We start from the raw sequence: 109,303 nt of genomic DNA, 5'->3' as shown, positions 1-109,303 counted from the left end.
AGTGGAGGTGACCGCAGCTCCCAGCCCCCAGGCTGAACTGGGTGGGGACAGCATCACATCTGACCAGCATCTCACGCACAACTCAGACTAAAGGCTCCGTTACTGCAGGTCAGTCAGGAATACAGACCCCCGGAGCTGGGTGGACACCAGAATTCTATCTCAGGCTAGTGACCCCAAACGGAAGAAAGTCAACAGTCCCTCAACTGGATGGGGCAGGGTAGGGTGTGGAAGAGGTAGACAAGTAGGGATTGGAAGTTTGGGGGGCTTACCTTCCTCAGTGTTTAAGCTTTGGAAGAGGGTCATAAAATGTGACACAGTAATTACACCAAAAACCAGTCCAAAGTGCAGAGACCTTTGCAACTTAAAACAAACAAACAAACAAACACTTTCATGACCGCAGTTTCATGTCCCCTGCAGGGCAAGAAGTGAGAGTGCCTTGGACCAAGGCTGGACCAAGAGGGCCCAGCTCTCCCAGCCACCTAGGTCTGAATCCCCTGCCAGCTCATGTCCCCAGGCAGCCCCTGTGTGATGGCCTGAGTGCTCACTTAGCCCTGATGAAAGACTCTCCCAGGGAGGACTGGCTACAGAATTTGCCGGGTCCAGTGCAAAATAAGACTGTGGGGTCCTGAGTTCAAAAATGGGAAAAAAAGTGCCACTAAAGGTACCAAGACATAAAGTTTTTCCTTTCTCTCATGGTCTCTGTCTTGATCTGTCATGGTGTCTTTAAAATTTATGACTGAATATCATGATCTACACAGGTGCCCAAGTGCTGTGACTCAGAGAGTGCACACCAAGTCCTCTGGCTGCCAGCCTCCCTCCCCTGCCAGATGCAGGACAGACATGCTCTGCCCTGGTAGGGAGCCTGGCAGCTGAGCCAGGCTTCTCCCCTTCCAATGGGGCCACTGCCCTAACACACGGAGATGGGTGATCCCAAGGGTATCCCAACCTCTGCACCAGGACAATAGGTGCCTGGATCACGGGACGACAAGAGGTTTGCCCTGCAAGGTTGTCAGCTGAATGCACCCAGGGCAAGAGCCCCAGTAGTAGCTGGGCAGTGGTGGGGAGGGGGAGGCTGGTAGGACCTGGGGGTGCCAGGAGGCGAAGCAGCTGGAGTCTGAGAACCCATCCTCAGGAAGCAGAGAGGCAGCAGGAGATGGGACTTCGTGCGGGACCTCAAAGCCCTGGGGCACACTTCACTGTCCATGGGGCTTCACTTTAAAATATAAATCCAAAGATAAAATTAAGAATTTCAAGAAATCGACTGCCGAGCATTCAACCGAGCACAGAGTGCTTCTGAGAGCAGGGCTCTGTACAACCTACAACCTGTTTCCAGCCCTCTTCCCCGGACACACACCCTGAAGGCTCCAGGGCTAGACTCAGCCTTGGCTCACCTGGGATGGTCCTTTTCTCCTCTAGTATCCTCCAACCCACTGGGATCTCCACTCCCTGGGGTCTATAGGAAGCTGGAGCCATTGTGCAGTGGCAGAGGGACACTGGGATAGGAGTCAGGGGATTTGATTACAAGTCCTGACTTTGGTTGAGGATTTGCTGTGTGGCCTCGAGCAAGTTGCTGTACCTCTCTGGATCTGTTTCCACAACCTAATTCGTTGAGTGAGTGTTTACTGAGCACCCACGTTGTCCAGGGCATAGTGGGCCTTTGTGGGAGAGACAGAAACTAATAGGAGAGTTCTGGCCCTCAGGAAGCTTGCAATTAAGTCGGGAGGATAAGACTCACACAGAAATCCCTGGGGTGGTGTCATACACATCCTCTCTTCACCCACCACCCTCAGAGGGTGGTTGAGCTGGGCCATTAGCCCCACTTTACAGATGATGCCTCCTCTTGGGTCAGCCTGGTGGCAGGTGAAAGCATGGACTAGGGGTCACGCAGGCCTGGGCTAAAATCCCTGCCCTGGCTCTAACTGGTGGGGCAATCTTGGGCATGTCACTTAGTGCCTCTGAGCTTCATGGATTCATTTGTAAGGTGAGGGCACAACCTGTACCTCTGAAGGGGTGCTGTGAAGAAGCAGTGACATAAAGGATGGGGCAGTTCAGATGGCTGGTTTCCCTCCCTCTTCCTCAGTTTCACGAAGCTCCAGCCCAGTAAGCCAACCCTACAAGCATTAGATGGGTGGACATGGATGGGTAGCCACGAGAAAGGTTTGGGGGTTCTCAAGTGACTGTCTACCCAACATAAATCAACAGTGTGAAGCGTTGGCTCTCAAAGCCATGGTGTGATCTCAGCTGCATAAATAAAGGTACAGTGGACAAAGTAAGGGCGATGATGGTCTTGCTAGGCTTCAGGCTGGAGCTCAGCTCTGGGCCCCCACTCTTGCACTGGGGGTGTGTGGTTTTTTTCTCTTTTTTTAATAAGGCATTGATTGGGCTTCCCTGGTGGCGCAGTGGTTGAGAGTCTGCCTGCCGATGCAGGGGACACAGGCTCGTGCCCCAGTCTGGGAAGATCCCACATGCCGCGGAGCGGCTGGGCCCGTGAGCCATGGCCGCTCAGCCTGTGCGTCCAGAGCCTGTGCTCCGCAACGGGAGAGGCCACAACAGTGAGAGGCCAGCGTACCGCAAAAAAAAAATAAATAAATAAGGCACTGGTTATATACAGTCAAGTGGGCAAGTCTGTAGAGCACAGCTCACTGAATCTTCCCATATGCATACACCTATGTAAACACCACTCAGATGAAGATATAGGCCATTTCCAGCCCGCCAGAAGGCTTTCTCATCCCCCTCCCAGTCCATCTCCCTCAAAGGCAACAACTGTTCAGACTTTTAAAGCCTTCTAATAAATTAGCTTTGACTGTTTTTGAACATCATATAAATGGACACATATAGAGGGTATGTTCTTGCAACTGGCTCCTTTCAGATGCAACTTTATATCTGTGAGATTCATCCACGTTGTGTGTTAGAGGGGCAGGTGATTCTTTTTTGTTGATGTGTAGTATTCCATTACATGAACTATACCATAATTTGTTTGTTTACTCTACTGTTAATGGACATTTAAGTTATTTCCAGTATTTGGTAATTATAAGTAGTCCTATGATGGCTTTTGGTGGGAATAATCACTTATTTCTCTTGGGTATGTACCTGGAGCAGAATTTCTGGATCACAGAGTTGGCACACACTTAGTTTCAGTAGGTATGGTCAAAAAGTTTCCCAAAGTAATTGGACAATTTTACATCCCCTCCAGCAGGGTTTGAGAGTTCCAGTTGTTCCACATCTTGGCTAATTCTTGGTATTGTCGGTACTTTCCATTTTAGCCATTATGGCGGGTGGGTAGCGGTATCTCGTTGTGCATTTCCCTGATGACTAAGGATGCTGAGCACTTTTCATATGCCTATTGGCCATATGGGTGACCTCTCCTGTGAATTGGGCCTTTTCTCTTGAGTGGTGCTGGCTGAGTCCAGAGAAGGGGGGCAGGGTGTCATATGAAGAACAGTTGAAGGGCCGGGGGAACATGGTCACACTCTGCAAACTTCTAATGGGCTGACCTGGGGAAGAAGGAACAAAAGTGGTCTGTGGATCCCAGCGCTCGGAAGACATAGATTTACTGAGGTGACCAGGACATGGATTTCCGATCAGCGCAACGAATTGTCTAAAAATAAAAAATGTCCAAGGAGGCACTGGGCTGATTCAGGAGGTGGTGAGCACTTGTTATGCCAGGCATTTGAGCAGAGATGCTAGAGCCCTAGATGAGGGTTTCCAGAGAGGGCTGACGTCTCGACTGATGGTGGGTTTTAGGAGTTGACAAGATGAGATTTCAGGCCTATCAAGGCCTGGTTCTGTTATGTAAGACATGTTTGGAGCCACTGAGTGGAGAGCATGGGGCCTCAGAGATGATCAGCTCTCTTTAAAAAAGACTTGTTTCCTGGCTTGTTTGCATTATTCTTCCTGGCTGATCTCATTCTCTTAGTCATACGGGAAAGTACCTTCTGAAAAAAGCAGGGAAACAAGACACAGCATTTGACTCCGTCATTCTCTGCAGTGACTCTGAGCCCCATCCCAGTTCACACGGAGCCTCAAAGGTCCACACGTCAAAGCTGTCAAAGGGTTTAAACTAGAAAAGCGCGTGTGTGCGTGCACCACTGTGTGTTTTCATTTTGCACCTCTTGAGGTCATCACGGTGTCTGAGTCACTGAACGAATCATTGTAAGCAAGAGGGTTCCAGGAAAAGACGCTGAACCCATCGCCCTGTCCCAGCTGGCCTGCCCACCGACCCTGCAAACCCTGCCATACTCCACTCTGTGGTTCCTTCTCCCACCTCTCTGCAACTGACCTGGCTCAGGCCACCACGTGCTTTCACCAGCCTCTGCCTCTTCCATGGCCTCTTTCTCCACACCAGCTGAAAAGGGTACTAGCAAGCCAAATACTAATACCAAGGGGAGGGGCCGTCAGAGTTCTGTCATTAGAAGCATCATCTTATTGCACTCCACCCCCACCCCCCAAGACTGAAAGCTACTTGAAAGCAAGCATCCTTGTCTCCCATGGTCCATCATAAAGCCCTGCTTCTCTCAGGTGCTGAAGTCAGTTTTGTTGAATAAGTGAATGAATGAATGCTTGGCATTATTACTGACTTTGACAGCCTTAAGACAAAAGCCTTGGTGGAATAAAAGCTGGCTTGTAGAAAAGCTTGTGAACTAACTCCTATTCTCACTCTCCATTTCATACACATGAACTTTGTCACCTTGCCTCACAGCAGGGGTTAACATAGGCACAGGTTTATGAAGCACGTGTTTGTATTTTCTAAAAAGCCAATATGAAAAGTAGCATGGGCAATACCAAAAAGCTGGGGGGAAAATATTTGTCACACATTGAACAAAGGGAATTTTTTTAACAGAGTTCCTAAATTAAAAAAAAAAAAGAAGAGTCCAGCGAAAATGTGGGAAGAGGAAAAGAACAGGCAATTCACATAAAAAGAAACACCAACGGCTAATAAGCCTATGAACAGAGAATGAAACCCACCCATAATGAAAGTAAATTGAGAAATGAGACATTAGTTCTCCTCTATCAGATTAACAAAGATGAAAAAAGTCTGAGAATCTCTGGTGTTCACAAGATATGGAGGAGACCAACATTGTCACACAGAATAGAAGAACACACTGGTGTACCCTCTCTTGAGGCAAGTTAAGTCATATCTATCCAGATGCACACACGCTTTGACATAGCAACTCCACTTCTAGGAATTTATCTTGCCAGTTTACTCACTGAATTGTACAAAGATATATGTACAAATCATCTGGTTATTATCTATCTTAGCAAAAAACTGGAAACCACATAAAAGTTCATCAATAGGGCACTGGGTAAATGAATTATAATGTAGACATACAATAGAATGCTATTAACACCATCCTTGAGGCTACCATTGCCTGTTACGTCAATGTACCTTCTAACAGCGTGCATTATTCTGTACGTACCGCATACTAGCCACAGTACTAAACTCTTTACGTGGATAATTTCATGCAATCCTAATAACTCTGTGAAGTAGGTACTCTTTAATTCCCATTTTAGCTGAAGAAACTGAAATGCAGTAATCTGACTGTATCAGTTTCCTAGGGCTGCCATAACAAATTACCACAAACTGGATGGCTTAAAACAGCAGAAATTTATCCTGTTGCAGTCGGAAGGCCAGAAATTGGAAATTAAGATGTGGGCAGGGTTGGTTCCCTTTGCAGGCTCTGAGGGAGACTCTGTACCTTGCTTCTCTGGCTTCTGGTGACTGCTGGCAATCCTTGGCATTCCCTGGCTTGTACCTGCATCACTCCAATCTCTGCCTCTATTGTCACGTGGTCTTCTTTCCTGTGTATGTCCACTCCACTTCTCATAAGGACGCCAGTCATTGGGTTTAGGGCCCACCCTAGCCCAGTATGACCTCAGTTTAACTAATTACTTCTGCAAAGGCCCTATTTCCAAAGAAGGTCACTTTCTGAGGTTCCGGGTGGACATGACTTTTCAGAGGATACTATTTAACCTACTACAGTGACCAAGGTAACAAAGCTAGTAAGTAGTAGAGCCGGGATTTGAATCCAGGGGGGCAATGTGTACTCATTACCACTGCTCCACGCTGCCTTCCCATAACAGCTCACACTTTTATAACACTAACAGTGTCCCAGGCACTGACTTAAGCATTTTACATATAATAACTAATTTACTCCCCACAACAAGCCCACTTCATACATGTGTAGAGATTCCCCACAATAACCCCATATTACAGATGGGGAAACTGAGGCACGGGGAGTTAAAAGTTACCTGAGTTTATGCAGCCCATAACTGACAGACCTTAGATTTGAACCCAGGGAGGTATATTCTTAACCACTATGCAAAACTGCCTCCCAACACTCTGAGAATTAGGGCTAAGAAAACATTTCTTTCTCCTGAGGACTGGTCTTTTTTAATCAGACATGATGTGGTCTCCAATTCATTGCTTCTGCCTTTCCCTTTCAGTTGTCATGGTTCATCAGCTGATTTGAGTGTCCAAATAGAGTTGCCGACATTCAGCTAGGACACTGGCATATTTTCTCTCCTTAATCTGTGTTGGGCATTTTGAAAGGCCTTCAGAGAGACCCATGCACCCACGCAAATGACATGCAAACTGTTGTGTGCATGGATATATTCATTTTTCTGGAGCAAGAGTACATGGCTCCCATCAGATTCTCAGAGTTTCATGATCCTAATTTTCAAGTTTTCTGCCCTCCCTCCCTCCTTCCTTTCTTTTTTCTGTTCTCACCAGTTATGTTGCCTATGCCGGTTTATTAAGCAATCTCATACCCTTTTATTTATTTATTTTTCTTTTTTGCGGTTTGCAGGCCTCTCACTGTAGTAGCCTCTCCCGTTGAGGAGCACAGGCTCCGGACGCGCAGGCTCAGCGGCCATGGCTCACAGGCCCAGCCGCTCCGCGGCATGTGGGATCCTGCTGGACCGGGGCACGAACCCACGTACCCTGCATCGGCAGGCGGACTCTCAACCACTGCGCCACCAGGGAAGCCCATACCCTTTTAATGGTGTAAGTGGAATGTAGTATAAAACCCATAAATAAATGCACGCAATGTTGCCATTTAGTCTGACTTTTTAAATCTTCCTGGGTTTGCGTGGAGGAAGTCCGCCTTCCTGACTCTCCTCTTTCTTGTCTTTTGAATGCTTCTGAGGCAGGAGTCCGGTTCCCACCCCAGCACGGGCCAGCTGCTCACCCTGCACTCATAGATAGCAAACTTGTAAGCAGTGTGCGCTGAAAAAGCCAGTCAGACACAGAAGCCTGGAGCTCTGGTGCCAGGGGGTTTCTAGGCTGACCAGGAACTGGGCAGTGTGACCTTAAAGCCTTTTCTGGGCCTAAGTTTCTCCGGAAAGCAAAGGAGAAGCCAGGAAGGCAGAAGAAGGTGGAAAGAAACCGCAGCTGCAAGCCTAACCCTTCCCGTAGCCTGCCATCCCTGGGACTTCCTCCTTGCCAACGTGCTGCAGCCACGTGGCCCCAAGCCCCGCCCCCTCGCCAATCCCCGCCCCCTGTGCATCCCATCACCTGGGTCTTCCCACGTGCCCACCATGCACCACACGTCCCGCCCCCACTGTGCCACGTGCTCCACCGCGTTCTTCCAGCCCCTGCATGTGCCCCTTCGTTCTCCTCATGCCCCGTACAGTGCTCATAAAGACAAAAACAAAACAACCAAACAACAACAACAAAATCCCAGAAAGAGCCCTTGATTTTTGACTTTGAGTCAAGGCTTAAATGAATTCATTTGTAGATTTTAATAGAAATACTATCTTTTTTTTTTTTTTTTTTTTTTTTTTTTTTGCGGTACGCGGGCCTCTCATTGCTGTGGCCTCTCCCGTTGCAGAGCACAGGCTCCGGACACGCAGGCTCAGCCGCCATGGCTCACGGGCCCAGCCGCTCTGCGGCACGTGGGATCCTCCCGGAGCGGGGCACGAATCCGTGTCCCCTGCATCGGCAGGCGGACTCTCAACCACTGCGCCACCAGGGAAGCCCTAGAAATACTATCTTAATGCAAAGGCCAAGGGAAAACTTTGAGATAATCAGCACTCACCTTGATGGTCAAAGTCTGGTGGTCAGTGTATGCAGGAGAAGCCTCACATTATGATGTGTATTAGCGCTTATTAGGAATTATTAAGCCTATTATTTAATAAGTTTATTAGAAACAAGGCGCTTATTCGAAATTCAGAGTCTCAGGTCCCCTCCTAGGCCTACTGAGCCGGCATCTGCATTAACAAGATCCTGAGTATCTCCAGTGCTAGAGAAGCACTAGTGTAGAACACAAGGACTCTGATTTCTCAAGTTTACCAAACCCTGGAGAGCACTTGGGTTTTTCTGGAATACACATCCCAATTGGATGACCTGGAATAATTCCTATTGGGGTTCACTATGCTATCTACAAAAAGGGGTCACTATACCGGCCCTCCCTCCCTTACAGGATTACTGTGAGTTTCAAATGAGATCATAGGTTCATTCTATTTATTGTGAGGGGGCTGAGGGGCTGCAGGGTCGGTGGGGAGCAGAACAGGTGTGGTTTCTGCCCTCACGGAGCTGACGGGCTGGTGGGATGGGAAAACATGTAGATGATGTTGTGTGACTGTCACGGTTACCTCAGGGCTTTCATTTGCTTAGTCTTTTACATATTCTTTCACTCAGTGATCAGTCACCAATTAAAACATAAAATACTTGCACTCTGCCAAGCGCTGAGCTCTGAGCTCGACACTGGGGAAGCACAAATATCAGTAAATGAGCCATGAACTCTGCCCTCAAGGATCTATCAGTCTAATCAGAGATAAGGATGTAAGCAGCTGATTACACTTAGAACACACTACGGCTGGTTCTCCGAGGTCCATTCAGGGGGCTGTGGGAGCACAGGTGGGGCAATGAGGAGCGATGATTTAAAGGAGGATTACAAGTTTGCCAGGTTGAGAAGGAAGGGGACAGCATTCCAGGCAGAAGGAACAGCAGGGGCAAAGGCAGCGAGGCGTGAAGTCACATATGCTTGCACCATGACCAGAAGGTGTAGAGAACTGGGGGGCGTGTCAGGAGATGGTTCTGGAGACGTAGCTTGGGGCCACATCTTAGATGGTCCTCGTGTGGGATGCCAAGGAATCTGGTAGGAAATGGGGAATCCCTCTGAATGAAGAGGAATAACACTATCCGAGCTATGTTTCACAAAACTCTTTTAACAGCAGCATGGGAAGAAAAGACTGGGGTAAAAAAAAAAAAAGAGAGAGAGAGAGAAAAGATGGGGACAGAAAGACTCTTAAGAGGCTCTGCTAATAGCTCAGGGGGAGAGATGGCAAAGTACTCGACTGGGGATAGACATGAATAGAAGAGATGTTAAGGAAGGTAGAATTGATAGGACTTTTGACCAAATGAATGGGGTGGTGAAAGGTATGGAGGTTTTTGGCTCAGAGCCTGGGTGGATGGTGTTACTGTTAACCAAGAAGGGGGGACCCTGGAGGGAGACTGGGTGGTGAGCCTGAGCTGGGCCTGTTGGGTGTGAAGTGCCTTTGGGACACCCTCTTGGCTTTGTCCCCTAGGCTGGAGTCACAGATGCCTAGAGCTGAGGAGCGTGGTCCAGGCTGGACACAGGAATTTGGGAGTTTCTGAGTGTATAGGGAGTAGTGGGAGCCCTGGGAGTGGATGGGACTATAGGAGGGTGTGGGGTGAAAAGGAATAGGGTTGAGAGTGGCACTAATATTTAAGGGATGGGAAGAGATGAGTCCATGAAGGAGGCTGAGTGAGGCCAGGAGGCATTTCTGCCTCATCACCCACCAGAATCATCTCCCAGGAACAGTCCTGGGGACACCTCCCTAGAAGCCCCCGAGTGAGCGGTGGCTGGGGCTGGGGACCTGAGAAGGAAGAACTGAAACGAGACAGCGCTTTCACAAACCTCTTTTTCTCCAAGAGAAAGGATGTAAGAAAAGGAGAAACAAAAGAAATGCTTGAGTTTGTTTCGTTTTTCAGATCAAAAACGGATCCAGCACCTCCTAACATCGAAGAAAACCTCCTAGACTGTCCTAGGTTGACTCCAGTGAGCTCATTCTTTCGTTAACGTTAAGAGCAAAGAAAGTCTGGTCTTATCATGATTAACCAAAGGAGGATTTTACAAAACAAAACAAGAGACAGGAAATGGTCCCCAAATTATGCCATCTGCTTCATGTTTTTCCATACAAACAAGCCTGTGGCTTTAAACGGATAATGGCTCCTAGCAGCCAAATAATTGATCTACTTGGTGTTTTGGCTTTAAGTGAAAAGTGAACTGGCCTCTTTAGAAATGTTGGCAGCCTGGCTGGTCCATTAGTAAGACCGAAAAATCAAAACACTGACTGGAAAAGGTCATTATGACTGGGCTCAGCGGGAGTCATTGATACATGACGTCATTTCAGAAACAAGCAAGCCAAGGTCGTGAGCCCCCTGGACAGAGTCAAACTACCCTTTGCGGCCCATCACCACCCTCCTTCACAGATACCGAAGTCTCCCAAGAGGACACCAGGGTCTCCCAAGAGGACACCAGGGTCTGAGCCAGGACTGGCTTCATTTTACCCTTTCTTTGCTCAGCCTGAATCTAGAGGAATGTGATTTTAGAGCCTGTGACATACAGCAGGTCATTAAGGCCCTCAGTCCTCCCATGTGTGTGTCCTTTAGATGCTCTTTTCACCTCTTCCCCTCCCCCAGGTCTGTCTCTGCCTCTTCTCACACTCCTCAGCCCAGAAACACCCGCCTCCCCTTTCGGCCCTGTCTCCAGCTCCTACTACCTTCTCTCTTCCTTCTTTTCTCCTCCAAGCTTTTAGAAGAGTTGTGGGCTTTGTCTCCAAATCTGCGGCTCCCATTAGCTTCTTCTTCCTCTCGCTAGCATTAACATCATTGCAGGTACCAAGCACAGAACCAAGGGCTTTCCCTGCATCATCCCACTTAATCCCAACAGCAACCCATCTGAAATGGATGCTATTATTATCCCCTTGTACAGAGGAGGAAACGGGCTCAGACAGGCTGGGTCACTGGCTTCAGTAAAGCAGTGGCAGATCCCATTTTTGAACCCTCTGCAACGCCCTGGCCAAAGTCACCCGTGACTCCTGCCAATCATGGTGGCCCTTTCCCAGTCCTCTTCCCCTCTGTCTCTCTGCACCAGCTGGCACTGCCAATCTCTCTCCTCCCTTGGCTCTTGGGAACTAGTTTCTCCCGTTCTTTCCTTCCTCTTCATAGGGTGGGTTCCCCTGGATTTCATCCCTGGTGCTTCACTTTTCTCATGATAAAAAGTCTTCCAAGGGAAGCTCTGAGTCCTCTTAATTCCAGGTCCACTGGAGAGCATCTTGCCCACCCCCTCATTGCTCAGGGTCACTCTAAGTGGGTGGCAGAACTGGGGCTGGAGCCAGGTGTCCTAATCTCCAGGTCAGCCCATTACTCAGAGCTGCCACTACCTACTCTTAGTTTTTGTGGGTTTTTTGCTGAGCAGCGGGAAGCAGCCCAACCCTGGAGGAGGGAGAAAGTGTGAGACCCTGATAAGGTGGGGCGGAGGCTATTTTTAGAGGACACTGGCTTTCTACTTAGGCTGGGAGGAACTTAAGAGCCAGGATCTTCTAAGACTGGCTCATTAAATAGAATTAACACATCTAAGTGACAGCACTCCTTGCTTTCACTCTCTGCCTGTTTGTTGTGTGGCTCGAATGGATGAGAACCTTACTATTTGTTTCCATTTCCTCTTAATTTTGTGAGGCTTTAAGATGGCTTTGGAAAAAATATATGATAGGAAGTAAAGTAGAAACAAAAATGAAACTTCAAGATGGGGGCGCTATTGCCTGAGCAAGGGAAAGTCCTGGACAGCAGCAGACCAAAGAACAGGGGTTGTTGAACAGATCCCCAAGACCTGCCTGAGCAGCAGGAAGTGTCAGGAAAGACATGAGAAAGGCTGGTGGAGACTCTGCCTGGCATGTCCAGCAGCGTGTGACCTTGAGCAGGGGGCTCTGCAGCCCCTCGCCAGGAACAAAATGTTTGTCACCACTGGGTGAAAAATGGGAATTTTTTGGGTGCCCCCGGTGAGGGCCCAGAACCTGGATTAGGGTCTGGTTTTGTGATTCGTACAGGGAAAAGTTTAGGCCAGGTAATCTGCAAGAGTTTGAGAGGGCCAAGGTCAAGGCTAGAAGAGATGGGGAGGGGGTGTGCCTGCAGAGCTCCGAGGCAGCATCACAGACACCAAATAGACGGGGAAACAGAGGCCAGGGAGCGGCTGGACTGGAGCCTCTAGCCCTGCTCAGTTCACTGGGTCTAAAGCTGTTTGACTCACAAGCTTCTTTGCGAAGGTGATGGCTGCCACCCAGCACAGATGCCCATAATCACCGTGGAGCGCGCTTCCTGGGTGTGTACTGCCCAGGCTTTCCGAGGGTCCTACTGGGTCTTAGTATAAGATCCGAGTCAGAGGGACCACCAAAGTTTCTGGTCTCCGCAACCCTTCCGGATATGCGCGGCTGTGCCCCCAGCGTCTCAGGCCCAGAGCCGGTGAACAGGTGGGGAGAGCGCCGGCGGTCAAGAGCGCGCCCTACTGCTCTCACGGCCCTGGCCACGAGCTCTATCGCGGGAACCAAACCCCGCTCCTACAAATGGGGAAACCGAGGCTCAGGGAAGGGAGGAGGCTTGTCAAGTTCACCCAGTGAGTTGGCGATAGCCAGGGGACTCCTGCCTCCAGGCTCTTCCCCTCTTCTTTCCACCTCTGCGCGAAAGGCGCGTTACGGTGGTGCTTTAAACCTTGTCATCCCACGCAGTTTGGGAAAGTTTTCTTGCCGCAAACAGGCGCAGAGCGAACCCAGGTATCACGTTCACTTGCGCCAGTGCGTCCCCACTCCCACCTCCACTCTCTCTGCAGCCGGCGGGGAAGCCGCGCCTGAGTGCCGCGCTCGGCGGCACCTGTACCCAACAGAGCGCCCGGGGCGCCTAACCACTGCGCGCTGGAGTCAAGCGCGCAGCGGGAACGCCGGCCCCGCCATGACCCCCGCCCTCGGCGCTGCTCCTCGAGAGCCCCCAGGTCCGTCTCCCGTTTACAGACGCGGCGCCGGGGTCCAGAGGGAAGGGCGCCCTGGCCGGGGCCACGCGCGCCGAGTGGCGCGGATGCGAGCGCCCGGTTCCGGACCCCGAGACCCGGGCTCCTCAGCCCCGGAGGCAACCCGAGGCGGCGGCTATTTATAGAGGGAGCCACGCTCAGTCCCTCTTGGCGGCGGCGGCGACAGCTGAATATTTTGCCCAGATATGGCTGGGGCCCCGGCGCGGGGGCAGGGAGCCCCGCGAGCGCGAGGGGGACCCCTGGCCGGTGGGACGCTTACCGGTCAGTGGAGCCGCGGGGGCTGGGGCTGGCGCGGGCGCGGGCGGCGGCGGGACGAGCGCGGGCGGCCGGCGGGAGGGCGCGGGCGGCCGGCGGGTGAGGGGAGCGCGGGGCTGGAAGAGCTCCCAGGCGGCCGCAAGCGGGCGGGCGCTGTGGGCTCCGGGGGTGGGAGCCAGGGGCGGGCCCGGCTCTGCGCTGTCACCACGCCTCGCCCCGCCCCACCCCGCCCCGCCCGCCCAGCTCGCCTTCCTTACCTCTCCCTCCACTCGGGGGCGCCGGGGCGCAGCGCACAGTCCCCTGCCGGGGAGAGACGCCCACAAGGGGAAGCGCGGGGCAGGGACCCTGACCGCCCCAAGCTTGGGTCCGCGGCCAAGTGGGTGCGCGTCGCCTCCTGTCTGCGTCTAGGTTTCCCCACTTGTACCAGGTAGAGTTATCTGGAAAAAGGTGGGAGGATTTTTATTCCTGCGTGGTCTAAGATGTAAGAATCGGTAGGTCCTTGGATGGAGCAAAGCCAGCCAAGCGGTTGCTGCACCTTTACCTCCTTGGATTGAAGCAACGACCCATCCGGTCTTATCAGCAGCCCAGCTAGGTCCGGTTTGAGCCGAAGCTTTAGTCACGATCATTTTGTGAACATGCAGTTCCAACAGAGGCAAATGCATTCCCTCTATACTGGAAGAATAGAGTATCCAAAATACGACTTAAAATAACCAAAACAACCCCAAAAGCCCCACCTTTTTTTTCTTCCAGTTTTATTGAGATATGATTGACATACAGCACTGTATAAGTTTAAGGTGTACAGCACAATGATTTGATTTACATACATCATGAAGTGATTATCACAATAAGTTTAGTGAACATCCATCATCTCACATAGATACATTAAAGAAAAAATTTTTTTCTTGTGATGAGAACTCAGCATTTACTCTCTTAAAAAACTTTCATATATAACATACAGCAGTGTTAATTATATTTATCATGTACGTTTTATCCCTAGCACTTATTTATCTTACAACTGGAAGTTTGTACTTTTTGACTGCCTTCATCTAATCCTCCCCCCAAACAAAAATGTGATCTTCTTTTCTATGAGCTTGTTTTTGAAGTATAATTGACCTACAACACAACCTACAACATGTTAATTCCTTTTGCACAACATAGTGGTTAGATATTTCTATACATTTCAAACTGATCACCATAAGTCTAGTTACAATATGTTACCATACAAAGATATTACATAGTTATTGACTAAATTCCCCACACTGTACATTTCATACCCTTGACTTAGGCTGCTTCCATATCTTGGCTATTATAAATAATGCTGCAGTGAACATAAGGGTGCATATATCTTTTCAAATTACTGTTTTTGTTTTCTTTGGCTAAATACCCAGGAGTGGAATTGCTGGATCGTATGTTAGTTCTATTTTTAATTTTTTTGAGGAATCTCCATACTGTTTTCCATAGTGGCTGCACCAACTTACATTGTTACTAACGCTGTACTAGGGTTCCCTTTTCTCCACATCCTCACCAACACCTATTTCTTGTCTTTTTGATGATGGCCATTCTGACAGGTGTAAGGTGATATCTCATTGCGGTTTTGATTTGCATTTCCCTGATTAGTGATGTTGAGCATCTTTTCATATGCCTATTGGCCATCTGTATGTCTTCCTTGGGGAAAAATATCTATTCAGATCTTCTGCCCTTTTTTAAATCATTTTTTTAAAAATGTTGAGTTGTATGAGTTCTTTGTATATTTTGGATATTAACGCCTAACCGGTTGTATCATTTGCAAGTATCTTCTCCCATTCTGTATGTGGCCTTTTTGTTTTGTTGATAAGTTTCCTTCGCTGTGCAAATCTTTTTAGTTTGATGTAGTACCATTTGTTTATTTTTTTCCATTTGTTTATTTTTGCTTTTGTTTCCAAAAGCCCCACTTTCTTAAAAGGCTAATATGTTTTCCAGAACAAACCACTTAAACCCAAACAGAAACTTTAAGTGTTTTAATTTTAAAAATGGCTCATAAAAAGGAATATGTGTGGACAGAAAATAAGGTGTCTTTGGATTATTATAAGATAGTTTCTGGTGGGATAGACCCTATTAATATAAACTTTTTAATATTGGTGTACAGATTACTAATGAGAAACACCTTTTTAAAAATCTTGTTTCCATGCAAATGTACTCCTACATTACAAAACCCTCATGGCTATATGAGAATATTCCTCTCAAGGGGCATGTGCAGTATATTTTAAAATAATGCAATGATTTAATATTTCAGATTAAAAATTTTAAACCCTTTTGTTGTGGAATCAAACATTTAAGAAAAGGCCATACAACATAACTGTGCAGGTTTAAGAATTTTTATCATGAGAACACCTGCTGCAACCACCAAGTTAAGAAACAACACTGCCAGCAGCCCAGAAGCCAACCTGTGCCCTTCCGGGTCGTCACAACTCCCTCCTGAAGTTGACCACTTTCTTGACTCTTTCAGTAATCACTTCCTTGCTTGCCTCTTTCCTCCATAGTTCATTTTCATTTGCGAAACTCTATGTTGTGAGATTAATCCGTGTTGCTTCACGTGACTGTAGTTTGTTTACTCTCACTGCTGTAGAGGTTTCCATTGCATGAATATATCACAGTTTTTAGAAACATACATTTTACTATTAATGGACATGTAGGTTGTTTCTGGGTTTTAGCTATTACAAATAGTGATGCTGTGAACATTCTTTACCAGTATCCTCCTGCACAAGTGCACACATCTTCAACACACTTGGAATTAACAAAAATGAAAACATTTTCACCATTCTGGCATATGAGTGGTATCTCATTGAGTTTTGAATTTGCATTTCCCTGCGTCCTAATGGGTTGAGCACCTTTTCATGTTGACTGGCCAGTTGGATTTCCTCTTCCGTAAAGTGTTTGTCCAAACGTATTGCCCATTTTGCTTCTGGATACTCTTTTGTTTATTGAATATATGTAATCTATTATTTTCTCTCTGTATATATATATATGTATGTGTGTATGTATATATATATATATATATCCTCCAATCTGTGCTTTGCCTTTTCACCTTCATAATAACGTCTTTGATGAACAGGTGTTCTTCATTTTAATCTTGTCTAGTACAGTTGACCCTGGAACAACACAGGTTTGAACAGTGCAAGTCCACTTATAGATGGATTTTCTTCAATAGAAAATACTACAGTACTGCACCATCTCTGGATGGCTGAATCTGAAGATGTGGAACCACAGACACGGAGGAACTGCATATAGGAGGGCTGACTGTGAAGTTACATGGGGATTTTCCACAGCAGGGAGGGTTGGTGCCCCTAAATGCCCTCCCCCCACCGTGTTCAAGGGTCAACTGTGTATCAATCTTTTCCTTTATTGTTAGCACTTTGTGCGTCCAGTTTAAGACATCTTTCCTGCTCCTGGATTATAAAGGTATTTTCCTGGGTTATCTTCCTACAGTGGCCGTTCATGTTTAGGCTTTCAGTCCACCTGGACTTGACTTTTGAATATGGTATGAGGTGGGGGGCAAGTCTGTCTGTCTGTCAAACTGTCCCAGCACCAGATTAACTTTTCAGTTACATCCACAACTAATTGCTTTATTTTAAAAAGTAATAGAAACACTCCTAAAGTTAGTGAAGTACAAACCACTTCTTTCTTATTTGTGGACAATTTGAAGATTTTTGTTGTTTTTTTTTTGTTGTTGTTGTTATTAGGGAAAGAAACCATTATAAAAAAACATTTACACTACTTTACTTCACTTAAACATTTGTGTGTCGGGATATTTTTACTTTATCATAAATGATTACTTAAATCACTGGCGTGAACATTCCTGAATTTTGAATCACTTTAATTATAAATACTAAATATAAATTTTAAAAAGCTAGAAAGACAATTTCAACACATTTTACATGAAAAACTTGAAACATCTGGTCTTTATTTTCTTTCCGTTCTTACTTTTCCTAGATGTTCTCAAATAAAAATAAGCAAATGACTAAAAACTTTCATCTCTGGCCTGGTCTTCTCCCCTGAAACCCACTCCATATTTCCAATAGTTTATGCATATCTTCACACAGAGGTCTACTAGCTTAAATTCAGTATATGTTCAAAATCAAAAATTTAGGCTTTCCAGTCAAACTGAGTAAGGGGTCGCCATCCTAGAGCTCACAAGAGCCGCTTGGGTGCATCTTTTCCCAACGCCACATTCAGTGTGGTCATGTTGTTAGCTGGAATGCAACAGCAGTAGGAATATTTACAACATGGGAATCGTCAGACACTACAAATCAAGGCTCACTCCCCGCATGACCCCCACACACCCACCACAACCAGCTGTCAAACATTTACCAGGATATGACTGGATAGAGAGATGACTAAGACCCCTCCCTCCCTCAAGGAGCTCACAATCTAGTTGGGGTGACTGGCACAGACAACTAGTTATATGCTATGAAGCTCAGGGAGATCTGGGCAGCACGAGGGGCATAGTCAAAGTACAGTGCAGTAGGAGGGGCACCAGGGCAGGCTTCATGGACAGCCGGGGAGGTCAGGGAGGATACTGACAAACAAAAATGGTGGGGAGAAAATGAGCTGCAGGCTGAGGGAAAAGAATAAAAGTGGTCTGGAGGGAAGTGAGGCTTCCTGTAGAGTATCAGTAGTCCTAGATGAACATGCATGGGGTTTGGGAAGGTCCAGTGTGGCTGGCGCAAGGAGTAGTAGACAGGGAGGTTGGGCAGGGAGACTGTAAAGGCCTGCGTTTTCAGTCCAGACTCTCTGGGCAATAAGCCACTGAAGATTTGGGGTGATCTGGGGTGATCAGGACGTGCTGGTTTGCCTGGGCTGTTCCTCCAGCAGTACCACTAGCAACGCTGATGGGCTAAAGACTCGGGAGAGACTTCACATGGTGTGGTGACCACCTGCTTTGGGACCCATCACTACCCCAGGGTAGGGTTAAGTCACGGAATTCTCAGTCTAACTGGAGAAGAACCGAGCACCACAAGGAAGACAACATGAATAGAAAGGGAAACTCTTCACCTTAAGATCATAAAGCCTAGAAATGATAAGATAGTCAGTTTTTGTATTGATAAACATTTTTATTCTAATATTATAGTAATAATTCAAGTGCAATTCTCTTTGAAAAGTCAACTCTGTTAAAACAAAACTTGTTAAATATCTTTCATCAAACACAAACAATATTCTTTTCAATCCCGCACAGCAGTCAGAGCCATGGAGCAGAGGTAAGATTTTTTTTTTTTAAAGCCTACTACATTTTGTTATTGCTAAAAGAATCTGAATTAGTTGTCAAGGTCTCAGAAGCAGTGATTAATTGACTTTTGAAAGCTCTACCAGATACTCTGACATAAAATCATGAATCCAGATATCTGTGTCTGGCAGTGACGTGTCCACTAAATAGACCACTACTTTCCGGTCCCAAGGATTAGTGTTTTCTATAACTGTCTGCACCAATGCCACCAGAGGTTTCTTCTCCACGTGATTTCGAAACACCACTGAAGCCTCCTCAGACCACTGGCTGCACTTCACTCCTAAGAGGAAGGGAGTTTGCAGATCAGTGAGGGGTCAAATGAGCCTTTCTTTGATCCGTTATAATGGAAAACTATTTAAATAGTCCCAAAGTAGTTAAACACACCAGCTTAGATTTGCCTAACTGAAAAACAGATGCTGAACAATCTTACAACAGTCTTGCTTATAGTTTTTCTATTCTGAATGGGGTTATTTCTGTAAACCTTCACCTATAGACACAAATTTCATCTGAGATTTAATGCTGTGCTATAAAATGAAGTTATAATAATGACTGTGCCCATTTCCGTAAAGTATATGTAGATATAGACTGATGGAGAATGAAATATCAATATCAATGACATTTCTCTTATTTACAGATTTTTTTCCCTGATGAACCAGATATAGTAAAAAAAGAAAAGAAGAAGAATTAATACACTTAACAGTATTTTAAATTATATACATTACCATGGTAAAAGCACTGGATTGAAAGTCTGGAGACTCAGTTACTATACCCAGCTCTTCCTCTATCAAATGGTATGATCTTGGGGAAACCAGTTGATTTCTCAGGCCTCAGTTTACTTCTTATAAAATAAAGTGGTTGGACCAGATGAATTTTAAGTCCCATGCATTGCTAAATCCCCATGACTTTTAAACTTGAGAGCTCAAGTTAGAGAATTCTGAATTAGGTTTTAAAACAAAACTGAGACAAGAATATGTATTTTTCAAGAAGTATTATTAACTAACATAAATTAAGTTCACATATGTTAGATTAGATACATAAATTATGCCCCATAGTGATGAAGGTCTGGGAGTTTCACATATAATTCAAAAGACCTTTCGGTGTAGTGAGTGGGCTAAATTCTTTGATTACTAAGAATTTCCCATGAGAGAAGCCTAGAACTGTCTATAAGCTGCTGCTTCAGTGACTGTAACAGAGCCGGAGCCTCCCAGCACTGGCACGAATTCAGTGAAATGAAGCGGCTGTAGAGTCCCCTGCACAGGGAGCACCAGTGACTGTGGCCACGAACCCGGGGTGGGGATGATGGGGCCATGCGATCCTCCCTCACGGAGACCCCTTCACTGGGCCGTTTGATTGTCATGTTTAACAAAATGTGTTGTTAGAAAAACCTGAACATTAGAAAGTGAAAATGAAAAATGTAACCATTAATTCTGAAGAAACCATTTAGAAGTTTGAGTTCAAAGCAGATCAGTGGTAGTCATGCCATGTGTAAGATGCCATTTTTGGTTCATATCTGTCTACCATGGGAGTTTCCTTTGAGTTCTAGTAGGAGACACAAAGAAACTGGCAAATACTTCAAAATAAGGCAATCTCTCTCTCTCTCCCTCTCTCTCTCTCTCTCTTTCTACCTATCTATCTACATACATATGTCCTCAATAAACGCTATCAATAAGAAGAATTTATATACATAATTTCTCTCATTTCTGAGATCAAGTCAGTTCTGCCACTGCTAAGTGTATGGGGTGAGCAGGGGGTGAGGAATGAGGGTTGCACATGTGGTCACAACTCGCCCTATCCCAGCACAGCAGGACCTCCAGACAACTGGAGGTGTCGGCACCCCTCAGCCCTCTTGGCCTCCGCACCCTCTGCTCACGGCGACAGCTCTCTGGGTGGAGCTTCAGCTGGGCACCCATGTTACCTACTGGTAGAGGGCACACAGATATCTGCACTGCCTTCACAGAAGATAAAACAAATCTCATCAGACAGTTTCATAAAGAGGTACCACTCTACACCTATTAACTCAACTCCTGAGATTTTATGACAGTCAATAGGCTGGTGTGAGTGTGGTGAAATCACACACTTGTGTGTTGTTAGTTGCGATGCAAATGGAAACTGATTTGGCCATGAAAATGGTCATATTCTACGACCCAGGAATGTTTCATAATTGTGAAAGTCCATTACGTAGATGCATTATAATTCCTGCAATAAATTATGAAATATTAATCGTGCAATGTTCTCCTCCTGTTGGTTATTTAAGTTGTCTCATTGTTTCCATTTGCTTGTTTTGGCTAATATATATAGCTGTGGGTTTTTTCCCTCAATACTACAATAAAAGTGTAAACAACCTAAATGTTCAACAATAGGGAAACAATGATTAAACAGAATATTTTGCAGCTATTAAGAATTGTTATCAGGACCATCAAACAACCACCCAAAAAGTAACAGTGTGAAAGCAGAATGCAATACTGTACCTGTACAAAGATTACAGTTTTAGAAAAATACTCATACATGAAACCAGAGACAGAAAGGAATATGGAAAAACAGAAACAGTAGATATAGTGGAAGGGCATGACCTTGAGAGATCATTAAAAATTATCAATAGGCCAATGATTCTGTACCCAGGACAAAATGACAATATATACTACTGTTGTGTCATGAGTCCAAATTCCCCAGAAGTTACCTGCTAGTTGAGCTGTGACTGCTTGAAACGGCAGCTTTCGGAACATGTCCACCAGGGGCCGCACTTTTCTTGTGTTGACTAATTCGTGCTTGCCATAGTCCAGCTCATACACGGACACCAGTCCATTGGTCAGGATTCCTTTTAAAAGCACCCTGTACCACCTAGATGTGCATTGGAGTAAAAAGGAAGAAAAAACCGCACAAAGTCAACATCTGCATTAAGGGCAACATTTTTTGATAAAAAGAAAAATTAGTACAAATGTTATTTACTAAAATATAAAACTATGCTGTTGTAGAAGTTTTTAAAGAGACTGCTTCTTCTTTTTCCAAAGGTTACTATTCTCTGCTTTGTCACTGGCTCATTTGATGGAATTTGTTCACTCAATACCCTTTTACAGCCCTCACGGAGCTAATAAAGGAAAACCACCACTAAGCAGGAGGAAACAGTGCCACAGAGGACAATCAGGACAAGGCTAGCAGATCCCTTCACTTTGACGGGGAGACAGGCAATGGCCACACTTTGGGGACAAGGTCCATGTTTGGAAGATGGAAAGAGAGAAGCAAGCGGGACCAGGTATGAAGAATGCATTAATTCAGGGACTTCCAGGCAAGATACCTTAGGGCTATCAAGGTAGTATTTGGACCAAAGGTCTGGAGCTCAGGAGAATGGTTGAAGCAGGAGATACGGATTAGAGTTGGTAGGGGGGAAGGTCATCAAAATAAAGGTAGTTTATGAAGCTATGAGAGAGAATGAGAATGCTTCAGCAGAGAATGTTTGAAAAAAAGTGAAGTGAGGACAGAATCCTGGGAAACACAAAAATTTAAGGCAAAGGAAGGTTACCCAGTAAAAGGAGACTGAGGAATAGAAGGTAAGTGGCAGCAGGAGGTCCTGAAAAGAGTGGTGCTGCAGAAACCAAGTAGTGTAAAGCATCCCATGTTACAGGGAGGTCAACTAGGATTTAGAGTTAAAAGAAGCCACTGGACTCGGTAATGAGCTCTGTATCTTTAATAAGAATGGTTTCGGGACTTCCCTGGTGGTGTAGTGGTTCAGAATCCACCTGCCAATGCAGGGGACATGGGTTCGATCCCTGGTCCAGGAAGGTCCCACGTGCCGCGGAGCAACTAAGCCTGTGCGCCACAACTACTGAGCCTGTGCTCCAGAGCCCACGAGCCACAACTACTGAGCCCTCATGCCACAGCTACTGAGGCCCGCGTGCCTAAAGCCCATGCTCCGCAACATGAGAAGCCACCGCAGTGAGAAGCCTGCTCACTGCAACGAAGAGTAGCCCCCGCTCACCGCAACTAGAGAAAGCCCACATGCAACAAAGACCCAATGCAGCCAAAAATAAATAAATAAAATAAATTAATTTTTTAAAAAAAGCTACAAAGAGGCCAGCTTCAAACACTGTATATAATTGGGGGGTTCTGGGAGGAACTCTAGAAACCTTCAGGTAAGCCCAAAGTGAAGCAAGCAATTATCCATGAATCACAGGGACACAGAAAGGTATCATAATAAGTACATGAGCTTTGGGGGCCAAACAGACCTGAGCTGGAGTCCCACTGAGCCATTTTTCAGTCATGTTAACTCTGGGCTCTTTATTTAACCTTTCTGTGCCTCAATTATCTCATGTATAATGTTTAGTTTTAATTTACTTGAAGAAATAATACATATGAAGTGCCTAACACATTAATTTGGCATATAACAGGCAGTTGGCAAATGGCAGCCATTACTGTAAGTATTCTTAAAATGAAGATAAGCTGTGCAAATAAGAACTTTAGATTAATCTGAAGAGAAATTTCCATATGTGGAAATGCCAGTTTGGTGCAGGTTGCTAATTCATATAAGTGTAAAAGGAGATAAAAACATTTGGTTTCCACCAATATCACTGTCTTTAAACTGTACAAGGTAAATGATTGATGGTCTGTGCTTTTAGTCTATAAATAAGAGGTACAGGGCTGTGAGGAGAGAACCATCAAGAAACCTATGTGTTGCATTTCTATTTAGCTTTCCACTTTCAAAACTAAGAGCTTAAATAAAGGCTTCAGTTTTGACGACATTACCAATTTCAGTGCAAGGCTACATGTGGATCACCTGGAGAGTTTACTTAAAACACAGATTCTGGGGTTCTACTGCCAGAGATTCTGACTCAGGAGGCCTGGGGTGAGGAAGGGGAATCTGCATTTTTAATAGGCTGCCCAGGTTATTCTTAAATTGGGATAGATTTGGAAATCACTGTAATCAAAACTGTACCTGAAATTCCTAAATCTTAACTTACCAGAGCTGGGAACAAGGTTTAGTAAATAGTCCTGGGTTGTAAGCAAGACAGAAGCTCTAAACACTTTACATTGATTCAGTTCATAAAGTTTCAAAAAATATCAGATAATCTGTTCCCATATATAAGACATCCCTTGATTATCTAGGACAAATTAACTGATTAAAGGCCCAGAGTCCTGAGGCAGAACTGTTCGACCCATGGGGGAGTAGGGGTGTAGTCTGAAGTCCCACACTACAAATCTCCAGTGTTCAGAGATCTTTACATGATCCTTCCCCCCAAGTGGCACCTCCCCACCACTAATCATCATTAATCTGCTCCTCAGATAAGAGTTAGCATTAGCTTGGCTTTAACTGTGATTAAACTATCCAATAATAAAGAGTTCTGATGAGGCAAATTGGAACCCATTTATGCTTACGATTGTAAGTAACATGACATAGTAAAAATATTTTTTTTTTTTTTGGCGGTACGCGGGCCTCTCACTGCTGTAGCCTCTCCCGTTGCAGAGCACAGGCTCCAGACGCGCAGGCTCAGCGGCCATGGCTCACGGGCCCAGCCGCTCCACGGCACGTGGGATCCTCCCGGACCGGGGCACGAACCCGCGTCCCCTGCATCGGCAGGCGGACTCTCAACCACTGCGCCACCAGGGAAGCCCAAAAATATTTTTTAAAGATGAAAAGCTTGTGACATATAAGTTGAATGCTTTTTAGAATGAGAGCTATTATACTTTTCACTTTTAAGTGTTGAAAATTAGTTTTTTTCCTCCCATAAAAATAACAAAATTTTATAAATGCCTATACTTGCTATCTTAAGCATGAATGAAAGCACTTTATAGAAAAAAAATAAGCAGTTGATCTTTTAAATTGAGTTTTGGGGGGTGTGTATGTATGTCTATGTGTTGGGACAGGGAAGGTGGGGGAGAGATTGTTCTTTTTGTTCACAACTGTCAAATAAGCTGGCACATTTCCCCTAAGAAAGCCGGCAAAGGGAAGGGGGAGCGGGGAGCTTGTGCCATTGTCCAGGGCTTCCTGGAGTGAGCGTATAGCTTGAGGAGCTTGGGCTTCCTTGGGTTGGAACCAGCACATCCTGGGGGCTTCAGGAGAGGAGAGTGTGGATCCAAATGTGCAAACGTGAGAACACAGACTGAAAGTGCTAAAACAAATGTAAGGAATTATGATTCTCACTGTCCAAAGGCCAAAGAGCAGTGAAATAGGCACTGTTGCACCTTATAAAGGGTGGCACAAGCTCTCTAGAAAGCAACTGACTGCATATATCAAAAACCCTGTAATCTTTAAAGAAGTGATTTCTCTTCTAGGAATCTATCTCATAAATACATAATCAGAGAGCTGAACAAAGATTTAAGTTCAACATTATTTGTAACAGTGAAAAATCTGGGAGAAAAAAACCTACAGAAGAAAATGATAAGTAAATTATGATTTCTCTATATGATGGAATATTTAGCTATTAAAATGTTTATGAAGAAATCTCATCACATGGAAAAGTGTTCACAGAATTATGTTAAGTGGAAAAAGTAGGTATGAAATTATATATTATATGAAATTATATAATTAAATATATATTATATTAGAAAATTGCACAATTCATTGGTCTCATTTCACATTCAAAATTCCCATTTGTGCAGTTCCAAGTCCCCCTGCAGGGATTAAGGACTCTTGGTATCATTCTACACATTTTTCTTAGGAGGAGAATAAAAGGCTCTGTCTGTCCAAGCACCTACTTATTTTCCACTTTTGCAGCATACACTTGGTGTTTCTCCACTGCCACATGGCGCTCCTCAGACACACTGTAATAAAGAATCATCTCTTCCATCAGAACTTCCAGCTTATGTATCTCTTGCCATGGCTGGATGACAAAGTAGCCCGGGTGACAGGCCACTGGCACGTACACATCCATGTGTTCCCCTGGCTCGGACAAGTGGACAGGAGGTGGCAGTTCCTCCATGGAGAAAGAGCTGGTATGGTCTACCGATAACTTTTTCAGGATACCCGAGAGGCTCTTTCTGAAATTCTCTCCAGTGTTGCCCAAAATGTGGGTGTTCACACTTTTGCTGTTGGGGGAGCCAGCTCCACTGGATACGGCACTCAGAAACACATCCTTCTGATGCTTCCACAAGTCTGCGTTTGTAATCTGGCGATTGATACTGCGGTGAGGATCGGGAAAGTTCTTGGGGGTAAATAAATAAATATGTGCAATCCCTCTGGTTTCATCCACTTTTGTAACCTTTGGAAAACACACAAAACCAACTTAAAGCAATCCAAGTTCACGCTGAATTCTGAGGTGGTTATAATATTAACTTTAAATATTATAAAACAGTATTTTGCAAAGAACCCAACTTGCTAAAATCATTTTATTTGAGGTCAGATGAATTATCTATCACAGCTGTAGCAATGAATAAGCTCGTAGGTCCAAGTAGTCTAGAAACCAGCGGCAAGCTTATGGAAATGAAAAATTTACTAACCTCTAAAAACTGAGAATATCTATGACTGGCTAGAGGTCAGTATCACTGAGAGGAAGTGATTCTATATATCATGATTAATTTTTTAATATTAATGACATGTTAAAACACTCAAAGAAGAAAGAGTAACCCAATGAATCCCCATGTGCTCATCATCCAACTTCAACAATAAAAAATAATAAAAACGGCAAAATGTCCTATAAGAATTCTGCTTAATGCTGGTGTACCCTCAGACAGGGAAGGGAAAGAAAAAGCTTTGACCTTCACCATATCCTTTGGGATCTTTGGTCCAAAGTCCTTGTTTGGTCCTAATATCTGCTCTCACCCCTCTCCCTTTCCCCCAGTTGCATGAGAGGAGAGGGACCTTGGGAGAAAAAGAGGAAGAAAGCTCCACTGAATAGGCCAAAATTACAGTCACCATTTTGCACCTTTTGCCCAGGAGACCTCTGATTACCTGACTACCTTTTTCTGTCAGAGGGGTGAATGTCTGTATGGGAGCACCACACATTGATAACTGGACTGTGTGTCCCAAAGGGCTGGGTGACTGTTAATTCTTCTCATCAGCTCCTCTGGTTTATCTTAGGAATAACAAAAATGAGACACTTCTAGCCACATCTATCTTTTACCAAATTGGGCTAGAAATGAAAGGCAGGAACACAGGCATGAAGACAAGGAGACACCAGCAAGGCAATCCTTCTAAAGTAATTTACTTTAAAAGCTTTCCTCCTAGCAAGAGGAGTCTATTTAAATTCATTCTTTGGAGGGCTAATGAAGTACTGACTGCTAATTCATTTTGATATTTATGGTACAGAAACACCGCTTCAAAAATCAACCATTAAAAAGATTTTTATTGACTACCCAATACGCTGGCTTTAAGAGCTGAAAATGTAGCTGAGAAAACAATATTCATGTGGCAATTGAAGAATATAAAATGGTATATAACTGTGTGATGGCACATGATAAATCCTAGAGGAGAATGAAGATAGGAAAATCAGTGTGGACTAGAATAAGTGAGAGGTCTTCATGAAGATATTTCTCAAGGACATTTCAGTGTTAACATTGTTAAATGCTTATATAAAATGGTAACACTATTTACATCAGTTAAAATAGAGAAATATTACCTTACATTTCTATTCTTGGAAATATGAGCAGTGTTTTTGACATGAAGATGCAAGAGTGTGAAAAAGAAACACGCTAGTGAAAGAAATAAAGCAGTTTAAATAAGTTTTAGGAAGAGACAAAAACCAAGATTACAAGCAAATATTTGTTTATAATCCATTTTACTTTAGGGATAAAAGAAAGAAATACCGGACTTATTTAAATGGTCTTTAGAAACATTTATCAAGAGATACTTGGTCCTCTGTTGCAGACTTAATTCCTTATCATGGAGCAAAATAGGAGCGCAGAACTATCTGCTACATTATTAATAATCAAAAAATTATATAAAGGGTTTAAAAATAACACTGGAGATATAGGATAAATTCTTAAATAAACATTAAACCATCAAATATCTTATAGCTACACATGTAACCAACCTCCTGACTATAAAAGTGTGTCGGAGGTGAAAGCATCAGTTTACAGTAAGATAAAATTCTTTCACAAAAACAAGTGGAAAAAAAAAGTGAGTCCTTCTGGCTGACAGCCCCCTTTTATCAAGACCAATAAGATAACTAACCTTAATGCTACAGTCTGAGCAATTCAAAACAGAATCTCTTAGCCAAAGCACAGCATCTGGTGTCCACATGCCAATAGACTGTGGAAGATCTGCTAAACAGCACTTTATAGCCTGAAAAGAAAACACAATGGAAAAAAGGACACACCATCTTAAAATAGGTACTTATGAGTAGTGTCAACATTATTTTCCTACAAGTCAAATGTTGCCAAGATAGAGAGCAAGCAACAGCAATAGCTAATAATGACAATCACAGTTCTCGGGCTGGAGCATCTGCTATGTTCCTGATCTATTTATATTACTACCATTGTCTTTACTCCTATCATGAGCCAGGGTTATACCAGGTACTTCACATACTTCTCACCCTACAATACTTCTGCATGGCAGGCCAGTGTTGTGATCTCATTTTACAGACGGTGAAACAGACTCAGAGATACTAACCTGTGTAAGATCACAAACTCGTGAAGACAAGATTGGGACTTATATCTAGGTCTTCCCTTTATGCTCAACTAAAAAAAAAATGAAGTGTCATTTGGATGAAATCTGACTCCTGTTGTAAAAATCTCTGTGGAGGCTTCTGGCTGAATGAAGCATTTCCTGAGTACCCCAGGCATTTGTACTTACCTTTTGAAGGAGGTTGTAATGAGAATTAAGGAGGGAAAGAAAAACTAAAACCCAGTGACACCTAAAAGCCTCATTTTCCCTGATGCTTTTTACCTCCCACCATCACTGCACAAGCTTCTGCAGAATGGCTACATCAGGGAGGAAAAGGTAACCCCAGGGACTCCCTCCAGTCTCATGGAAGCCTTTGAATTGATGGAGGCAATTTTATGCAGGAGATGAAACTTACTTCCAGGATTCCTAGATTTCTTCTTTCCTCTCTGAGCCCCAACCTCCCTGTCATACACCCTCCCTTCATCCTTGGGGGCTCCAAGTCTCCCACTGTGCCCCCTGCATGAGGCACCTTTCTGGGTGGGGAGGAGGTCACTTAGAGCAAAGACAGCAGACTCTACTAGTGCAGGTGCCAGGTGGGCAAAGAGGGAGTGAGGCGGGCCAGCTGGGGCCTGTGCACTGGAGAGCACAAGCCCTGCAGAGGAGAACATCACTTCCCAAGCTCCCACAGAGCACTGTCCCATAACGGGGACTGCTCAATAGAGTCATGTTTTCTAGTTTGTCAAGAGGAGCTAGAAGCAGACAACTAATTCACATTTTAAAACACTATACGAGCCAAGGGCCCAGACCCAATATTCATGGGTCAGCCTTGGCCAACAGGCCATCAGTTTGCTACTCTGAACCTCTTGGGGAGATGTTGTTAGCCAGAGGCTTGCCCTAGCTGGTTTTAAAGGTTCCCCTAACTTCACATCTATCAAATAAAAAATCCAGATAAGAGTAATAGAAAAAATTATAGTGGCTTTTACCAAGAAAGTACACCTGTGTAACTTTCAGACAGTCAGAAGCAGTGGGACGGATCACCCATCTCCTCCAGCCCTGGAAACCTTTTCTAGGTAAGGCTGGCCCTAGATGGATGTTCTAACAAGGGGTACAGAGGCCAGAGGTGCTATCAAGTGAAAGCAGCACTTAAAGGTCTAACAATTTTCAATATTATGCTGAGCAGCAATAAGAAAAAATGTGATTCTGAAAATTGGCTTGAACTCAAGTTAAACAGCTTCTCTGTAATAGTCATTTTAGGAAAGGCAACAGTGACTGCAGTGAGAGAAATTATAAAAGCCACGCTAATTATGGTCAAGTACTTTTTATTCACTGAGGTTTTTTTTTGTTTGTTTGTTTTTTGTTTTTGGTGGTTTTTTTTTTTTGCGGTTATGCGGGCCTCTCACTGTTGTGGCCTCTCCCGTTGCGGAGCACAGGCTCCGGACGCACAGGCTCAGCGGCCATGGCTCACGGGCCCAGCCGCTCCGCGGCATGTAGGATCTTCCCGGACCGGGGCACAAACCCGTGTCCCCTGCATCGGCAGGCGGACTCTCAACCACTGCGCCACCAGGGAAGCCCTATTCACTGAGTTTTGATACATAAGACATCTTCTGGTAAATATAGGTCAAGGGGCCCCTTGAAATTATAGAATGTTGAACAATTTTATTTTCAAAGCATGATGGATTTCTGTACAAACTCTACTTCTCCTAAGTAGGAAACAGTTATTAATAATTTTAATTAATACAAAATAATTCAAACTTCTTATCATCTTGCATTTTTATCAAGAGAGGAAGGATGGACTGAAGTTAATCTTTTCACTAAAATCTATGAGAAGGTTAAATATAAACATATATCCAAAGAGAATGGTTACCGAATTAAATTAAGAACCCTGGAAGTAAATATTTACATATAATATCCTGAAACTGTGTAGAAGCCAGCACTGGCATCTAATTATTAAAGTGGAACCTCTAACTGGACAACATAGCCTGATGACTCAACATGCTTGAAAACAAACATTTATCAAACAATATTCTGTAAGTCTGACTGGTCTTCTTGTCTAAGCAAAATTTTACATCTGAAAACCAGTGAGCCACCATCTGGATCATTTCCAATTTTGTTAAACTCAATCATCATCAAAAACTGAGAGAGCATCTCACAATGTGATTATGAACACATCCAAATCCCTTTCAGCCAATCTCCTAGGCTTGTAACACATAGTACCTGAGGTGGTACTGCAATCATTTCTTGGAGAAACCGAGGGGGAATTTCTCTGAGCTCGGACACTTTCACAGACGTCACAGTGCCAGAGTCCAGGAATTGAACATCAAGAGCCCGGCTGCTGTGAACATTCGTGATCTGCAATGAGACAAGTGTTGGCTGATTTATTAGCATATCCAAAAGGCCAAAATGCTTCTGCGCAATTACATTTTGTACAGCTCTAAAATGCATATAAAAAGCAACAAAAACTATCAGTGCTGATTAAATTTTCTCTTATTTTAAAATGTACTTATTTACCAAATAGATATGCTTTTATAGTAGAATTGATTTCAACATCTTGCTGTTAATTCATAAATATAGTAATAATTACTATGTTTTCAATTCTAGGATACTACTGATTGTAAAACAATTTGATACATTATTATATACTGCTGATCGTAAGATACAGTCTGTTCTCCAAAATATTAGGATGTGAGGAAAAAAAAAACTACTGTGTCTTAGCAATGAGGAAATAATAGAGAGAATTCAGAGACAGAATTTTACTTGTAGTAGGTAAATACTATGTATTTTTTTTTTAGAGTTAAACTTGGTCTTTTTTAAAATTAATTAATTAATTTTTGGCTACATTGGGTCTTCGTTGCTGCACGCGGGCTTTCTCTAGTTGCGGTGAGTGGGGACTACTCTTCGTTACGGTGCGCAGGCATCTCATTGCAGTGGCTTCTCTTGTTGCGGAGCATGGGTTCTAGGTGTGCGGGCTCAGTAGTTGTGGCTTGCAGGCTCTAGAGCCCAGGCTCAGTAGTTGTGGTGCACAGGCTTAGACGCTCTGCAGCATGTGGGATCTTCCTAGACCAGGGCTTGAACCCGTGTCCCCTGCATTGGTAGGCGGATTCTTAACCACTGCACCACCAGGGAAGTCCCAATACTATGTATTTTTAAAACATGACACATTTTGGTATTTTATAGCCCAATGATACTTTGTGTCATTTGTCAAAAATGGGAACATCATTAATCATTAGAGAAATGCAAATCAAAACTACAATGAGATATCGTCTCACACTGGTCAGAATGGCCATCATCAAAAAATCTACAAACAATAAATGCTGGAGAGGGTGTGGAGAAAAGGGAACCCTCTTGCACTGTTGGTGGGAATGTAAATTGATACAGCCACTATGGAGAACAGTATGGAGGTTCCTTAAAGAACTAAAAATAGAATTACCATATGACCCAGCAATCCCACTACTGGGCATATACCCTGAGAAAACCATAATTCAAAAAGAGACACGAACCACAATGTTCATTGCAGCACTATTTACAATAGCCAGGACGTGGAAGCAACCTAAGTGTCCATCAACAGATGAATGGATAAATAAGATGTGGTACATATATACAATGGAATATTACTCATCCATAAAAAAGAAACGAAATTGAGTTATTTGTAGTGAGGTGGATGGACCTAGAGTCTGTCATACAGAGTGAAGTAAGTCAGAAAGAGAAAAACAAACACTGTATGCTAACACATATATATGGAATCTAAAAAAAAACAAAAAAAACCCCAAAAAAACATGGGCATGAAGAACCTAGGGGCAGGACGGGAATAAAGACACAGACATAGAGAATGGACTTGAGGACACGGGGAGGGGGAAGGGTAAGCTGGGACAAAGTGAGAGAGTGGCATGGACATATATACACTACCAGACGTAAAATAGATAGCTAGTGGGAAGCAGCTGCATAGCATAAGGAGATCAGCTCGGTGCCTTGTGACCACCTAGTGGGGTGGGATAGGGAGGGTGGGAGGGAGGGAGATTCAAGAGGGAGGAGATATGGGGAAATATGTATATGTATAACTGATTCACTTTGTTATAAAGCAGAAACTAACACACCATTGTAAAGCAATTATACCCCAATAAAGATGTTTTAAAAAAAATGGGTAAGTTACACACTGAATCAAAGCAATAATTACCTACTTGTAGCCAAATGGCAACAACACAACGTAAGATTCTGGATGCACCTTTAAATGCCACAATCTCCCCTAATATGCCCCTAAAATGCCATTGTGACACTTGCCATTGTTAAATATTTACAGTGGCCAAATATAGCCCCACGGGGGTGGTTATCTGGGCTGAGATCTCATGCCTACAACTGCACTAACTGCTACCTAAGCGTGGTGGTGCCTTCGGTATGATGGCTGTTGAGAACTGGGCCACTTTCGTCTTGGAAGTCAGATTCGCCAGAAGTGAAGCCTTTTTCTACTGCCTGAGAGAATGCTTGATTAATATAATAGCATAAATTTTTAAATCTCTTAAGACATGATAAACACAAACAGTCCCAGGGAGGAATATTTTTAAAAGTATTTGTTTATTCAAACATACATACTGAACATATATATTGGTATGGATGGTATCTGTTGAATGCTTGTTATATCCAGGTATAACTAGGCTGCAAAGATATACTTCCTCTTCTCAAAGAGCTCCTAGTGCCATGAGAGACTACACAAATACATAACCATACTATAATGTAGTAAAGGCAATAATGAAGTTGCGCTTGGGGTACAGTGAGAACACAGAGGGTGGGTACCTGACCCAGCAGGAAGCAGGTGTTAGGGCAAGCTTTCAGGAGGAGGGAATGCCTAGAATTGGTACTTTTCTTTAAAAATTTACTTTTTTTTCTTCTTATTTTAGTAAAATGCCTCCATTGTAGAAAATTTAGATACTTAATGATATAAAAATCACTCGTAATCTACTATAGGTTACAATTATCCTTCTAGTCTTTTACCCATGATTCACAAAAGAACTGATTTACAAGAATTACAAAATATTTGTAGATACTATTTCATAGTTGACTGCTTTCCACTCAGTGTCTCATAAAAATATTTCATGTTGTTTGTCTTCTATGTCATTTTAATGTTATTTAAGTCTATCATATAGATACATTGTGACTTATCTATCAAATCACTTTGGCTGGATAATTTAAGTTGTGTAAATTTGTTTACACAGATTTGTTACTTTAAGAAATAATCATATTTATTGGGCATTTTTATTTCCTTTTTCACAAACTGAAATTTCATAAATTTCACTAATTTATGTCCTTTCAGAGCTGCACCTTAAATGATGAATGGGAGTAAACCAGGTTGGTAGGAGTCCAGTTAGGGGCGAATCTGGACATTTCAAATAGAGGGGAGAGGATGGGCAAAGGCACACACATACTTCTTACGTGTGGGGCCTACAAGCATTTTGGTTACGTTAGAGCATACAATGAGAGGCCGGGCGAGGCAAGAGGTGAGGCTGGGAGACAGGCAAAGGCAAGGTCTAAGAGAACCAGATATCATGCCTTCAAGAACTAAGACTTTACCCTGTAGATGAGAAGCCAATGTCAAGCCTTAAGTAGAAGAATGAGATGGTCAGCTTTATAAAATTGCTGGTGAGGGCTTTGGGATCAGATAGATTTGGTTTTAAACCTCAGCTCTCCCACTTTTTAGCTGGATGACTTTCCTCATCAGTAAAAATGGGGATAACAGGGTTTTGTGAACATGAAATGAGATCAGTCATGTTTAAAAAAGCACTTAGTGTCATGGAAACAGTAAGTCTCGTCATAAGTTGGATGTATAATTATTTGCATTTTGGGTTGCTACTCCTAGTGATACGGAGCTCGACTAGAGGAAGACAGGAGTGAAGGCAGAGGAACCAGTTGGTGTGGTACTGTGGTGTTCCATGCAAGAATTAACCAAGTTGTAAAATCATCAGTGTTTGGTGATTAGTTGCACTTGGGGCTGAGGAAGAGGTAGGAGTCAAAGATAACTCTTAAGAAACAGCCTGAATGGCTGCATGAATGGAGGTACCACTAAAATAGAGATAAGGGAGAAAGGTAAGGATGGGGAAAGATAATTTTGGTTTCATACATGTAGAACTTAAAAGAGTTTGTGAGATGGACGATTAGGCTGGCTTTTTGCTCAAATCTGCAGCCCATCAAGGACTGGAAAACAAATTTGGGAGTCATTAAGGCCAAAATGGTACCTGAAACTATGAGATAGGATTACCTAGAAGGATGCAGAGGCCAAGAAGAGTGATGAGCCTGGACAGGACTTTGGGACACTGACATTTCAGAAGTGGGGGTGGAAGGAGGTTTGGGTGAAAAATGAGAGAAAGAATTATTAGACTATCATGAGGAAAATTAGGATTTGATAACATGGTAGCCTAGTGAGAAGAGAATTTCAAGTTTCAACACTGTTCGATGCAGCAAAGAGGTCTGGTACGACAAGACCTGGAAGATACTAATTCAACTGCACAATTAAGATGCTGTTCACAAGAACAGGTTCTGTGACGGAGTGTGGGCAGAAGTCATGTGGCAGTGACTGAGGACTGACTGGAAGATGGTGCAGAGTGAATGCAGACCACTTCTACAGGGAAACAGGGAGAGTAATGGCCACTGCACTGAATAAAGTTGGTTGGATGTACAGAATAAGTTCAGAATGTATAGGCACTACAGTTTAGACAAGTTACAAGTCAAGAGCAAATACATCACTTAAACACAGGATCTGCTTTTCATTAATCATCTTTCTTTCCTTAACTTTCTATGCATCACTAAGAGAATGAACACTTTTGCTACCTCAAAAGTAGATAATACACAACTTGATAGTAATAAAAATAATACTAGATATTTATCTAAAGTATTTGAGCATACACTGAGAAGGTATTTTTGCCAAAAAGGCATAGCCTGATTCCACACACGGAGAAACTCAAGTTGAGAGACACTCTACAAAACACTGCTACTCTTCAAGAGGCCACAAACAACAAAGACTGAGCAACTTCCAGGTTGGAGGAAACTAAGAAGACATGACAACCAAATACATCTTGGGATCCTGGACCAGAAAAAGGACATATGGAGAACAATCTGGGAAATGTCAGTATGTTCTGCAGATTAGTTAATAATATTGTACCAATGTTAATTTCCTGATTTTGATAATCGTTATGTAAGACATTAACAATTGGAGATGGTGGGTAAAGGGCATATGGGAACTCCTTAAAATATTTTTGCAACTTTCTAAAAGTCTGAAATTACTTCAGAATAAAAGGTTAAAAAATTAAGTATTTGTGCATTTATATATTATACACTAAACAGCACAGAGCTTTAAAATTCAGATGTCACGTTCTTTTTAACAAATCATGTTTTGAAGTTTATAGCTAAGCACCCAAATCTTAGTCATATGACTCCAGATCTCAACTTTCTGACACACATTCACATTGACAATAATTATTTCAAAACTGATGCTTCATTAAAGTGGCCATGACCAAGATTTACTTAAATAAAGGGAAAATCAGTACAATTAAGTTATCACAATGTTGCTATGCAGTAATAAAACTCAATAAAGCAATGATTCTTACTTAGGATTGGTTTCTTTGAGAATCTTAAGAAAATTATGAATATTTTCCCTCCAAAATACATAATACACACACACACACACATAATTTGCATACAATTGTGGGGGAGGGGTCCAGGCGCTCCCTGTAAGCAGAGGGCTTTGCACCTAGGTTAAGCACCACTGTGGAAAAAAAAAAAAAAATCAAGCCCAGATTTGCAATTTTACTAACTGGGCAAAATAGATATCAAAAAAAAAAGAAGAAGAAGAAGACGAAGAAAAGAAAGAAACCACAAAAATCCAAAACCTACCTTTGAAAAACATACAGAGATTTATGACAAAATATAACAAACCTCCTTGCAAATTCATAACTGAGCTTGTAAGAAAATATAACAATTATTAGGCCCTGGAAATAGAGGAATATGTGAACACTGAAACCCAAGCCATCCTGGGCAGGGGTGAGGGAGGACATGAGATGCCCCCAAGAAGCCAGAACGCTCAAAGGGCCACCCCTCCAGGGAGGGGTGACCCTGGAGAGCAATTAGGCATTCCCTATGCCCAGAAATTCCACTCCTACATATGTATCCTGGGAGATATGCACAGGAAGGTTCATGGTAGTGCTGTTTATAGCAAAAAATTTGACACACTCTAAATATCCATTGTCAGAAGAATGGAGTGATAATGTTGGCGTATTCATACACTGTTACAGCATATAGCAGGGCAAACAGATTACATCACAAACATAATGAATGAAAAAGCATGTTATAGAAGAATCAATACATCTTACAGTTTGTGTAAATTTTTAAGACATTCATTCATTTAGTTATACTTTATTCATGTTTTTACTATAAATATTATATATACTATTCACTTCTACATTTTAAATATCTCTATATTGAAATATACAGATAGTAAAAGTATGTGTGTATAGACACAAATATAGTAAAAGTCTAAAGCAGTGAATAGGAAGGAGAAACACCAAATTCAGCTGGTAGCTCCCCCAGGGGTGGGAGTAAAAGAAAGGGCTGCAGACAGGGAGCATCAACTGTACTGGTTTTATGTATCATGTTTTCTTTCTTTTTTTTTTTTTTTTTTTTTTTTGTGGTACGTGGGCCTCTCACTGCTGTGGCCTCTCCCGTTGCAGAGCACAGGCTCCGGACGCGCAGGCCCAGCGGCCATGGATCACGGGCCCAGTCGCTCCGCGGCATGTGGGATCCTCCCAGACCGGGGCACGAACCTGTGTCCCCTGCATCGGCAGGCGGACTCTCAACCACTGCGCCACCAGGGAAGCCCCATGTTTTATTTCTTAAACTGGTGATGAGTATATGGATGCTTACTCCATTTTTTTTTTTTTTTTTTTTGTGGTACGCGGGCCTCTCACTGTTGTGGCCTCTCCCGTTGCGGAGCACAGGCTCCGGATGCGCAGGCTCAGCAGCCATGGCTCACGGGCCCAGCCGCTCCGCGGCATATGGGATCCTCCCAGACCGGGGCACGAACCCGTATCCCCTGCATCGGCAGGCGGACTCTCCACTGCGCCACCAGGGAGGCCCCTTACTCCATTTTTTAAAAACCTCATTTATATGTCTGAAATATTTCATCTTAAGTTTAAAAAAAGTCAAGTGACTGATTTTACCTCTACTCGTAACCATTTTCCTTTGGAACGGAAGAGGCAGATTTTCCCACAGAAGGGTAATGAAACGAAGAACTCAGAGGTCATCTGCTGCAAAACAGAAACACATGACACTTATTACTCTCAGCAAAGAGCACGTTGCTACACCATGAGAAAAACACCACTGTGGCACAGGCAAACTGCTTCACCCATATGTGATCAGACTTTCGGCGAGGTGTGTGCTGCAGTGGACGCAGCACATGTACAGGGGTTGTAGGGCTTCTGCCTTGTTTCTCATATGTTGGTGGCAGCCATCTACCCTCCTTCCTTGCACATGGCTCATAAATCAGCCTTGTTAAAATGTCTAAAAATGTTAGCATGGAGGTCAGTATAATTCATCCAGGCTCAGGCACCATCAGTTAAACACAAAGAGGGAAGATGAATCCGATAAAATGAACAGCCTGGATGAAAGGGAAGCAGTTAGGCTAGCTGTTCATAAGGCCTCCTCTTTTCATCTTTTAACATTCAGTATTCAAAGATAAGATTTTAATCCTAAACAAAAGAAATGTTATCAACACAAATATGGATATCAGTGCCAGTTCAATGTTGTTCAATGTTTTCATCCTCCTCCTCTGCTGTAGCTTGAAATAGGGGACCTGCCATTGCCTATTTCCTTCAGGGTGAATGTTGCTACTCTCCCCAAAGGCAATGTCTCCTTCCACTTGAGTTTCCAGGGCACTAAGAACTATCAAGAGTGCTTTTCACCATTATAGATTATAAGCACATGCATGCAAATGAGTAACTAGAGTCACCCTCTGGATGTCTCAGATTTCTCTAGGATAGATCAGCAAATCAAACTTAAGTAATGACCTTGAGATACAAGCTAAGACATCTGTAACAGAGAAAGAGGTAAAGCTATAGATCTAACGTCTCGATTCTAGGCTGTAGTCTAAATACAAGTTTAATCCACTTCAGCAAATATTTTGGAATACCTATTTTATGTAAGACACTAGATAACTTACTACAGTACCTAAATGAATTAGGTACTTACCAGAAGCTGGTGAGGCTCAGTCTCTGCCCTCAGGAAGCCTATACTCTAGTAAAGCAAACAAATACCCAAACAGCTAAAACAATGCTGCATACAAGTGTCATGAGGCACTCAGGGTGCTCTGTAGGTCAGAGGCAAGGGTTCACTTCCAGGTGAGGGGGTCAGAGATAAAGTGGCATCAGAGTTTAGTCACTTGGAAACCACAGCATATTGTGGATTACAACTATAATGTCCAAATGGAGGTAAGGAAATCCCTTTAGGGCCTTAAAACAAAACCTCTGCAGATCCTGATTCAGAAAATAATACTAGGATTAAAGGGAAAAGAGATTACTAATAAATGTAAACTGAAGAACCACATTTTCCAAGGCGCAGGTTCTCTCAGGGACCATAAAGAGGTTGGGGAGTGATGCCTTGGAAGTTTTATTCTCCTAAATTCCATGGTTCCGTCTTTGCCCAGGCAGAAGAGCCAGCTGATCAAGCAGGCAGTCATAGGCAGCTGCACTGTAGGCTCATCAACTGCACCTGTGAAGGACAAATCTACCAGTTGTTGCGCACTTTCTACGTGCCAGGCCCTGTGCTGATAATAAGCAGCCTTGTGACTAGTCCTCATAACAATCCTGTGGGTACTCACTATTATTATCCTCATTTTACCATGCAGAAACTAGTGGGGATTTTTGTTTTTGTTTTAAATTCTGAAGTCTGGGGCTCTTACCCTCTATTTTAGAGAGTCTACCTTAAAATATAAAAAACGTACTACACATGTACAATTTAGTGACTCCTCTTGTTTGCAATGTTAGGACTCATCTTAGAGGTGGATGCTGCTTGGCCATACCTTACAATGAAAGTATTCCTCTATCTTACGCAGAAGGTCGTTGAGCTTGTTCAAACCCTTACAAGGCACCTGGCAGTAGAGTGTGCCGTCGGAGCAAATATTAGTCACTCTGACATTTGTGTATATGGCATCGACCTGAAACAAAGGACACACCGAGGATGTGAGAACAGAGTGCAGCTCTTACCTACCTAAGGGGATCTACCTAAATAGCTCATTGAAAGTTTCTGTGCTTTTCAATCTTCTAAGCAAGCTGGAGGACAGACAGAATGAAATTCGTAACGTAAATGTGAAAAACTAGTTTGCATACCACTCTTTCCAAAAGGAATACCTGGTATCATTTGTGTCAGGCACAGAGTAGACATTTTGCATACATTATATTATTACCACTTTCTACTGTCTAAAAGGCTACGAGTATTTTTAGCTCTGCTTTAACTCTGGTTTATCTTCTCCCCATTAATTTAGAAAAAGAATTATTATATAAAACATATTTTTGCAGCATTAACAGAAATAAAAATTAAAAACTCTCACAAAATCAATCCCATTATCAGTTTACTTTCTAATCCATGTCCATGGGCCACAGGAATTTTTAGTAACTTTTAAAAATTATTATCACAGTAAAGGTTTAATTTTAGCCATTTTTAGTCAAATCATAATATAAAGGCAATTCACTATTGTTCTACTTATTAAAACAAGTATTTTCCCAATGTTGCTATGAAGTCTTAAAAATGATCATTTTTAACATCTTATCCTATTCTTTCGAGTGGCTGCTCTATAATTTATTTAAAGGTGTCCTTTCCTACAGACATCTATGTTCTTCACATTTAAAAAATGTTAAAGCTAGCAATTTAATAAGCATCTTCACTGATCTAATTTTCCCTTCATTTGAATTATCCTCCCTTATTATCTTTGCAAAATAATTTCATATAAAATTAATATATGCTCATTGTAGAAACTGGAAAATAAAACAAAAATCCAATTCTTAATAATTACTATTTATATTTTGGCATTTCCCCTCCTTTTAGCTCCCTTCCTTCCTTTTTTTTCCCCAATACATACGTAATCTGTCTCTATCTAGTGTTAGCCTAAAATGTACAACGTTCTTTTCTGGTGAATTTCTTTCCTGTGATACTCGTGAAGAGACAACAGTGGTCACAGTGGTACCTGAAGGTGAACCTCTAGTGACTTGTCACATATGGCCTTTAAGCAGGTGGCATTGATGTTGATGTCATCTTCTCCTGAGGTATCGTACAGAACAACCAGTGGAATACCAGCTTTTTCAAGTATTTCCACTGCAAAGATCTTTCCACAAGTTAAAGATTCAACCACCTTCACTAAATCAGGATTATCACTTAGAACTTCCAACCCTGAAAAATATTGAATATTTAAGTTTCTACTTAATTAGAAGAAACATTTTAAGATGCAGAGATTGTGTTTGTTTTGGCTACTTATTACAATTATGAATCTACTACAAAATTCTTAAATTTTATAGGGAAGCTTTGCTATAAAATCTTCTTTATAGTATCCACTCTTAGGTTTAAAAATATTTATTATAACATGAATGCCCTTTTGAATGAGTACACAAAGGCAGGCAATCTTAAAACAAGAAGAAAAGTTGACGATCAATCTGAATTTCTACCTTACGAGAAACAGCCTTCACTTTACTTACAAACACATATTTAAAACAAAAAGACTAACACATAAGGAAGTTGTCAGACAATTATGTCTGCCAGTTGTGTATTTGTAACACTCTTCCTAAAAAGATACCCTTGGTTTTTTCATTCTCTAATTAAATATGCACAATTATTTCTTGCATGAACATGCACTTATTGAAAATTTAGACAACCTTCCCCCCTCCCTTTCATTCTTTCTTTTTAAGTAAACCATCATGGCCCTGAGGATACCAAAGAACTTTCAGATTTATGAAAGAAAGGTAAAATACTGTTTAATGTAATGTGGGTATTAGGTGAATTTTATTGCAGTCTAATATTCTTTAAATTCTTGGAAAATTGTAGTTTCATATATCATAATATGACAACTCTAAGTTAATCTATTAAACTAATTAAACTAGGACATCATTTCCCCAATGGTACTACAATGTCTATTTCTATACTTTTCCCCTTTAAATCCGTAAGCAAGAGTTCACAGACTCCTTCTGACCCACCTTTCTCTTGTTCATATTCTGTTCTCCAGACACACACCTCTATAGCTTTTATCAAACCTTTCATTTCAGCATCCTAAATCTTTTCCTATGTTCTTGATATGTTCTTTTCAAAACTAACTCCCACAGGTTTGTAACAGTATTTTTAAATTACTCGAGATTTATCTCACAGATAAACCCAGTTCCTCTGACATAAAGACATCCCTGCTGGGAAGGAGGCATTTCTTCACGGGTCTAATTTTCATGAAAACAATTCTGATCGTTTTCTGAATATAGCTCTGGGTCTCCTGCATGAGGCATACATATTCCAATGTCTTTCCTCATCATTAACGTGTGCTCCCATACTTTCAGGTCATCCCTACATGTCACTCTCACACATGTGCATTTCTCTACGCTTCCTTGAGGAGGAAAGAAAAGAACAGTGATACGTGACAGTGCCAGAGACCGCACATGATCCACAGCTGGACTCGTGCTTGGGTGCACGAGGGAGTGTTCCTTGCTAACAAGCAGCACCCACAGAGTCCATCTCAGTGGGAACGAACCTGGGAGTCACTTTACAACAGGTCGAACAACATGATTTACACTGATCCTGTATCCCACGATACAGGGCCTCGAACAGCTGTTACTAGGGCAGTTAGGGCAACAGCAACCAAACCCTCTCAGATGTCCAACAGGCTTTTTAATAATAAAGTTAAATGTGCTATATGTTATATATAATGTAACAAAAATATATTAAAACATTATAACATTTTTATAATGATCAAATCTTACAAAGAGAATATTAAACATGAATTTATTTATATCTTTCAAGAAATAACACGTTTTAACACCCTGAGATACTTAATATGTTTTAGGATTTAACCACCCCAAAGTACAATGGTAATACGTATCAAAGCGGAGAGCGCTTATTTTTTTTTACTTAAAAAAAATTATTTATTTTTTATACAGCAGGTTCTTATTAGTTATCTATTTTATACATATTAGTGTATATATGTCAATCCCGATCTCCCAGTTCATCCCCTCCCCGGCCCCAACTTTCCCTGCTTGGTGTCCATACGTTTGTCAAAGTGGAGAGCACTTTAAAAAAAGTTCCTTTTACCTGCAAGCTTACACGTTGTAGCTTGGAATGGCAGTGAACAGAACTTCGGGTTCAATTTGTATGCTTTGCTCTTTTCAACACTTTCACTAAAACCATAGTCAACATAGCATACCTAATGATAACAGAAACAACAACGTTTAGGTTCAAATAAAATTCTTTATCCTCATTTCTTAAAAAAAAATCACTTGATGCATTGAACTGGCTTCATTTTACCCCATAATCGGCATGTGAAGTGGCACCACTGCCTGGAAAATGCCAGGGGAGGTGCCCCTGACTTAGCCCGGAAGAGGAATGCTGGGAATGGGACCAGGGGTGCCAGGGCTCCTGACTTCCAGGCCGCACTCCTCTGCTGCGCCTTTGCCAAAGGGGAGAAGAGGGAAGAGTGCTGAACTCCAAAGCCTTCTGTTGTCAGCTTCTCAGCAGCACACGTACCTGGTCTGCCAGCCCTGACTGTCCCCACCCTTTCCTTGCTGTCATAATGCCTACATCACCTTATTCTTTCTTGATTTATACAACCTCACTAAGGATCTGCTTCCTTAGGCAGATCCTTATTTATTTCTAGAGGAGGCATCACAATGGTGGTATTTATCAGATTCTAAATCCCCAGAGCAGCACTTGTGATGGCTTGCTCTCAGCTGTTATGCTTCCAGGGACCGAAATGCTTTCTGTCAATGACAACAATGATGTCACAGCTGGATAACATGGAATTCTACACTGTGAAGGCAGGTAATTCTGGGTTTTTTGGGGGCTGTGAAGCTGGGTTAGGCCTTCATCCAATTCAGGAAAAGGTCCCAAGTCTGCTGGACAGAGCTCTGTGTTTACAGAAACTTGCATGGCACTTCCTCACCACCATCACTTCCTCTCCATCACATCATGGAGAGCCTGGATATTATTTTTAGTGTATTAATAAAACCTTCAGTTGAAAAGGACTATATAACCAACGGCTTTTTCTTTTTGGAGAAAAATAAAATCTAGAGACATTAAGCTGTGGTTTAGAATGATAACTAGGAATCAGAGGGAAGGTGTTGAAAACTTAGTACGCTTCTCTAATTAAAGCAGATGGTTATTACAAATACAGAACAAATCACAAAAACGCAGGGCAAAGGCATGGCAAAGAAATACCAAGTAATACAGAGTTTTACTTTCTGCAATAAAATAAAGTCCACAGCTTCTGAGCACCGAGATTCTGACAGTAAGTATACAAAACAAAAATTCTCCCCATCAGAGAATCTAGGGAAGAAAAGAATAGAGAGATGACTAATGCCTTTCCCTGACCACCTGATAGCCGTGTCTGTGGGGCCTGTATATCCCATGTTGGAAAGGATCATCTCTTAGAGTCCATATCTTGACTCAGTGCCTGCCGAGGCCTTGATCCCTGACAGGGTCCCCACACTACAGCCAGCCACTTCTCCAACCCCTAATTAGCACCTGCTTTTCCTTCCCAAAGGCCTCAGGATTCACGCAGCTTTTTGTGTCCTTTAATAGCTATCAACACCCACAATTTGGATTCTGCTCTTCCTAGGCCTAAAATGGAGACAACATGTCTGTGAATAGGACAAAGTATGTGAAATCATGATTCCTGGGCAATCATGATTCCTGGGCAATTTAGAATGTACTCCTAGCACTAAGACACTATATACTGCTCTAAAATCTTCGAAGGGTTTCTGTAATATCTGGAGCTTGTTTTCTTTTCTTTCTTCTTTTTAATCACGATACCATGCATTTGTATGTCAGCTGCGGCTCATAAAACATCTGCCCATGGACTGTCCAGCTGGACTCTCACCACCCTCTGTCCTGTGTCCTTTGGCCCTGAGATCAGCACAAGCAGGCTCGTAATCCTGGCACCGGGCCCCAGTTCATTCCTGGCTCTCTGGCTCCCTCAAGTGGCCGCAGGTCTCACAGCACCACCTGAGTAATAACCAGAAAACACCCCTGGGATGTGGGTTTGCGCCAGGCCAAACTGGCACCAACCTGAGGGGGTGACCGCATGTTCCTGTTTCTCATATTCAGCAAGCTCTGTGGAAAGCAAGAAGGGAATCTGTTCTTGCTGTCAGGCACAGTAAAATTCAAGAGAAACCAGACTTTCCAAGTAGCTGGGGTTTCTCCTAATAAAGGGTAAAATTCATCTCTGTCTGGTTCATGGGATATGGGGAACAAGGTCAGGCCAGGACTGCCACAACTACTGCTGCCTTAAGAGCTTACCACCGTACAACACACCAAGCTGCTATATTTATTCCTCACACCAGCTCACGGCTCTCAGAAGCAATGACACAGCCGGTTGCTTCCTCCTTTATGAGGTACTTTCCTGTTCTGGCTTCCGTGACGCTGCCTTCTTGGTTTTCCTCCTTCTTTGGCCATTCTGACAGTCTTCTTTGCTCCTCTCACACCCACCATCTAAATGCTGAAGTGTTTCAGAGCCTAGTTCTGGGTCCCCTTCTCTGCTCTATGGGTGATTCTTCCTCAAGGAGATCTGACCCAGTCCCATGGCTTCAAGTAGCACCTACACGCTGATGCCTCCCACCCTGCTGCTACATCTCCAGTCCTGACTTCTCCCTGAGCTCCAGGCTTGTCCAGGTGAAATCCGATAGCTTTTCTCAAACCTAACAGGTCCTACAAAATTCTTGATTCTCCTATATATTGGTTATTTTCCCTGATTTCCCAATTTCAATAAATGGCACCAACATCCACCAGGTTGCTCAAGTCCCAAACACAGTAGCCTTCCTGAATCTTCTCCTTTCTTCTCTTCCACATCCAATGAATTAGTGTCCTGTCAGTTCTACCTCCAAATACATCCTGAATATGTCCCATTACCTCTGTCTCCACTGTTTCTACCCTAATTCAGGTTACAAGTTGCTGGCTACTGCAATAGCCAACTAACCAGTCTTACTTTCCTTCTCTACACTACTACAATCCATGCCCCACACAGGCACTGGAACAATCTTTGAAGCAAATAAACCAGATCACATCTCCCTGCTTATCCCTTCTTTCAAAGTTATTTTCTATCATAGCACCCTGGTTATTTCCTTCACTGCTATTAAATTGTCCTGTTTATTTATTGTATACTTGTTCATTATCTGTCTTCTTTTACTAGCATATAAGCTTCTTGAGAACAAGGACTTGTCAGTCTTGTCTCCTGCCCTAGGACAGTGGAAAAAATGAATGAAAAGTTTAACAGGCAGATACTAGCATAATGATAGTGTCTGATTTTATAGGTAAGGAATCAGAGAAGTTAAATAACTTTCCCAAGGCCACACAGCTAGAAGTGGCAGAGTTGGGACTCAAACTCAGGTCTAACTGACTCCAGAGCTTAAACTCCCAAAGTAGAGGTAAGGAAGGAAGAGGAAGGCCCAAGTGATTTTTGCCTTATAGATCTCAGACTGGGAGATATCCTTGTGGAGTATTTGTAGCATTTATTATAAACACTGATGCACTGTTAACACGTCACCAGGGTTTGTATGGTTCTTCTCTTCATAAGCAATCCCTGTGCCTTCAAATAGCTTAAGTTATGTTGGACTTCCTAAGGGCAGGGAAACGGTCAGCAAGTAGACTGAAGTTTAGCTAGGAATGTCTGGGGCAGTTATCTCCTATCGACTAGAGGCCATTCAGGTTTCTCACTGAGCACAAAGCAGTGATGGGGCCACACTGACTGGGGTCCTGTTCACCTGGACTTCCCGCCTCCTGCAGTGCTAAGGATTCTGAGATGTGCTAACCCTGCTTGCAAAATTTAGACAAAACCGTGCCTTCGTGAGTGAGTTCTGATTCTGGGTCTCTGAGCTGAGGGAAAGAAGAGGCAATGGGGCAGAGGATGATCACCACGAACGTGGTCAAGTCTGGAAGTATTAGAGCCTCTGATGGAAGAGACTGGTGAACGAGCCCTCTGACCTTTCCAAGATGACCAAGAGGGCAAGACTTGGGGCATGGCCCAAGTCTTATCTGGGATTCTCCTCAGCTGGCTGTGCAAGAAGGGAGAGAAGAATGCCATCTCCTCTAATCAGTATGGTTTCCCTCACTCCAAAGTATTGACCTTGATAAGAAGACCACAGAGCTCTGATCAGTATTCATTATATAACCTTGGGGGATAGGAATAGAGGTTTTTTTCCTGCTTACATCATGGGTTATGGTACTACAATGGAGAAGAATTTTTTTTCTTTTTTTTAAACTAAAACTCTAAGATAATATAACTACCACTGACTTAAAAGTTGACAGAGATAATCTTTTACAGGTACTATCTTTTCAACTTCTGGGGAAAACTAAATATAGTTAGAGGGGACACAATATTAGAAGCAACATTTTCATCTGAAAAATAATGTGTTTGTCTTCATAATGCTTGCCTTTATTTTGTTCTCTTCTGTTGAGGTGACCTGTGCCCGTAACCAAGCATCCTCCTCAGCATTTACAGCCACCAACTGGCCAATCTGCACAGTCTGGACTGGTGTGACCTTAGAGTTCTTACTGTAATACTCCTTCATCTCATCTTCCATTAATTCCTGAGCAGCAGAATAGTCTCTGCCCACATACCTAAATTAAAGGAAGAGAACACAAATGAAGCAACCTGGAAGAAGGAAAGCTACAGGAATTCATTAATATTACTGTTTTTCTACGGTCATCTTTGGTTCCAGGCTCAGACTTGCTTACACTGACAGGGAGGAGAACATGGAGTTAGTTAACAATTGTATCTTGAAAAAGGAGAATACAATACCGTGGAGCTCACAAAACAAGACCAAGGTCTAACACACCACACAACAGAGCAAATGCTCAACAACAATCCAGAGAACTAGAGGATATAACAGTAAGCAGTCAGGGAGGACCAGGTTGAGAGAAGACTCAAGGGAAGGAAAGAGAGGAAGTGGAAAGGAAGACACCAGTGGAAGCCAGATGAGCAAGAGTCAACCTGAGATTATGACTCAGGCTGCTGGAGATCTGTGTAGATTTCTGAGAAGAGAATGTAGTTGATAGTTCTGCCTTAACTAAGGCTGGGTCTGAACAAGTCTCAATCTCTGAAAATCAATGAAATCCGACTCCTCCTAGAGAAAAACAAACCCTTGAAAACAATAAATAGAACCATGTGACAACCCATCCCTCCAACTTACTGAACAAATTTGAACAAATTACAACAAAATGTTGAGTTCTGATACCCTTAAAGAGATGACATGTTCTAGATAAATGCCTCTTTAAGTTGCATGCTTTTTAAGAAATGTTTTTTCCAGGATACTCTTCTATCCCCCTTCTACAATTTTCGGCTGTTGACAACTGCAATCTCCTTGTCCTAGTTTATGTTATCAAAACATACTGTTTTGCTTTCTGCCATAAATAGGCTGCTGCTTCCTTGTCCTTTAGTCTTCAGAGACGATTCCAACAAAGGTCTCCTTCCAGGATGGAAAACCTGGCAAATCAAACCTGGCTCCTTTAACAGGAGCTATCTCAGCCATGGGATGAAGCTTTTTGAGTTTGAAGGCTGTGCTGTACCAGCACCAGAATCACCTGGCCAGCGAGATGGGGGATATGCCACAAGAACATTGCTCTTTGAACTGTTCTAGCTTCTACTCAGGGCCCAAGTGGTCCTATACAGCTTTCAGAAACTATTCCTTTTAGGAGTATCTTCCTGTATTTTTGGTAACTATCAGCAGGGCAGAAGAAACCAGAGTCAACCTATTTGTTACTAGAGGAAAAGAAGCTTTTAAAAGCCCTACACAAATGGAAATAATGCCTCTTTTGGAGGCAATGGCTATTTTAAAACAAAATATGACATGCATATTATTCACTCCAGAAACAGCTGTAAAAGCTCTGTCATACTCTATCATTTAAGGTTACTGAGCTTTACAAATGTTAGGGTACTGCCTGGAATACAGCCGCACTCTTGGCTCTGGAGTCTCCTAGTAGATCTGCAGCTCTGCCCAAGTGCCCATTTCCTGGGACCTGGAGTCTCAGGGGGTCTCCTGGTAGTGCTACTACAGTCCTGGGAGCTCAACTGGCAGAGGCCTAGGCTGTAGCCCATGGTTTGGTAGTCTGCATAGCAATGGGCTCCTGCCAGGGAGGAGGGAGGTGGTGAGAAGCAGCATGAGATCTGCAGGCAGCTTCTGCTCTCTGTAGCCACCAACAGAGAACGATGCTAGCTACATGCCCTGGGCGGGGTAAGGAGGTAATGTGACAGTTGGTATAAGAGTGGGTAGTGGCAAGAATAAGGTCATACATTATCCCCAAATTACCTGAGCAAGTGAATAAAGAATGATATGCAGGCCAATTTAGACATGCCACAAATACAAAGTTTTACAAAGTTAATTTTTAGACTGGAGACAACAGATTCCCATACTTGACCTAAGGGTCAAGTACTTGACCATGGCACCTCCCTGTAACTTTTATGAGTCACAAATCTACTAGTTTCCAGAGTCTACTGCCTGGGTAAAGGTGTGGATGTAGAATAGGGTTCAGCCTGCTGGGGTCAGGGTGGTGGGGGGACACTAATGACCTAGGGTCAACCTAAGGGCAGACATTACCCATCATGCTTGCTGGTTGCCAGCCAGCCTGCTGAACACGTAGAATGCTGGCTCTGGGATTCTAACTTATACTGAAAAAGGGATCTAGATAACCTGAGGACCCTGGACTTAATCATCCTGGAGTAGATTGAACCCCCATCCTATTGAAGTCCTGGAACTGATCCAGATTCCTGCCAGATCTTGGGAAGAACGTAAGAAATCACATGATTCATCCAGTCCAGTGCTGGGTGCTTGGTCTCTGAAAGTGGCACCAACGACTACTGGTAACAGATACCAAAGGATCCTGCCAAGGAAGCAGATTTAGATTTTCTTTATAATGTCAAATGGTAAAAGTTAGCAATGTGCTCCTCAACATCCTTCCTTTACCTCAGTTTATTAGTGACCCACAGTGGGAACCCTAACCCTCAGCAAGCTATTTCTATCTTCAGGCCATACCACATCTTAGAATAAAAGCTCTATACATTTACCACCCCTCTATAAAAAGGACCTCAACAAAGCTTCCACATGTTCTAGTTTGAACATCCTAAGATACTTGATTCTCACTTCATCATCAGACTTAGTTTGTTCAAACAGAAAAGCTTCAATAGGTTTACAGAAAAGCTTCAATAGGTTTGCTGTATATGACCTTGATTATTTTTTGTGGCCTTTCATTGGGTCTTCCCAGCTCAGCTATGATCCTTGGGAAGAGTAAGAGTCCAACACACAGGGACATTTTGGGTGAAGGAGCCTGGATTCTGTTCTGCTCCAGCCACAGCCACACCTTGGGCTGCTGTCTCCAGAGATCCAGCTACAGTGGTTACCATTCTTAATCCCAAGTCAGAAAAAGCAAATTATAGTCTTTCAACATTTTCTATGTATTCTACATTTTCTCCAAAAGTCCACATCAAGTGCCTGAACCGAACTGTTTTTTGGAATTCCAGTTATCATTAGCCACTTAGGCAATAATTCCTTCTCCCAGGCAATGATATCAAAAGGCTCGAGAAACCAGAGGGCTAATCTGATGCATTACACCAGAAGGCGGTGCTTAGCTATTCTGACTTTTAGGAAACACTACGTAATCCCAGATTAAACAGTATTACCTACCTAGTGGGTGATTGCTCTTTCTACGGACTAGGTATTGCTTTTGACTTATATAGTTACCATTATGCTTTTGACATAGATTTGTTTCATGTTCAGACCATATCATCATTTCAATTTTTAAAACTGTAAGAAATCTTTTCTCGCAAAAATAGTTATTTTAAACATTATACTTCAATATAACTCTATAGAACTAAAAATATATTCTTCCTCAACCAGCAACTATGTGAAGAATAGCCAAGTAGCAACAGTACACTAGGATTCTAAAGAATTAGAAAATAAAACTTGCCTGATAACCACTTCATTTGTGTTGCTCAGTTCAACCACCAGTACAGATGGGGATGCCTCAGTTGGAATGATTAACGGAGGAATTGTTACAGTCTCCATAAAGGTATCAGCACTTTTGGTAATGTTTTCTTCCATCTGCAAATATTCTTGTTCAGTCACAGACTTGATATCATAATCTCCATGTGCTTGCCCTGCATCCTTTAGGATTTTGTCAGTGGGTGGTGGAAGTTTAGCATACAGAATGGCCTTCTGGGGGTTTCCAGAAATGTAGTCTATGGTGCATACATCGGAAAGCGAGGCAAGATTTTTTAAGGCATCCTCGGGTAATTTCACTTTGTACATGTCCTCAAATGCTTTTGGGAGTGCGCTGGCCCAAAGACCACTTGAGTATTTCACCAGCAGCTCCTCAACTTTCTCTTTAAAGTCTCCTGGCATAACTGTTGGACACCCTTTGAGTGGTGGTATTTGTTTTGGAGCAGGTAGTGGGGATGGTGGCACTTTTTCAGCATTCAGTTCACTTCTCAAAAGCTGCTTTCTCTTAGCTGGATAAACAAGTAAATCTTGACCACCACTGTAAGGTTTTTCCACCTGAAAATTTTAAATAAAGCAAATGACAGATATTTTAACAGTAAAAACAACCTGAGAGCACATTAATGCATTTTAAATTTGAGAGAAACACTTTTCAAATTTATGAAGAGAACACAAAATTGTACATTTTACTCTTCTCAATCACTAAGACTTAAATACACTGCCTTCACTTGCAAACATGATCATGCACCACATTTCAGTAACAAGCAGGGAAATGAAATAGTATGAATTTCCCATGTGAAGCACCTGACCTCCAATAACCCTAGGAAATCATGAGAGCTTCTGCCGTGTATACCACCTAGTTTCTCTGACAAATAGTTTTGTCTCACCTAGTTTCTCTGACAAATACAAAGCAACAGCTTACAAAATTGACAGAATCTCACCTAGTTTCTCTGACAAATACAAAGCAACAGCTTACAAAATTGACAGAATACAAGGAGGAATGAAACCATGAAAAGGTATCAGAACTGTCAGGAATAAACCGCTAGGAAATATTCAGGCAAAACTGAGGTGCTGTCTCTCTTCCTCCTGCAGTATCCTGAGAAAACCCTCAGCTTTCCATTATGTAGGAAGGTCAGTCCAGAGGTAAGGTACATATTTTCCAACAACTACAGTAGAAAGTTAGCTAAAAGTGTTGTCCCTCTAATGAACAAGACTTAAGAATGCCCAGCAGTTGTATACCATCCAATTTCTAATTTTCTTCTCGTAACATTCCAGAGAGGCACGGCTTGATGGCATCTCCTAATATAAGAGAAGGAGGAAAAGAGAAACTGATGTATGGCACCATTTTTCCAAGTTCTAAGCCTCTCCACTTCTAGACCAGGGGTCAGCACACCACAGGCTGCAGCCCAATGCAGCGTGCCACCTGTTTTTCCATAGCCCATGAGCTAAGAATGATTTTTCTATTTTTAAATGGTTGAAAAAAAAACAAAAGAATTACTTTGTGACACAAAAATGATATGAAATTCCGTGTACATCAACAAAGTTTTATTGGCACCCAGCCATGCTCTATGTAGTGCGTATGGCTGCTTTTGCACCACAGTGGCAGAGTCGAGTAGTTGTGCCAGACTATGGGTGACAGTCACATAGCTCTTGGCCTGAAAAACCTAAAATATTTATTACTTGGTCCTTTACAAAAAAAATTTCTCAACTTCTGATTAGACTGAAGTTAGTACTCATAGCCCTCTGAAATGCTTCTATTTTGTCAGATCCTATTCACCTATTCTTTAGCTGAAATTTAAGACCTTAGGAGGCTATCCAGACCACTAAGGTGATAATACAAGCTTACAAGAAGTACCCCCTTCCCCAAGAAGAATAGAATATTAAAGTTGCTGGGTGGGTAGCTTGTCAGTAAAGAACATTGACTTCACTTACTAATTTTCTATATAATGCTTAGGAAGAGAGAACATAAACACAGTTGACCCTGCTGACACCGTGTGACACTCTGGATGGTATTTATATGATATTCACAATTTGTGTCCTTAATGTTAAGGCTGGAAACACAAACATTTGGGACACTCCTCATTTTGCTCTCAATGGTTAGCCCACCTCTCCAAAGACTCACATTTTAAAATCTGGAATCTTAAAATGCCTATCTTCACTGTGCTTTAAGACACTTAAGATACAAGGACACAGACTGGGTATCCAGATAAGATTTGAGAAATATACTTTTTGAGAAAATGGAAAAATAAAACAGAATTCTATTTCTATGTGAGTTATTCACTTGTCATACAGAATCCCAGTTAGTAGCCTCTTCAATAAGTGGTGCTGGGAAAACTGGACAGCTACATGTAAAAGAATGAAATTAGAACACTCCCTAAAACCATACACAAAAATAAATTCAAAATGGATTAAAGACCTAAATGTAAGGCCAGACACTATAAAAAACTCTTAGAGGAAAACATAGGCAGAACACTCTATGACATAAATCACAGCAATACCCTTTTTGACCCACCTCCCAGAGAAATGGAAATAAAAACAAAAATAAACAAATGGGACCTAATGAAACTTAAAAGCATTTGTACAGCAAAGGAAAACATAAACAAGATGAAAAGACAACCCTCAGAATGGGAGAAAATATTTGAAAATGAAGCAACTGACAAAGAATTAATCTCCAAAATTTACAAGCAGCTCATGCAGCTCAATATCAAAAAAACAAAAAACCCAATCCAAAAATGGGCAGAGGACCTAAATAGACATTTCTCCAAAGAAGATATACAGAGGGCTAACAAACACATGAAAGGATGCTCAACATCACTAATCATTAGAGAAATGCAAATCAAAACTGCAATGAGGTATCACCTCACATCGGGCAGAATAGCCATCATCAAAAAATCTACAAACAATAAATGCTGGAGAGGGTGTGGAGAAAAGGGAACCCTCTTGCACTGTTGGTGGGAATGTAAATTGATACAACCACTATGGAGGTTCTTTAAAAAACTAAAAATAGAACTGCCATACAACCCAGCAGTCCCACTACTGGGCATATACCCTGAGAAAACCATAATTCAAAATGGGTCATTCATGTACCACAATGTTCATTGCAGCTCTATTTACAATAGCCAGGACATGGAAGCAACCTAAGTGTCCATCAACAGATGAATGAATAAAAAAGATGTGGTACGTATATACAATGGAATATTACTCTGCCATACAAAGAAACGAAATTGAGTTATTTGTAGTGAGGTGGATGGACGTAGAGACTGTCATACAGAGTGAAGTAAGTCAGAAAGAGAAAAACAAATACCGCATGCTAACACATATATATGTGGAAACTAAAAAAAATGGTTCTGAAGAACCTAGGGGCAGGATGGGAATAAAGGTGCGGACGTAGAGAATGGACTTGAGGACACAGGGAGGGGGAAGGGTAAGCTGGGACAAAGTGAGAGAGTGGTATGGACATATATACACTACTGAATGTAAAATAGATAGCTAGTGGGAAACAGCCACACAGCACAGGGAGATCAGCTCGGTGCTTTGTGACCACCTAGAGGGGTGGGATAGGGAGGGTGCGAGGGAGACACAAGAGGGAGGAGATATGGGGATATATGTATATGTATAGCTGATTCACTTTGTTACAAAGCAGAAACTAATACACAATTGTAAAGCAATTATACTCCAATAAAGATGTTAAAAAAACAAAAAAAGAATCCCAGTTAGTACAATTTTAGATTTAGACATGGCAGTCCTCCATATCCAAAGCCAGCTGAGCCTGCTGGGCCCATCTTAAAACCCTTCTTCAGTCTTCACCTAGCAACATCTTCTCAACTCTTTGCAACACCTTCTCTGAAGTGGATGGCAGAGGCTAATTTCAATGGAATATAGTCCATCTTATTCATCTAAAATAACTCTCACAAGCCGCATGCCCTATCTGTCCACATGGCTTCTTCTAACCCAAAAGAGGACAACAGTTCTTCAGTTTAATGATCCTTTTCTTTCCAATAAGTTAACTGGGAATATGAGATACTTCAATGTTTGTTTACTAATCTCCCCCATTCTTGGCCCCAAAGCTTCCATTCCCACCTGTGCTTTAGATGCAATCAGGACCAATTACCTAACAATGTAATTGTCAAATCTGTCAAACCTCTAAACATGACCTCTGAACATGACCAGCACACTGAGTTCTTCTAACTAGGGATTACTATCTTTTTTTTTTTTTTTGCGGTACGCGGCCTCTCACTGTTGTGGCCTCTCCCGTTGAGGAGCACAGGCTCCGGACGCGCAGGTTCAGCGGCCATGGCTCAGGGGCCCAGCCGCTCCGCGGCATGTGGGATCCTCCCGGACCGGGTCACGAACTCGCGTCCCCTGCATCGGCAGGCGGACTCTCAACCACTGCACCACCAGGGAAGCCGGGGATTACCATCTTAACAGAAGTTATGAATATTAGGTCCACTTGATGTGAATTTGGTCAGGACAAGAGGAGAATTCCCATTTTTCTGGCCTTTATTCCAGAATAATGCTTAAAGATCACCTGGAAGTAGTAAGCTTCCAGGGCTTTGTCTGGAGCATTTATATCAAGCTTTGCCAGTCAGCCTATAAAGTAGATTTTTGACCAATAAGCCTGAGTTTATTCAAAGTACAAACAATGGCCAAATAATCATCTGAACTAGAAGGCAGGTTTGTTTCCTCAGCAGTTTTATTTTCATTGTTTAAAGTAGATACCCTATCCCAGCCCCCAGCAGTCCCCAAATGACTAGTTCCTTGAATTGTAGCCACTTTCCAATTTTTACTGGCTTCTTCTTGATCTCATAAGCCAGTTATGTGCCTAATTCCACTTTGTTCTATAGTGATTTGGCCTCTTTAAATTCAACTTAGCATCTACTAAGATTAAACATACGCCTGACTTTAGGAACAGAACCTGACACTAACTGGAGTTGATTCAGATGTTCTTCAACATGTTAGACAACTATTCATGGATAATTTAGTGACATGGAATATATGCCTGGTCCACGTACGTCATTAGCCAATCTTTGGAGAATAGCTGAAGGGTTACTCCATTCAAATGAAAAGATCATGAAACTCATATTGTTTAGAATTTAAAATATATGTAATTTAAGACAAATGTAATTTTTTTCAACTTAAACTCTGTTTTAAATTTTTCATGAAAGTGAAAATTTGCTTTTCTCAGGCATTCCAATGTGATCACCATCTGTCCTCCGCAACATGTGTCTTCTTTTTAATTTTCTGGTCAATGGGCTTAGAAACAACACCTATTGCTATATCTATTCCCAGCCTATGAGAATCTCCCCAAAGGCAAGAAAATGCTGGAATGTGGGTTACAGTATGGTGTCCACTCTTCACTGTGCTCTGGTACATCTGACCAGATTTACATGCTGTTCTCTTGTCTCATCCCCCAAAACAGAACAGCTGTCTTCTGGCCTTCATAAATGACCAAGGTAAGTCAATAGCTACTTGAAACATGGCTTTTATTATTTCCTTAGTGTGATAATCAGCTGCTAATCATTCCAGTTGGATCTTTCAGGAGGGTGCTTTTACAAATTCTATTGGGTTGGCCAAAAGGTTCATTTGTTTTTTTCCATAAGATGGCTCTAGTAGCACTTAGTTGTTTTTAACTTCAGTTGAAACGATTTTGTTAGATTGTATTGTGACAGTCGTCATATCAGTGTGCATTAAAAAAAAGACTTATCAAAACTTATGAATTTTTGTGTAGCCATTTTAATACTGAAGATGAAAGAAAAAAGCAACATTTTCCACATATCATGCTTTATTATTTCAAGAAAGGTAAAAACGCAACTGAAACGCAAAAATAAGGTTTGTGCAGTGAATGGGAGAAGGTGCTGTGACTGATTGAACATGTCAAAAGTGGTTTGCGGGGCTTCCCTGGTGGCTCAGTGGTTAAGAATCTGCCTGCCAATGCAGGGGACATGGGTTCAAACCCTGGTCCGGGAAGATCCCACATGCTGCGGAGCAACTATGCCTGTGCACCACAACTACTGAGCCTGTGCTCTAGAGCCCGTGAGCCACAACTACTGAGGCCCACGTGCCTAGAGCCCGTCCTGCACAACAGGAGAAGCCACAACAGTGAGAAGCCCACGCACCGCAATGAAGAGTAGCCCCTACTCGCCGCAACTAGAGAAAGCTCGTGCGCAGCAATGAAGACCCAACGCAGTCAAAAATAAATAAATAAATAAATTTTAAAAAGTGGTTTGAGGGCTTCCCTGGTGGCGCAGTGGTTGAGAGTCCGCCTGCCGTTGCAGGGGACACGGGTTCGTGCCCCGGTCCGGGAAGATCCCACATGCCGCGGAGCGGCTGGTCCCGTGAGCCATGGCCACTGGGCCTGCACGTCTGGAGCCTGTGCTCCGTGACGGGAGAGGCCACAGCAGTGAGAGGCCCGCTTACCACAAAAAAAAAAAAAAAAAAAAGTGGTTTGAGAAGTTTTGTGCTGGAGGTTTCTCGCTGGACGATGCTCCATGGTCAGGTAGACCAGTTGAAGTTGATAGTGATCAAATCGAGACATTCATTGAGAATAATCAACGTTATACCACGTGGGAGATAGCCAACATACTCAAAATATCCAAATAAGCACTGAAAATCATTTGCACCTTCTTGGTTATGTGAATCGCTTTGATGTTTGGGTTCCACATAAGTTAAGCGAAAAAAACCTTGACCATATTTCCACATTTGATTCTCTACTTAAACGTAATGAAAATGTTCTGTTTTTTAAAACAAATTGTGACGGGCGATGGAAAGTGGATATTGTACAATAATGTGGAACAGAAGAGATCATGGGGCAAGTGAAATGAGCCACCACCAACCAAAGGCTGGTCTTCATCCGAAGAAGGTGATGTTGTGTATATGGTAGAATTGGCAGGGAGTCCTCTGTTATGAGCTCCTTCAGGAAAACCAAATGATTAATTCCAACAAGTACTGCTCCCAGTTAGACCAACTGAAACCAGCACTTGACAAAAAGCGTCCAGAATGAGTCAACAGAAAATGCATAATCTTCCATCAGGATAACGTGAGACCGCATGTTTCTTTGACGACCAGGCAAAAACTGTTACAGCTTGGCTGGGAAGTTCTGATTCATCCGCCGTATCCACCAGATATTACTGCACCTTCGGATTTCCATTTATTTAGGTCTTTACAAAATTTTCTTAATGGAAAAAATTTCAATTCCCTGGAAGACTGTAAAAGGCACCTGGAACAGTTCTTTGCTCAAAAAGATAAAAAATCTTGGGAAGATGGAATTATGAAGTTGCCTGAAAAATGGCAGAAAGTAGTGGGACAAAAGGGTGAGTACGTTGTTCAATAAAGTTCTTGGTGAAAATGAAAAATGTGTCTTTTATTTTTACTTAAAAACCGAAGGCACTTTTTGGCCAACCCAATAGTTCCTGTAGTCTAATTGATTCAGGTACATACCTGAGAAGGGGGTCAAAAGGCCTCCTGTTCTATAGGAGAAGACTCAGGATCATAATCCTGCCATTTTCTTCCATGCTTTCGTTGTTTTGTGGCTCTTCAGTTTTGTGTTTGGTTTTGGATATTCACCCAAAAAATCGCCAGTCCAATGACTGGAAACTGGCATGACCTGGAACTCCATAGATTTACTATGTATGGTCCTTACCTCCACCTCCCAACAGCAGAGACAGAGGTAACCTAAAGGATTAACTCCTTACACCATGGAGTTCAAGCCATCTCCTCTGGCGATCATCAGAGATTCTAGTATCTAACATGCCTTACACCTTCTATTCCCACAAGTTCATTAATATTTAGCTTGATTTCTGCCTCATTTGGAATCACAACTTGAATGAGATACTTCTCTCACATCCCTCTGAGTTTTTGTAAGTTTGGAGTTGACAGATTAGGTTTGGTAGATGTGAGACTCAAGGACTTAAAACATCAACTTCTTCAGGAGCCCTGTAAATTCACACAAATAGAAGTCTTCATGCTATATGCCTAGAAATTGTCTTCTTAATTCTAAGAGGTCTTTACTTCTTCCTAATTTACCTGTGCTGTAAAGTTCTTGAAGCCAAACTCCTTTGAGTCTATGAAGGCTCACCTTCTAACTCTGCAGCATAGGCTGCTGAGGTAAACTTACTGTTTCTTAAGGAATCAGAATTTTCTTTGGGATTCTGTAACAGAATTGGTATTGTCCAATTAAATCAAAAAGTTTCAAAGCAGTTGTATGGGTCTCATTCAGACACAGTTTTGTTTCCACTGGGTAGTAGTTCTTTGTGTTGAAGCTTTAAATTACATTCTAAATTTCATTTTATATGGTCACCACACAATACCAACCTCAGACAGTATGGTAAAATCACGTTTACCTGGAGACCTGCCTTCCAGCACTCCAACTATTAGCAGTGGCTTGGAACTCAAAAACAAACCCATTAAAAAACTCAATTTCAGGGCTTCCCTGGTGGCGCAGTGGTTGAGAGTCCGCCTGCCGATGCAGGAGACGCTGGTTCGTGCCCCGGTCTGGGAGGATCCCGTGTGCCGCGGAGCGGCTGGGCCTGTGGGCCATGGCTGTTGAGCCTGAGCGTCCGGAGTCTGTGCTCCGCAACGGGAGAGGCCACAACAGTGAGAGGCCCACATACCGCAAAAAAAAAAAAAAAACAAACAAAACACTCAATTCAGCAGGCAGTAAAGACCTCTGGGTACCTAGCAACAACTACAACATCAAAGAGTCACTGACCAGAAGCTTGCACCCTATGATTAGCGAGTTCACAGAAAGAAAGACTGGTTGATGACCTTCTACAGAGCTCAGTCTTTTTGTGTTAATGCTGAGAAGTGCTGGGAAAGTTAGACAACTGAGAAAGAGATGAGGAAATGGTCCCCAATGGCCTGACTGGGCCACAGTGAAGACAAACTGATAGGTTCAGATCTGAAGCCTCTAAGGGTAGTGGGTGGGGCTTATACTGCACGCAGGATAATACACTGAGATGAGCTAACACCCAACTCAGCATTCCAGACCACCTACAACTGCCACCCTCTCTGCAGCGGTTCATGCTACGCCCAAGATTATTCAGAAAGGGTTATAATTTTTAGTCGCTTCTGTTTAAGAAAGTATAGGTGTTTGTGGCATATTCCACAGAGGTTTAATCAAAGGTAAAGGTAAAAAGTTCCTTGTAGATGGTACCCTGTCTGTTCACAAACCACCTATCCAGAGAAACTCTTTCTCCACCATCTTGGGTAAGTAGTTTTACAGACATTATGTATTTCAAGGCTAATACTCTTTCACTCCCATCCCTTTCCTAGTAAGGACTTCGCACTGATGCTGACTACAACCATTTATGTTTGGATAAACTTCAAGCCATTTTCCTTTAGTGTGGCCCAAGGTTAGGCCCTTGTTCACAGGTCCCCTTCAGGAAGACATTATCCTGGTTAACTGTGTGCAGACCTTTTGGGCATGATCTTGGCTGGCAGCTGTGGCTTTCACTGTGCATTCTAAGCTAAGCTGGTACTAGATATGCTTCTCATTACCTTTGCGGGGAGCAGGATCTGCTCCTCTAGGATGGCAGAAATTCACTTCATCTAAGAGTTTTAGTTCCTTTATCCACTGTTCTTATTTTTCAATTTAAACTTTTGTTCTGCCCTCTTAGCATTTCCTCTGTTTTCATTGAGATAGGCTCCTCTGTAGAGCTTGCTGGGTATGCCTCTGGTTTACCAGTGGGTTTTAACTTGCTTGCATTTAAGCTGGGCTGTTCCTGGAAAAATAACAGCTGTTTTTTCCTATATACCTGTTATGTTTCTTTTTTCTTTTTCTTTTTTTTTTTTTGGCCACACTGTGCGGCATGTGGGATCTTAGGTCCCCAACCAGGAATCAAACCCACGCCCCTGGCATTGGAAGCACAGAGTCTTAACCACCGGACCACCAGAGAAGTCCCCTATATACCTGTTATGTTTCTATACTGTACTGGCAGCTGTTTATAGTTTGTGTAACTTAATTCTAACAACCCTAAGAGATGGGAAGAAACAGTCACATTTTAGAGCATACTGAAGCCCAGATTTATATGCTGAAAGTAACACCACTAAGAAATGGCCAGGGCAAAAACCTAACTGCAAAGCCCAAACTCTTTCTATTGTACTATTGGGCCTTATGGGTAATTTTCTGTTTCAAGTTCCAGAACAGCAATGTCACATTACTCCCCTACTGCCCTATTCTGATTTCACCACAGTGCTCTTTTATCTTTCTCCTATTCAGATTGTCACTGAAATTGAATTTAAAAACTGTTCCAATGTGTTCATTGCATATTTCTTTTTGTTGATGAAAAGTTAGAAAGGAAATTGGATTCCAATTAGATATTATGGCTGTACTTTCAAGTCCTAGCTTTACTTCTCACTGCTGCTTCTGCTGGCATGGCTGCATAGACTGTATCAACACCACTAAGCCTGAGGATATATCACTGCTGTTTCACTTATGTTCACTTCCTTAGAAATTCTATTTGTTTTTAACCCAGAAATATCCAGGCTTTAAAAAAAGAGGCAATTCATTTTGCATGGGCTGACAGGTGTTTTATCTTATATAATTAATTACCACAAATTTAAGACAAATTCCTGAACATACAAAAATACAAAAATATGTAAGTGGCAGAACTGCTGTTGCCTCTTTTGATATTACAGAAATTGCTATATATATATATATTATATATATATTTTTTTGGCAGTACGTGGGCCTCTCACTGCTGTGGCCTCTCCCATTGCGGAGCACAGGCTCGGACGCGCAGGCTCAGCGGCCATGGCTCACGGGCCTAGCCGCTCCGCTGCATGTGGGATCTTCCCGGACCGGGGCACGAACCCGTGTCCCCTGCATCGGCAGGCGGACTCTCAACCACTGCGCCACCAGGGAAGCCCCAGAAATTGCTATATTGACGCAATCCAGAACTTTAGGAATTTTTAAAAGTCTGAGGTATTAGAGGACTAAACGACTTAAAGCTCAGTGATTTCTAACGGACAGAAAAATGACATATAAAATACAGCCTAACAGTAAAACCTTTTTATAAAAGCATGAATAATTAGTGGCATTAGGTATTTTTTCTCATTTACAACATTTTATGTTCTCATTCACTAAATGTTATGTTCTGTAATTAAGGCCTGAGGTGCTTCCAGCTGAACTCAGAACGTTTCCCACTATCCTGAAGTTGCCTCCCAATGCCCCTATGCTAGGTCTTTTGAGGCTACTGGCAGAAAGCCTTCTCAGCTGAGTGCATCTATTCCTGTCTGGCTCTAAACGAGCCACCCAGCTCTCCACACAGCTTCAGGTAAGGCACTAAAGACAGATATTCTGTCTCAGGTAGGAATGGAGACGTTTCTCCACCCATGTTTCAGAGTGGAGGATTTCAACAAAATCTCTGATGTTCAACAGTAATTGTCACAAGATTTGAAATTTTACTAGAAATTGAAGTCGGCCAGAGGCTCTGGATCCTGCGTGACCTCATGGCAGGGACCCGCTAAGTTTCCATCAAATTATGACTCTTTAATAAAGTGAATTGGCCCATTTGCCTCTTGAGTTTCTTTTTGAGCCACTCTCTTCTTATTGAATTTCTTACAATTTCCTGAAAAAGCCATGTTTTTCTGTCTCAGGCTTTGGCACAAGCTGTTTCTTTTGTCTGAGGTGCCTTTTCCCCAGCATTCCCACCTTTGTCTAACTTACTTCAACTCATCTCTCAGGTTTTAGTGTAACAGACACCTCCTCTGGGAAGCTTTTCTTGACTCATCAGACTACGTCCCATCCTCCTGTTTACATGTTTCCTTAGCACCCTGCATTTCTCCTTCATAACTATTGCAGGCTTGCCCTTATCTGCTCAATGTTTATTTTCCCTGTTGGACAGTAAGTTCCATAAGGGCAAGGTCCCGGTCTGTCTTGTTTACTGTTATTCTTAGCACCTAGGTCAGTGGGTGGCTCACAGAAGCACTTTATAAATACTAGCCAAATACAACAATTAAGGAGAACATTATTAATAAGGCCACCACTTTAGAACAGCCAAGAGATGTTGCTATCCTTCTCCTAGGACTCAACGGCAATTCTTAGATGCCAGTATCCTTTGTCAAGGATACTGGTCAAGCCTGCCATCTTGGGCTCTTTGCCTTTTGAAGACAGCTTCTGCACAAGTTCCATTTCCCTCGAAAGTTGCCTAGGAACACTATGGAACTGGGTCACCATTGTTAATATGATTTTATATTCTCTTTAGCTTTCAAAACTCTCAGCCCACATTTTGTTGTCAGAGAGATCCAAAAGGTTAAGAACAACAGATTCAAAGCATCCTTCTGCCTGCATCAAAATACCATCTAACAACCTTGTAAAGTGACTTATAGCATATAGCTGATTAAACCTTCATGAAGGTAAAATTTCAGACCTTTTATTTGGTCCCTTGAGCTGATGCTACCCATCCTATATTCAAATGGAAATGCTGCAAGTGATTATCTCTGGGAGGTAGGACGATGGGTGATTTTTATTTCTTTTATAACTTTATTTTTCAATATTTTTATATGGGACATTTTACATGACGGGGGAGAAAGCACTTTTTTTAAAAAATAAATATGTACACTGCACTCAGATTTCTTCTTCAGTTACACAACAAGCCACATGGAGATACACATTACTAAGTCTTTCTTACCCTAAAATTTCTGCACTGTGTTCTAACCTGTCTGACCCTGCTTGCAGTAGAATCAGCCCTGGGCATGCTATCAGTGTTCCTGCTTTTCAACAAGATGAAAAGCAAGAAGTCAGAAGAAAGGGAAAATAACCATGGTGTAACTGTTTAAAACTGCCTAAAAATAAACACGGTGTAACAGTTTGAAACTGCTTACCAGTAGGCTGTTAAAAAAAAAAATCAGAGCTATTAAAAAAACAGTTTTGAAAAATATCAACAGATGTCATTAAAACTGGCAGTTTTTGTCATCCTAGACACAATGCTTCACTAAGTAAATTCTCATACCTGACAATTGATAGTGATTGCACCTAAACAGTCCTACTCAAAATTGAGAGAACCAGCATGGAGATAAGAAAGATATATTACATTTCTGCTTCACATTCCACCCTCACTGCCTGGACAGAAAATAATCATGCAACATAGATGCATTTGAGCAACTAAAAAATTAAAAATCAGTCGTTTTAGCACCTGAAATTTAGTAGGAAACCACCCATTTTAGATAAAGTTTTAACATCAAAGAGATAGGTACTCTCTCTCCTGCAGTCCTAGCAAGATAAATCTTGAGGCTTTGCAGATATGCAGAGTAGCGAGGATGAAAATTTCCCCCCAAAAGTCATAAATTAAGCTACACAAATACTAGTAATTATCATGCAGTGTAAAACAAAGTGACCAGAAATATAACACATTAAGAAGAATCTGTGAAGTTAATTTAAAATTCTTTTACTCTAAAGATAATTTCTCTATCGAAGCTTAATAGTGAGTTTTATGTGTATATTCACAAAAAAAGGGCTTAAAGTTCATTGAAGACATAAGTTCATGAATGTCTATGGATTTAAAAAATAAAAGAACCATATGCATTCCAAAAAGGAGCTCCAGGCCCTGAACCTTCAAATCAAGCAGCGTGGTGAAACCTCAAAAGTCCCGTTCAAGATTATGGAAACCTAAGGGGGTCCTCAAATGCTGCTAAACCTTCATCCAGTGAGAATATTCTTTTCAGAAAGGAGTAAAAATGGAATGAATTGAAAAGCAACCTTAGGAATTCCCACTACAAGAATAAACCCCATATTCAACATAAATCAGGGATAACATTCTTATGATCATTCTTGACTTTATAGGTAGGGAAACAGCCATAATTCCAGAGTTTGACATTTCTTCTTGTTTTCCCACTTCACACTGTATGTATATTCATCAGCACATCACATTGCCCTAAGGTGGTCTTAGCCCCTAAAGCAGTGCATGGTACCTCCAGGTGCAGAGTGAATGATGTAAGAACAAATAAGACAGATGGATGGATGGATGGATGACTCTTGGCTGGAAAGCCCATGGGACTGGAGTGGGTGTCAGTGCCCTGGAGGAAGACGTGGTTATAAAAATACATGCTGTCTTTAGGCCAGGTGCTTATAAGAGAGAGTGGCCCACACCTGCCCAACAGGGCTGGGGGCCAAAATATATATTAAGTTAAAGAAATGAAAGCCCTCTATCAAGCAATAATTGTCATGCATATTCAATTCTATAAGCTTAGAAGCACCAAGTAACCGCTAATTTAAAAGTTATTTTGTTGAATATATTCTATGTAAATAAAAACATTAAGAAACATCTAAAAATTAGTTATTTTGTTTTAAGAATCTAGTTGTCTCTATCTCTGGATGAACTAAAAGATTTCTAATAAACTACTCTGATCCATCGTTTTATTATACTAGATTCTCAAGTAGGAACAGGCATGGAAATAGATGTCAGCTCACTTTTCAATATTTTTCTCCAAAGAAATTTGTGAAGTTTAAATCTGAACACTGTATTAATTTTTTTAGATGTATTCTATAAATAATTAGCCAAAATAACTAAAATTTGTTCAGCTGAATGTCTTTAAAAATGCTCAGGAACAAGAATATAAAATTTGAGGCTAACAAAAAACATTCTATTACCAGTTAAGTTCAAGTTATTAAAATGACAAAGCCAACAGTATCTATTGGTAACAGTTCAATACAAAATGGTATATATATTATCACATATTAAATGCATTTAAAAATAACTTAAAATCTATAAAAACAGCAATTACAACACACACAGACCTTAGCCGTGACATATTCCTCCTATAAATAAGAACCAGTATGTGTTAATCTTAGTCATAAAGATTAATGAAGCAATATTATGTAAAGAGCTTCGTGCTCCCCAAATAAAAGGTGATATTACTAACAGCTCAAAATCTGAAAGTGGGGCAGGGAGGAGGCATCAGGAGGGAGGAATAAGAAGAAACGTACCGTGCAAATATGAGGCCAGTGTTCAAATTGTTGTAAAATTCCTTGATTAAGTTCTTCTTTATATAATTCTTTGTAAAAATGTGGAAGCTTAGATATCCAAATGCCATTGTTATGCTTGTTTAGTATTTCCTTTATGCGGTTTTGAACCTCATCCATTTTATAAGTGTAAGAGGCAGGAGGCGTGACATTTGGTTTTTCAACAGCCTGATTTAAATTATCTTTAAATTAAAAAATATGATAGAATTAACCAGAATGCTTAACATTTTAGATTATCCCCGTTACCTAGTATTTGTGTCTTCAGGCTTTGTTATACTTCAGGCTTGTGGGGGTTAAGGGACTTTCAAAGAGAGCAGGATTAGGAGAGCAGGACCATGACAATTTCATTCTAAGTTTTAACCCTGAAATAACCAGGAAGGTCAACAGCCACTCAGAGAGGGAACCTAGACCCTTTATTTTCCAAGGATACGTCATAGTTTAATTTAAACTCATAAAGAATAATGAAATTTATTATTTAACCAATCATTTTCTAATTGCAAATAAGAAAGGCTAAATTTTAGACAGTAATGGTATATATGTAATGATAAATTTAAAGCTATATTTTACAAAGCATCGGGATAATGCCTTAACAGTAAGATCAAAGAACATTTTATAAAAAATAAATAATTGTCCAGGATTTTTTTTTTTTTTTTTTTTTTGCGGTACGCGGGCCTCTCACTGTCGTGGCCTCTCCTGTTGCGGAGCACAGGCTCCAGACGTGCAGGCTCAGCAGCCATGGCTCACGGGCCTAGCCACTCCGCGGCATGTGGGATCTTCCCGGACCGGGGCACGAACCCGTGTCCCCTGCATCAGCAGGCGGACTCTCAACCACTGCGCCACCAGGGAAGCCCAATTGTCCAGGTTTTAAGGTATGATCAATTTTTCCCTTTATTAATGAGAAAAAATAATTTAGCAATAAATGAAAGTTCAAAAATTGATCCACCTGTAATAATCATCCTAGCCTCAGTTTATAAACATAAATAAAAGGTTTGGTGCTCATAAATAACTATTAATGATTTGTTTTTATTTCTCCAATCCAAATAATTCATTTTTCATAAGTGAATATTTATAAAGTTTTGGCTAGCTCTCTTACATTTATTTTTATTTGAAACTTAGAATGCCTGAGTTAATATCCTAAGGCAATAAAGAAACTTAAGTGTCCCGAATAGCTGATATTTCTGGTATTTTAAGAACTATGAAATTCATGCCAAACCTTTTCTAAATTTTACTGGGATACAGATCAGAGTATTTTGAAAATTACCATCTATAAGCAAAATATGTTCATATTTTAATCACATAGTATTTCTGCTGGGATTCAACAATTTTTATTTAATTTTATTTTTTAAACTGGCTGGTGGAGACACATAGGCTGGTTCGGGGATGCTGGCCTTTGAGGATGCCAGGAAGCCAAAGGGAGAGCTGTTCCTTGAGTATGGCTGGATGCTGACTCTGCTTTTACCCACCATAGGGCACGAGACCTGCCCTTGCTGAGACTTAGTTTGGCTCAGCCAACAGAAGGGTCCAGGATGTCCACATACATTTCCTATTAAAGGCACAGTTAATTTATAAAGTTCTTCCCAAATAATGATATATAAAAGAACCAGGAAGAAAGAAAAGATAAGTTTCTTGGAACTGGCCAGTCCCTCCCTTAAAGAGAGAGTGTCAGCAGCTGACATATAGTTGTAGGCTTTGCAAATGCACCTGCTCTGTGGGGCCACTGGAGTCAGCTAAGCTTCTGTACCTTTTGTTAAACAAATCAAGGAAGTAATTTAGGCTGTCAGCAGGTAGGAGAGGTTATGTATAAGTGTGTGTAAATCAGCTGCTGGGTGAATCATAATCTTCCTGAGACAAGTCCTCTTGGTTCTGCAGAAAAAGCTTATTCTAATGTAAAGGATTTACAGCCTCTAAAGGGTATATGACTTTACTGAGTAGTCATTTTTCAGAAAATGCATATGTAAAAGTAATTGATATAAACAAAAATCAAATTGTTCAATTAATTTCCATGAGAAATACTGGAGATACATTCCTTTGGGAAAAAATGATTTCAACTCAGTAAGAATCACACTTAAAGCAGCAAATCATTTAAAACCACATTTAAATTTCATGCAGCATAATTTCTGAAAATACTGTATCCCTTGGGTGGGTCTAAGAGCAGGGAATTTACACTTTGGTTGGAGGAGACAAGATGAGTGTGTGCACTTCTAATCTTCAGATTCTTCAACTTTATTATGTTTTCTATTAATTTCTTAACAGTCCTTTTGGATTTTATATATTTATATTCATATTTAGATGCTTAGTGGTCAATGCACATAGTTTAGGGGCCCAGATTTTACATGGTAGAGTATCTGAAACTATTTTATGAGTTGAAGTCCCCTATTTATGTGCTTTAAATCTTACTCTCTAATGTGTAAGAGAGTGACAAGGGACACAAATATCTCTGTAGGTAACATGTGGAAGTGAAACAGAATAGGTCTGGTGTGAGGAAGGCCTCAAGTCAGAATAATAATGATATCCTTGGAGGTATTACTTTCTCTTTAGATCACTTCAATTCATAACTTAAAGAAATCAAAAAAGAGGGGAGGAGAGATGTACTCCAAGTGGGAGAAGGTGAGAACAAATGTCAAAAGCCACCATTAGATATTTTTTGGGGGGCTCTGAGGCTCCAGAAACCATAATGTATCATGAAAATAATGTTTAGAAAACATACCACTCATTTCCTTAATATAGGTTCTTGAGAGGTGCATCTGAAAAGGTGGCGAAAGGGATGCCTTTGGGCTAAACCTAAGGTATAAAAAAAAGGTAAATTAAAATTCAAATAGCAAGTCAATACCAAGTTTCAAACACTATACTTTTCATTTAAAGTCTCTGTGGCATTGAGCAGCAAAATAAGTCATTAAAATATTTCAAAAGGGGCAAAAATTATAATGATACCTGGTATCAACTTTCATGTTTCATATTCATCAGAGGAAAGTGTTATTAAAGGCTAAATTTAAACTAGGAATTTAAAAGAACTTAGAAGTCACATTTCCAATTAATCACCTCTAAGAAACTAGCAATACAAAATAAAGAAAACTATGCAAAGAATAAACAGTTGAACATAAAGAATATTTTGGACTATGACTAAAAAATGAAGGACTTGCATCACCAGGTATTGAAATGTGTTATAAAGGTACAACATTTAAAATAGTTGGACAAATAAGTAAAATAGTAGAGAGCTTAGAAACACTCAATTTACATTACATCTTAGCACATGATAAAAGTGGCATTTCAAACCAGAGAGGGGATTCCTCAATTAACTACTTAGGAAAGAAATGTAGATTTCCCACCTCATACACTCACCAAAAAAATTTTTATGTGAATTGTGCTGGATATATGTAGAAAAAATTTCTAAATATGCAGACAAAGAAATACCCCCCACCACCACCCACAAAGAGAAATAATTTGTATTCATATCTGTCTCCCTCACTAGACCCCAAGTGTCTTAATTACTTGTGTTTCTTGTGCCTAGGGCAGTGCTTGGTACATGCAAGGGAGAGTGAATGCTGTAAGAATGAATAGGATGATTGAATGAATCAAAGAGTACATCTTGCCCAGCGGTGGGACTAGTGGTGATAGTGACAGTACACCTATTTCGCAATTTTTCAATAGTATGGAATACTCTAAAAATTAGATCAATTCTTTGAAATGAAGCATATCTCCTCAAAATATTTTAATTCTAAAAGAAATTATTAGATTGTAGGCTACCAGCAAAAGCTTACTTAGTATATGATGCTCTGCAATTATAAGAGCATCACATTTGTGTATTAATGCATCTGGGTAATGACAGAAGATATCAAAAACATATCCAGCTCCTACTTCTGCAGAACTGGCAGGGAGACAGCAATCCTTTCCCTTGCACCAGAGCCCTAAAAATATAAACTGGAATCTTCCCCTGCTTTGAGTCAGCTGTGAGGGCTCTAGCAGAAAGCAGAGGGTTATAAGCGAACAGTGAAAGTACAGCAAGGATACAGCAGAGACTGCTATCATGCAAACATTGGTAGGTCTAATGCACAGGAAAGAAAACTGTCAACACAGCAAAAGAAAGATGTTCAAGGAAAACCGCAGGGACATGTGAAAACAAAGTTAATAAGATAATAGAGGTCCAACCAGTTTTATAACAGTAAGTATAAAAGACATTATTTTGTTTCTTAAAAGACAAATACTTAGACTGCCCCCCCCACAAAAAAACTCCCAACTCAAACATATGCCATTTATTAGAGACACATTATTATCCCACAAATATTTATTTAAGGACCTACTATTACATGCCAGGCATTGTGTCAGAGGGTAACGATCAATGATTAAACAAGAGGAAGGTACCATTATTCTCATGGACTACACGTATAGTTGAGAAAAGTGACTGTAGCAAGCAGCTAGTAGGTGGCCCCCAGTGATTCTCCCCTCTGGTACCCACAACCTTGTGTAATCCCCTCCCTTTGAGTAACTCGCTTCTAATCAACAGGATACTTCAAGGTTGAGAGGATTATACATAATTAGATTACAAAAGATTCTAATTTCCACTTTGCTAGCATAATCTGTCTCTTGCTGGTTTCGATGAGGTAAAGAGCCATGTTAGGAAGGGCTATATGGCAAGCAATTGAAGGTGGTCTTTGGCCAATAGCCAGACGGAACTAAGGGACAATTCAAAAGGGATGGATTGTACTAACAACACACGAGTGAGCCTGGAAGGGGATTCCTGCTCAGCTGACCCAGCCATGGCCGATACCTTGATTGCAACCTCATGAGAAACTTTGAAGCAGAGGATCTAGTTGAGTGGTTCTGAGATTCCTAACCCACAGAAGCTACAGGATAATAAGTATGTGCTGTAAACTGCTAAATTCGTGATAACCTGTTACACAACAGATAATTGATGAACTGACAGAATCTGTAAGAACAAAGTCTACTAAGTGTTATAACAGGGGCAGTAGGTGTTAACAAAAGCAGATGACAAAAGCAACCAACTAAATTAGGAGGCAGAGAGAGGAGCAAGTAAAAAGTAAAGGTTATTAACACTTATTATAAAGTTATAATAATCTGAGTAGTTTGGCACTGCTAAAGAATAGACAGGTAACCAGTGATTCCAAATGGAAAGCCCAGAAACTGAGTCATATATTTATAACAATTTAGTATTGATAGAGATAGTGTTTCAAACCAGCAGGGAAAGAAAGGATTATGTCATAATTGATATTAGGACATCTGGCTAACAGGATTCCTACTCTTATGCTATACAACAAAATTAATTCTGGATGAATTAAAGGTTTAAATGCAAAAAATGAAACCATAAAAATTCTAAAAGAAAACATACTACATAATATGGGGGTAGAAATGCTTTTCTAAGCATAACACCTGTAGGCAGAAGCCATAAAGGTAGAGATTAATAGATGTAAATAGAAAATTTTAAAGTTTTTGTATACCAAAAATACCATAATTAAACAAACTTGCCAACATTGGTAAAATTGCCAACATATTACAGGACAAAAGGCTCAACATCCTTAATTTATAAATCACTTTTACCAATTAGAAAGAAAAACCAACAAAAGACAAAAACCTGTAATTTACAAAAGATCTATAAATGGGCTAATAAACATGAAAAAATGTAACTTCCTTAAGAATCAAAATCAAAGAAATAGAAATTAAAACATATGTACATTTTTTTCACCTTTTAGAGTAGCAAATAAAACACTGATGCCCAATGTTGGCAAGTGCACAAGCAAACTATCACTCCCATATGCTTCTAGAAGAATCTAACTGGTATAATCTGTTTAGAGCACAAATTAGTAAAGCCTTAGTGTGTATACCCTCTTACCCAGAGAGTCTATTTCTACCAATTTATTCTAAGGAACTAGTTGTGAATATATGCAAGGATCATTCTACAAATATGTTCATTGTAGAATTGCTTACAATAGTGAAAATCATTTATATTCAACAATGAGTGACTGGACAATGGACTAGCCTGACACTAAAAATGATAACAGAGATGTGTACTTAATGATATGGAAAATGTTCACAATATATTGCCTTTTACAACAGGTTATAAAATAGTAATATACATCATGACCCAATATGTATTTTTTTAAACTTATATAAATAAATAATATAGAAAGATAATTTTTAATGGTTACATTTATGTCTGGATTAGAGGTGACTTTTTTCTTCCTTTTACTTTCTTCTACTTTGCAAATTTTCTATACCATATACATTAGAACTTTTGTAATCAGAAGAAAGCAATAAACGTATTTTAGAAAATGCTTCCTATAAACATTTAGCACATGACTTTTAAACCTACAAGATCTCAGAAACCTACATTCATTTACTTTAACTTAATACTTGAAAGATGCCTTTTCAATCATGCTTCCCATTGGTTAATGCCAGACAGTCCTTTATTCATATCCAAAGTTCATGATCTTACTCACTACAATATACATACAGCAATTTCTTCTCTCATTCTAGGCCTAATAGAACCCTGGTTTTCAGTGCCATACTCATCTATGTTTTATGCATAAATATATTAAAAACCAAATTTTAATAATCTCATAATTTTAACAAAATACAACAGTCATGAATTGTATTTTTTTAGAAATAAACATTTCCCAGAGAAACCATAAATCAGTCGTATATCCTCACTTTTGGCCCCTCTTTCTATTTTACTGTAGACACATGGTAAACTTAGATTGATACCTACAATATTAGAGAATATCAGTTATGTTATTTTTCTAGAAACTTCCAGTTTGTTAACCGGCAGGCATGAGTTCTTAACCAGAGTTTTTGAGAAGGGCTTCTGGGGCCCATGTATTCCCTGCATTAGTATACAAAGGTGCATGTATATGTGCACAAAATTTTTCTGGGAAGATAATTTATAGCTTTCATTAGCGACTCTAAAGATTTGGTGACTCTAAAAAGTTTAAACTCATAATAACTTATACTACTTAATATTACTACTTAATATTTCATAAGTTTAGAAATAAAATCTTTTGCTATTGCTCTATTTTGGTAAGAGCAACTTCTTTGATTTTATAATTAGAAAGGCAGCCCATAATCTCTGCCACCAGATGATATTTAGATTTCTCTTAAAATGTATCTTTCAAATTGTATTATGCTCTTTAAAAAAAGATTTGATGAAGATGTTTTACAACATCTTTAATAGAGTATAATTAAAATAGTCTGAAATATAATCCATACAAAGACAGATGAAGACAATTAGGTATGTAGTTCTAGAAATCATTGTACAATAATGTACAAGACATTCGACTATATGGAATTCAAAATTCTTGTGGAGAAAGGCAAAAGACAAAAGCATATACTATATTAATTCTCAAAACTAAAACCATATAAAAAGATTTTGCTATCAATTTTTAACCTTTTATTGTGAAATATTTATAAATTCATGGGAATTTGCAAAAAATGTACATAGAAGTCCCATGTACCCTTCACCCAGTTTCCCCCAAGGGTAACATCTTGCATAGTACAATATCAAAACCAGGCAACTGACATTGGTATAATCCAGAGCTTATTCAAATTCCACCAGTTTTAAACATACACGTGTGTGTGTATAGTTCTGTGCAATTTTACTACACATATAGGTCCATGTAATCACCACTACAATCAACATCCAGAACTATCCCATCACTACAAGGGTCCCTCTTTCTACCCCTTTATTGCCACATCCTTCCCCCTTCCCCAACCCCTGACTCTTGGCAACTACTTCTCTGTTCTCTGTCTCTATAATTCTGTCAGTTCAAGAATGTTATATAAATAGAATCACATAGTATGTAACTTTTTGAGATTGGCTTCTTTCGCTCAGCATAATTCCCTTGAGATCCACTGATGTTGCATGTGTCAATAGTTCATTCCTTTTTACTGCTGAGAGGTATTCTGCAGTGTGGATGTATTCAGTTTGCTGAACCTTTCAACTACTGAAGGATATCTGGGTTTTTGCCAGTTTGGGGCTATTATGAATAAAGTTACTATGGACACTTGTGTACAGGTTTTTGTGTGAATCTAAGTGTTCATTTCTCTGGGATAAATGTATAGGAGTGGGATTCCTGGGTCATATAGTGGTATCATGTTTTGTTTTTTTAAAAGGAAACTCCCCAACTATTTTCTATTGTGGTTGTACAATTTTATATTCCCAACAGCAATGTATGAGTGATCCATTTTCTCTGTATCCTTGCCAGATTCAGTATTATCACTATTTTTTAAATTGAAGTATATTTTACTTACAATATTATATTAGTTTCAGGTGTACAGCATGGTGATTCGGTATTTTTGCAGATTATACTCCATTATAAGTTATTACAAGATAATGGCTAATAAGATAATTCCCTGTGCTATACAATAAATCCTTGTTGCTTATCTATTTTACACATAATAGTTTGTTAATCCCATGCCCCTAATTTGTCCCTCCCCCTCGTCTCTCCCCTTGGGTAACCACAAGTTTGTTTTCTATATCTTTGACTTTGAGCCTGTTTCTCTTTTGCTGATATATTCACGTGTGGTATGTTTCAGATCCCACATATAAATGTGATATTATATAGTACTTGTCTTTGTCTGACTTATTTCACTAAGCATAATACTTTCTAGGTCCATCCACGTTGCTGTAAATGGCAGAATTTCATTCTTTTTTAGGGCTGAGTAATACTTCATTGTATATATATACCATATCATCTTTATCCATTCATCTGTTGATGGGCCCTTGGGTTGCTTCTGTGTCTTGGCTATTGTAAATAGTGCTGCTATGAACACTGGGGTGCATGTATCTTTTCAAATTAGTGTTTTTGTTTTTTTTCTGGACATATGCCCAGGAGAAGAGTTGCTGGGTCATATGGTAGTTCTATTTTTAGTTTTTTAAGGAATCTCCATACTGTTTTCTATAGTGGCTACACCAATTTACATTCCCACCAACAGTGTACAAGCGTTCCCTTTTCTCCATGTCCTCTCCAACACTGGTTATGTGCTGACTTTTTGACGATAGCCACACTGACAGGTGTGAGATGGTACATCATTGTAGCTTTGATTTGCATTTCCCTCATGCTTACTGATGTTGAGCTTTTCATGTGCCTGGGGTCACCTGCATATCCTCTTTGGAAAAATGTCTATTCAGGTCTTCTGTTCACTTTTTTGATTGGGGTGTTTGTTTTTTTTGATATTGAACTGTATGAGCTGTTTATATACTTTGGATATTAACCACTTGTTGGTCACATCATTTGCAAATATTTCTCCCATTGTGCAGGTTGTCTTTTGGTTTCGTTGCTGTTCAAAAGCTTTTAAGTTTAATTAGGTCCCATTTAAAAATTTTTGCTTTTATTTCTTTTGCCTTAGGAGACAAATCCAAACAAATATTGCTACAATTTATGTAAAAGAGTATTCTGCCTATGTTCTTCTAGGACTTTTAAGGTTTCAGTTCTTACATTTACTTCTTTAAACCATTTTTAGTTTACTTTTGTATACAGTGTGAGAGAATGTTTTAATATCTTGTTTTACATGTAGCTGTCCAGTTTTCCCAGCACTAACTTGTTAGAGAGACTGTCTTTTCTCCATTGTATATTCTTGCCTCCTTTGTCATAGATTGACCACAGGTGCATGGGTTTATTTCTGGACTCTCTATTCTGTTCCATTGATCTATGTGTCTGTTTTTGTGCACATACCATGCTGTTTCTATTACTGTAGCTTTTTAGTATTGTCTGAAGTCTGGGAGGGTTATACTCCAGCTTTGTTCTTTTTTCTCAAGGTTGTTTCAGCAATTCGGGGTCTTTTGCTGTTCTATTATGAATTTTAGGATTATTCTAGTTCTGTGAACAATGTCCTGGCTATTTTGATACGGACTGTATTAAATCTGTAGATTCCTCTGGGTAGTATGGCCAGTTTAACAATATTAATTCTTCCAATCCAAGAGCATGGGATATCTTTCCTTCTTTGTATCATCTTCAATTTCCTTCATCAATGCTTTATAGTTTTCAGAGTATAGGTTTTACACCTCCTTAGCAAAGTTTATTCTTAGGTGTTTTATTCTTTTTGATATCATTTTAAATGTGACTGCTTTCTTACTCTCTGATATTTCATTATTAGTGTATAGAAACACAACAGGTTTCTGTATATTAATTTCATATCCTGCAACCTTGCTAAATTCATTTATTAGCTCTAATAGTTTTGGGGTGGAGACTTTAGGGTTTTCTATTTAAAGTATCATGTTATCGGCAAGTAGTGACAGTTTTACCTCTTCCCTCCCAATCTAGATACCTTTTATTTCTTTTTCTTCTCTGACTGCTGTGGCTAGGACTTCCAATAATATGTTAAATAGAAGTGGCATGAGTGGGCATCCTTGTCTTATTCTTGAATTTAGTGGGAAGGTTTTCACCACTGAGTATGATTTTGGCTGTGGGTTTGTCATAAATGGCCTTTATTATGTTGAGATATATTCCCTCTATACCCACTTTGATAAGAATTTTTATCATGAATGGATATGGAATTTTGTCAAATGCTTTTTCTGTGTCTCTTGAGATGATCATGTGATTCTGATCCTTCCTTTTGTTAATGTGGTGTATCACACTGATTGATTTACAAATGTTGAACCATCCCTGTGACCCTGGAATAAATCCAAACTTGATCATGGTGTATGACCCGTTTTATATATTGTCAGATTTGGTTTGCTAATATTTTGTTGAGGATTTTTGCATCTATATTCATCAAAGATATTGGCCTGTAATTTACTATCTCTATAGTATCTCTGTCTGGTTTTGGTATCAAGATAATGGTAGCCCCATGGAATGAATGTGGGAGTGTTCCCTCTTCAGTTTTTTGGAATAGTTTGAGAAGGATAGGTATTAGTTCTTCTTATATGTTTGGTAGAATCCCACTGTGAAGCCATCTAGCCCTGGACTTTGTTTGCTTAGAGTTTTTCTATTACAAATTCAATTTCACTTCTAGTGGCCAGTCTGTTCAAACTGTCTGTATGTTCTTATTTCAGTCTTGGCAGGCTGTATGTTTCTAGAAATTTGTCCATTTCATTGGCATATAACTGTTCGTAGTATTATGATTTTTTTTTAATATCTCTGTGGTATCAGTTGTTATTTCTCCTCTTTCACTTATTTGAGTCCTCTCTTTTTTCTTTTTTTTTTTTTTGCGGTACACAGGCCTCTCACTGCCGTGGCCCCTCCCGCTGCAGAGCACAGGCTCTGGACGCTCAGGCCCAGTGGCCATGGCTCACGGGCCTAGCCACTCCATGGCATGTGGGATCCTCCCGGACCAGGGTACGAACCCACATCCCCTGCATTGGCAGGCGGACTCTCAACCTCTGCACCACCAGGGAAGCCCTCTCTTTTCTTCTTGGTAAGCCTGGCTAAAGGTTTATCAATTTTTAAATCTTTTTAAAAAAACAGCTCTTGGCCTCATTGATCTTTTCTATTGTTTTTATGATCTCTTACTTATTTCTTCTCTGATCTTTATCATTTCATTTTTTCTGCTGACTTTGGGCTTTGTTCTTTTTCTAATTCTTTTAGGTGGTAGGTTAGGTTGTTTGAGATTTTTTCTTGTTTCTTGAAGAAGGACTGTGTCACTATAAACTTCCCTCTCAGAGCTGCATTTGATGCATCCTAACTTTGGAAAGTTCTATTTCCATTTTCATTTGTCTTTTGAGGTATTCTCTGATTTCCTCTTTTTTTTTAACTTTTTAAATTTGTTTATTTTTGGCTGCATTGGGTCTTCATTGCTGTGCGCAGGCTTTCTCTAGTTGTGGCGAGCAGGGGCTACTCTTCATTGTGGGGTGCGGGTTTCTCATTGAGGTGTCTTCTCTTGTTGTGCAGCACAGGCTATAGGTGTGTGGGCTTCAGCTGTTGTGGTGCATGGGCTCAGCAGTTGTGGGTTGTGGGCTCTAGAGCACAGGCTCAGTAGCTGTGATGCACAGGCTTAATTGCTCCGCAGCATGTGGGATCTTACCAGACCAGGGCTCGAACCTGTGTCCCCTGCATTGGCAGGCAGATTCTTAACCACTGTGCCACCAGGGAAGCCCTCTGATTTCCTCTTTGAGTTCATCATTGACCAGGGTTTTTTAGTAGCATGTTCTTTCGTCTCCACATGTTTCTTCTTTTCCCATTTTTCTTTCCATAGTTGATTTCTAGTTTCATACCACTGTGGTCAGAAAAAAAATGCTTGATATAATTTCTTCCTCTTAAATTTGTTGAGGCTTGTTTTGTGGCCTAGTATGTGATCTGTCCTGGAGAATGTTCCATGTGCACTTGAGAAGAATGTGTATTCTGCTGTTTTTGGATTTAATGTCCTATAGATAGCTATTAAGTCCAATTGGTCTGTTGTGTTGTTTAAGACCACTGTTACCTCTTGATTTTCTGTCTGGATGATCTGTCCATTGATGCCAGTGGGTGTTAAGGTCCCCTACTATTATTGTATCATTATTTTTTATTTTAGTCATTCTGATAGGTGTGTTGTGGTGGTATGTCAATGCAGTTTTTAAAAAATATTTATTTATTTGGCTGTGCCGGGTCTTAGCTGTGGCACACAGGATCTTTGTTGCTGTCTGTGGGAACTTCGTTGCAGCATGTGGGATCTAGTTCCTTGACCAGGGATTGAACCCGGGCCCCCTGCACTGGGAGCACAGAGTCGTAGCCAATGGACCACCAGGGAGGTCCCTGTCAATGTAGTTTTAATTTACATTTCCCTAATAGCTAATGAAGTTGAACATATTTTCATGTGTTTTTACATTTAAAGTAATTATCATTTTGTTAGGGCTTATGTCTGCACTTTATTATTTGTTTTCTATTTGTTCCCTGTTTCTCATTCTCCTATTTATCTTTTCTTGCACTCTTGTGGGTTAAACATTTTTGAAAATTCCATTCTGATTTACTTATAATGTTTTTTTAGTATATCACTTTGTATAGTTTTCTTATTGGTTGCTTATGCATTTCAATACACATATAACATCACATTCTACTCATCTCAATGTTTTGCCACTTCAAGTATAAAAACCTTACTTTCATCTAGGTCTCCTTGCCCTCCCTACTTTACAAATACAATTGCTTTAAGTTTTTCTCTACATACGTTAGCACCTCATCAGATGGTGTTATACTTTTTACTTCAAACTAATATGATTTAAGAAACTCATGAGAAGAAGGATAATCCATTTATTTACACCTGTTTTTACCCATTTTGCTCTTTCCTTTCTGAAGTTCCAAGCCATTTTATATTACACCTTTTCTGTTGAGAGAACTTCCTTTAGTCACTCTTTAGGAGTAAGTCAGCTAATGACAAATTCTCTTAGTTTTCTTTCATCTGAGAATGTTTTTATTTCCCTTTCAGTCCTGAAGTATACTTTTGCTGGATACAAAATTTGTGGTTGATAGTTTTTTTCCTTTCAGCACTAAAAATATGCCATTTCCTTCCTTCATGATTCCTCCATGACTGTGAATGAGAAATCCACTGTCATTAAAACTGGTATTCCCCTACGGGTGATGTGTCATTTCTCTCTGGCTGTTTACAAGACTTTTTTCTTTGTCTTTAGTTTTCAGAAGTTTCATTATGATGTGCCTTGGTGTGGGATTCTTTGGATTCATCCTGTCCGGGATTTCCTAAGCTTCTTGAACCTGTAGGTTTATGTCCTTAGGCAAATTTGAGAAGTTTTCAGCCATTATGCCTTCAAATACTCTTTCAGCCCCATTCTTTGTTTTGAGGCTCTGATAATACAAATATTAGATCTTTTCTTATTTTCTCCACAGGTCCCTAAGGGTCTGCTAGATATTTTTTCCCCCCATAGGCCCCTCAGGTTCAGCTAATTATTTTGTTTTGTTTAAGTCTGTTTACTCTGTTGTCCAGATTGGGTAATTTCTATTGTTCTATCTTCAGGTTCACTAATTCTGTGCTCTATCATATTCATTCTGTTACTGAGCTCATACACTGCATTTTTATTTTGGTTGTTTCATTTGGTTCTTTTTTGTATGTTCTCTTTCTTTGGTGAATTTTCTATTTTTTCATTTTTTTCAAAAGTATTTGCAATTGCAAATTGAAGCATTTTTACAACAGCTGCTTTAAAATCGTTGTCAGATAATTCCAACATCTGATTCACCATAATGTTGGTGTCTGTTGGTTATCTTTTCTCATTCAAGTTGTCATTTTCCTGCCTCTTAGTATAAAGATTGACTTTTTTTATTGTAACCTGGACATTTGGACATATGTTAAGACGAATGTCCTATTTTATTTTATTTTATTTTAATTTTTTTTACATCTTTATTGGAGTATAATTGCTTCACAATGGTGTGTCAGTTTCTGCCCTACAACAAAGTGAATCAGTTACAAATGTCCTATTTTAGCAGGCAGTTACTCCATTTAGGTTTATCATATACCTCCTGGCCCACTTTTGTAGGCTGTGGTTCCAATAATAATTTAGTTTTCAGGGCCCTCATGGTGCTATTCTGATCTGATACAGCAGTATACACTTCCCTGGGCCCCTGCTGCTGGGGAGGAGGGGTGGGAGCACACTAGGCAGCAGGTCAGAGAGCACCACCTTGGGCCTACTCTGTGGGCTGCTTGGTGCTGGCAAGGCCCCCGCTCAATCACTGCTAGTGCTACCTGCAGGGATGGAAGGCACTTACCTGGGCCATGCAATAGCACTAGGTGAGAGGGAGGAGACACCAGGCCATGGGGTGGAGAATGCTCCTCTGGGCCCACAATCCAGGATGCCTGGTTTTGCTGTCATTTTATAGATTCATTCAAAATCTTGAAATTTAGGCCCACAACCAGAGAAGACAATGGTACCTCAGTCACATAATGGACATAACTAGTGCTTTGGGTCAAGATCCAAATTTTAATTATGTATTTTCTAGACCTTATCAAAAATTATAATAACTAACCATAAACACCATTAAATATATACCATTATGAAAAATATTTAAGGGTTACTTTATAAAAAATACTAAAATATAAAAAATTAGTACCCTTTTACCTAACTTAACAAAATTAATTATTTCTAAATAGTCTAGTGTTGGGGGAGTGCTTGGGGGGAAGGGGACTATCTTTTATACAAAATGGAAGTTTTGAACACTGATTTAAATGAACATGATACAACAAAATTTGTTTTGCAGAGTTACAAACAGGATGGAAGAATGTTATACTGATTCATCAGGAGATGGCAAGCTTTTTCTGTGAAGGGTCTAACAGTATACATTTTAGGCTTTGCTGGCCATACTGTCTCTGCACAACTGCTCAACTCTGTAGTTGTGTAAAAGCAACCACAGACAATATATAAATAAAGGAATGTGGCTGTGTTCCAATAAAACTTTATTTACAAAAACAGGCAATGGCCCATAAGTTGTAGTTTGCTCACCTGAGTTACCTCATAAAACCATAAAATTTACAGCCAGAAAGGAACTTTGAGATCACCCAGTTAACATTTTCATTGGTCAAATGAAGATACCACAGCCCCAAAAGATGAAATAATTTCACTTATTTCACCTGGCGAGTGAATGGCAGCATTCAAACTAAAACTTTAAAGTTGTGTTATTACTTCCAGTCCAGTATTCTGATGCATGAATGTATAATGCTACTGTATAATTATGGGTATAATTATTGGAACACAGTAGAGTGTACAAATCAATCAGATTTTATTTAAAACTTACAAAATTAATTGTATGAAAGGTTTTCAGAAAAAGTAAGTTATGCTGAAATAGCATCTTAGATCAATTTGTGAGAACTTTTAAAATAATTTTTACAAAGAGAGATTACCAATAATGCACAACAAATACAAAATGGAGATATTCAGAGAATGACATTTAGGCAGCCAGGAAAGTGGACTAACTAGTAATGATGCATTTCTCTACTAACGTGTGAACTTGTATTACACAAAACAGAAAGTACTTCCTTCTTACCCTGAACACACATGTTTAATATTTATTATCCTAGGTTCACCAAACTTCTCCTTTTAGTCAGACAAAGCCCAAATACCTGTTGTTGGTAGACATGGTCACATGCCTCTGCACTGGAACATCTTTGAATACTTCATTTCCAATAGTTGTATGTAATGTGTAAGGCGGCATTTCAGCAACAGATTTAACTCCAAGACAGTCTCCTTTGTCTCTTAACAGTGTTGGATTAGGTTTTTTGTTGATAGAAAAATCTGAAGAAAATCCTGGTTGTCTGAGGGTTGCTTTTGGTTTTCCTACGAAGTCAGGCATACATAACGGAATTGATTAGCTTCCCAAAACCATGGTTTCATTATGTCACTCCCCTGTCCAGATGTTTTCTGTCAGTCTCTATTCTCAGAACAGTTTGTAAGAATATGAGGAGGTGTCACACCAGTCAGAATGGCCATCATCAAAAATCTACAAACAATAAATGCTGGAGAGGGTGTGGAGAAAAGGGAACCCTCTCGCACTGTTGGTGGGAATGTAAACTGATACAGCCACTATGGAGAACAGTATGGAGGTTCCTTAAAAAACTAAAAATAGAAGTACCATACGACCCAGCAATCCCACTACTGGGCATATACCCTGAGAAAACCATAATTCAAAAAGGGTCATGTACCACAATGTTCACTGCAGTTCTATTTACAGTAGCCAGGACATGGAAGCAACCTAAGTGTCCATTAACAGATGAATGGATAAAGAAGATGTGGCACATATATACAATGGAATATTACTCATCCATAAAAGGAAACGAAATTGAGTTATTTGTAGTGAGGTAGATAGACCTAGAGTCTGTCATACAGAGTGAAGTAAGTCAGAAAGAGAAAAACAAATACTGTATGCTAACACATATATATGGAATCTAAAAAAAAAAAAAAAAAAGGTCATGAAGAACCTAGGGGCAGGACGGGAATAAAGACACAGACATAGAGAATGGACTTGAGGACACGGGGAGGGGGAAGGGTAAGCTGGGACAAAGTGAGAGAGTGGTATGGACATATACTACCAAATGTAAAATAGATAGCTAGTGGGAAGCAGCCGCATAGCACAGGGAGATCAGCTCGGTGCTTTGTGACCACCTAGAGGGGTGGGATAGGGAGGATGGGAGGGAGACGCAAGAGGGAGGAGATAAGGGGATATATGTATATGTATAGCTGATTCACTTTGTTATAAAGCAGAAACTAACACCATTATAAAGCAATTATACTCCAATAAACATGTTAAAAAATAAATAAGTAAATTTAAAAAAAAAATAAAGAATATGAGGAGATGGTCACTAGAGGGTCAGTCAGCAGGGGATGAGTAGATTGGTGTATTTAGCAGATGAGGTTCTTCAAAACATGGCTTCATCTGCTAGACTAGCCCATTACTTTCCCTCTACTCACCAAGTAACTTGGTGGCAGTCACCTCACATTCTTACAAGTGCAGCACACTCAGCCATTATCTCAGTCCTCCCATCTCTTCTCCATCAATTTAAATTCTTCCAACTGTTAGAGGTCTTGGTTCAAGTCTCCCCTTTGCCATGAAGCCCTCCACTGCCATTCTCACAATGATTGCTCCTTTGTCTAAAATGCTCCTTGTGGCATTTAGGAATCAACTCTTTTCTACCATCATTGAACTATTTCTTGAGAATTTAGTTTTAGAAATGATTATAAGCTCCTTGAGATAAATGATCAGTAAACACAGGCTGAGTTGCCTATAATACCTTTATGTACTATATAATTCACGTTTTTCTGAAAATAGAAGATTTACAGTAAAAGACATGATTTCCTAAATAAGACATTAACTTAGAGGTTCTTGGTTCATCCAACATTCTAGAGGAGCCTTTCCCCCAAAATAAAGAGTAAAACCACACTTTACCATAATAAGTTTAATTAAAATCTATGCTGAGTTATTTCACACTGTATAATTACTTTACTTAATAAGTCATGCTTATCAGGTTCACTTAATTTCAAATGGAAATACTAGCTTCAGGACTTCTCCCTTGACATATGAATATTAACAAATAAAGGTGTTTATCATGAATACAAGCAATATTTCCATCTGACAGTATATTCACAGACAGGTTTTAAAAGTTTAGCATGTGAAAAGATCTTACCTTCTAGAAAAAATGGCATGGTTTTCTTTACTCTCATCTGACAATTAACTTGCCGACCAGTTTTCCTTTTAGAACTCCTCTGACGAGCCACTAACTGAGCAATTCTTGCAGTTTCTGCGCAGGCCATGGCATAGCAGGTAATCTAATTATGAGAGGCAAGGTGAGAGGAGAAACATTTCTCAGATTCACTGGTACCTAAAGGCTGATTTTTCCAAGTGCATCTTTGTGTGTTTATATGTCCCAAATCAAGCTGTATGCAAATATTCACGTCTCTCTCTCTTTGATAATGTTAGAGTTAAATTATATTTTCTGCAAGAGAAATCAAGCATAGTCCGGCACACTGAATAATCTCTCCTCAAATTGAAACTTTCACTTATTCCTTAAACAGGTATTTATTAAGCATCTAAAATGTGCTAGGTACTGTAGGATTAACAAATGAACCAAATGAAACCTGTGATTTGCATATATTATCTCATATAATTTGTGAGATATATTTTATTCCCATTTTACACATGGGAAAACAGAGGCTCAGGAAAGTTAAGCAAACTTCTCAAGCCACACAGCTAGGCTATCTCTCTGAATTCAAAGTACACACTTGTAACTGCTATTTGTATTTAGTGGTCTCCCGAAGACCACTAAATCCTGGTCTTGCACTGCAATGGATTAGCTGGGTGACTTGGGGCAAACCAGTTTACTTCTAAAATCTTCATATTATCAGCTGTAAAACAGGGAAGAGCTTAGATCTGGGGTTTTCAAACTGTTCAATGGAGCCATAGAATTCCATGGAGGTGCCTCCGGGCTGTGAGGGCAAGACAGGGTAAGCAGAGGCCTGGACCTCTGGCACCTACTTAAAATACAGTAGCTCAGCTTTTTATCTTTAAAAAAAAATGGTGGGATATATAGGATATTTGAAAAAGGATTTGAAAAAAGAATGTAGACTGTTGAGATTAGACTATCTCTAGAGAACCATCTAGTGTTAAAGTCTTTGATTCTAAGTTGAAATCAAGAACAGGAAAGCAGTGAGGCTTTACACCACAAGCCAAAACATGTTTCTATTCTTTGGTCCAGTATTTCCATTCCTGAAAATATAAGAATATATTTCAAAAGAAGAAAAAGTTACATACCTAAATATGTGCATTAGGGGTTATTTTAATAGTCTAAACCTGGAAACATTAAAAATGTCCAAAATAGGAGAATAAAGAGTTGAGTAAATTATAGCATAGTAACTATATGAAGCATTACTAAATTATTAATTAATTCATTCAGATATCTGATCATTTATACATTCAACACATATTTATTAAACACCTACTGTTAGGGGTAAAAAAAAAAAATCCCTTATCCTCAAGAAACTTCTGAAGGAAAGAGAGGCAAAGAGACTAAACAGAAAACATTATGTCATGTGTAATACTGGATGTATTACAAGGGGCCAAGCAGACAGAAAGGAGGGCTTAAATCTGTCTGGGAGAACCAGGGTCACTGAAGGAAATTTTATTATTAATATAATATTTAATTAGTTTATACCTTCTCATTATATAAAATTTATTACAGATTACATGAACCTCTGACCACTCTCCCAATCCTGGGCTCCTTTTCTCCTCTATCCACTGCCTCCCTACCCACCCCCCTCCCAAGAGGACAACTATTATAATTTTTGGTGAGAAATACTCCAGACCTGTTATACATATTTACATATATAGAAATGTACCCTGAAAAAGGTACTGATTGTGGGGATGGGTGCCTTTCTGTCTTGGATGGTGGTTTGTCCATATCTTTCATACTGTACATTAGGCAGAAACCAAGAAGTGAAACTGTTGGGTCATAGAGTATATGCAATAAAAAATTTACTTGCTACCACCTAATCGCCCATGTTATATATAAAATATTCTTCCAGAGAAACTAAAGGATTTAAAATTGTAGAACAACATGATCACTGTTACTAAAGTGTGAAGGTGAGAACAGGCTAGGGACTAAAGACAGGGATAACAGTAGGGAGGGCTCTGTAATAACCAAAAGTGATGATCAATCAATTAGAGGCTGAACTAGGATCCAGACAGTAGGAATAGATAGGAGTCAGGTCAAATGATGAGAATTTTAAAATGTCTGTTAGATTCGGTAATCAGGAAGTCATTAGTAACCTAGGCAAAAACAGCTGTAGCAGGTCTATAATGAGTGGGTATGACATTTAGGCAGTTAAGGTCTCCAGTACAGTTATTTGGTTTGGACAATGAGACTGGGTAAAGTTTAACTTGAAAATTTTTAATTTAATATGGTTAAAACCTTATTTTTGCAACGGAAAGAATTTGAGGCTAAAACAAAAGACATGAGAATCTTGGCTGTGCTGTGGATGCTGTTCTCTCTATCACTTCCGATCTTGGCTAGTGCTTCTCACTTTGACTTCTACCCTAATTATGAGATTGGAAGTGCCAGACAGGCAATTAAGAATTGGTTTGACTCTTCTGAAACACACAATTACCTTCTTACCTCTCCAGATCTACTAGTCTCTACCCTGACAACTGTTGGCATACTTCTCAGATAGGCTTCTAGCGTAGGATAACCAAATTGCTTGAAGGGGATCCAGTCTCCAGTTAAGGATCTGTACTCTCCTTGGAGCTGGGGTAATGCTATTCCACTCTTATGAGACTGTAGAACAGCTCGTAGCATTTTTGAAACCAGATCTGCTTCCAGCATCTTCACCTATAAGAACACAGTGGAAGGTTACTATAATGATGCATTAGTCTGTGAATTCAAATATATTTTCAGAGTTTACACTTGTTTGAGTATTTCATAAATTGCTATTGAATACTTTCTGTGCTATTACAATACAGGGAAATAACTGCTATGGTAGAGAAAAGCATGGAATACTATGAGAACATCAGGGAAGTCAGGAAGGCACAAAGACTAGCCCGGGGAGGGACAATATCAGGGAATGTTTCCCAGATGGGAGGAGGCCTGATGGAGTCCTGAAGGACAAGATGCAATCGGCCAGGCAAGGAAGCAAAGGGTGTGTGTGGGTGGGGGTGGGGAATGGGGAGAGGTATCAGCCCCAAGCAGAGGGAACGGAAAATTCAAAAGGCACAGAGGTGAGAGAGAAGCACATGGCTGGTTCTGAGAACCCCAGGCAGTTAAGTGGCTGGACATGAATGAACAAAGACTCTAAGCTGAGGACTGAAAGATGGGGATGGGAGAGGTGAGAAGAGGCAGACCCAGAAGAGACTACTAGATATGCTAAGATGTTTGCATTTTTGCCAAAAGTAATGTGAGACCTTGGAGGGATTTTAAATAGCAGAATAAAATGATCAGCTCTGCATTTTAAGAAGATCACTCCTCAGTAGCAGGGAAAATAAACTAGGAGAAAGATAAATGAGTTGTAAGAACTGAAGATATGGAAGATCTGAAAGCAGGACCTTGGGAAAAAACAAAAACTCAGTATCAGAGGTAATTAGGAAGTGGAATCAACAGGAACTGATTAACTGGTTTGAATTATGAGAGAGGCCCCAGATTTCTAGCTAGAAGCGTGGTGGATAGTAATGGCCCACACTTAGGTGGGGTAGAGGCAGGTTCGCAAGAGAGGAAGGGAGTGAAATCGTTCTGGACATATGGAGTTTGGGATGCTCTTAGGGCAGCCACGTAGTTATATTCATTAGGAACTTAGGTTAGAAATCTGAGCTGCTTATAGATTTGTTGGCCTTCAGCATATATGTGGTATCTGGTGTCCAGGGAGTTAAAAATAAGGTTAAGGATGGACTGCTATGGAAGGCTGTCATTTAAGAGATGGGCAGAGGAACAAGAACCTATAAAAGGCTAAGAAAAAGGGACCAGAGAGATAGAAGTAGAAAAGGCAAAGTCACAGTGTCATACAAACAAAAAGAGGAAAAAGCCAAAAAGAATGGCATATTAAAAAATGTCATATGCAATAACAGACAGGTCAAGTGAGAGAAAAAAGAAAAGTGACTAATAAATTTTGGTACCAAAGAAATCCATGGGGACCTTGGCTAAGGATTTTCATTGATCAGTAACAGGCATTTTTCTAGATTAATCACTCATATTTTCTTTGGACTAATGGTAAACAGAATGAAGATACATTCAGAGAAGGACATCCAAGCAGCCATGAAAAGTAGATTTAGCCTTTCATTACAGGAAGGAGAAAGGCAAGCCATGGACAACTTGCTAATTTTTCCTTCAACAGTGCTATCCGATAGAACTTTCTTCTCTGGTGATCCAGTGGCTAAGACTCCGTACTCCCAATGCAGGGAGGCTGGGTTCAATCCCTGGTCAGGGAACTAGATTCCACATGTCTCAACTAAGAGTTCTCATGCTGCAACTAAAGATCCTGCATGACGCAACGAAGATCCTGCACGTGGCGATGAAGATCCTGTATGCGGCAACTAAGACCCAGTGCATCCAAATAAATAAATAAATAAATATTTTAAAAAAGAACTTTCTGTGATTATAGAAATATTTTATATCTGTGCAGTCCAACATGGTAGCCACTAGCCACATGTGGCTACTGAGCACTTAAAATGTGGCATGAGTAAGGAACTGAAATTTTAACTTAAATTAAATAGGGCAAGTGGATACTATATCGGACTTCACAGAATTCTAGACAATCCTGCTCTTTCTCTGGTTTAGAAACATAAAGGAAGAACAGCATACAGTTTTAGCAATTTCCTAATTTGTCCATTTAAAAAAGGAGACAAAATAGCTCATTTGCAGGTGCTCTTGATTATAAATATAATACTCAAATGATGGCAAAGTTTAAATGGTAAATAACCTAAGTATGCATTATGTACTTCCCTCTACTAAACATTAACTCTTTTCAAATTGTCACCACTAGCACGAATACCATTTAATTAATACTATTAATTAAACAGTAAATTAATTAAATAGTAAAGAGTCTACGAAAGTCCTATACTAGGTCTATATTCTTACTCTCTCTATAGACAGAAAGACATACACACACATATATGTATATATACACATATATTTATATTAAAATATAAATTTATATTTATATTAAAATCTTCATTTAGGTATAACTTACATAAAATACTATGTGTAGTGTTTACTGAGTTTTGAAAGCACATATATACTATGTAATCACCACGACAATCAAGATCTAGACATCACCAAAAATGTGGGGTGTACAATATATGTAAAAGTAAAATGTACAACCACAACAGCACAAAGAATGAGTGAAAGGAACCGGAAGTATATTATTGGAAGGTGCTTATACTATACGTAAAGTAGTATAATATTATTTCAAAGGGGAATGCAATTACGAGATATATTGTAAAACTTATGACAGCCACTAAAAATTTTTAAGAGGCATAACTAATAAGCCAGTAGTAGTACAGGTAAAACAAAATAGAAATTCAATAAAAAACTAGGTAGAAGTAAAAAAAAAAAGTAGGAAAAAAGAGAAAACAGAAACAAAAAGAACAGAAAAGGCAAATAGAAAACATCTGGCAAAATGATAGATTTAAAGTCAACCATACCAGCAGAAGCAAGAAGAACTACAATCCTGCAGCCTGTGGAACAAAACCCACATTCACAGAAAGATAGACAAGATGAAAAGGCAGAGGGCTATGTACCCGATGAAGGAACAAGATAAAACCCCAGAAAAACAACTAAATGAAGTGGAGATAGGGAATCTTCCACAAAAAGAATTCAGAATGATGATAGTGAAGATGATCCAGGACCTCGGAAAAAGAATGGAGGCAAAGATGGAGAAGATGCAAGAAATGTTTAACAAAGATCTAGAAGAATTAAAGAACAAACAAACAGAGATGAACAATACAATAACTGAAATGAAAACTACACTAGAAGGAATCAATAGCAGAATAACTGAGGCAGAAGAACGGATAAGTGAACGACAGAATGGTGGAATTCACTGCTGAGGAACAGAATAAAGAAAAAAGAATGAAAAGAAATGAAGATAGCCTAAGAGACCTCTGGGACAACATTAAGCGCAACGACATTCGCATTACAGGGGTCCCAGAAGTAGAAGAGAGAGAGAAAGGACCTGAGAAAATATTTCAAGAGATTATAGTCAAAAACATCCCTAACATGGGAAAGGAAATAGCCACCCAAGTCCAGGAAGCACAGAGAATCCCATACAGGATAAACCCAAGGAGAAACAGGTCAAGACACATAGTAATCAAATTGGCAAAAATTAAAGACAAAGAAAAATTATTGAAAGCAGCAAGGGAAAAATGACAAATAACATACAAGGGAACTTCCATAAGGTTAACAGCTGATTTCTCAGCAGAAACTCTACAAGCCAGAAGGGAGTGGCATGATATACTTAAAGTGATGAAAGGGAAGAACCTACAACCAAGATTACACTACCCAGCAAGGATCTCATTCAGATTCGATGGAGAAATCAAAAGCTTTGCAGACAAGCAAAAGCTAAGAGAATTCAGCACCACCAAACCAGCTCTACAGCAAATGCTAAAGGAACTTCTCTAAGTGGGAAACCCAAGAGGAGAAAAGGACCTACAAAAACAAACCCAAAACAATTAAGAAAATGGTCATAGGAACATACATACCGATAATTACCTAAAATGTGAATGGATTAAATGCTCCAACCAAAAGACACAGGTTTGCTGAATGGATACAAAAACAAGACCCATATATATGCTGTCTACAAGAGACCCACTTCAGACCTAGGGACACATACAGATTGTAAGTGAGGGGATGGAAAAAGATATTGCATGCAAATGGAAATCAAAAGAAAGCTGGAGTAGCAATACTCATATTAGATAAAATAGACTTTAAAATAAAGAATGTTACAAGAGACAAGGAAGGACACTACATAATGATCAAGGGATCAATCCAAGAAAAAGATATAACAACTATAAATATATAGGCACCCAACATAGGAGCACCTCAATACATAAGGCAACTGCTAACAGCTCCAAAAGAGGAAATCGACAGTAACACAATAATAGTGGGGGACTTTAACACCTCACTTACACCAATGGACAGATCTTCCAAAATGAAAATAAATGGGAAAACAGAAGCTTTAAATGACACAACAGACCAGAGAGATTTAATTGTATTTATAGGACATTCCATCCAAAAACAGCAGATTACACTTTCTTCTCAAGTGCGCACGGAACATTCTCCAGGATAGGTCACATCTTGGGTCACAAATCAAGCCAGTAAATTTAAGAAAATTGAAATCATATCAAGCAACTTTTCTGACCACACTATGAGATTAGAAGTCATTTACAGGGAAAAAAACGTAAAAACACAGACACATGGAGGCTAAACAATACACTATTAAATAACCAAGAGATCACTGAAGAAATCAAAGAGGAAATCAAAATATACCTAGAGACAAATGACAATGAAAACACGACGATCCAAAACCTATGGGATGCAGCAAAAGCAGTTCTAAAAGGGAAGTTTATAGCTATACAAGCCTACCTCAAGAAACAAGAAAAATCTCAAATAAACAATCTAACCTTACACCTAAAGGAACTAGAGAAAGAAGAACAAACAAAACCCAAAGTTAGCAGAAGGAAAGAAATCATAAAGATCAGAGCAGAAATAAATGAAATAGAAACAAAGAAAACTATAGCAAAGATCAATAAAACTAAAAGCTGGTTCTTTGAGAAGATAAACAAAATTGATAAACCATTAGCCAGACTCATCAAGGAAAAGAGGGAGAGGACTCAAATCAATAAAATTAGAAATGAAAAAGGAGAAGTTACAACAGACACTGCAGAAATACAAAGCATCCTAAGGGACTATTACAAGCAACTCTATGCCAATAAAATGGACAATCTGGAAGAAACGGACAAATTCTTAGAAAGGTATAACCTTCCAAGACTGAACCAGGAAGAAATAGAAAATATGAACAGACCTATCACAAGTAATGAAATTGAAACTGTGATTAAAAATCTTCCAACAAACAAAAGTCCAGGACCAGACAGCTTCACAGGTGAATTCTATCAAACATTTAGAGAAGAGCTAACACCCATCCCTCTCAAACTCTTCCAAAACACTGCAGAGGAAGGAACACTCCCAAACTCATTCTATGAAGCTACCATCACCCTGACCAAAACCAGACAAAGATACTACAAAAAAGGAAATTACAGACCAATATCACTGATGAATATAGATGCAAAAATCCTCAACAAAACACTAGCAAACAGAATCCAACAACACATTAAAAGGATCATGCACCACGATCAAGTGGGATTTATCCCAGGGATGCAAGGATTCTTCAATATATGCAAATCAATCAATGTGATACACCATATTAACAAATTGAAGAAGAAAAATGATATGATCATCTCAATAGATGCAGAAAAAGCTTTTGACAAAATTCAACACCGATTTATGATAAAAACTCTCCAGAAAGTGGGCATAGAGGGAACCTACCACAACATAATAAAGGCCATACACAACAAGCCCACAGCAAACATCATTCTCAATGGTGAAAAACTGAAAGCATTTCCTCTAAGATCAGGAACAAGACAAGGATGTCCACTCTCACCACTATTAGTCAACATAGTTTTGGAAGTCCTAGCCACGGCAATCAGAGAATAAAAAGAAATAAAAGGAATACAAATTGGAAGAGAAGAAGTAAAACTGTCACTGTTTGCAGATGACATGATACTATACATGGAGAATCCTAAAGACGCCACCAGAAAACTACTAGAGCTAATCAATGAATTTGGTAAAGTTGCAGGATACAAAATTAATGCACAGAAATCTCTTGCATTCCTATACACTGATGATGAAAAATCTGAAAGAGAAATTAAGGAAACACTCCCATTTACCACTGCAACAAAAAGAATAAAATACCTAGGAATAAACCTACCTAGGGAGACAAAAGACCTGTATGCAGAAAACTATAAGACACTGATGAAAGAAATTAAAGATGATACCAACAGATGGAGAGATACACCATGTTCTTGGATTAGAAGAATCAATATTGTGAAAATGATTACACTACCCAAAGCAATCTACAGATTCAATGCAGTCCCTATAAAATTACTAATGGCATTTTTTACGGAACTAGAAAAAACATCTTAAAATTTGTATGGAGACACAAAAGACCCCGAATAGCCAAAGCAGTCTTGAGGGAAAAAAATGGAGATGGAGGAATCAGATTCCCTGACTTCAGACTATACTACAAAGCTACAATAAGCAAGACAATATGGTACTGGCACAAAAAAAGAAACATAGATCAATGGAACAAGACAGAAAGCCCAGAGATAAACTCACGCACCTATGGTCAACTAATCTATGACAAAGGAGGCAAGGATATACAATGGAGAAAAGACAATCTCTTCAATAAGTGGTGCTGGGAAAACTGGCAAGCTACATGTAAAAGAATGAAATTGCAACACTCCCTAACACCATACACAAAAATAAACTCAAAATGGATTAGAGACCTAAATGTAAGACAGGACACTATCAAACTCTTAGAGGAAAACATAGGAAGAACGCTCTTTGACGTAAACCACAGCAAGATCTTTTTTGATCCACCTCCTAGAGTAATGGAAATAAAAACAAAAATAAACGAATGGAACCTAATGAAACCTCAAAGCTTTTGCACAGCAAAGGAAACCATAAACAAGATGACAACCCTCAGAATGGGAGAAAGTATTTGCAAATGAATGAACGGACAAAGGATTAATCTCCAAAATATATAAACAGCTCATGCAGCTCAATATTAAAGAAACAAACAACCCAATCCAAAAATGGGCAGAAGACCTAAATAGACATTTATCCAAAGAAGACATACAGATGGCCAAGAAGCACATGAAAAGCTGCTCAACATCGCTAATTATTAGAGAAATGCAAATCAAAACTACAATGAGGTATCACCTCACACCAGTCAGAATGGGCATCATCAGAAAATCTACAAACAACAAATGCTGGAGAGGGTGTGGAGAAAAGGGAACCCTCTTGCACCGTTGGTGGGAATGTAAATTGATACAGCCACTATGGGGAACAGTATGGAGGTTCCTTAAAGAACTAAAAATAGAATTACCATATGACCCAGCAATCCCACTACTCGGCATATACCCAGAGAAAACCATAATTCAAAAAGACACATGCACCCCAATATTCATTGCAGCACTATTTACAATAGCTAGGTCATGGAAGCAACCTAAATGCCCATCGACAGACGAATGGATAAAGAAGGTGTGGTACATATATACAATGGAATATTACTCAGCCATCAAAAGGAACGAAATAGGGTCATTTGTTGAGACGTGGATGGATCTAGAGACTGTCATACAGCGTGAAGTATGTCAGAAAGAGAAAAAGAAATATCGTACATTAACGCATGTATGTGGACCCTAGAAAAATGGTACAGATGAACCGGTTTGCAGGGCAGAAGTTGAGACACAGATGTAGAGAACAAACATATGGACACCAAGGGGGGAAAGCAGTGGGGGGGTGTGGGTGGTGGTGTGATGAATTGGGCAATTTGGATTGACATGTATACACTGATGTGTATAAAACTGATGACTAATAAGAACTTGCTGTATAAAAAAGTTAAATTAAATTAAAAAATTTTAAAAAGGACTACATACAGGGGAATTCCCTGGATGTCCAGTGGTTAGGGCTCTGTGCTTCCACTGCAGGGGGCCCAGGTTCATTCCCTGGTCAGGGAACTAAGATCCCACAATCCTGCTGCACAGCCAAATAAATAAATTTAAAAAAATAATAAAATAAAATAATGTCAACCATACGAATAATTACATTAAGTGTAAATGACTGAAATATCCTGAATAAAAAGTTAGAGATTGGTAGAGTGGATATAAAAGCAAGATTTTCCTATATACTATCTACAAGAAACCTATTCTAAATACAAACACATAGGTTAAAAGTAAAAATACAGAAAAAGATATGCATGTAAATACATGACTATATTAATTTCAGAACAAGTAATACTACCAAGGATAAAGAGGGACATTACAGGGACTTCCCTGGTGGCGCAGTGGTTAAGAATCCGCCTGCCAATGCAGGGGACATGGGCTCGATCCCTGGTCTGGGAAGATCCCACATGCCACGGAGCAACTAAGCCCGTACACCACAACTACCGAGCCTGTGCTCTAGAGCCCACCCGTGAGCCACAACTACTGAGCCCACGTGCCACAACTACTGAAGCCCACATGCCTAGAGCCCATGCTCTGCAACAAAAGAAGCCACCACAATGAGAAGCATGTGCACTGCAACGAATAGTAGCCCACTCGCAGCAACAAGAGAAAGCCCGCATGCAGCAATGAAGACCCAAAGCAGCCAAAAATAAATAAATAAAATATAAATAAATTTAAACAATAGAGGGACATTACATAATAATTAAGGAATTAATTAATCAGGAAGATATAAGAATCCTAACTGTGACTGCATCTAACATTAGAGTTTTAAAATACATGAATGAAAAAACAATAGAGTTATGACTGGAGACTTCAAAACTCTTTTCTCAGTAATTGGTAGAGCCAGTAAACAAAAATATCAGTAAGGATATAGAGGAGCTGAACAACACCATCAACCAAACTGGTCTAATTGATATTTACAGAACACTCCATCCCAACAGTAGCAAAATATACATTCTTTTCAAGAGCTCATGGGACACTGACCAAGACAGAATATATTCTGAGGCTGAAACCAATCCTCAACCAATTTAGAATAATTGAAATTATATAAAGCGTATTCTATGACCAGAACTAAACTAAATTGGGTATCAGTAACAGAAAGATATGTGAACAATCCCTGTGTATTTGCAAATGTAATAACATACTTCTAAATAACCAAGGGTCCAAGAGGAAAGCTCCTCCAAATAACCAGAAAACATTTAAATAAATGAAAAAGCAGTATATAAAAAATTGCTGAATGCAGTTAAAGCAATATTTGGAGGAAAATTTACAGGATCATATGCTTATATTAGAAAAAAAGAAACACTCCAAATCAATGATCTAATCTGCTACCTTAAGAAAAAAAGAGAGCAAATTATACCAAAAGGAAGTAGAAATTAATAAAGATGAGAGCAAAATCAGTACTGGAATGGTGAAACAGATAAGTAATTAAATAGAAAAAAGTAAAGGAAAAAAACCATGAAACCAAAACTAGTTCTTGAAAACACAATAAAATTGATAACTTCCAGGTAGATTAATCAAGGGGAAAAAAAGAGAAGACACAAATTACTAATAATGCGATTGAAAAGGGGGCCATAAATACAGATCCTATATACATTAAAAAGAGAATATTATGAACAATTTGTGCCAAAAAATCTGGTAACTTGGATGAAAGGATGAATTCACTGAAAGACAATTTCCAAAGCTCACTCAAGAAGAAACAGATACCCTTAATATCCTTAAGAATATTAGAGAAATTAAATTTGTAGTTAGAAACCTTCACAAAAGGAAAACTCAAACCCAGATGGCTTTATTGGCAAATTCTACCAAACACTTCAGAAGGAATTAATACCACTTCTACACAAACTCCTGCAGAAAGTAGAGAGGAAGGGAACACTTCTGAACTCACTTTATGAGGTCAACATTATGCTGATACCAAAACCAAAGACATTATAAGAAAAGTACAGACCAATATCCCTCATGAACATAAGTGCAAAAAATCCTAACAAAATATTAGTAAATCGAATCCAACAATATGTAAGAGAAATAACACACCATGATTAACTATGGTTTACTCTAGGAATGCAAGGTTGGTTCAACACTCATAAGTCAATCAATGTAACTGACTATATCAACAGACTAAAGGAGAAAAACCACATGATATCAATAGGTGAAGAAAAGACATTTGACGAAGTTAAAAATCATTTATTTTAATAACTCTCAGAAAATAAGAATAGACGTGAACCTCCTTAACCTGATAAAGAGCATCTGTGAAAAACCCTCAGCTAACATCACATGTAATAGTGAAAGAATGAATGCTTTCTGCTTAAGAATGGGAACAGGGCAAGAATGTCCATTCTCTTCACTCCTATTCATTACCACACTAGAGGTCCTAGCTGGTGCAATAAGACTGATTTCAAAACTTACCATAACAGTGTATTAGTCAAAATAGTGTGGCATTGACAAAAGGACAGTCACATCAATGGAACAGAATATAGTCCAGAAATAGACCCACACATAAATGGTCAACTGATTTTTGACAAAGATAGCAAGGAAATTCAATGGAGAAAGTTCAACAAACAGTGCTGGAACACTATTCATCCATACACAAAAAATGAATCTCATACCAGACACAAAAATTAAATTGAAATGAATCATTTAGGTACTAAATGACAAAGTTAATACTGTAAAACTTCTAGAGAAAACAGGAATAAATCTTTGTGACCTTGGGATAGGCAAAGAACTTTTAGAGTCATGATGAAAAAAACCCACAAATTGGATCTCATCAAAATTTAAAACTTCTGCTCTTCTAAAGGCTGTTAAGAAAATGAAAAGACAAGCCACAGACTAAGAGAAAATATTTTCATAGCATACCTGGTAAAGGACTGGTAACTAGACTATATAAACAATACTCACCAGTAGTTCATCCCCTTTTATTGATAAGTAGTATTCCACTGTATGGATATACCACAATTTGTTTATCCATTCAAATGTTGATAGACATGTGGGGTGCTTCCAGCTTTGGGGTATTAAAAATAAAGCTGCTTTCCACTATGGAAAACAGTATTGAGGTTCCTCAGAAAACTAAAAATAGAGTTACCATATGATCCAGAAATCCCACTCCTGGGCATATACCCAGACAAAACTGTAATTTAAAAAGATACATGCACCCCTATGTTCATACCAGCACTATTCACAATAGCCAAGACATGGAAACAACCTAAATGTCCATTGACAGATGAATGGATAAAGAAGATGTGGTACATACATAAAATGGAACACTAATCAGCCATAAAAAAGAACAAAATAATGTCATTTGCAGCAACATGGATGCAACTAGAGATGATCATACTAGGTGAAGTAAGTCAGAAAGAGAAAGACAAATACCATACAATATCACTTACATGTGGAATCTAAAATACAGCTCAAATGAACCTATCTAGCAAAAAAACTCACAGACATAGAAAACAGACTTGTGGTTGACAAGGGGGAGGAAAGGAGAGAGAGGGATGGACTGGGAGTTTGTGGTTAGTAGATGCAAACTATTACATTTAGAATGGATAAACAACAAGGTCCTACTGTATAGCACAGGGAAACATATCCAATCTCCTGGGATAAACCATAATGGAAAAGAATATAAAAAAAGAATGTATATATGTGTATAACTGAGTCACTTTGCTGTCCAGCAGAAATTAGTACAACATTCTAAATCAACTATACTTCAATAAAAAATAAATGAAGCTGCTTTGCAAAGATATATATTTTTCTTTCTCGTGTAAATCCTGAGAATTGGACTATCTGAAGATTTAATACCCACAATAACTATGGAAGGAAAGTATTATTCTCATTCTGTAAATGAGAAAACCAAAGCTCAGAGATGTTAAATAACCAACATATCACAGGATGTATGGAAGCCAGGATTTTAGTCCTGGTCTGTTTGATGCCAAAGCCCACATTCTTTCTATCATATTACCCTGACTGGTACTGAAAAAATAAAAGACAAAACCGTGAAGAATTAACAACAGGAGACAAGACAATCAAGAAAGACAGTAAAGCAAACTGAAGAGAAGAAAAAAAACAGTCCTGTGAAATGAACAGTAGACTCAGCCTACTCACAGGTATGGTATGGATCCCAAGTCAACAAGACAACTGGAGACAGGCACTCTAAAGACTAAAAATTCATGGCAGAGAAAGACAACAGCTATAGAGTCTGAGCACCTGCATTACTCCTGATGTCAATCTACATTTTGAGTATGCTGGTGAGAACGAAAGAGAGGCTGGCTTTGGGACCTATATTTCAAGGTTGCCAGATGTTAAAACTGAAGTATGAACTTTGGCTCTTAAATAGTAAACTCCTGATTACAAGAGAAATGCTTTGATTTACAATGATTCATGATTCAAAGATCATTGAACTTTTAGTGTACAGTTATTTCCTCAAGTAAGAAAAACCACAAAGCGAGCAGGCTGGCCAAGTTTTAATTTGCAAGAGGAGAAACTAAAGGATCACTTGCTAACTTCCTCGTGCCAAGCCTTCTCAACTTTCTCTCTTTGACCTCCACCTTTCCTACCTATCTATCTACTCTCTTCTTTCCTTCAAACCCAATCCCTCCCATCTACTCATCTAGAGATCCTCTGAGTAAAACTGGCCTTTGCCTCTTTGTATATCTGCATATCTAAGTGGGCCCTGACTATGAATTATATACACATTATGTGTAGGCATAAAGTCAGGTGGTCAGTGCCCATGTGGGAATATAGCCTCTTGGGTGTGAGCAGTGTACCAGAATCAAACTAGACTATTTAGCATATCTGGCACCTCCCTAGTCAGAACAACTTTAAATTCCCCTGCCACAGTTTCAGTATGAAGGACATACCCATCACCTTCTCTACTGCCTCCTCCTTCCCTTCTTTTTGGAAAGAGCATCTGTCCCATTGTTACCTTCCCACTGTGGTCTACTTTTCCCCAGCTACTTAGGGGGTAGACAGCAACCACTAATGTATGGGGGAAAAAAACTCTAATAAATGCATTCTACTCAATAATGGAAATCCTATGACTAAAATATAACAGAACTCCGATATGATACTGGCTTGAAATGACAGTTCAACCCCATCTTAGAAGCTAACCAGAGGCTTGTTCTACAGGTCGCCCTGTATGAAAGACTCCTGGTCCCTCCACCCTAAGGAGAGCAATTTCAGGCCACTTCCTCTGAAATGTTCCCCTCTATCTTCCTTATTTCTGTTCTGAAACAGCTGTCATCAGGGATCTCCCAAACACAGCACTTAACACATTTTGGGGGAGGGAGAAGGTCATACACCCACATATACAGCTTGTCTAATTGCCAAGAATATAGTAAAAGCTGTAAGGCTTTGCCCAGTGCTTGCTTCCTTAATCCCACCCTTTTTGAATGTGTCTTCTTCTTTGGGGACCTAGACTCTGCCAAGATACAGGAGTCTTATGGCCTCTATCCTGATTATCTTATCCTCCTGCCCCAAGACTATCAGGTAGGCTTCATGCAGATAAAAGGTATGTATTTACAGTGAGCAATTGATGATAATGTTAAATAAATTTTAAAAAAAACAGTGCTAATCTGTGTGGCACACAAGTGCTCATCCTTATTTTTCACTTTTCTCACCCTCCCTAACCTCATGTTTGCCCATCTTCGTTTCTTGGCAACTGTTAGACTAATTTTTCTGAGTTACACTTCCCAACCTGACCTGAGAGAGCCTCCCGCCACACACATAACCTCCTAGTTTCACTCTCTTTAATGCACATATTATCATAGTTAAAATCCAGAGTTACGACCAAGGGAGTTTAATGTTTCTTTCAAGAGTAACGCTACTGACGACTAGTAGATGATACATTGATTCTGACTTTATTTGGGGGAGACATGGGGGATTCCGGAAGGCTGTGCACACACCTCCTCTTCCTGCTTGTGTTCCCCAAGTTCAATACCACTATGCAAAGAGCACTTATTTTCCTGGGACAAATCCCTTCTCCCTAGCCTTCTTCTTATGTGTAAGATGAAGGGATTTGGTCTTAGTGGTTCTCCACCGCCGAATCCCCCCACCACTAAGTGACACATGAAGATGGACAGGCTCAGTTCACGGTTCCCCCACTCCTCAACACCTGCATGGTGATCATCCTAGTCCACGCCAACAACATTTGCTGCCTGGATTGAGGCAACTGCCTCCGTGCTGGTCTCTCTGCTTCCACTTCACAGATAATCTATTCTTCACATCACAGCCAGAGTGATCCTTTTAAATCATAAATCCCATCACGTCATTCCTCTGCTCAAAACCCTCCAAGGGCTTCCTGTCTTACTCAGACTAAAGGCCAAAGTCTTCAGAGGGGCCAAAAGGGCCCTACACAGTCTGCACCCAGCCCACTTCTCTGACCTCAACTCCTCCTCCCCTTTTCTCTCACTCACTCCACTCCACACTGCTTTTCTTTCTGCACTTGCCAGTCCCTCTGCCCCAGGGTAGACACAGCTCATTGCCTCACCTCCTTCAGGTATTTGCTCAAATGTCACCTTCTCAGTACAGCCTTCCCTGGTCACCCTATTCAAAACCAGAACTGTTATGCCAGCTGCCCAGTACTCCCTTTACCCTTCCCCTGCCTTATTTTACTCCGTAACACTTATGCCATCCAATATTCTTCTTTATTTTACTGTCTGTCTCCCTGACTTGAATGTAAGGTCCATGAAAGCAGGGATTTCGGTGGGTTTTGTTCACTGCTGAATCCCTAGTGCCCAGCCTACAACAAGAGCTCAATACATATTGAGTGAATGAATGAGAAATTCTCCATATAACTAACACCACTCCTTTTCTCTCCTACTCACTAAAATAATAGTGTAGTGCATGTGAGCAGTTAAAGGAATAATCTTACATTTAAGTTATTAAAAATTATTTGCAAATTTTAATGATTGTTGTAAACTGATTGAGACAGCCAATTATGTCACCAAGCTGTGATTGAGATCCATCACACAGTTTATTTCTGGGCCTTTCCACTCTGAGCCAGAGTTCTCAATGAGCAGGCTCAAGTCTGGGCCATAGCGTTACTGCAAAAAGTCCACACACCCCGATGTGTAAGCAAGCACTGCTTGAACACTGGTAAGTGTCTCATACTTACATGTATTCATGTTTTTCAAACAGTGTGCAGATACTGTTGAGAGTCACAAACATGATATTGAATTTACAACAGCTTTTGGTAGTTCTATATTTTATCAACCAACAGATATTAGAAGTACAACTACTCATGTGTGAAGTTTCACAAAGTTTTTTTAAAAATTAAAAAAAAAGAACCTGATACTTGAGGAGACTGGGAAGCAATGCTTGACCACATGGCTACAATCTGAATTAAGCATCCCTCTCCCTCCCCTTTTTTAAGTATGCTATTTTCATGGAATACTATAATTCTCTATTTGTATACAACTTTTTGGAGGGAAGGGCAGTCCCCGGACTATAGGACTGAGAATCTCAAAGATGGTGAGAAACATGTAAGTGCAGTAAAACCTGGAAGGGTAAATGTGGTTGTACATCTTGTTTAGATGTATGTCTTGTTCTCATGTTTGTCAATTTCTTCCAGTCCAGTTTGCAATTCCAGCATTAGCAATATCACTTCAGGCACTGAACAAAAAGAACGTTACAACTAAAGCTTAAAAAACTTATTTTCTAATCTACTATATATTGCTATAGAATGCTCTAAATTTTGTTAATTCCTTGGTTATCATGGCATTTTTTTGAGGTTTTCTGAAGATGGCAATTATACTCAAGAACTTTTGGAAGCAGTATGCATATAAGAATACTTTCTTCTAACTATAAAAATCAAGTTTATTATCTTGGATGTCATCCACTAGAAGCACAAAAGGAAGCTTATCATGGGAATTTCAACTATTAGTGAAGTGCCTCAATGACAACTCCTTCAAAGTGGCTTCCAAATTTCTTTATTTTTTTTAACATCTTTATTAATGGAGTATAATTGCTTTATAGTGTTGTGTTAGTTTTGGCTGTATAACAAAGTGAATCAGCTATATGCATATGTATATCTCCATATCCTCTCCCTCCCACACTCCTTATCCCACCCCTCTAGGTGGTCGTAAAGCACTGGAGCTGATCTCCCTGTGCCATGCAGCTGCCTTCCCACTAGCTATCTATCTTACATTTGGTAGTGTATATATGTCAATGCTACTCTTTCACTTCGTCCCAGTTTACCCTTCCTCCTCCCCGTGTCCTCAAGTCCATTCTCTATGTCTGTGTCTCTATTCCTGTCCTGCCCCTAGGTTCATCAGAACCTTTTTTTTTAAGATTCCATTATATATGGCTTAGCATACAGCATTTGTTTTTCTCTTTCTGACTTATTTCACTCTGTATGACAGACTCTAGGCCCATCCACCTCACTACAAATAACTCAATTTTGTTTCTTTTTATGGCTGATTAATATTCCATTGTATAATTGTGCCACATCTTCTTTATCCATTTCTCTGTCGATGGACACTTAGGTTGCTTCCATGTCCTGGCTACTGTAAATAGAGCTGCAATGAACCTTGTGGTACATGACTCTTTTTGAATTACGGTTTTCTCAGGGTATATGCCCAGTAGTGGGATTGCTGGGTCATATGGTAGTTCTATTTTTATTTTTTTTAAGGAACCTCCATACTGTTCTCCATAGTGGCTGTATCAACTTACATTCCCACCAACAGTGCAGAAGGGTTCCCTTTTCTCCACATTCTCTCCAGCATTTATTATTTGTAGATTTTTTGATGATGTGTGGCTCCCAAATTTCTTAAGTTGCCATTTTGATCTTTCAACTTTCCTACTTATTTCTACTCTCTAAAAGCGTTGTGATAAATAAAATTTAGAGTTTAAGAGAATTCAAATTCGTACTTTTATTTTGAGAATGTTATGTAAGCGCTGGTGACCGTAAGTTACGTGAGGTTGGGAGAAATAAGGTTGGTCATCTCTTTAAATTCAGGTTAAAATTCTTAAGGGTTTCCCTAGATAATAAAGAGGATGCTTGAGCTGAATAAGAATCTTCTGCTTGAGCAGAGTAAAGTGGAGGTGAGTCTGGGGAATTATTTCATCAGAGTATTTTAATCTCAAAAACTGACCAAGGTCAGCAAGCAAAGACCCCAGTCAAGGAGGAAGAAACTGGCCACAAGGATCACAACAGATTGCACTTGACTTTCATGTCCTTCCTCTCACTCTTTTTCTCCTCCTTTCCTTGCCTCTCTTGCTGAATGACAAGTGTCAAAAATAGAGTTATATGTGCTTACCACAATACTTGACATTCAGCAGTTACATTTTCCTAGAAACATGGTATGGATGGCAAACTACCTATGAATACCTGCATTACATGGCTAAGAGTGCAATAATACAGACATTGGTGTACTGGAGAAATTTTTAGTACAGCATCAAATTTGAAATATTAGCGTTTTCCCAGGTTTTCTTACTTGTCTCATTAACATACTTAACCTGGCAAGCTTAGTAAGAAAGCCACCAGATCTCCTCCAAGATTTCTCACTTAACTAGTAGGCAAAAGCCTCTTAACTGCCATGTCCCACAATGTCCCTGGACATTGTAAAACAGCACAGGGCAGGACAGTGGGCCCGACCTCAGAGTAGGGAGCGGAGAGAGAAGCGCGGAATGCTAGTAGGCACCTTCACACCATCTCCTCCAAACTGTTTAGTTTAAAAATGAGGAAACTGAGGTCCAGGGCAATTATTCCAGGCCTCACATATTTTTATGGCCAGACCCACAACAAGAACCCAGGTCTTCTGGCTCCCCAAAATGGGGCATCCTTTCAGACAGCTGCTCCAAATGTACAGAGTTGGCTTCTGAAAGTAAATTTGACTTGGGGGATACGGAGAACAACCCTGGGGCATATTTAGTGATTAGCCCTTAAAGTGGCATGAAATGGGGATTGCCACATTCTGATTTAAGGGTGTGTCACCCAAATCCAAAATACTTGCCAACTGCTGCAAAAATTCAATCCTTTTATACTGTTCCTTTTCTATTTTGCTATACAATTAATCTTGAGTACCCCGAAACGCTTAACAATGTGCAAGAAGTGGGGCAAGGAGTAGGGGAAAGTAATGACAACCTTTAGGAAAGCAAGGTTTAAACAATGTAAATAGCCTAAAATAATTCTCACTTTCAAAACTGTATTTGTAAATTCACAACTTTTTTCTCTAATACACCTAAAAATGGTCCCGGGAGAGTCTTATTCTGAAGAAGCAGGTTTTGGTGTCCTCTGGATACCTGCCTTTACCATTAGTTGATTCCCCCCGGCTCAATCGTTTGCATGAGATCTACTTCCTGTAGCTTCAGTTTCCTCAGTCCTGCTGCCCAAAGACCTTTAGCCAAGCTGGTCTCACTCCCGTATATGCTCTCTCCTCTCAGTTCCTCTTTTCTCAACTATTTCCAACTGTACTATTTGGCTCATTTTCCTCATTGCATTTTTTTGTGTGTCATAAATTTGACTTGAAGAGTGGCACTAAACCCACAAATAAATCTAAAGAATCATTAGGGTAAAGTGAAATCACCAAGCAATCTCTTACCTTCTTTAGTCAGCTACTTAATTTTTAGTATTTCCTTAGGGCACATACTTCTGGTAAATGGCTGCCTTCTTCCATGAAGACACTATTTTAGCAACAAGCCAGGCCCTTAACATTCAGAATGTCTGTGCTGAAAAGATTTTAGGCATCATCTAGTCTATCCCAAACCCCTTATTACAAATCAATAAACTGAGCCTAAGAGAGGGAAGGTTTTTGTCTAAGACTCTTCCAAGGTGATTTCTCATCTTGCAACAGTTTAACATGCTATCTTTTATTTCCAATTATAGTCTATTTATTACCACCTTAATTACTCCTTTGCCAACTCTTTTTAAAAAGATAGTTGGGACTTCCCTGGTGGTGCAGTGGTTAAGAATCCGCCTGCCAATGCAGGGGACATGGGTTTCATCCCTGGTCCAGGAAGATCCCACAGGCTGCGGAGTAACTAAGCCCGTGCGCCACAACTGCTGAGCCTGTGCTCTAGAGCCTGTGAGCCACTACTGAGCCCAAGTGCCACAACTACTGAAGCCTGTGTGCCTAGAGCCCGTGCTCCACAACAAGAGAAGCCACTGCAATGAGAAGCCTGTGCACCACAACGAAGAGTGGCTCCCGCTCACCACAACGAGAGAAAGCCAGCGCACAGCCAAAAATAAAATTTATTAATTTTTTTAAATCCTGTTTAAAAAAAAAAAAAGAAAGATAGTAATTAATGCCCTCAGGTGGTGATATACTCCCTCAGGGTACCTTTAGAGAGCAGTTTTCTTTTTTTAATTATTGCAATTTCAACCTCCAAATTATACATGCATTACTAACTATGTAGTATGAATAAATAAAGGCTTTCCATAAATCTACATACTGGAGAAAGCTCTGAGATCCTAAGTGGCTTAGTTAGGAGTTTGGGTCTTAATCCCAGTCTGCTTCTCATTAGCAATGACCTTTTGAGCAAGTCACTTCAGGTCGCTTTTTTCATATGGAAGATAAGGAGGATGGGCAAGACCCATGGTTCTCAACTTTCCCTGGAGTCCTTCAAGTGTTGAAATGGGGGTCCAAAGATCTAACGGAAATCATGGGTTTGCTTCCTCCTGACAAAGCTGCATAGCTAAAATATCGAGTTTGCTTTGGGGTCACACTGAGTATCTCGTGCCGATCAGAAGCTCTAACTGCCATATATCCTCACACACATTTTCAGCTCAAAATGACAAATTATCAATACTTTTAGCTTGTTTGAAAGACAACATTTAAAAAGAATTGGCCCAATGAGGAAATATTGAAAAGAATGAAGCTTTCAAAAACATAAGGGTGGGAACAGAGGGAGGCGAAAGTCGGTTTTGCATAAAGAAAAACCAATTCACATGAATATGAAATTAGATTTCACTCCAAGCACCAAGGAACTTCTGTCCTCTCTGCATTTATGTGTTGACCCCGAAAGTGCCCAGAGGCGAAGTACTCACTCTACGTCAAATCTCAGTTCTTAGAAATAGCACTTGATCAAACACAGAGTAGGCACTTAGAGCTGGATTATAAAGTATTTTTCCTTTACGTTCATATTAGGTCCCCAACTAGATTATATTGCACAGAGAACTTCTGAGAGGTTCTTCAAGGAGTTTAAATCTCTTGGTACAAAATACAATAGTTCATTCAGCCATGTTCAGTCAGTTCACTTAAAAGGGCATTAGCAGAGATTACATTTCATTTCCAATCTACAGGGACTGAAATCCGAAGGAACCACCAACTGCTGCTTCAGAGTTCACTGTGTTTAACTAGCAAAGAGGGGGGCTGTGGGCTGGCAAAGGGCCCTGGACTGGGGCACAGGAGACGTGGGTTCCAAACCAGCTGGCCCCAGGGCAATTCCCTACCCCCAGCACGGTCCTGTGCATGTAACTGATGCTCCATGAATATCAGTTGAATGGAACTCCACCATATGCCAATTTATATTATATAGAGCACTTAAAGATGTGTCCCTGCATCCAAGAAACTGCAACCCAATTATGTAAAATGCGGGAAGTTTGGTGGAAGGAAGAGAGTTAACACTTCTTGACTATTATTATGAGCCAAAGGAATTACAGTAGTTATCTCACAAAAGCCTTGCAGAGTAAGTTAAATATTTCCAATTGATAAAGAGAAAACCAGGCTCAACGAAAGTATGTAATTTGTTCAAGATCACACAGTTAGCAAGTGGAGAAGCCCAGATTCCAACCCAAATTTGCAAAGCCCACGCAATTTGCAGTATGCAACACCTATATATCAAAGCGGCTGGGACTTGGGTCTAAGTTCCACCTCTGTCTTTAAGCTGTTGTATATCACTAGGCACGGCACTTTTCTGCCGTTTTTCCACCTGCACGAAAGGGGCGGGGGGTGGGGTGGAGAATAGGGATGGAGGGATGACACAGGTCAGTGGTGTTTTTGTTTTGTAGAGTGGCTTTCATAATCCTTTTGGGCCAAGACTTTTTCTAATATAGCTATTTCCCTTTCCGGTTCTTTGTAATTGTTTGGGAGTGAGCGGTGCCCTTAGTTATGTATGGAAATGTATTGTACCTACTCACTCAAGGGGATCGGAGCAGAACAGTTGTGCCGGCTCCAAGCCCCCTCCCATTAAATTGAGGCTGAGAACCTGACCCTATTGGGGAACACGGTGAAAGTTAAGATAACTCACTCATGGATTCATATTTCCCTCCTAACTTGGAGCTCTGTACCCACCCGGGGCTCAGGTGCTCACGGTTTGAGAGAAACGGATAGTATTTGTGTCCTGCACTGCTCCAGCGGCCTGCAGGGGCGGGTCTGTAAAGAGAGGAACTTAAAAGCTGACGGTGTGGGAGTTCAAACAGCCAGGGGGCTCGGATATCCCTTGATCCGGGCGGGCAGCTGGCGCCCGCCCGCCGGTACCGGGAACCACTTCCTGGTCAGCACCTCCCACCCCAGGTCCACACACCCGCCCTCCCCCTGCTGCACTGCCCCCACTGCACTGAGTTTCCCAGGCGGCAGGGGTCCGTCCGACTCCCAGGTGAACCCCAGACGGTCCCATCAGAGATTTAAAACACAACGCTCTGGAACGCCAAATCCCCTGGCGCCCAGCCCGCTTTCCGGGGTGGGGACCAGGGCATCCTCTGCGGCTGCTGGGAAGAGGCCCCGGGTCCGTTCGAGTCCCGCTCGGGCCACTGTCCCGCTTAGTCACTCAGGTGCGCCGCGCCCGCCCGAAACCTCGTCCGACCTCGCCTGGCACCTGTCGTTCTCGCAGCCAGCAGGACCTGCGCTCACCTTGTTCTGCGGGCCCGCGGCCCGTCCCCGCGCCTCTGGGCCCGGCTCCCACTGCCTTCTCCGCCAGGGCTACAGCCGCGGCCGCCGCCCACTTTCGGTTTCCCCACACGGCTGAAGCAACCGCCGCGGCCGGTGAATCACCTCAAGCCCCCGCCCCGCCCTGCTCGGCCCCGCCCCGCTCCGCTCCGCCCCAAGGGCAGACTGGCCTCGACTCTGCGCACGCGCGGGCCCCCCGGCGGCGTCGGCCCACGCCGGCGTCCGCCCACGCCGGCGTCCGCGCGTGGGAAGGGAAACCGACGCCGCCTAGCGGTTTCTGCGCGTGCCCACGCACTGGCTGACGGCGGAAGGCGACTGCGGGGCGGGAGCAGGAGCGCCTTCTCGTGGACAACGCAAGGATCGGCAGACCGGGAGGGTTAGGGTTAGCACTTACGCGCTCCTGCTATTGCGTTTCACTCGTCAGAAGTTTCATTCAGTTCTTGCTTATTCTTTTTTTCAATTCTGGGGCCGTTACTTTTTAGTCTCCTAGATACCCACCTGGTCCGCTCACTTCCTTTAGGTCTGTTCTCAAGCGTCACCCTTGGGAGGAGGGTGGCCACAATCTCAAAAATGTCAGTCTCCTTCCATGACATTTCCTGTCCCCCTTCTCAGCTTTCTCTCTCCTTGGCACCTGTCTAGCACACTATATGTGTTTTACTTATCTTTTCATTGTTTACTGTCCTCCTCAAATTAAAGCTCTGTGAGCTCAGGGATCTTTGTTTTGTTCCCCAACCTATTCCCAGAGCCTAGGATAGTCCCAGGCACATGATAGGCTGACATAAACATTTGTCAAATACATTCATTCATTCACTCATTCTTTATAAAATTATTGAACACCTACTATTTATTCACATATTTCTTCTGTACATTAATTCTACCAATATTTATTGGGCATATTGGTTTGTACCCCTTAAACCAACAGTGAACACTTCTCTACATTCATTCTATATGCATTTACGGAGGGCCTGCTATTTATTCAAACAGTATTTTTCACAGCTTTTTTAAGGTATAATTGACATACTATAAACTGCACATATTTAAAATGTACAATATGATGTTTTGATATATGTATACAGTTGTGAAATATATACTTCCATAAAAATAATGAACATATCCATCACCCCAAAAAAGCTTCCCCATGCACCTTTATAATCCTCACCCTATGTGCCTCACTGTCCCCTGTCTTCCCAACTGCTGGTTTGCTTTCTGTTGCTGTAGATTAGTTTGTTGTTTCTAGAATTTTATATGAATGGAATCATACAATACGGGCTGTCTTTTTGCTGGGGGTGGCAGGGTACGCAACTTCTTTCACTCAGCAGAAGCATGTAGAGATTCATCCATGTTGTTGTGTGCACCAATAGTTTGTCTTTTTATTGCTGAGTAGTATTCCATTGTATGGATGTACTACACCTACCATATGACCCAGCAATTCTATTGCCATGGTTTACCTAAGGGAAATGAAAGCATATGTCCTCACAATGACCTGGACAAGAATATTCATAGCAGCTTTGTTTGTAATAGCCAAAAAATGAAAACAACACAAGTGTCCATTAGTAGGTGAATGGACA

The 109,303-nt window shown here is 40.6% G+C and overlaps 1 protein-coding gene across 1 annotated transcript; it reads right to left on the bottom strand.

The window, feature by feature from the left end:
• Nucleotides 1–18,430: 18,430 nt before the first annotated feature.
• On the bottom strand, nt 18,431–107,753 carry TDRD7 (tudor domain containing 7). The gene is made up of 17 exons (XM_079705912.1): nt 107,700–107,753; nt 85,772–85,984; nt 83,288–83,429; nt 81,230–81,443; nt 67,956–68,029; nt 65,213–65,430; nt 50,261–50,847; nt 46,732–46,918; nt 42,401–42,512; nt 40,305–40,507; nt 39,144–39,278; nt 37,288–37,374; nt 30,305–30,439; nt 27,659–27,769; nt 25,246–25,748; nt 21,236–21,396; nt 18,431–18,838 (listed from the first exon to the last, which is right to left on the bottom strand). Exons 2-17 carry the CDS (start codon nt 85,976–85,978, stop codon nt 18,618–18,620), a joined length of 3,297 nt encoding a protein of 1,098 aa, XP_079562038.1. The 5' UTR covers nt 85,979–85,984; nt 107,700–107,753; the 3' UTR covers nt 18,431–18,617.
• Between the last annotated feature and the right edge of the window lie 1,550 nt (nt 107,754–109,303).

This window comes from Hyperoodon ampullatus, assembly GCF_949752795.1.
Source record: "Hyperoodon ampullatus genome assembly, chromosome: 6".
NCBI lineage: Eukaryota > Metazoa > Chordata > Mammalia > Artiodactyla > Ziphiidae > Hyperoodon > Hyperoodon ampullatus.
Note: the sequence above shows the minus strand (reverse complement) of the source record. Positions and strands in the feature narration are given on the sequence as shown.

Bases quoted from the DNA above. Each gene is read 5' to 3' on its own strand.
- TDRD7 (XM_079705912.1), bottom strand. From the start codon at position 85,978: ATGCTGGAAGCAGATCTGGTTTCAAAAATGCTACGAGCTGTTCTACAG. The intron at 83,430-85,771 runs GTAAGAAGGTAA...TCTCATAATTAG, and splicing joins AGACTAGTAGATCTGGAGAG to ATTACCTGCTATGCCATGGC. The intron at 50,848-65,212 runs GTACGTTTCTTC...TAAAATTTTCAG, and splicing joins ACTGGCCTCATATTTGCACG to GTGGAAAAACCTTACAGTGG.